General features: G+C 40.9%; 2 protein-coding genes across 7 annotated transcripts in view; both read left to right on the top strand.

Annotated features, from left to right (window-relative positions):
* Nucleotides 1-5,125, top strand: part of GSTCD (glutathione S-transferase C-terminal domain containing) — a 131,458-nt gene extending 126,333 nt beyond the window's left edge. For all 3 annotated transcript variants that reach the window (XM_034671421.1, XM_034671420.1, XM_002924291.4), the window contains exon 12: nucleotides 3,768-5,125. In XM_034671421.1, the coding sequence (XP_034527312.1) occupies nucleotides 3,768-3,904 (137 nt within the window). In that variant the 3' untranslated portion in view covers nucleotides 3,905-5,125. The remainder of the gene's footprint in view (nucleotides 1-3,767) is intronic.
* A 34,757-nt stretch (nucleotides 5,126-39,882) lies between these two features.
* NPNT (nephronectin) lies at nucleotides 39,883-119,654 on the top strand. Of its 4 annotated transcripts, XM_011231135.3 has the most exons (14): nucleotides 39,883-40,491; nucleotides 42,594-42,694; nucleotides 57,478-57,528; nucleotides 74,995-75,087; nucleotides 79,512-79,604; nucleotides 84,201-84,320; nucleotides 85,584-85,703; nucleotides 87,292-87,426; nucleotides 87,717-87,839; nucleotides 89,422-89,805; nucleotides 106,997-107,083; nucleotides 107,605-107,703; nucleotides 115,277-115,533; nucleotides 116,872-119,654. In XM_011231135.3, exons 1-14 carry the CDS (start codon nucleotides 40,421-40,423, stop codon nucleotides 116,980-116,982), a joined length of 1,845 nt encoding a protein of 614 aa, XP_011229437.1. In that variant the 5' UTR covers nucleotides 39,883-40,420; the 3' UTR covers nucleotides 116,983-119,654. The 4 variants fall into 4 exon arrangements, with proteins under 4 accessions (XP_011229437.1, XP_011229438.1, XP_002924342.1 ...); XM_011231136.3 differs by lacking the exon at nucleotides 57,478-57,528 and having other exon boundaries at nucleotides 39,886-40,491; XM_002924296.4 differs by lacking the exon at nucleotides 79,512-79,604 and having other exon boundaries at nucleotides 39,893-40,491.
* The last annotated feature ends 24,525 nt before the right edge of the window (nucleotides 119,655-144,179 follow it).

Raw genomic sequence — 144,179 nt, 5'->3', positions numbered from 1 at the left:
CATCTAAGTGCTGGGCTAAATGCCCTTACCCATCATCTTGGTAAATTCTAATGAAAATACTTGTGGGGTATATACTGTTATTTTAGTACTGGGACAAAAGCTCGTCCAGGATCCTTAACCTGGTAGATGATGGAGCCACGCTATGTTCATATTATTCCAGACATGAAGCTCTTAACCACTTTTGCAATGTCTCCCAGTGATGAGTCATATCCCTGGAAGACTAGGTTCCAAAATTAGGGCTTGAGAAGATTGAGTGGGTCAAAAATAATCTTAAAAATTATTTAGAAAAGCCCCACACTGGAGACCATCATAGTATATTGGAAAACAGATTCCCATTTCTTTGGCTGAGCACCAGATGGGATGCTTGCATCCAGTGACTGTGTTGGATGAGAAGCAGTTATCTTCAAACTCTAAAGTCAAAGTCAGGGTAACAAGATACAGAGAGGCATCTGAGGCCTCAGGCTAAAGGAAGAAGTGATTTCCTTCTCTTTCTCACACTCCGGAGCATAAACATATGGAAAAAGCTCTTCCTCTCTCCTGCCTGCAACCTCTTTCTCTTTCCCACTCTTTTTCTCTTCCTCCTGCCTTCCCCATTCCCAACACTCTGAGCTAGTTGAGCGTACATTTGAATGTTCAGGGAGTGCTAGATGGGAAGTTGCTGGAGTTGAAAAGGAGGAGGAGCCTTTGGCATGATCACTGGCATGAGAAGAGGGAAGGTCATGTTCCAAGTCATAGACTCCATCAGACGTCGACATCTGTACTTTGCATGGGTCATACTTTTGTTCTGTGAACATTTTAGGAAGCTTCAGAGGCCCCAAAAGGTAGACTACCAACAACTGAATTTCAGTTGTAAAGATACTTCTTCAACATGTGAAAACATGAAATTCTTTTACGTAATAGAAAAGGAAAACTTAACTGGACTGGGATCAAAGCCAAAGGTAGATAAGCTGCAGTGTAAATCCAGGGTGGGTACTGAAGGAATGCAGGGAGTCTATTCTGACGGAGAATGTTTCATTTTAAACTGAAGAGCAGATGATGGGCGGGGGCACTTTACAGATGTCTTAGAAGATGAACAGTATTTTAAGGGAAAAAAAGAATGCAGGCGCTCAACTGTTGATGAACAGGGAGGGCTGTGGGGGGACGATTTCGCCTAAATGGAATTCAAGACATCTCTTTTTATATCATTTCTAACACAGTTCCTCCTTTTTGGCATAGGGGCTTTTAAGGAAAAAGTACAAAATAAACATTTTAAATCTGAATGTCTCATTGCCAATTTTTACCGACTGATTTCACCTTCCACAGTTTTTCTGTGAGGGTTCTTCGGCTTTCCACAGAAGAACTTGTCCGTTTCAGTTATGTGCTTTCACTTCTACAGCTGTTCAATTTTAGCAGTTTCTGTGGACATTCAAGTAAATTATTGAAAAATACTGTTTAGTCATTATTATAATTAGGAGGGAAAATGGAATTAAGCTCTGCCTAGTCAGTAGCCTTTTGGAGGATGAAGTTTATATATTGAATTTAAAGAAATTGAAAATATAAAAGTGAATTACAGCTTTGAATATATTCAACCCCAAATCATTTTTATTTCCTAAGCTACCTTTAACATAGAAATTTGCATTTGCCAAAGGAACACAAATTAGCTGCTTTGCTTGCCAGTCAGGTTTTCTCTTTTGTTTTCCAAAGATTACAAAGAAAATTGAATACCACTCTTTTATAGGGGTGCAGGAGTTCTGGAAATTGATTATATTACACACAACATTACACATCCACCTGAAATAACCAAAGCGCAATTAAGAATTTTCTCAAATATTTTTCATTTCTCATTTTTCCTTGTCCTAAAAATTGCAGTTTCAAATGTAGCATGTCTTTCGGATGTCTCTTTATTAGCATGATACTTTAAATATTATTAAAGATAGATGTTATTTTTTTCACAATATTACAGGTAATATATTTCCATAGGGAATATAGACACAAGGTCTTTAAATGTATTTTTAACCGAAATAGGATCTGTAGTCTATATTTGAAATTTATTTGTAAGTACATTTTAAAAAGTTAACATTCTCAAAAAAAAAGCTTGAACAGGGGCACCTGGGTGGCTCAGTCAGTTAAATATCTGCCTTCCGTTCAGGTCATGATCTCGGGGTCCTGGGATTGAGCCCCACGTCGGGCTCTATGCTCAGCGGGAAGTCTTCTTCCTCTGCCCTTCCCCACCCCTCCCTCTCTCTCCCTCTGTCCCAAATAAGTAAATAAAATCTTTAAAAAATATTAAAATTAAAAAATTTTTGAAAAGTTAACATTCTCAAAGATAAACTCAAAATGGAGGAAAGACCTCAATGTGAGACAGGAATCCATCAAAATCCTAGAGGAGAACATAGGCTGCAACCTCTTTGACATCAGCCACAGTAACTTCTTTCAAGACACATCTCCAAAGGGCAAGTGAAACAAAAGGAAAAATGAACTTTTGGGACTTCATCAAGATAAAAAGCTTCTGCACAGCAAAGGAAACAGTCAACAAAACTAAGAGGCAGCCCATGGAATGGGAGAAGATATTTGCAAGACATTTGCAAATAACACTAGGGATAAAGGGCTGATATCCAAGATCTATAAAGAACTTCTCAAACTCAACACTCTAATAACCCAGTCAAAAAATGGAAAGAAGACATGAATGGACACTTCTCCATAAAAGGCATACAAATGGCTAGCAGACACACAAGAAAATGCTCAACATCACTAACCATCAGGGAAATACAAATCAAAACCACAATGAGATACCACCTTACACCAGTTAGAATGGCAAAAATTAAGATAGGAAACAATAAATGTTGGCAAGGATGTGGAGAAAGGGGAGCCCTCTTACACTGTTGGTGGGAATGCAAGCGGGTACAGCCACTCTGGAAAATAGTATGGAGGTTCCTCAAGATGTTAAGAATAGAACTACCCTATGACCCAGCAATTGCACTACTGGGTATTTACCCCAAAGATACAGATGTAGTGAAAAGAAGGGGAACATGCACCCCAATGTTCATAGCCCCAATGTCCACAATAGCCAAACTGTGGAAGGAGCTGAGATGTCCTTCAACAGACGAATGGATAAAGAAGATGTGGTCCATATATACAATGGAATATTACTCAGCCATCAGAAAGAATGATTACCCAGCATTTGCATCAGCATGGATGGAACTGGAGGGGATTACGCTAAGTGAAATAAGTCAAGCAGAGAAGACAATTATCATATGGTTTCACTTACATGTGGAACACAAGAAATAGCATGGAGGACATTAGGAGAAGGGAAGGAAAAATGAAGGGGGGTAATCAGAGGCAGAGACAAACCGTGAGAGACTATGGACTCCGGGAAACAAACTGAGGGTTTCAGAGGGGAGGGGGGGTGAGGGATGGGTTAGCCCAGTGACGGGTAGTAAGGAGGGCACGTATCGCATGGAGCACTGGGTGTTATGCGCAAACAGTGAATCAGGGAACACTACATCAACAACTAATGATGTACTGTGCAGTGACTAACATGTCATAATAAAAAAAAAAGTTAACATTCTCTAAGTTGTTAGCAGAAACAAATCTGTGAAATGTCATATGTGATTGTCTTTTGTCCATATTGATCAAGAATTAAGTTGACAGAGACTAAATAGGACTTGGGGGCAAATAGCATTCTCCATATGCTTGTACATTTTGTCACTGTGTAGAGTCCCTTAGACAAATTGAAATTGCACTGTTCCTTACTGGGTGTCTCATGATACCATTTTACTGTATTTCAGGAAAACAGTGCATGTGCCTAGTGGATCTGGATCGAGCAATAGCTGCAGAAGAACGTGGTTACTCTGTTCAAGTAATATCCATGGAGCCAGAAAGCTGCTCTCCCAAAAATAACATGATCGTGGGAGTCCCCATTTAGAGGGAGATATTCACATGATGTTTTGCCATCCGTCTTCATGATGAAAGCCCAGTGGCATTTAGGAGGTTCTTGGCATAACTAGAAAACAGCATTAGCCATCTTGAACTTATTGTGCTCAGGAAGTAAAGCAGCAGGAAAATAACGGAAGAAAAGCTGCCTGCAAAGCATCACAAATGCTCTTATAATGTATGATTAAAGGACCGCTGGTTTGCCTAGTGAGAATCCCCGGAAGTCTCAGCTGCCAACAGAATAGTACTCACCAGTGGAGGTTCCATCACTGGAATAACAATTTCCTTCTCAGTTCACAGCTTTCCGGGTCTTGTCAATTTGATGTTCAATTCAAAACAGCGAATTGAAGCCTTTGTAATCATTGCAGCCTTTATAATCATTTAGCTAATCAAATGGAGACCGAAACTAGATTCAGTGGGATGGGTTGGTTGGTTGTGTTTTTAATAATTGTACTTTTTCTATAATTTTTAAAAATATCTAGTCAGGCAACTACGGTGTGGTGAAATTTTTAAGCCAGGATGAGTTGGACTTGTATTTCATTTCATATACTTCTTTAAATATGTTTCCCATAAATTACCAAATAAGATCATCACTGGTTCAGACGTTTTATATGAATACATAAAGTAATTGCAGGAAATTTCCCATTATGGGAACATGAAATTTGAACATGAATTCTAACTAAACAGTAAATATATTGATTAATTAATTCCAGTTTATAAATAATTATTGAGGAGCCATTATTTTCAAGACCCTGGCCTAGATTCTTCTAAGGATACACAGAGTTGCAAGACACATGGTGCCTTGCCTATGGAATAAATCACGTAAAAGAAAAAATGAATTAGTTCTTTATGCCATAATATAATGTAAGGTCACAGGATTTGTTTTCCAGATATCAATCATATTTTTTTAGTTACATTACTTTGGTAAAATTTATTGAGTATAGATTGGAGGTAAGAGGAGTACAGAGCTTGGAAGCTTATTTTAATATTTCCCCTTCTCACACTTCTCCTCAGTCCACCAGCCAAACTTTTTAAAGACAGATAACATGTCCTTTCTCACATGCTGCTAATTATTTAACTTCTACATGTCCTAGGTTATTCCATTTGAGATGAGATTTGTTTCATTGATCTTGATGTTTCCAACCCCTGTATGACACATATCATGAGGAAAAAGGACTTTAATAAATAACTCTTCCATCATTGTGACTTAAAATTCAGGAATAATTTATTCAGGGGAGGGGGACTTGAATTCTTGTTTTCTGAGATAAAATTTAAGAAAAGAATTAACCATCAACCTTGAGTTTTTTAGTCATTTGTACCTATATATATATACCATGCTCTTTTATCCTGGGCTTTCTTTTTTAAATGGAGGTATAATTTACAGACAATAAAATAACAGATTTTAAGTGTTGAGTTTGAGAACTTTTGACAAATATACATTTGACAAATATATATATATATATATATATATATCCATGCAACTGCCACCGGAAATAAGATATAGAATATTTCCACCAGTGCAGAAGGTTCTCTTTCGTCTCTTTCTGTCCAACTTCACCTACCCCAAAGGTAGAAATCGCTCTGATTTCTGTCATCCTCCATTTTTTCTACCTATTTTTGTCCTTCATATACATGAAGCCATTTAGTATGTAGTCTTTTGTTTCTGTCTTCTTATGCCCAAGATAGTGTTTTTTGAGAAATAGCCACATTGTTATATGTATCAATAGTTTCTTCTTATTCTTAAGTAACATTCTATTATATAAATTTATCAAAATGTATTTATTCACTCTTCAATTGGTATTTATTTGGATTATTTCCACTTTGGGGATATTACAAATAAGCCTACAAGTATTCTTGTACAAGTCTTTTTGTGGGCATATGTTTTCAGTTCTCTTGGATAAATACCTAATAGAATTGCTAGGTCATTGAATAATGAATGTCGATTGCCAAACAATTTTTCCAAAGTGGTTGTACTATTTTCTATTCCCACCAGCAATGTATAAAAATTCTAGTTCTCCACAACACCCTCAGAACATTTGATATTGTCAATATATTTTTATTTTAACTATTCTGGTAGACAGGAAATGGTACCTCACTGGGATTTTAATTTTCATTTCTCAGGTGATGAGTGATATTAAACATCATTTGTAAATTGAATGTCCAAGTCTTTTACTCATTTTTAGAATTAGGTTGTTTGTGGTTTTTTATTGTTGGTTTATAAGAGTTCTTTATATATTCTGGTTAAGAGATCTTTGTCAGATATGTCTATTGAGAATATTTTTCCCAGTCTGTGGCTTACCTACTCATTTCATAATGAATGTTTTAATTTTCAGGAAGCCTAATTTATCTTTTTGCTGGTTAATGTTTTCTATGTCCTCTATAATAAATCTTTACTGAGGTTATGACACTGAGGTTATGAAGATTTTTCTTATGTTTTCCTATAGAAACTTCATGGTTTTAGCTTTTTACATTTTAGGTCTATGATCCATCTGAAATCGATATTCACATGGAGGTAGGTAGATTTTGAAAAATGTACATTTGTTTTGGCACCATTTATTTAAAAACCTTTTTTCCTCTCATTGAATTGACTTGGCACCTGAGTTGAAAATTCACTGATGTATGTGTACGAGTCTATGAGGTCTCTAGTCTGTTCCATTAATTGGTTTGGTTACTGTAACTTCATAGGTGATCTTCTAATTCTATTTCTCATTTTCCAGATTGTTTTAACTGTTCTAGATCCATTGTATTTCCATATAAATTTTTTAAATGGCTCATCGATTTCCTCAAAAAAAAAAAAAAAAGCCTGCTGGGATTTTTAGTATTGTCTGGAATCCTTGGATCAATTTAGGGAAAATTAAAGTATTAGCAATATTGAGTCTTATAATCCATAAACATTTATCTTTCCACATTTTTAGGTCTTCTTTAATCACTCTCAGTAATTTTTTCTAAATTTCAATATAGATGTTTTGTTTTATTATTATTTGATAGTTTTGATGCCGTTACGTTAAGTTTTTTACATGTTGTTCCCAGTACCCAGAATAGCCTCCTCTCACCCCTCCCATTAACTTAAGCTCATTCTTAAGGTCTTCTGCTCTTAGACCTGACCTGAGGAAAGCCTGTCCTAAGTTTCCTGGAGTTAGGTACCTGTTAGAGAATGTGCAGCACCCAGAGGAGTCTTTTCCATCCACCCCAGGTGATTCAAGGCACCCCACGAAGAAAGCCCCCTATGATAAGTATTGAGAATACAAAAGGAAGTGACTCCACTGTTTTCCCACCCTTGTTCTCAGGCATGGAATTCTCCAGCTTGTGACAGTTGTGGCTAGTCATAGATATGGGTGTTAATGTTTGCCCTCAGGACACGATTTCTCTGTCTAAATCCTTTCCAAGGCTCCTTCTCAGCCAGGACAAATAAAAGAGGTTGGATGCAGGCAGCAGGAAGGTGGTTGTAATGACAACAATCCCAGCAAGTGACCTGGTTTCACCCCTACACTTGTCTGTCAGAAGCAAAGTTGCTCCTCACGGGTCTCTGTCCCCCGCAGTTGTAAGATTAGAAGCCAAAGACCAGTTTTCATTAACTTTCAAGCCTGGCTCAGAGATAGAGAGGTATAATTATTAATGATTAAACAACTATATCTTTTTTTTTTTAAGATTTTTTATTTATTTGACAGAGATAGAGACAGCTAGCGAGAGAGGGAACACAAGCAGGGGGAGTGGGAGAGGAAGAAGCACTCATAGCAGAGGAGCCTGATGTGGGGCTCGAACCCACAACGCCGGGATCACGCCCTGAGCCGAAGGCAGAAGCTTAACCTCTGTGCCACCCAGGCGCCCCTAAACAACTATATCTTATGTAGGGAGTCATTTCAGTCATATTAGAAATCACAATATTCTCAGAGCACACATGTGAAATAGTATGTGAGTAACAATGATTAAACAATCTCATTCTCAAGATTCTGGCTTACAAGTGTTATCCACTCCACGGCTCAAGAAAATTGCCATTAGTAGCACTTCCACATATACCTGTTTTTCTATTGGCATTCATAATAAAATTAGAGATATGTTCCTGTGGAAGTGGTATAATTAAATCATTAAGAGGGAGCAATACCTTTTTTAAGCTACAATTTTTAAAAAACGATTCTCAATGCAAAGTAGTTAGGCATTTTCAATAGATATTTTTTATACGCCAGAAATACGTGTCTGTTGAAGAAAAACTAGAAGACGTGGCCAAATAAAAAGGAAAAAATTTTAAATCACTGTTAATACTTTGTTTTATATCTTCCTAGACTTTGTTCTATACACACAGAAGCACACAGTGAAAGATTTATTTAACAAACACTAATACAGTATTCAATATTTGCTAGGCACTCTTCTAAATCCTTTGTAAATAATAACTCATTTTCAATCCTCATAATGACCCTAAGAGCTAGATGCCATTAGTCATCTCATTTTATAGAAACTAAGGCCAATGTTTTGTAGTAAAGGCAGACCCAGATTTGAAGTCAGCTGGTAGTTGGCACAGCTTATGTTCTATTTCGGGCTCCTTAGCAATCCTATCGGGATTGGCTGAGATTTGCTACAGTAACAAAATCTCTCTGCCTTCTGAAGTTCTACACAAGAAAGTTGTATTTTTCACTCATATTACATACCCGTCCAAGTCAGCTATGACTCTATGCCACATTATCTTCACACCTGACCAAGAAGCTTCTGTTAGAAACATAGCTGGTCTCATGGAAAAGGAAATAGACATGGCAAACTATCAGCTAGCTACTAAAATTCTGCTGAGATGTGCTATACTTCACTTCCCTCATTTTGTTGACTTAAGCAAACTGCATAGCCCCTCCTGAGTTTAACAGAGTGGGGATGTACAGCCTTGGGGGAGGGAGGTTGCGTATAATTGCAGATAGCAAGGTCATGTACCACCAACAATGTGGTTGAAAGGGGAAGAGGAGAGGAGGAAGAGGAAAAGAAGGAAGAAAAGAACAGAAAGAAAAGGCCAGTGCATCTTCCAGTTTAGAAATGGAGATTCTGAATGCAATTGACTTGGAGTAGGGCATTTTATTCAATCCATCAAAGACGGAAGGCATGTGCCATAAGCGTTTCCTGTCATTGCTCTGTGGATATTTCACACTTCCTTTGGAAATGAATTTTCCAGAAAAACACTGAAAGAAGTTGTTTTCTATTATTATACAAGATTGGGGAAACTTCTATTAGGTGTAATTTCGGATTTGCAAATTTTGTCTCATATATTAAAGTGCTTGATCTGTAATGCCAAATATTCCTTTAGGAAGGTACGAGTTTTTACTCCTAGGAATGTATAATTATTCACAGTCCTATACCCTTAACCATCACAGGCATTATCAATTTTTTTTTTAATCTTGGCCAATTTGATGGGCAAAAGTGCTATTTTGTTTTGATATTTGTTTTGATATTCATTCTTGAAGTTATTCATGTGATTGCACACTTTTCACATGGTTATTGACCATTTATATTTTGTGAATTGCCTGTTCATCCATTTATTAACTTAATCGACACATCTATTGAGCTCTTGCTTTGAGGTCAAGTATTGTGTCCACATTTCTTATTCATTTTTTGTCTGGTACTTTCATCTTTCATAAAAAGATTAGTAAAGATTTATTGCATTACAATTTTTTAAGTTGGCTTTTATGGAGGAAGGTGTTTTTGTTTTCTATTATGAAGTTAAAAATACACATTTGGTCACATATGTCACTGTCTTCATTGTGATTTCTGCTTAGAAAGATTTTTCCCACCCAGCGATAAAAAAATATCCACCTGTATTTTTGGTATTCTACTTCTTTAATAGTTTTAGTTTTTATGCTTAAATCTGTAACCCAGCAAGAATTTCTTCTGGTGGGTCGTTTGAGGTAGAAATCTATTTATTTTCACATTAGTTACTTTCACATACCATTATACAAATTCATCTTTTCCATTGATTTGAGATGTCTTTAGTAAACTAAGTATACTTGAGACTTTCTTCACTTGTATTAGTTTCTATTGAATTCTAGTACCAACATCACACTCCCTAAATTATTACAGCTTTATAATACATTTTGACATGTAACAAGGTAAATTTTATTTTGGCTGGTCATGGGAAGGGTTTGTGACCTGAGACACGGAGAAGGTTATGAACTTCTCCTGAAATTATGCCCTGTAGTTCAAAACAAACAAGCATTTTCCTAAAGAGAGGGACCATAGTTTCAATTAGATTCTCAAAAGGGTCCATAACTACAAATAACATTAGGTATTACTGATGTAAAGAAAGTGAAATTGTAACAGAATTCAATGTTCTGCACTAAAGAATTAGCCAAACATTAGAATATTTTTTCAATATTTACAATAAAAGAATCACTATTTGCTTTTTCATAACTCTCTAAAGAAGCCAGGTTTTGTTCATTTGTGTTTGTTTGCTTTTAGGTCTAGTTTATGTGACCCAAGTAACAACAGTTTATAGTCAAGTAAGAAAATCCAAAATTAACAACAAACGGGAGAATATTTACCGGGTGGCTGATCCAAAGGGTCCTGAGAATTTATATAATGCGAGTCAGATACTGTGTCAGCTGGTGGCCCCTCCTAGAAGAAAGCTTTCTGCCCAACTAATCTAAATTGGCCTCTTCCAGTTCCTCTGTCTCCCTATGATACGTTTGTGTAAGTTTATTACGATTTCATCGGTAGAATCTAAATCCCAAGCAGTCTGTTTTATCCACCATTATCCTTCAGTACTTAATCCAGCGTCAGGCACGTAGTAAGAACTCATCAGTAAATATTTATAGAATGAATATTATATTTTAACACCTTCCACATGGGGTAAAAATACACATGAGGTTTCTCTTTGTGCTCTGCAGACACATATTCAGGCATCAGGCATGCGGGACTTTTGTTTCATTTTGGTTTGTATTGTCTTTGTTTTGTTTAATATTTTAAGATATGCTTGGCAAATCCAGTGCTAATGAAGACTGAGAAGTGACAGTTACTGCCTACGTCATCCGAATAGTTTTTATGAAGAAGATACTGGTAAGTTATTTCCCTGTCCATGGAGCAAAAGGCAAAAGGGAATGTGCTCAAGGCGATAAAGTGCTCCACAAATGTTAGCTTGGTATTTTCCATGATAAACCTGCCCCAGCACAGAGCGTGGCTCCGAGGAGGTGCTTAATACACATCTATCAGTGATACTGAACCATGAAGCGCTAAAACAGTGGAACGTACGGTCTACAGGGAGATGTCAGTTCTCTGTTACTACAGCTGTTTCAATGAGAAGAAGCTCGCTCTTCGCACATCTGACAACTGGGCTCGGTCACACATCATCTCTCACCATCTGCCTACATTTCAGTCCAAAGGGGAGCATATGCAACGCCTTGGAGTCCCACAGACTATTTCTCCTGTACAATGCTTACTCCTTTGTATAAAATAGCTCACTCAATTATCTGAGAATAATAGAAAACCCTGTATAATTTTGGAATGTGGCACATATTTTGTTGAGAACAACAACCATATCCCATTAGAAGTTCTCAGTAATTAGGAAAAGGAAGCTAGAACTTCTTGGATAGAAAAGGAAATCCAGCATATGGATAAAAATTTACCATAGATACTTAAAACTGTGGCTTATCTACTTAATCAACTAGGAGTTGAATATAATAGTAATAAAGGTGAATTTTATACATAATCAAATTTATTTCGCTGCAAGTTTTAAAGTCATCTTGTTTATTTCTTTGATTTAATCCTGTCTGTTATTCATATTCAGTCCTTCATAAATCATCTACAGTTTACTTTGAATTTAATGAGACTAAAAATACATAGTACATTCCTGGCTAAAATGGCAACTGTTCTTCCCTTATTATATTTTGAGTGTAGAACTCCCACAATGCGGAGTGGCAACAACGAGGCTCCGAGTAGACGTCTCACTGACTACTTGAAGGCATGTTTGTGCTATCAAGAGCAGTTACTTTGGGAAAGCATCTGTGTGTGTATTTGGAGAAGTGAAAGGAAGTCGTGGGGAGAGAGGAAACAATGCGTGTAAATTAAGATAGCTCGATTTCCCCTCAGTCTCACCCTAAGAGCATCTGCACCCCATTTAAAGACATTCAGAGAAAGAGATCTTAGTTTCTCTCTCAGTAAATCTTTATTGTATTTTCCCTATCTCACCTCAAGAAAATTCCATTTTAGCCAAATTCTTCAGGCTACATTTAAAATGCATCTCAGTTGCTTATGTCAGTAGAAAAGAATAACAGCTTTGAACTAACTTTGCTTGTTTTAAATTGGAATATCCTTCAAAAGTATGACTTCTACGTTTTCTTTATTATTGTTTATGTAGCATTGTCAGAATTAGCATCAGACCGAACAGTCCTCATTTTAACTTTTGAGTCTTATTTCCTAAGTCTTTCAATATTTCTAAGGCTCCCTTCCAAACCTCGCCCAATTTCCACCTCCTCTTTTGCTGTAAATCTTGGATGCATTACAGAAAGAAGTAGGTGATCTGAACAGAATAACGAATGCCAATTAGTCCTTTAATTATCTAGAACTTTCTAAATCTTGATGTCTGGTCCTGCTTTGCTCTTCTTCCTTAAAATAGTCTTGGCTATTCCTGCCCTTTTGCTCTTTCATCTAAAATTTAAGACCTGCTTGTCATGGTCCATGAAAAAGCCTTATTGGAACTGCATTGAATTTAGAGATTGCTTAAGGAAGGATTAACATCTTAACATCTAGTTTCTTATTCCTGAACATAGTGCTGTATATGAACAAGGTAATTACCTTCAATTCATATACAGCTTTATCATATATAGATTGTTGATTTTAGCAAATGCTTTTTCTATGTCTACTGAGGTGACCATCTGATTTTTCTCCTCATATGTTAATGAGGCTAATTCCGTTCATATATTTTCTAATGTTATAGGGGAAAACTTAAATTGCTCAAGATAAATATTTTTCTAGTTACTCATGTTTTATTTTTAATTTTATCATCTTTGTTCATAAGTGCAATTGTCACTCTCTGATGTTATCCTGATCTGGTTTGGGTAGGAAGATCAAGACTCCTCTACCACCATTGACTGATTATGAAAAATATTTGTTATGTTCTCTTGAACTGTTTTTATAAAATTGGGATTGTCTTTCTTGAATGCTTGGCTCATTGGGTTATAAAACCATATAGTATATTTGGGGACAGACCGAAGGGAGGAGATGTTCATTACATTTCTTTAATGATTATTGGTATGTTCATATTTTACATTTCTTCTTGACTTGCTTTTCCAAGGTGTATTTTTTGAAGACAATGTCTGGGGTGGCTCCTTTATTTCTTTAGCTAGGCTGGTGATGAAAACTTTAAAAAAAAAATCTAGGCTCCTAAATGACTTTGAAAAGCACCTTGTATTATTTTTTGACCCTCTAGCAATTTGTATTCTCAGCTAACAGTTATGCTGTCTGGACCATGTTTTCTAAATTTATTGCCTCATGTGAGTGAATCACCTAACCTTCCTAGAGCCAAGATAAATTAGAACTATCTCTTTTTCTTGATCTACCTGGGGCTTTGATCCTAATAGATCAGGTTAGTCTGACAGTATTTATTCTTCATGGAGGCTTGCTGGCAGCTGTCAGCAAGGTGCTTGCAAGTTTTTTCTTTCAGTGATTTTTAAATGTGTGTTTACAGTATAGAATTTGTACTCACATTGCTATAGTTTGGGGAGGTCTTTACTGTGAATATCATCAAGTGTGCTTTCCGAGGAAAATTTTAGAAACACAGTAATAAAAAATAGACCATAGGATGGAATCCTGCACAGGTGCCTTAAAGAGGCCTGCTGTCCTTAAGAAGACACATGGAATGTGGGTAGAGAGAAATGCGGACAAAATCCCGAGTGTGTTCCTATCTCCCCAGTCATAAGTTAAAATATACTATAAATTTATGTCACTGGTAAGAAGCACTAATGGATGGCTCTGATGATGTTCCAAAACAACTGAAAGAAGACACCAGTTGCCATCAGAAGCAAATTAAAAGATTATTATCAAATACGATGGGAGGGGAGGATTGTCTCAGCGGTGTCTTATCCCATCCTAGGCATTCCAGAGGAAAGGAGGTACACCAGCTGCTGCTCTTTTACAGTGGATTTGTATGGCTTTCAGTGTGTGTGTGTGTGTGTGTGTGTGTGTGTGTGTGTGTTCAAAATTTCCCAGTTCATAACTACTGTAATCCACCCAGTTTTTTTTTTGAAAGAATTAATTCATGCATTGCCATTCATGGCCCTACATCCACGGGCCAAAACCAGCCCTTTGCCTGTTATTATGAATAAAATTTTATTGGAACACATATTCACTTGTTTACATATTAAAGATTTTATTTATGTATGTATTTATTTATGAGAGAGAGAGAGAGAGAATCTCAAGAAGACTCCCTGCTAAGTGTGGAGCCTGACAGGGAGCTTGATTTCACGACCCTGAGATCATGACCTTAGCTGAAACCAAGAGTCTGACCCTTAACCGGCTGAGCCACCCAGGCGCCCCATTTATGTATTTTCTATAGCTGTTTTTGCACTACAAATGCAGAGTTGAGTGGTTTCAGATGAGACTGGCCCCCAAAGTAAAAAATATGTACTCTCTTGCTCTTTAGAGGAAAAACTTGCCAATCACTGAATTAAATCTTTAGATGTCGAGAAAGCCAGAGAATAGCTTAATCTAGGGCAAGTAATCTTAAATGGGGGTTTATAAATAGGTATCAGGGTCCATCATCCCAAGAAACAATTTGTGTTATTTATTGTATATGTGCATTTTGCTGGCTAGAAGTTCCCAAGTCTTTCATCAGATTCTGCAAGGGGTCTTGTGACCCAAAATGTGTAAAGGACTAATGTTTTAGGTGAATATTGCTTATTTGTTCTTTAGAAGGCTTGTAGAATGGACTAGAAGAGAAAGCTGTTCATAAAATTGGCCCAACACAAGGAGATGCCACTTTGCACCTGTTAGAATGGCTATCATCAAAAAGATAAAAGAGAAGCGGGTGGTGAGGATGTGGAGAAATTGGAACACCTGTACGCTATTGGTGGGAACGTGAAAGGATTCAACCCCTATGGAAAACAGTATGGAGGTTCCTCAAAAAATTAACATAGAGCTACCTACCATATGATCCAGCAATACCACTTCTGGGTATATACCCAAAGGAAACTAAATCAGTATCTAAGAGAGATGTGTGCACACCCACGTTCACTGTAGCATTATTCACAGCAGCTGACATGTGTAAACAACCTGGATGTCCATCAGTGGGTGAATGGATGGAGAACATGTGGTGTATATGTGTAGAGTGGAGTATTATTTCCCCTTTAAAATTAAGGAAAACATGACAACACGAGGAACCTGAGCATGTTGTGCTAAGTGGAAATAAGCTGGTCACGGAAGGGCAAATACTAGAGGACCCCGCATATATGGCTATCTAAAGTAGCCCGAATGGTGGTGGTGAGGGGCTAGGGAGCCAGAGGGAGATTCGGAGTTACTATTCAACAGGTGCAGAGTTCAGTTATGCAAGGAATTGAATGGGCTTTCCTACTGCCCATCGCCTGCCTTACACCTTTGGTGACTTTTGCACATGAGAAAAATAAATGAAAAACTGGAAAATGTAACTTTTCCACTATAAAATCACTACTGTATTAAGTCACCCTTTGAAAACTAGTAAACCAGTATATTTCTTTGTGATACTAGTGCTCCAATGCTACCTTTTTCAAGTGATTTCCTGGGAAAAACATTCTGCTTCCTGGATGTATAAATCATTTATATGATATTCAATCTATCATTCTGGATTAAATTGCCTTTGGTCTTTTTATATCACTGTGCTCGAAGAACGTAAGGTCCTGGCGACGACATTTGTGCTTCCTGGAGTGGGTAACATCCCTTCTGGGTAACCTTTTGTGAAATAACGTGAACAGCAGCTAGCCTAACACTGGTGGTCCTCCTTTAGGCGATGACATTTGAGCTGCTGCTGTTTCATTGCGCAATCTCAAAGCCAATTACTCATCCAGGTTTTCAGCAGCATTAACTATGATGACTCTTTTCTTGCTGAGTTTATAAAATGTGTCTTGGCATTTTCAATTACCCAAGTATTCAAGAAGACAAGCTTTTGTGTGAGTGTTGACTCAGGCCCACACCCACGCTGACGATAGAGGTCCTGTAACGATACAGCCAACTCCCCATAGTAAGGGAATGTTCAGCTCATAAGCTGAATCAGTTTTTAATCCTATTATTTTAATCACCAAAGTAAAATTCTGGATTATTCTTACTAAATTAGGGGAGCAATTTACAGCTAATCCAAAATATCTGGGGTATTTTTTTTTTGTATTCGATTTGGCTCCTTGCTTACAACTTACTATTAATAATATAACTGATCAGAGGAGGCAACATAAGAGCATGTTAATTCTTGCAGCTAGAACTTAGTTAAAACACGGAAAATAAAAACTCGTTTGCAACCCCAAACAGGTTTTAGATTTGAAAAAGTCATGGATCCACAAAGTAAATAGTTTATGTATAAAGAATAGGGGTGCCTGGGTGGCTCAGTTGGTGAAGCATCTATGTCTTGATCTCAGCTCGGGTGTTGATCTCAGCGTTGTGAGTTGAAGCCCTGTGTTAGGCTCCATGCTGGGGTGGGGCCTACAAAAAAAAAAAAGAAAGAAAGAAAGAAAGAAAGAAAGAAAGAAAGAAAGAAAGAAAGAAAGAAAGAAAGAAAGAAAGAAAAAAATGGAGCAGAGTTTTAAATGCCTACAATAAATAGTCTTTTGAGAGAGTTTGCCAGTTTAGAGAGTCTGGGGGTTTTCCTTAAATTGTCTACACATCCCCTATCCACCCTCCGCCCTGCCTGTGCCCACAGGAAACTGACATTGGGGAAGCATGCGCAGAGAAGCGGAAGGTAGACGGTAGCAGTATTACTCTGCCCTCCGCTTCAGGGAAGGGGTCTCTGGTACTCCGTGTGCCTTAACTACAGCTTTGTCTGAGGGGCTTTGCTCTTCCTCATGGTTTCAGTCTGGGCTTTGGTTTCCTCCTCTTGTCCCTTTACACTCTTGTCCACTGGCTTCCCACTTTCCGTTCTCTTAGAATCTCGCATTCCTTCTTTATTCCCGTCACCCAGCCTACACCTGCTGTCCTTCCTGTCGCCAAGTCTCTTCCTTTGAATGACCTGCGGGAACCCTCAGTGATACAGAGACTAGAAATGAATAGAGACAGACAGCTTTGAATGGTATCTTTTTATTTTTCATTGACTATATTGGAATGTTGGTGTTGACAGAGGGAAAACTTGTGATAAAGGGTCTGATTTACAAATTTTAACAATTAAGGGTTAGCTATTTATAGCCCTTTTGTTAACATTTATCTTCCTGTTCTCCTAGAGTTACACTGCCCAGACATAGATCAAATGGTCTGTATTTATAATTTGATGGCATGGAAGCAGGGATTCTTTCATTTATTTCATTTTGGTAAATTCTCAGTCTGGTATTATTGAAGGGAAAATGGAGTTGTATACCCTAGCAGGCATAGGATGTCTGTCTATAAGTCTCAGCATTCATAGGTCTTAAAGTCAAACACTTCAGGTTTCAAGCTGTCATACACTAAAGTAGGTGAGGTTTAAAAGTTCCCCAAAGAGCAAATCAAAGTAAATAAAAGAATTCAAAATAAATAACTCACATATTTGCATGAGCAATCTGAACTTGAACTCTCAACTTTTCAACTCAAATATTCTTTTTACTTGTGTGGATGTCTATAGTTAATGTATCAAGCATCAGTGTTAATTTGTTATATCCTCACCCAATATCAACATACTTGTAACTACATCTGTTAAGTGTGTGTTTTCTTCTTGTTAACATTTACGTTTCAATGTGTTCATATATATATGATATATATATATAACACGTGTTTTAGAGAAGCTATTTAAATTTTTTTTCAGTGAAAAATGGAAATATTTCTCAGAGTATAAAGTTGAGTCCATCCCAAATAAGATAAAATGGTCCCTCAGAAATGTCTCTTCTTTGCATTTGGTCTCAAACATTGCTTCTCTAAACAGTCCAGTTATCAGAATTGCCTGGAGAGCATTTTTTTTAAAGATTTTATTTATTTGTCAGAGAGAGAGCACAAGCAGGGGGGAACAGCAGGCAGAGGGAGAAGCAGACTCCCCACTGAGCAAGGAGCCCAATGCGTGGCTCCATCCCAGCCGGGGACCCCAGGACCACGACCGGAGCCAAGCGCAGATGCTTAACCAACTGAGCCACCCAGGCTGGAGAGCATTTTTAAAACACAGATTAGTGGGTTGAATCTCAGTTTCTGTACCGACTGGGACACAACGATGGTAATATGTCTGCTGCATTTGTCATTGTGTATCCTAGAATGTAACACAAGGCCCTCAATAATCATTTGTGGAATAAATGAATCAGAATGTCAGGGTCCAGGAATCTGTATTTTTAGAACTGCCCCCAGGTGATTCTGATGACCAATCCCTTCCAGAAACACTGATTTTTAACTTAGAATTCCAGACCTGAAGGAGGTCTTAGTCATCCTCTAATTTAAATCACTTGTTTTGGAAATGGAAGAAGATGTATAATCATAATATTTTCGTACTTAGCCGCACATTTTAGGGAAAATGATGAGACAAGAGGAAACGGGACTTAACGATAGTTTTTACCTTAAAGTCAAGCTATTTTGGGAGTTTTTCCCTTAAAGCCAAGCTATTTTGGAACTTGTCCTTAAGGACTATAAGAGGTCAGCTTCTATGGGCTGAAGCCAGACTTACTGTGGTGCAAGCCTACCTTCGATCCTGGGTCAGGATGCTATGTCAGGCGTAACTCCGAGAGACTTCCCTGCTGTACTCCCTTTCTCTCCACAAGCTTTCAACCAGTTATGTCAGATACTTGCAGTATCTAAATTGGCCTTCTCCTCCATAAGAATTTCTCAGATAACTCTCATCTTCTCCATGCATCATGAATTAGGCAAATAATAGTGAAGTCATTCTTTCTTCCAAAAAATCTGTCAATAATGTAAAATTCACTTGCTAACATGATATTTTGTGCAAATACACAAAAAATGTTTAATACCCAACCTTCCTACTTCTGCCTGCATATTAACGTGATTAGAAAATAGCCGTGGCTAGATACTCATCAGAAAGTCAATATTTAGTCACCCAGCTGTTACTCATAAAATGATTTCACTATGCTTAAATGGTATTCACTGCTAACCACAGTAACTCTGATCTCTCCTTAAAGGAGCTATGCCGCTAATATCTTTAGGACTATTCAATAGCCCAAAATAAAAGTGCTGGCATAATTTTTTTAAATACTATAAAAGTAAAATTTAGTATCTGCTAGGAAATGATCCTCATTCTTTTTTAAAAGTGTATATATTGTCTCAAAGACTATAAGTAATAATGATAAAGTAACAATAGTAATCAGCATTGATAAAGGCACTATGTACTAGTTATGTGTTAAGCACCATGCAGAGAGTACTTCATTCATCTATATATATATATATATATATATATATATGATACTTAGGGAAGCTTAATGTGTGAATATTTGTGTATATATGCATATATAGATATATATGAACATATATATGGCATATCTACTTTAAAAAAATATTTAAACTTATATAGAAAATTTCTGGGCAGATTTTAAGACACAGTTAACCATTTGCATTTTGGTGATCACTAGAGGTAGCCCACCCAGTATCCATTCCCCAATCCCCTCCTTTCTTGCCAACAGAAAGCTAGGTTTGCTCAAGAAGCCTTGTGCCTGGCCCCAGGGGGTGAGTCCTGATTGACCTGAGTCAGCCACAGCAATCTCATTTTCTTTTGTGTCTGGTGGTCTAGGAATAGGCGAATGACTCAGTTTTTGCCTGAGAAATGAGAGATAATTGCAAGTCTACTTAGGACTTCTGGAAGAATTTTCCTCCTCAGAAAGCAAGGATGTGCATGAGGAGAAAGCTCTTTCTGCTTCTAGCCCTTTCCGTCCTGCTTAGGAACCTTTCTTTTGGAAAGGTACTCCCTGGAGCTGTGTTAGCCGCCTTGTGACAATGAAGTAAGATACTGTGAATGAAGGCTAGCTCTTTGATTGTGTCACGAATTACAGAGCCAACGCTGAGATGCCCACGTCTGGACTACATGTAACTTAGCCAGGATTAGTGGGGGTTTTTGTGACTTGCGGCCAAAGTGTCGTGATGTATTTCCTGATAGAGCTACCTCAGGGGAGTGGGGCTGAAGGAACAGGAAGGGAAAACAGAGGCTTACTGTTAATTGCATATCTTGTGCTGTTTTAATTTGTTTTACCATGCGTGGGCAATACATTTTATTTTATTTTATTTTCTGTAGTGATTTGTTTATTTATTTGAGAGAGAGAGAAAGAGCGAGAGCAAGGGGAGGAACAGAAGGAGAGCCAGAATCCCAGACAGACTCCCTGCTGAGCATTAACCCCCCCCCCCCAACGTGGGTCTTGATCCCAGGACACCTGGATCATGACCTGAGCTGAAATCAAGAGTTGGCTGCTTAACTGACTGAGCCACCCAGGCAATACTTTTAAAACTATCAAGCAACTAAGTAACTTTTTTTCATTTGCATTTCTGAACAACTGGCACATTAATCTAGGGAAAACTGCATGTCATGATGTTCCAAATAGCACCTTTACTCCTCAGCCCACAATTTATACTCAGGCACTGTCTGCACCAATATTATGCCTATATATCCTCACTTGGAGTGTTTGAGCTAATCTGAATTTTAACATCAAATTTTCCTTCTTTCCAAACTATTTGTAAGCAGCTGTCTCCCAAACGATGCAGTGCAAGAGGAATCTCACTAGCGTAAGTGTGTAAGGGCGATGTTTAGGGTGCCTAATGTGATTTACCTCGGGCCCCATGGTGTCTTTCTGAAGTACGAGTGCGAATAAAGAGTTGCATCCACTAGCTGGGGGGCCAATACGATCCAGTAGATATTTATACCAGGTAGGTAGATATGTTGACCTGGATGAGGAGGAAGGGCTGAAGCATCAGGGAATGTCAGCTAACATGCTCACCAGAGTTTCTCCAAGAAAGGACCTTTGTCTTTGTACAATCTAATTGATGTTCACATTGATTTAACAACCATTGGTCTATGGGAGAAAGGTTATAATCCCCATTTGGAATGTGCTCATGCAGGATTTCTGGGGACTGGATTTTCCAGTGAATCCATTAATTCCTTCCCATTTCTCCTCAAGGCTCTCCCATCTCTGGCTTCTCGTGTTGCCGAAGTGAGCTTACAGCAATTGGACAGAAGTTGGTACGCAAACACTGCTGCATGGAGAAATGACAAACTACTGTATCACAAAAATCTGACGTCTCTGACCTCATCCACAATATTTACGTTAGGTGGATACAAGGTGAAGAATCAGGATCAAGAGAAGCGGAGCCCAGCCTTAATACTGCTGCTGCTGTGAACCTTCCCACATCACAGTCCTTCAATTCAGATCGCATTTACCTCATGTATTTATAACGCCAAGATCTGTTGAATTTTTCTTAAAGTTCTTGAAAATCTCACTTCTTTGTCGGTTCCTTGTACTCTCATAACTACAATATCCTCCTTTCCAGATCTTTCCTTCTCCAGGGCATGTATATGGAGCTGTTACATTAATCTTTCCTGAAGACCTCTGTCAGCATATTACCCTATTTAAGATTGACTGAGAAATAGAAACAAACATTTGAACAAATGGAGAGATCCAAAAATCCATCCTTTAGTGACAAAGGATGGGATCTCCATTTTTTCTACGAGATACTCCTTCTCTTCCCCTTTTTTCTCCCACTTGTACAAATCGACTTCTGGGATATAGACAAAATAACCATGAATCCATTTAGAACATTTGCTGTATTAATTCATTTAGGTACCCTCATGACTTAAAATCACAAATATAAAATTATAGATGAACTTAAAATATTTTTTCAACATTGAAGGCAAAAAACTATTCGAACTCCACACAGCTTCTGTATAGGGTCTGTGTCATCTCTACTTTTTGTCATCTGACGAAAGCAGACATGCACATGCGCTCCCTCTGGGGGATTCACTTAGGAGGAGGAGAGAACCAAGGATCTTAGAGCCGGGCTCTGACAGGCGATCGGGAAGAACCCAAGTCCCTAGTGTGAGAGCCTCGGCAGGCAGAGCCTTGAGCGAAGTATCTCCTGGCACCGGCCCCGGGGTCTAATACACTATTTCAGTTGTCACGTCTGTTTCATTTTGGCTGAGAGGGCATAACCATGTCCTCATTCTAACTAGTTCCGTCCCTGACTCCTTAACTTCTAGAAGATGCTGTGACATATCTCTTTCTCTTAGCCTTCAGTCTTAACCCACTAGGCTAAGGGTAAATGACTATGAGATCTTTTCCTAGTAAGAACATCTCCAGAATCCCAAAATATAAAACAATGTTCCTTTAACCGTCACTTTAACGCCATCAACCTCAGAACACTCAGAAGTCGAGTAGCTTTCATGTCGCTGTTTCCATGCAATCACACTACAATGTCTGCGGTGTGCTGTAGCCGTAAGTGAAACCTGATGAGAGTTTCCTGCACTAGCCTCTAGAGCCAATATATTACCTACTTTCTTCTCTTTTATGGGGGAAAGTAGGGTTGTCATAAGGTCACAGAGTGTAATTTTGTAGTGATGAGGTGAGATAATCACTTTCCTACCACCCCAGCATGCCACTACATCCACAAACTCTCAAAATGGAATTTTTAAACCGAATTGCACTATAACTAATTCAAACATACATTTCTTCTGCCCTAACAGTACGTGCTGTGAATCCATAGTCTGTGAAACCATCAAGTCCGGGAATGAAGCAGGCAGAACACGGTTTTGGAATCAGACATCCCTGAATTAGAAACCAGACTCTGCCACTTACTAGCTGTGTGACCTTCGGTGAGGTACTTAACCTCTCTAGATCTCAGGTTCCTTATCTGAAAACGAGGAATAATACTGACCTACCAGAGCTGTTGTTTTTCCTGGAAAAGCAACTGAAAAATTCTGCTTAGTTGTCCATCTTCCTTTACCTCTTTGCAAATAAAGGGCAAGGATTAAGTGTCTGCCAAGTGTTAATGTCCAATCAATTACAGATGCATTTTCTTTCCCTTCTGGGAAAATATTGAAAACTATACTTGGATTTAAAATAAGAGTTCTTAAAGTGTTAGAACCATAGAAAAGATCGAACTTTTTTTTTTTTTTTAGCTTCAGGCTGAAAAGGATAACCATCAGTTATACACAAAAGTTTAATAGTAAAAGATTCAAACTTAAAACAATGCAGTGACCTAGTAACACAGAAACTGGATTTCAAAAGAAAAGTAATCAATAACGCATGCTTCAAACAATACAAAATCAAAATGATAGACAAAAATTAACTTGTCATTTTTAATTATATCTGAAAAATTGAAAAAAAACCCAAATTTCGAAACACCCCAAAATTGTTTGCAACTAGAGGGTCGAACAAATGATTATTTTGCTTGAATAAAATAAACAATCATTAATGTTAAGAACTGAGGTAAACATTTTAATATTTAAAAGGTTGCATATCTTACATTTTCACTGAAAAATTGTTAAGAATAATTCAGTATTTTATAAAAATGAGAATATTGTGCAATTGAACTATTCCACTGCCAGAAATAAATTCTCATCCTGAAAAGATGGCCTTGCAAAGTTGAAAGTTAAACCAGTTGATTACCTCCCTTGAGGTTCCTGATGTCTGTCCCCTAAGTCTGGGTGGGGCTAGGCTCTGACTCTGAGCTTTGATCCTGTTTGCGGAGATAGTGGCAAAAGAAGCCCTCTCTCTAGGAACGTCTTGATCTGGGCTCTGCTCTGATTTAGAAGCTAACTACAGCCTGGTTAGGCGAAGGTGTCGGAAGACAACTGAGAATGGTACTCTCTGCTGACTTACCCCAAATTTTTCCCACTGTCTCAGTCAAGCTACAGCACAATAAAGAGGAAGTTTGCTTCCAAATTGTATATTGATAATTATTTATTGTCTGCACCTCAACTGAATATCTCGAGCTGATGTATCACATGTTGATCTTAGAGACACAGCTTCTTCGGTGTCCGCCCTAAAAATTGGCTAATGTTCAAATATGTCACTAAATTTTTATTTCAATTTTAGAATTTCATTTCGTGGGTGGAAAGTGAACTTAAACCTCATTTAGTGGAATATAATTTACATATATATTAAATGTCCATTCTTCCCTTCTAATGGCTTTTTCCCAAAGCCTGTCCCAACATTTGAACTTCTTGGCGATTATTTCAGACACTGTGAAGATTCCAGGACACTGAAGCATGGGCTCTAGATCATAGAGATTAGAGGCAGCTTTTGAGATCTCTTAAGTCCAGTCTCTTCTTTAAGAAAAACTCTCTCCCTCGCCCAGCTGGAGCCCCAGTGTGAGCCTTTCTTCCCATGTGTATACCAAACAAACCCAACCCTCCCAGAAAAAAGGTGACGCCTAACTCATGAACCAGACCAGTTTGATGATTTTTCTCGTGACAATCTGAACTGAGACACAGGCTGAGAGTCAGGTGGGGGCAGTCCCCAGAGCTGCACAGTCCTGTCAAATGAGAGACCATGGCAGCGACAGAGGGCCAAGCCCTGCGGGTGAGGAGCTCGCTCAGAGCCAGTCTGCAGGGCGGGGCAGGACCAGCAGGGGAAACGGGAAGGTGTGGGCAAGAGAAGAAGAGCTGCCTGGCTCCTGAAGACTTTCCAGTGTCCAAGTCGAACTCCCCCTGGGGCTAGGCTGTCCTTCCTCCTTTGAATTCCAGGAGGAGCTGCTGTATAATAAAGCCCGTTTTCTTGAAGTGGCCAGAGCGGGTTTCTGTTCCCTGCAACCAAATGAGCCCTAAGGCAGAATGAGGAACTTCTTGTAGGAATTCTACGCGTCTCACTCCAGCACTTCACGTCAAGGTAGTGTTTGGTAATGACAGCTTCTCTGAAACACTCGCTCCCAAGATTCCTGGATTCATTCTTCGGAGACTGCCGACTTTCAAAGTTGATGTTAATTACGCTACCGGATCCGATATACACAGCCTTCAAGCAAGTCATACGTCGTCCTTCAATTCCTTTATGGAGGTGAGTTGTAAGACGTGACTCACTTTGCTTTTGTCCTATTCTTTTCAGCGTGGGGGTGCTTCATCTTCCTTGATAAAAACAAGAATGGTAGTAGGTGAACAGCTTTGCCTTCTTCCTGACGTCTATTAACATTTACTATCTTTCCCAAGCAGTAGGTCTGCTCTTTCCTCTGTGATTCTCTCCTTTTCCACATTTGCTAAAAACCAGCTCGGGGTGGCTTTAGCATCTGTGTCAAGCTTCAACCTATTCGGGACCCAGCCAAAAAAAATTCTGATATGAAGTCAGCGTGTTTACTCTTTAACCTAAGGGATAAGGTAAAAGTAAAATGAAGTTGGAAGATACAAAAAATAGGAGAATAAAAAAATATGTAATAAAAATAATTGTGGTAAATAGATGAGTTAAGAGTTCACTCCATGAGGGCACCAGGGTGGCTCAGATAGGCATCTGACTCTTGATTTTGGCTCACGTCATGATCTCCGGGTCCTAAAATCTGGCCCCACCTTGGGCTCCGGGCTCAGTGTGGAATCTGCTCGAGATTCTCTCTCCCTCTCCTTCTCCCCTCCCCCCGTTCAAGTGCTCTCTCTCAAATAAATAAATAAAATCTTAAAAGAAAAAAAAAGAATTCACTCTGTGGGGAAAATACACATGACTGCATAGGTTCTAAAGAATGTCCTTTAGCCAAGTGGATAGCTTGAAATTTCCTATGGGATCATTTGCCTTTTCTTGGCATCTTTTACAAATATGGTCTTTCAAGAACAAAGTGTGTGCTGCTTTGATGGTCATAATTAGGATGCTTCCAGTCTTGTCCTGGTGGACACAGATCACTCTCTCTCCCTCTGCTGCTCTTGTAAATGAACAGTGGTATAGCAACAATAAGCGTGATGATTACGAGCAGGCTCTGAAGCCAGACAGTCTAGTTTGAGAGTCCAGCTCGGCTACTTAGTAGCTGTGTAACCTTGCAAGGTACTTAACCTCTTTGTGCCTCAGTGGTTTAATATGTAAAATGGGATCATACGAGGACCTACTTAGCAGGAGGTAGAAGGATGTGAGAAGTAAATGCGACCTGGTATAACGCACCTCCTCAGCAAAGGCTGGTATTGCTAGGTTTGTTGTTACTAGTGTTATTTGAGCAAGTCACGGGCTCTAAGGCATTTAAAGCTAGGCAATGGGAGGGATAACAGAAAGTTGAGCCATGATCCGCCCATGGGGGAGTTTACTATTTCCACTGGGTGACATAAGCCAGGGGTTAGGAGGAAGGACCATGAAGTCAGGCTTTATGTCTTATTAGCTTCATGACCGTAGCAAAATTATTTATCTTCTCCAAGCCTTGGTTTGCTCATCTAAAACTGGGTCCAGTAATAGGGCTTACCACATCATAAGTGCTCAAAGTTTCTTACATATATAATGCACGGCAGGCTTTAAGTACCAAATGACTATGTACTGTCATCAAATAAATGCTGTAGAATTTTGAAAATGATGAATGCTGCCTCCATTTCCCCAAAGTAACTAACAATAGACAGAAACACAGAGTAAAGCAAACCCAAGTGCACTTGCCTGTGTTCCACGCAAGCTCTCACACATAGCTATTTTCTGAATGCCCACCTAGGAAAGGAAAGAGCCAATAAATTCTTATGTCTTTTTTTTTTTTCTTTTGCCTGCTTTAAGACTTTTGTCTTTGGTTTGTCCAGTATTGTCTGGATATGGTTTTCTTTATATACACCCTGCTTGTGGTTCATGATGCTTTTTAAATCTGTGACTCGATACTTTTCAACAATTTTGGAAAATTCTCAGCCATTATCTGTTCATATGTTTATTCTGTCCCATTCTCTCTATCCCGATCTCTCTCTTCTTCTGGGATTACAATTAAATGTATATCTGATGTTTTCACCTATCTCATACATATCTTACTCTTTTGTGTGTTTTTCATCCTTTTGCTGATCTGTGATTCAATCTAAATATTTTCTTCTGACTTATCTGATTCTTTTTCAGCTGTGCCAAATCTGTTATTAAACCCATTCATTCAATTCTTAACATCAGTTATTGTGTTTTCAGAATTCCAGAAATTCCTAGAATTTCTTGTTTTATTTTTATTTTTAAAATTTTTTTAAATTTATTTTTTTGAGAGAGAGAGCACTTGCACAGCCAGTGTGAGGGGCAAAGGGAGAGGGAGAAGCAGACTCCTTGCTGATGAAGGAGCCCGATGTGGGGCTCGATGCAGGCTCTATCCCAGGACCCGGGGATCATGACCTGAGCCGAAGGCAGACGCCTAACTGACTGAGCCACCCAGGTGCCCCTATTTTTTAAATTATATTTTAATTTCCTCTTCTCTACCAAAATTCTCAATCTCATTTTTAACTTCTTAAATGTATTCATCATAATTTTTAAAAATTCTACCGAATAACTCCAATAGCTCTATATTCCCTATGTGTCTGTTTCTATTGCCCTCTGTTTTTCTTTCTGTCTCATCTTATGTGCTTGATACTTTTTAATTGATTGCCGGACTTTGATATAAAACATTCAGGGATGCTTTGTGGCCATGGGTGATGTTATCTTCCTCCAGAGAGGGTTGGTTTTGCCTCTGGCAAGCTGCTGGGCTGCAACGGTAGCGGACTTAGGTCTTCCCATCAGTCTGACTCTGCCTTTTGAGAGGGCTAGTCTGTATCCACTGACTCACCCTCCTGGGTATACCCCTTCAGGATTCCAGCTCAACACCCAGGCAGTTTAGCAGGTCCCATCCCTCCTGGCGAGCTCTGAACTCTAATTTTTCTTCCCCACCGACCATGTATCCATTGAAAGTCTGATCAGTGTCCCACCTTCAGCTCCCACTTTTAGAATTGGTAGTCACCTGAAGAATAAGAGTGGTGTAAGTTGAGGCTCATTTCTTTGGGCTTCCCTGTGTTCCCGTATCCAGACCCCACGAACCCGGTTCCTAACCACCTCGATAGCTTTTCTAGTTCTCAAAGACAGGGTTGGTTCAAAACATCCTAGTCCACCATTGTTAGGAGCAGAACTCTTGCCTATGTTTTTGGTATATATCTGTTGACTTCACGCTTCAGATTTCAAACAGCAGGCAGATTTCTTAGAAAGTAAGAGCTAGAGTTCCGAACAGCTTGCCAAACAAACGTTGATGGAGAAAATGGGTTTTAGAGACATGAGCACGTCAATGGGAAAAATTGGAAACGTCCTTAAGGAGATCCAAATCTTTACCACAGATGGTAAATCCAATGATTATTATATATGTTGTTTTATGTTATAAATCACATCATCAATACCTTGAGGAATCTTCTATGGGATCCCCTTCAGTTTCCAGAATGTTACTCAAGTCTTCAAGAGCCATTATTTCTGACCTAGGTTTTAATGTCCTTTCTTCTATTCCAGGGTTACTTTGATGAGTAAAGAAAGATTGATTCACTATCATAAATATGGCAACTGCCTGGTGACAATAACCTGTCTTATGTGTTGCTGCTGTTGTTTTTAGGAAAACAAAACCAAACTGAAGGACTACAAGGGATGAAGCTGGCAAGGCTGGCTAGGACTTAGATGTAACACAGTGCGATACACATAAGAGTTGTGCAACAGATAACCTGTTAAATTATTTAGTGGACAAAATAAATCTCTCTTCTTGTCTATAAAGAAATCTGAGCTGATCGCACCCAGGGTTGACATGAGCTGAGAGGACATCTCCTGCCTGGCAGGGAGCCTTTGGCAGCACTCCTAGAAACCGAACCTGGATATCAAGTCCAGTCAGGGCTTTCTTTTCCTTCTTCTGAGTTGGTATGTATCACTTCCATCTTTATTCCATTAAAAATAACAAACTCTTTATGTCTCTAGTCCAGGTGAATCCCTCCCTCTCTGGAAGCTTAAATTGGCTATTCTGTTGGCAGAATTCAGACCTGTTGTTGAAAGACAAGAGCCTCTGCTACCAGCCTCTGTCACAGTGAGAGACAGGAAATCCCTGTGGCAAAAAAAAGAAAAAAGAAAAAAAAGAAAGAAAGAAAGAAAGAAAGAAAGAAAGAAAGAAAGAAAGAAAGAAAGAAGACGTGCTCAGAAGAATGCAGAAATTGTGTATCATTCCTTTCTACACAGATACTGTGGAAAGAGAGAGAGGTGCAGACACTCCATAGCTTTATATTCAGATACGCCAGAGCATGGAGTGCAATCCGGGGTTATGCATCCTACATTAGACTTGCTTTTCCTAACAACTACCATTACTCAAATGTTTTCTCTGGGCCAAGCACTGTAATGGTGGCATTATATTTCAGCTCATTATATTTTCACAGTAACTGCAAGACACATGTTGGTTCTTTTAAATTCTTTAGGAGGAAGTCAAGCATGGCTGCAAGAGGATACAGAAGAGAGGCTCAGGCAAAAACAAAAGTTTACTCGAGACACACACCTAGAGACTGGAGGATGCAATGTGGGGCCGCACGGAAAACCCCGGAGTGGTCAGGAGGCAGAAGACTGGAGTAGGAAGGAGCACGTAGGCCATGGCCTTTATTGGGCTTTCTGGGGGAAAGGCAAGGAAGGACAGGGTAATGAGCTTAGGATTAACTAGTCTGAATAATTTTGGTGGGTTTTGGTCCATAGGGCTGGTCCCTACTTGCCTGGCACCTGGTCCCGGGATAAAGCAGAGTAATATTCCTTCCGGGATGCACAGGCCAGATAGCAGAGGTGTGCTTCTGGATTGGTCAGTGGGCATATCAAAGTCAGGCTCCAGCCCGGGCCTTCAGCTATCTCTGAGAATTAGCCAGGAGAAGGGTAGTTTCTTTCCAGAAAGAATGGTTTCCCGTGATGTCAAAACAATATAATATACAGAAAATTATATATACACAATACATTAGTATTCCTGTATAATAAAAGGAAACTGAGGTTCAGGGCGTTTCGGTCAGAGCGGAATTAAATCTGTATTTGTCAGAGTGGAATTAAATCTGAAGTCTGACTCGCCCTAAGTGCTATCCTGCATTACTTTTTCCTTCATTAAAGTTTTTCCAAATCATCCTCTATTCCTAGACATGCATTTAGAAAAATGAGATAATACCTCTAAAATGTTTTGATTTCTTTGGTGGATGATTTTGCAGATTAATTGTAGTTAATGTGCACATTTACCAGAGCTGGAGACACTCTGTAATTAAAACATTCATCTACCAGTATCCTCCAACTATTTGATTTCAATGAATTTTACCTTTCAGGTTATTTGCACTGGGGAGTAAGGCCATGCTCATTCAATAAATCACAAAGCTTGAGATGTATATAGTACGATATTCCATTTTTTCCACCTGGAACGGAACAGTAAAAAAATTACACATAAGGAGCTTTCCAACAAAGAGTTGTGAAGTCTTGCAATTGCATTTTGCATCTCCATTTAGGAAAAAAAAAACTATTCTATGGAAGACAGACTTTATTATTTGAATGGAGGGGGCAAAAGTGAATATAAGGGCTTCAGAGGGGAGGGGGGTGGGGGGATGGGATAGACCGGTGATGGGTAGTAAGGAGGACACGTATTGCATGGTGCACTGGGTGTTATATGCAAGTATGAATCATGGAACTTTACATCAGAAACCAGGGATGTACTGTATGGTGACTAACATAATATATAAAAAAAAGTGAATATAAAGAACGTGAACTACCCATATATAGGGAAGATAGTGCAATTAGAAATTTAAAGATTTTCTGGAGAACAGAACTCAGTGTCAGAAGCACAAAAAAACCTTTTATGGGAAATACTAAAACAACAAACAAACAAAAAACTAAGCTCCAGCTTTTAGGTCAAACCTAAATGTAAATGGCTAGGAGACTATATTTTTATCTTTCTATCTATTAAATTTATTTTAGTCCTGCTTCTTTCCATTTTCTTTCCAAAATGGGCTCAGAGAAAAGCCTCAAGAAAGGGCAGTATAAAATAAGGGTAATGAAAGAAAACTCTGTTTTTTCGTACTTACAACACTTCTGATGCCAGATGTGTGGGTTTTCCATATTAAGTAATTCTCCAGTTCTCTGTAGACCTCAGCTGGGTATCCTACAATTTAATTCATGATGACAGCAACTGCCCAGAATTAGAGTAGACCGCACAGGTTAAGGGCTCAGTCCCAAGACTGCTCCCGCTCAGACGTCAGCCACAGGTCGCACGTTGTCGCCGGTACTTGGGACTGACCAGCCATAAACCAAGGGTTCCCATAACTCTCTCCTCGGGTTCAGTACTTTGCTAGAATGGCTCACAGAATGCAGGGAAACATTTTTATCAGTTTATTATGAGGGATACAGCTCGGGAAAGACCAGCTGGAAGCGATGCGAAGGGCAACATGTGGGAAGGGCACCCTCCCCAGGCCGCCACCCTCCTGGCATGTGGACGCGCTCATCAACCCAGAATCTCTCCAGCTCCAGTCCGTCAGGGTGTTTATGGAGGCTTCCTTACATGGACGTGATTAATCAAAGGATCGTCGGTGAACGAACTCAATCTCCTACCCTCGCCCCTTCCTCATGTGTCTAGGATTGGGGCTGAAAGTTTCTAGGGCGCAGCGAGAGTCAGCTCTTAACTATGGTCAAAAGGGGCTTATTATGAATAACGAAAGATGCTCTCTCAGCCTTGTCATTCGGGAAAGGGCAAGGGCTTTAGGAGCTCTGTGCCAGAAACCAGGGCGAAGGCCGAATATCTGTTTCTGACTCTATCATAATGTCTCAGATGATAAAACAGAAAGGGAAAATGAGGGCCAGTGAAAGCAGGAAAAGAGCATACGTGCTAACCTGTCCTGAGAGTTAAACTGACTCTTATGGCAGAATTTTAACTCTGGGCTTCCTGGGAAGCCTATATATATATATATATAGAGAGAGAGAGAGAGAGAGAGAGTTAGCTATTTTGTGTGTGTTCTTTCAAGTTTATGTGAGAATTTTAATTGTCGTCCACAATTTTAAGTAAACAACATTAAACACAGCTACCATACAAACTTTAAATTACTGGGGAAAATTCATGGAGAATATATATACTTTCTTCTTTAAAAAAATTAATAGACTTTATTTTTTAGAGTAGTTTTACGTTCACAGCAAAACTGGGTGGAAGTTACAAAGATTTCTACACATGCATAGGCTCTCCCACGACCAACGTCCCCCACCAGAGTGGTTCATTTGTTACAACTAATGCACATAGGCGCACCGTAATCACCCAAAAGCCATAGTTTAACACCAGGATTCACTCTGAGCATCGTATAGTCTATAGGTTTTGACAACATATAATGACATGTACCCACCATTATAGTATCCTACAGAACAGTTCCCCTGCCCTAAAAATCCTCTGTGTTCTGCCCATTCATCTGTTTCTTCTCATTAACCCTTGGCAGCCACTTATTTTTATTTTATTTTTTTACTGTCTCCCCAGTTTCCTGGCAGCCACTTTTAAAAGAGAATCTTGATACAGTAAGTTTTCATCAGAAAATGAAAGATGTAAAATTTTCTCAGAGGAGATAACATTTTTTTCTTGGCCCTAAATTCTGTAAGAAACTAGTTTCCTTATGGGATCAAGATAGATACATCAGATATCCACTACGGTCTTCCAGAAAGTATAGGTACAGATCTTATTAAACTATATTTTGAAATAAACTCATAAAAGCTGAAAGTACAACTCAGTAAGAGAAGAGTCTTCCAGGTTCTAAGTTAAGTTTCAAGAGACTAACTTGATCCAAGGTTACTATTTGGGAAATCCACACTTGTATATAGCACGTCCACTATCTAGAACGCCTCCCATAAATATCATTTATTTTAACAAGGACTTTTATAAGCACTAAAATTTGACCTAAAGAACTGGCCTCCTGTGTTGTTTGAGAATAAACAGATCCATGTTTAGAGACCAGAGGATTGATCATTTATTATGAAAGGTGAAAAACTTAACTAGTACTTCCCCCATGTGGCAGTGGGATGCAAGAGTATTTAGGCAAATTTGCTCAGATACTTTGATAAAAGCTCAGTTGAGATGAGATATTCACAATACAGCGTGTCAGAGTTGGTTTAGGCATGGAAAATGTTCATGCAAATGTTTCCAGTTGCCTGCCTTGGACATAGAAAAATCTTATAGCGAAGCATTTCATTCCCAGCAGTAAAGCCTTTCCTTGAGGCAATCAATACTTGTGAGTTTATGCTACACATACTATGTGCTGGACAAAGTACTTTATACAATTTACCTAATTTAATTGGGTGAATTATACATTCAGGATCCCAATATATTGACTTGCCATATGAAGAAAATCATTGATCAAATGAATTTTAGAGAATTCTTTTCAAAGACAATGATTTTTTTAGTACTGTAATAATTAGCTTTAAGCTTTCTTTCCGGCAGTAATTAAATACTAAGTTCACTAGCTTCTTGAGGCCAGGACAAAGGCAATGTTAGGTATTCAATTTAAAATTGTCATTTTCCTCCTCAGCACACTGGAAAAATATATTTTTCAATTTTTCTTGCAGCTATGTTGGAGCCATATGACGAAGCAGTGGCCAATGGAATGCTGCAAACCCCCAGGTATGCTTGCTCAAACTCTTTCCCCATTATCCATGTGGCTACATGAGGAGAACTCTAGGAAGAGAGAACCACAGGATGGAGGAGCCCTGATCCCTGAATAGCCACTTGTAAAAGTTCACTTAGGTTACTGTCCAACCTGCACTGATTTTGCACTAACGAAGGGAATAATGATTGTGTCAAGCCAAAGATATTGGAGCTGATGTGCTACAGAAGTTAGCTAGTGCTCCCATCCCTGATGTTCTGATCCTAAAAATTATTGTTAACATAAAAGAACTTTTCCATTTTTTAAAAAGATTTATTTATTTTAGAGAGAGAGAGAGTGGGGAGGGGCAGAGGGCAAGAGAATGTTAAGCAGACTCGGCACTGAGCGTGGAGCCCAACATGGGGCTCGATCTCACGATCCTGAGATCATGACCTCAGAAGAACCTAAGAGTTCGTTGCTTAACTGACGGGGCCACCCAGGTGCCCCAACCTTTCCATTTTTATACATAAAAACATGGATCCAAACTGCTTTAAAATTTGTATCAGATCACTAAGATATAATTTTAAAAGGGCTGAAAAGTAGAAGACTAAAATATGACTCCAGGGGCGCCTGGGTGGCACAGCGGCTAAGCGTCTGCCTTCGGCTCAGGGCGTGATCCCGGCGTTCTGGGATCGAGCCCCACATCAAGCTCCTCCGCTATGAGCCTGCTTCTTCCTCTCCCACTCCCCCTGCTTGTGTTCCCTCTCTCGCTGGCTGTCTCTATCTCTGTCGAATAAATAAAAAATTAAAAAAAATAAAAATAAAATAAAATAAAATATGACTCCATAACTATTGAAACTGCTTTCTGGTTTGGTCAGCCATTTGTGCCCATTTCAGTTCTTCCAGTGATGTTCAAATAGAATGAAAGGCCTATCAGATAAAGCCTTCCGTTGTCTTCGGCAGAATTATTTGAAGGTGGATGAGAAACATCAACCATAATCGTTGTGCCCAAAGCTTGTTGGCTTCTTCTGTGTTCTTTATTAGATGAAACACCAACACCTTCAGTTTGTAAAGAGAAGGCTGGCGTAAAATTTTGGAGTTCAATCTTTTAAGTTGATAATTTCTAAATTACATATTAACTTCTCACATATGTGTGTTTATACATTTAAATTACCATTTTTATAACTATCTTACCAGATTATTATTTTTTTCCAATAAAATTTTTAAATACTATTTGGCTATTCTAGTTACCTAATCATATCATTTTAATGAGAACTTTGCCTCTTATTTTCAATAAGATTTTGAAATTTTTTTCATTTTTCCTTGTCTGACTGCTTCAAATCCTATTTCTAGAATATTATGAAAGTAGTGATATAGGCATTCACATCTCATTCCCAACATTAATAAGAATTTTCCCAGTATTCACATTCTATGTTATTCTTTTAGTTATTATTTTTTTAATAGTTTATTGTTTGTTTGTTTTTAAATCAGGAATCAATAGCGCCGGCTGTGGAGTCTGCAGCAAACTCAGGTCTCCTTAGGTTTAAGTGAAGATTCAGAACAGTTAGGCTCACAAGACCGTAACTCACATTTGGCACTTGCATCCTCAGATCAAGGACAGGGACCACAGTTGGCCTGCACAGTGGCTTTAAGCGCTTGTCTTCAGTGGAACTCCTCACACAGCAGAACAGCCCAGGCGCCTGATGACAAACACTTTACACTCATGGGAACCTGCTGTGACTCAACGGCCCAGGCCCCTCTGGAGCCAGGATTTCACCGGCATAGTATCCAAGGGCCCTACAAGGGACACACGCACTTACAACAGTCCCTGAATCCAGGTTCGTCCATTGCTATGGTTTGCTATCAGGTACATTTTGTTCTCTCTGTCTAGATGCAGTTTATCAATCAGGGATCCATTTTTACCAGCAACATAGTTCACAAACCCCCTTATCAGGTTGCCAGGGGAACGGAGCTAGAAAGTTAACATAAGGTCAAATTCTCATGCAGAAGGGGAAAGGATTTTGTTAACCCTTTACCCACATAGATGTTTTCTGTCAACTTGATTATAATGGATTCTTTTATATGTTAATAGATTGTACTTCTAATCATTTATTTAGGGATTTTGCATTTATATTTGTATCAGAGATGAACTGTGTATGTGTGTGTGTTTGGGCACATGCAAGAAAGCTATTTTTTTTCCAGACTTAAATATCCATGACTTCTTAGGAATAATTATAAGGACTCCTCTTCAGATATTTAAGTGTTTAAGGAGTATTGGAATTATTTTTTTTCCAGACTTAAATATCCATGACTTCTTAGGAATAATTATAAGGACTCCTCTTCAGATATTTAAGTGTTTAAGGAGTATTGGAATTATTTTTTTTCCAGACTTAAATATCCATGACTTCTTAGGAATAATTATAAGGACTCCTCTTCAGATATTTAAGTGTTTAAGGAGTATTGGAATTATTTTTTTTCCAGACTTAAATATCCATGACTTCTTAGGAATAATTATAAGGACTCCTCTTCAGATATTTAAGTGTTTAAGGAGTATTGGAATTATTTTTTTTCCAGACTTAAATATCCATGACTTCTTAGGAATAATTATAAGGACTCCTCTTCAGATATTTAAGTGTTTAAGGAGTATTGGAATTATTTTTTTTCCAGACTTAAATATCCATGACTTCTTAGGAATAATTATAAGGACTCCTCTTCAGATATTTAAGTGTTTAAGGAGTATTGGAATTATTTTTTTTCCAGACTTAAATATCCATGACTTCTTAGGAATAATTATAAGGACTCCTCTTCAGATATTTAAGTGTTTAAGGAGTATTGGAATTATTTGCTCTTCTAAGGGATCCTGTGCTCTGTGTGTAGAACCACTGTGTGTAGGCTGGAAAGGCCCTAGACACGCTATTTCATAAAATCATTACCTATGATCACGTGAAGGACACAACACTAGGGACTATCGTTGTAAAAAATAAGACTGTTAGTGTATTTCACTGCTCCTTGTTGCTTTGACAAGGCACTTTAAGAAAGAGATGAGCTCAGCCAAAAACTGGCTGCTTTACAAGCAGGAATGGAAAAAAAAATGAGTATGTCCGGAAATTTGGGGCCTCGTAGGATTGAAAAAGACAACTGCTTTGATGCCCCAAACATTAATATCAATAAAGGGATCTAAGCCTCATGGCAAAGATCAGAGCAAGGCTGCTGCGCTTGCCAAGAAACCTGTTACAGCAGCTAGCTTCAAGGTGGTCTCCGTTAAGATGAAGAGTAAGGTGTGGACCCAAGGAAGCAAAGAAATAAAGCAGGCTTTAGAACTAGGAGTAGCGAAGATTTTGGTTATGGTTATTGTTACAAGGAACTGACTGGAAACAATTAGATCAGAAGCCTATTAGGGTTTTAAAGAAATCTGGTAGCCACAGAAACCATGAGTCTGGCCTGAAAATATCTGTCTCTGTTAGCCCCTTAAAGCAACACTCAGACCCTTACGTTTGTACCAGTAGAAAAAGAGCTGTAAATGATATACAGCCCCTTCTGCTGTGGCTGTGGAAGATGCATGGACAAGACTGGAGAAACACAGGTGACCCGACGTCTGACCAAGGCATTTCTTCCGCTGCAGAGCAGAGAATCTCCACAAGTCTTGCTCGGGTGGGGGTCAAAATTGCAGTGAACAAACAGCTGTGTGCTCCCCTTCGTCTCCCTTCTTACTAGGAGCTCTTCAAGCAGGTACCACTGTATGTGGGGTAGGGGGAGCAAGAGCGTGCGGACAGCCGCTATGAGGCCTTGATAGAGAACACACACTTTCTTTCGCCTCTGCCTGGACACCATCCCCATCAGGTCACACCCTCACCTTATTCAGTCTCTGTTTCAATGTCACCTCCCCAGAGGGAACCAAATCACTCTACCTAAAATCACACCCCATCTCTTATCACCTTATCCTTCCTTTACCCTCTCTTCATACATTCATCCTCTCTTCACAGCACTTACTCCCCAAAATACCCCTCCGCTCCCTTACTGCGGTATAAATGCTCTCAGGGCACAACCTTGTCTTTTTTCCAGCTGCAGTCCTAGTACCAAGAAATGGCCAATGCATTGTATGCTCTCAATAAATATTTGTGTTTTTTTCTTAAAAAGGTAAAAAAAAAAAAAGCAGCTTCTAATGTCCAAGTGTGTCATGTTGTGCTTGTGTGGTCCTATTTTGTTACTTATCTGTATCACATTGTGATGAGTGATAATTATTTGTGAGTGAGAACACTGCCATTACTACTTGCAAGGTGGCATTATCAGGTGGGGAACCTAAGCAAAAAGTTGTCCTATTGGAAAAGTACAGATATTGTGAAAAGCAAACTATTTTGATCTGATTGTTTGTTTTCAGGAGAGACAGTAAAATGTCACTCCCAGGGGAACTTCACCTTGTTTCTGGAATGGTGGTCATAACTGCAGCATACTAGCCAGTTAGACCTTGGAATTCCTTTCGAGTCTCCTCATTCCATGATTCCACAAAGACTGATATAATCAGCTACTGCTCACTCAGGGGAGAAGCTAAAGTTCACCAGGAAGAATTCAATTCAATCCAATCCAACATTTAATATTTACTGAATTTAAGCCTTGTGCCAGGACTTGGGTGCTTCTATTGGTCACTGTCTCATAGAACTCAGAGTGGTAGAGAAGCAATGCATCAAACACTGCATTAGAAGTTACAATATGGGATGCGTAGCGTTGTCATTATACCACAGGAGTCTCAGCCGAGCAAAAAATCAGAAAAGGCTTCCTGGGTAAATGTCAGCTAAACTTGGACCCAAAGGGCAAGTACAGAGTGTCCAAATGAAGAAAGAAGATGAATGGAGTGTTTTCTAAGCCAAAGAAAAAGATATGGGAAAAAAAAATGTTAGAAGGCCTGCCGATGGGGCATTACACTTTTGCTTCAGATATTGTATTTTCACCTATCCCCTGTCCTCCTTTCCTTCTCTCTCCAGGTTTAGCCTGTAGGTAGGTTAGCCCCTTCCTGATAATCATCTGTTGCTCTGGTGGGGCTCATTTGCAGATCCAATCCAGGAATCAATAAACAAAGAAAATGTCTAAGGGGTAGCCACTGGAGTCTGGAACCAAGCCTACATTACACTTACAAAAATTTGATTTTCTGCAGAAAAAATATTTTGACTCCTACATTTTTGGACTTCATTAGAAAGATCTGAAATAGATGACACCAAGCTGTTTGCCTAAAATAATGTCCCAAGCCTGAATTGGCATGGATATTTCCTGAGATTAAAATAGAAACTTGTTTTGCTAACAGAAAACAACTTGGAAATCAAAGAGTCGTTTAAGTTGAAACCATTATTTTTCCTTTTCTTGCATAAAATCCCTGCTTTTTATACACACTAAGAAATCAGGATAGTGAGATCACTCTGCCACAGAACTTTCCATTAAAAATTTGAAGTTGGAGAAACCGCAAAAAGAAAACAAAAATAGAAAAAAGTTTGTAATGTAATAAACTCATTCAACAAACCTTTATGAGCACCTACTACATGCCAGGCACTGTTCTAGGCACTAAAAAAGAAACTTCCCTTGAAGAGTTTGCATTCTAGCAGAAAGAAGACATACAAACAAGAAGTAAATTATATAGGACGCCAGAAGACAGGTAAGAAGAAAAAACAGAGTAGACCAAATCATGGGGCATCCTGAGGGGGCAGGTTTGCAACTTTAAATCTGGGCGGTCATGGCTGGATTTCTCAAAGAGGTGACATTTGAGCAAAGCCTGAAGGAAGTGAGAATGTGAACCACGCAGATATCTGGGTCCAGGCAGAAGTATCGGCCAGTCAATGGCGCAAAGGCCGGGGCATGCGTGCCTGGAGTGTGTGAGAAAGGCAAGGAGGTCACGGGCTGGAGGAAGAGAGAGAATAGGAGTTTAGGTCTGAGAGGTATGAGAGAGGGCACATCTCTGCACCCAACGTCATTGGGACAGGGTTTGAGAAGAGGAGTGACTCAATGGTTATATGTTTTAACGTGTATTTTAGGATGATCGTTGCACGTTTTCATTTGAACAGTCTTAGTCCAGTATTTTTTACTCTGCAACAACAGAACGACTGTTTAAAATGGTTTCTAAGTGATCTCCCCAAGATCAGACAGCACAGACTGCTAAGGAGTCCAGCCCGCCCTCTCCGGCCTGCACGCGCCCCGGGAGGGGCAGCCGTTGCTATCCTAAAGTGCTCGAAGTTGAGCTGGCAGAGATAGAAGCAGTCTGCACGTTTCTTCCACAAAACTCGGCTGCAGAGCCAAACATTTCTTTCGGTTGGTTACAAAATAAAAAATAAGTCTTTGCCAACTCTGCGGGAGAAGCAAACTCCCGGAGTTTGCCTTTGCTCATTTGTCCAAGTCGTGCAGCCGTGCTGTGGTTTCACTAAAGGCAGACACTGCTCAGCTCCAGCCCCAGAAACGTCTCCCGTCTCCCGTCTCCGGCTTCTCCGCCCTCCGCTGGAAGCTTTGGCTCGTCCCCGCGGTCACCACCTGCTCGGGCGGAACCCGCGGAGCGCGCACCTACGCCCCGGGTCCTTTCCTTCCCGGCTCACTCTTTCCTGCCGAGCGCCCTGCGTTCCCTCGCCCAGGCCGGGCTCGCAACCTCCCTCCCGGCCTGGCGCTCGCCCCGCTTGGCTGGCCCTCAAGAGACGCCGCTGCGCTCTGCGCTCCCGCTCCGGAGCTTTCCGCCGAGGGGCAAGCGCCCGCACCCCCGGCTCCGGGCTGGGAGGGCGGCAGTGCGGGCGCACGCGCCCCCCGCCCCTGCGCCCCTCCCCGCGGGCGGCGCAGCTCCCCCGGCAGCACCTCCCCTCGCGGGGAGGGAGCCAGAGGGGGCTCCCGGCGTCGCGCCGCAGACCTGCTCCGACAGCAGCTGCAGTGGCCGCGGCGCCCGCGCTCCTGCCGGGAGCCGAGGAGACGAGCGCGCCCAGCACCCCAGCCCGCGAGTCTCCGCGCGACATGGCTTTCCTCCTGGCGCTGGTGCTCGGCGCCTCGCTCTGCCTGCAGGCGGCCGCTGAGTTCGACGTGAGGTGGGTCGGGCCACGGGGCGCCCTCTCCTCTTTCTAGTGCGAATTTCGCCGTCGCAGCGCTGGGGTCCTCTCTCCCCGCCGGGTTGCGCGGCCGGGGAGGCGTCTCCCCGCCCAGAAGTTGGGCAGCGCACGGCGTCGGCGGGAGGAGAACCGTCGAGCCGCTCTCGCGAACCAGCGGCCGCCCGAGGCTGGGGAGGGCCCCCCGCGAGCGCCGGAGCCCAGCCGCCGGGAGCCGGGGCGGGGGAGGGGGAGAGGCTCCTGGGGCCCGGCTCCTCGGTGGGGAGGGCGCGGGCTAGCCTCCCGAGCCGAGGGGAGGCAGGAGGCTGTCGCGTGTGGTTTAGACGGCTCGTCGAGCGGGGCCCGTTCCCGCGGCCGGGCCAGATCCCGGCCGGAGCTGTCAGCGCCGCTCGCACAAAGGGTGGGGGCGGAGGAGCGCCTGGGCTTCCGGGGAGGACCTGTTTGCCTCCACGCTCGGCTTTCCTGAGGCAGGAGGACTCAGAATAGGGGCGGAGAGGGGGAGCGCTACGTGTGTTTGTGTTTGGGGACGCGCGCAGGGCTGCGGCGTGCTCCGACAGGTTCCGACAACCCGGGCTCCGTCGCCGCTGTCACTCAGCCGCTCCTCCGGCGGCTGCGCGCGGGATCCGCTCGGGCGAGTGTGTGTGTGTGTGTGTGTGTGTCTGTCGGTCCGTCCGGAGGGCGTGCTCCTTGCGCTTGCAGACCAGACCCGCCCCGGGCGCAGATCGCTGCTGCCGCGCAGGACCCAGGCTGGGGCAGCCGGAAGAGATTGTAACCCGGGTCACGCCGCCATCCCGTCGTCCTCTTTCGGAGACCCCCACCCCCGCCCTGACCCGCCAGGTATCCCTCTGCGCAGCCCTCAAGACAGCCGCACCTGTTTTACTTGTAATCTTGGAACGAATCAGTTCCACGATTGATTGGCTTTCTTGTACCTCGAGGGCAAGCAGTGGAGCGCTGAAGAAGAAAAGCGCGATCGCTTGTTTACCACCTGGTCGGAGGAAACACAGAGTTGGGGTTATTTTGTACTTTGGGCTTGGCGGCGTAAGGGGAGATAAAAGAAACGGGAATTGGAAAGATTAGGAGTGTTTTGAGAAAATGTGGGTAGCGGCCGGAGGCTATTTAATTTTATTAAAGCAATTCTTTGCTCACATTCGGGTATGTTGTGCTTTTCTGGCACACACATTTGCAATACGAAATACATCACATGATTATGCATAAGATTTTAAGGTAGCTTTAATTTTAAAGCAGCCAATTAAAATATTGATCCTGTGGGGCTAAAAAGTCGGGAATCTAAACAAAGAAACGATTTACCAAATAAGGTGTGAAAGTGGAGCCTGGTGGATAAATTGGTATATTGAAATTGGATACTTTTAGTCCTTATTTATACGAGTGAGGACGATAACATGAATTGTTGATGCAGAAAATTTTCAAACCACGAGGACACTTGAGAGGTTAGCTACACCTGAAACTCTTCTTGGTTTTATTTATTCTTGTTTTATTTTTTCTGGGAACATATTCTGCCAGAGTCATATCTTGGAAAGAGGTCTGTTTCATTTGATTTTGAGGAAGCTCCCATCTTTCTGCCCCTTTCCAGGGCAGAAATAAAAGGCAGAATTTTTTTCTTTCTGCTTTGACATGTCATATTATTTAATACTTTTGAGTTTATGATAAATCAGTCGAAACTGGTTTTCCCCCAAGTAACAGGTGTGGGTCTTTGAGGAATCTGTTTTATTTCAAGCTTCAGAAACCACCCTGTGGGTCTTAGCCTTGAGAATTTGTGGTTCTGGCTGATGCTATTTCCATTTAAGAAAGGATCTTCCCCTCCCTTTCCCCCTACTCCTGTGCGTAGAGTGTGTGTGTGTGTGTGTGTGTGTGTGTGTGTGTGTGTGTGTGTTTAACTCTCTGAAATCTGGAATTAGATCACAGCAGAACTATTTTCCAGAAGGTGTTTTATCCTTAAATTTCTGCAGGTATGAAAGTTCATCGAAAATTGTTAGGTGTGATTTAAATTTTTTAAAACAAGTAATAGGAAGATATTTTTGATCTCAGAAGTGTCTTTATTCATTTTGAATCTTTTTGTTTGGTAGGTGGCCCGGGCAAATAGTGTCATCAATTGGCCTGTGTCGTTATGGTGGGAGAATTGACTGCTGCTGGGGCTGGGCCCGCCGGTCCTGGGGACAGTGTCAGCGTGAGTATCATGGCCCAGGGACTTCAGCTCCCTGGGAGGTGCGGCTTTCCACAGTCACACGTGGCTTCACTCTACACATCGGTGGGCTCGTTACTGAGCAAGTCTTTTTGGTGTGGTTCTGACGGAATTTTCAGTTCCTGACTCCTTATCCTGCCCCTTTTTCACCTGAGCCAACAGTCTGTAAGGTGCCAGCTTGCTTATTCAGAGAGCCACCTACGAGGCTTACTGTAGCCATCTGTCCCCAGTATCTCCCGCCCCTGTTTTCTCATCGGGCTTTTTCTTTTCTGTGCTCCAGACTCTGAGATGGAGGTAAGATAATGAGTCTAGACTGTATTTACATTAAACAGACTCTGAACCTTCTAGCACTAATAAAATCCTCACCATACCTGTTGTGGAAAGTGGCCTATTTGTAAACTTCTTTTTTTGAAGTGAGATTGGATTGACCATGTTCTAAATGGACCACCCACCGTAATCAAATAACACCTCTGAAAAAACATTATTTTTAAGTCCTAGAAGTAGTCAACATCATGTAATAAGTACCAAATCAGAACACTGGTTTTTACCTCTTCCATGGACATTTTAATGGTAGAAATCAGAGCCACATCATGGAAGTTTGAGAAATAATGTTCCCCACAACTTTATCTGGATCTTAAAATTCTAGTCCAGTTCCCCTAGGAGAAAATCCGCAATGATTTTTGGGAATTTCTGGGGCATTGTGCTAGGTTGGGGTGCCTGGTGAGATGATGGGAATGAAGTTGGATCCCTTACATCCCAATGTTTTATTGCTTATGAGAGAGGGTCTCAGAGGAATAAAGAAGTGAAGAAAGCTGGAGCTGGACAGGGCAGAGCCTGCCTTAGAGGTGTGTTGACGGCGAGAGCAATTGGGTAGATTTAAGTTGGGGAAAGCTAGGAATTCCCACAGCTGTTTTTGTCTTTGAGAGTTGTGCATGATATCTGCCGTTAACTCTGAGGAAGAGGGAGAGTAATGGTCACGGGTTGACATCCCTGGTTGGTTATGGAAAAGGAAAGGGGATTAACATTTGTCTGTTACCTGTAAGCCGCCACCGGGCCAGACTTTTTGCATGGTGGGGCCATTATCTCTTTTTATAAGGGGAGATGATGGTAACTCAGTTTCCAGTAATCACAAGAACTAGGCAAAGCTGCTGTGCCCGACTGGTTAACTGTTTACGGGAAAATGGCCCAAAAGAAGAATGGTACCTGGTGGAGTTGTCTTCCGCCAGTTATCGCACCGCCTCAGAAGTATTTGCACAGCTGGAGGCCACAGGCGTGCAATTTGAAGAGCAGTCAGTCTTTGATAATCAAAGAGTGAAGAGAGGACCCTTCTCTTGGCCCAACACACACACTGTTCCCAAGTTTAAAAAAGTACTTTCTTTGCAGGAATGGAGATAACTTTCTCCTCTGCTGTTTTAATTGGCAGGACACTCCCCAAATGAAGATTGAAGTGGTTTGGGGTGTGCACAGCACCCCAGGCCTACCAGGACAAGGCCGTTCTGGCAGAAGGCCCCGAGCACAGGGGAGCACACCTTGTCTGGAGGCAGAGTGCCAGAGCAGCCGCAGAGGCCGGGGTGCAGGGGTGTGGGAGGACGTGCGCACTCTGCCAGATGCGCGAAAAGAATTCCAAGGATAAAATTCCTCTGTCTCTGAGAGGTTCATCAACTGTGGAATTCCCCAGAAAGAACCTCTCAGAGCTGTTCTTTTTACATGTAATTAAATTTTCTCTGGTATACACCAGCTGGGTGATTCTGAATTGGAATGATTGAAGGAGCGGAAAGACCTTTCAGAGTTACAGTGGCCTTACTGGATTTAAAGATCCAAGTTCCTAGCAGACTAGCTTTCCCAGCAGAGACGAGACACCATTTTATTATTTTCTATACCTTCATTTTGCTTCTAACAGAATCTAAAGTGGTGAAGTGCAGTATTTGATAGTATTTATCTCTTCTTTCTTTGTATTCCCTGAGAAGCTGCGGAAGCTGTAACAATGGCAAGTCAGTTATTGAAATGGTAACGTTATAAAGACGCGTGTAAGGTGACCCCGCACCAATCACGGTTTATCTCAGATTTGGTGAAAGTTTGAGATGCAACGTAATGGAGGGAGCACGGACTCGAGCTGCACTGCCTGGGTTTAAACTTCAGTTCCATCCCTTATTAGCTGTGTGACCGTGAGCAAGTCATTCAACTTCTCTGTGCTTTATTTTCCTCATCTCTGAAATGGATGTAAAATAGTATAATACCTCATAGGACCGTAAATGAGTTATTCGTAAAGCACTTAATGGAGTTCCTGCACAGAGTAGTGCTACATAGATGTTTGATGGAAGTAAAGAAATATAAACGAATACTGCTTTTGAAAGAGTGTTATGAGATGGGACATACACATGCTATCAGATTCTTTGTTTTCTAGGCATGATAAATGTATTTTTGCATTTTACTGCCAAAATAAAAACAATGATTCTAAGGTTCTCCTTGTTACAATAAAATAAAACACCTTTAAATTAAAAAGAGCCAGGTGGATCTTTAACATTAATATTGTAGATGGCAAAGTTGTAAAAACGAGTTCAAAGATGGATGTTTCCTTGTGTTTTGTACTTTCAGAATCTCAGATGGTCCAAATGTCTCTTGTCAGCTTAGAGCTCTTCGGTCTTTGTTTTGCTGTAAACAGGTAGAGGATTGTAGGGGTCAGAGGTCAGCTCAAAGTAGGAAGAAAAACACCAGAGAGAGGCTTGCTGGGGACAAACAAAAAGCTTCTGATTAGTTTTTAAAAGAAGCTTTTATGAAACTGAAACTTTTGTCACTACATTTATTCAAGGAAAAATGCCTTGCTGTTCATTAACTCTTGTACCTGCTAATGGACTACCTATAAAAATTCCAAAGAGCCTCCGGGAAATTTAATATGAAAATTGATTTTGTCTTTCTGACCCTTAGATCATTTCAGAGTTCTTACCGGTAAGGAGCATTCTCCTTTCCTTAGCAAAGGTCTGGTTCTTGTTTTCTGAATGATTCTCTTAGGAATTTTCCCTCAAATTAGCACAGCAAAGCAAAAGGAAGCTATTTCCACCTAGACACAGAACTTCCTGATTTATCCCTTAGAAGATGTGTTAGTGGGGGAGGCCATATCCTTATTATATATATATTTCTATCGTATCTCACGCCCTTGTGCAGTGGCCCTTTGGTGTTTAATCCATTTGGTTGAGCATATGCAAGACATTTTGACTCTATTCCTGTGAGTCAAAGAGATGCGCTGACCAAGAACGTGCTGCGTTTCACGTTCACTTGCTACTCCCCTTTCCGCGGCCTTGTTTGGAGAGGACAGGTAGCTGGCAGGGAGCTCCTGTTGCTCGGCCTGCACTGCTGCTCACAGTGGCTAGCCACAAAGCCGCATTCAGCCGGACTCCTCATCCTTCCCTCGGGGACTGAGGAAGGACGGATGCTACCCAGACAGGCGTAGGGGCTGTCTTGTGCTTCCTGCCCGTGCCACCTGACGTTCCATCCCAACATTCCTGCCCGGCTGCGGAAAGCAGGACCTAGGCCAGAAGCAGGCGGCTTGTGTTCTTTCAGAGGTCATACCCTTGCCTTCTTTCTGTCCATTGATTCTTTGTTTTATATTCTTTTTTTTTAAGTTTTTATTTAAATTCCAGTTAGTTAACATACAGTGTAATATTAGTTTCAGGTGCCCAATATAGTGATTCAGCACTTCCATCCACCACCCTGTGCTCATCACGAGTGTCCTCCTTAATCCTCATCACCTGTTTCACCCCCATTCTTGACCCAGAAACAGGTCTCTACATATTGAAAATTCAGAACTTGATTTTCTAATTGTCTTGGGCTTTATCTTTATCAACTATTGAGGTGGCTCTTAGTGGTAAAGTGATTTTCTTAATTACAAAACACTGATACTTACATGTTTACAGCACACGGCACCTTAATTACTCAGATTGTCACAAAATACTTGTTCCTCGTTCTGTAATTTATTCCTTCACTTTCCCATCATATTAATGGTCCACTTCATTTTAATGATTTTAGCAATTTCTCCTACCAAGTGGAGATCTCTGTAAAAAAGATCTCTCAGGTTTTGTGTACTTTATTAAAAAAAAACCAACCAACTGCGTATGCTGTGGAACCAACTCTTAACCAAAAGTGCTGTGTAGTTTGGGACATGTGAGCGTCACTAACTTTTATACCTGGTTAGCTATTTAAAGAGCTTCCTTAATGTAGAAAGAGTATAGAGGATCTGAATATTATATTTCTAAATGGTGGCTTTCTGGTTACTTACTGATTTGGCTATATATGTGGCTATGACAGTAGTGTCTCTGTTGAAAGCACTTTTTAGAGGTGTGAAGATTAAAATTCAAAATACAACAAGTTCCAGGTTTCAACAAAGCTATTTAGTTTCTGAGTTCTTTGGCTGTCGCTAAGCAGTTTGTGGTTTCTAAAGGAAATTATGTAAATTAGGGTGATTTTGTATCATTTTTCCTTAAAACCGGGCAAAATGCAGATGTTCTGATATATTTTTCTGAAACTTTTGGGAAGATGTAAAACCTATGCCTAGAGTTTGACTTTGCTCTATTGGTTCTAAAGCCCATTTCCTCCTGCCCCTCCAAAGGCTACAACTGTACGGTTGTCAGAGAAAGTGAAACGTCTGAATTCTTATCAATGTCATATAAATGTATAGGTTAGTGCAACAGCAGGACGGAGGAGCAGTAATTTATTCTGAAACTATTTTGGAGTTGTTAAATACTTTTGCTGGATAATACATATTACTGGCTCAGGATTGTGAGCCATTGAAAGAAGAGCAAATTGTTAAATTTCTGTATTTCAAATGAAAAGGTTATTAGTTTAAGCAGAGATTTTGATTTTGTAAATGAAACATTTAAATTTCATGTTTCATTCTTGTATTTGGGTTCAAAAACTTAATCGTGAAAATGGAATGCGATTGATTTTTACTCCCTATGCTGGTTACCTGTCCCTAGTGACAAAGTTCTATAAATTATACCTTTCTTTGATTATTTAGATTTTGAACACTTCTCTTTAAAATAATCAAGAGTAAATGAGAAATACTGGACTTGGTTTGAAGACCATACGTGGTGTTCCCCCACAGAGAGGTTATTCCTAGGAAATGCCTTTCCATTTTTAGTCAACAACTATGTGACCACCACTGAATGTGAATTAGCATGTTAGAGTTAACCTTCTTTATACCCATACACTCATACCTACTCCAGGAGTAACTGGGGGTCTCAAGTGGGAGATACTGGTCAGAGCCGTGTTTAGGGTGACCAGCAGGTCTTGGGGCAGCTTAATGGAGCTGAGCACACTTCACCATCTTAGCTTCCTTCTCTATTTTGGTGATGGTAATGCAGATTCTGGTTCTTTTTTTTTCCCCCCCTTCAGGTAGGAATAAAAGCAAGGCAGTGGACAATCTTATAACTACTTTTAGCACTAGACCTGCATCTCCAAATCCTCAGGAAGTGAAGTTTTTGATTAAGATTATTCAACTACCACTTTCCGTGAAAAGCTTATTTAAGAACAGCATGTACTTTCGGTAACTTCAAGTGGTCTTGGAATGCAGGTTCCAAACTAAAATCAATGTTGAAGAAGTTTGACCTTTTCAAACACGTAGTTTTTGAGTGTCTGTAGCCTTGAAAGTTGAGTTTCACAGATATTACTTTGTTCCTTCATCTTTTCTCCTGTTGGAACTGTTCTTTATCTAATACTTTTAAGATCTACTCATTTCCTAAAATCCCCTCATAAAGTTAATCTGGGAAGGTCTTAACCTCTGTGGATTAGAAATGTTAGTACTTCCTTAGCTGGGAGGTCAGGTCACAGAGGGGGAGACACCCCAGTCACTGCGAGGTCAGCTGCTAGATCCGCCTCCAAATACGGCCACAGAGATGTGCTGCTGCGGAAAGTACACGGACGCACCGTACTCCCTGCTACCAGTGAGCCACTTCTGGCCCAGAAGCAACACTGTATTTCTCCTTGAAAACTTTCGGATAAGCTTTGAAAAACATAGGTGTGGTTTTCCTCCCTTCGTCCCTCTTATAGCAAATGTAATAGATAGCATTTTTGAAGGGTACTTTTTATCTGTTGAATTCATGTTCTTTGCCTCTTGAGTCCATTGAACTAAACTGCATGCTTTTAGTTTTTTAATTTTTTAATAATAATTTTTTATTATGTTAGTCACCATACAGTACATCCCTAGTTTTCGATGTAAAGTTCCATGATTCATGACTTGCGTATAACACCCAGTGCACCATGCAATACGTGCCCTCCTTACTACCCATCACCAGTCTATCCCATTCCCCCACCCCCCTCCCCTCTGAAGCCCTCAGTTTGTTTCCCAGAGTCCATAGTCTCTTGTGCTTCATTCCCCCTTCTGTTTACCCCCCTTCATTCTTCCCTTCTTTCTCCTACTGATCTTCCTACTTCTTATGTTCCATAGATGAGAGAAACCATATGATAATTATCTTTCTCCGCTTATTTTGCTTAGCATATCTCCTCCAGTCCCGTCCATGCTGCAGCAAACGTTGAGAAATCGTTCTTTTTCAACTGCATGCTTTTAAAGCGATGGTCCGGCGGTGTCGAGTGACAGCATGCAGCCTCCCTCAATGAGTAATGGAAGATACTCATCATGGGGACTGGGCCTACATCATGCAGGAGATGAAAGGGAAGGAGAGGAGGGTTCTGATGGCCTAATCCTCACTACTCCCCCCTCCTTCCTCACCACCACACACAGATATTTTCACCCCTTTCCCACCAATTTGATGCAGGTTTAAAATTTTTTCCCATCAGTCTTTTAAAAATATTTACTTTGTAAGAGAAAATGCATTTATTTCTTCAGATATCCCTCCTCAGAGCAATGAATATTATCAGCTTTTTGTGTAACTTTCAGAAAGATTTTACAGACTTATGGGCAAATTTCTGTATCTTCTCTACCCTATCTCTTTTACACAAGTGGAAGGTATACTGTATACATTGTTTTGTACCTTCTTTTCCTTAACAATTGTCTTGGAAAGCTTTCTTTATCATCAGTACATGAAGACACGAAGAGCCTGCTCACATTTTTTGTTTTTTGTTTTTTTGTTAATGGATGTGTGTATTCCATTGCATGGCTCTACCATAATTTATTAATCCGTTTCTTATTGATGGGCATTTGTGTTGATTCTAATCTCTTACTAATACAGACAATTCTAAAATAAGTAACCTTGAAATATACAGTGAAGAAATATTGTTTTAGATGTGTTCTAGTATTTCTGCAAGATAACTTTTTATGTGTGAACAAATGGCGTATACATTTGTGGTTTTGACCAACTGGCCAGTGGTTACTTACTTGGTAGTAGATAGTAATGGAAAAAACTGGATTGGAGTGCTGACGTAAAGCCCTGGCAATTCCATATCCAGAGTGTGATGCTTGATTCTAGGATACTCTGATCCCTACTCTTTCCCCCAAAAGCCCCTCTGGTAGGTCAGTGAAGGACCTTTAACCCCCTTTACATCTATTTCCTCTTGGATCAGAGGCAACTAGCTGATATTGGGAATGTGGTTTGTCCATTTGCCAGGATTTCCACCTGGCATCCGGGCAATCTGTTGTGTAGTTTTTATGGATGTGAGGTCCTTTTTAGTTGTAAGAAAGATTTCCACATTCTTTTAGGAATTGCTTAATTCATTGACCTTTTATTTATAAGTCAGTCATAATTTTTATCACTTTGTATAGCGGATTTTCTTTTTTATTTTTAGGGAGGATTATGTAGAATTTTGATATCTGAATAAAGTTTTTTGGGAGACCTGTTATGATAAAAAGGTTTTCGGGAAATATTAAAATATTGTTGTGTCAAAATACTTAAATAAAGTGACTTTAAAACCGTAGGGGCATAACTTTTCCATTAGTAATTCTAATCTTTATCTTAATTATGTATTAAAATCATTTTATTTAACAAAATAATGCTTAAGGGAAAAATTAAAATACTTGAAAAGAGAGAGAAGGTAGTGAAGGTAAGTATTTCTGACTTCCCTGTTTTCCTGACACCTAGTTCCAACCCCCCAGGAACTGTTTCCTATTGATCTTTGCAGAGATTTATAAGCATTTGCAAAATTATCCTTGTTTATAAATTGATAGCATAAGGCAAGAACTATTCTGTATTCTTTTTTCATATATTACATTTTAGAGGCCAGTCCTTACCAGTTCATGTAAACTCGACTCATCCTTTTAAATGGCTGTATAGTATATCATTGTATGGATATACTTAATTAATGTAAAAATCCCTGTTTATGCATAGTTAGGTGATTTTCAATATTTTGGTTTTATGAAATGTGCTGCAGTCAATATCTTTCCATATTCATCATCACTGTTCTATACATTTAGATGTGGGAGAGTTATAGGGACATCCTATTTTTATGTAAGTACAGTAATTGAAGAATTCATTTTATTTTTATAAATCATCTTCTATAAACTATGTCAAAGATTAAATCATGGATAATATTACACAGTGGAAACCTTCTGTTCAGCTACTTTTTGTGATTCCTTGAGAGGATAGTTTAAAAGAGAAATAGAATTTGTTTCTTCATTTCTTTTTTTTTTTTTTTAAAGATTTTATTTATTTATTTGACATAGAGAGAGACAGCCAGCGAGAGAGGGAACACAGCAGGGGGAGTGGGAGAGGAATAAGCAGGCTCCCAGCGGAGGAGCCTGATGTGGGGCTCGATCCCAGAACGCCGGAATCGCACCCTGAGCCAAAGAGAGACGCTTAGCGACTGCACCACCCAGGCGCCCCCTGTGTCCTCATTTCTATTTGTTTATATTCTACTTTGTTTGGGGAAGGATATGAAGTGGCTTTCAGGAATGCATGCAACAAAGTAGCAGAATTAACAAGGGCTGGGGGAGGGTAAAAAGGATAGAATAAAAGGTAAGGTATCAGGAGGAGAGTTATTAACATGCAGATATGTCAGGCATAGGATCCTAAGTATGTCTTATAATTTGGCTGGCAGCTTCTGGTAGCCAGCAGAAAAAGAAAAATGTTGTTGCTCCTATAATTCATGATGTTTGTTGGGGGAAAATCAGACCAGTTATTTGGGGGAAATTATGGCTTTTCTCACCTGCAGTTCTGAAAGAAGACTTTCATGCGGTCCTTCACCGAGTAGGGGTGAATGGTGGAGTAGAAGGGGCCACGGCAACATTTCTGTAGTGAAGCTGGTGGTGGTTGTACGAAGCTATTTCGTAGGGATGCTCTGATCTACGAGGAGGCCCCTACTCTAAAAGCGCAGCTCATGGGACGCTGAGGAAGCATATCGACACACCTAGCTTTCTGATAGCTCAGCCCAGCCCAGCCCAGAACAGCTACGAGTTGGGAACTCTGCAGGGCTCTGTGGACAATTCCAGGTTAGAAAAGACAGTTTTAAATTAGGATCGCTAACAACGTCCTGAAGTTTGCTGTATAATTAAAGTCTACCCCATACCTTTCTCTCTCCCCCTCCCTCTCTCCCCCTTTATCTTTCTTTCCTTCCTTCCTATGTATTTTACACATCAGTCAACAGTTGGTGGAGTTGGTGTCCAGAGGCATTGTGAATGGAGTGTAGATAGATGTCTCCTGTGATCCAGCATAAGGGGGTTCTGCAAATAAATCAGTGGGGGAAATTTTTTATATCAACTTTATATTTTGAGTTACTTTTGTATTCATTGGATATCAGTATAAAGGCTCATCACCATTTTGCTCTGGTCTTATTCATCTCTAAGCAGATTACAGCTTGGGATAAGACATGAGGCACAAACATTGCTTCCAGGCATCGTTTATCCCACTTGAGTTGTTACATGAAATAGGGCCAGTGAACCCAGGAACAACAAACTCCTTGACCAGTGCTTATTTCCCCAAAGCTCTGGATTGTTACAGATATGCAGAGGGGCCCAAATGACCCTTAGTTGTTATCCCAGTTCTCCTGGATCTCATGAAGGGCTGCTGTAAAAAAGCCCCTTAGGCCTGAATAGACTCAAAGCAGAATCCGTGGTCAGTATCCTTCCTGTGCCTAACCAGACTCGGACTTAACTGCTTTTCACTGCGGTGTGAGGAAGCACTGATTCTCCTGCCATCATGAAGCCCCAGGGGCAATGGAACCTGAAACCCTGATACACACATGTCCTCAGAGAATCTCTCTCTCAAAGGAAGATAGCTCAGTGTGTGTCTTGAGAGGGCACCAATCCAGTAAGTACCCCATTTCCTTGAGAGAAGTGGAGAAAGGGGCTTCGAATGCCTTTCCTCAGACATCTGTACCAACCAGAACTCGAACCAGTCTGAGAATTGTTACGCTGTGTCAGGCAACCTAGAAGGGAGCTAAGGAGTTTACATTGCTAGAGCCAAGACCTGTTTTTTCATGGGGACAAATAAATGATCAGTTATCAAAGATAATAGAATGCAGCCGAAATAAGTTGGCTTGAAAAAATTTCAAAGTGGTATCAGTCACTACAACCATAGAAAAATACTAGTAGCATAGCCTAATGTGATTGACAGCGCATGCTTGGGAATCTCCCAGGGCAAATTAGTTGCAAAATGTACACCCAGTTACTAAAAATTGATTTGTTACAAAGTATAGAGTTCAGTTAAATAATATCGAATTAAATAAATTTTACACTTTAATGCTGTAAAGCTTTTCAGTTTTCTGATTTTACCACTTAATTAATAGTAGTGCATAATTAAAGAGGTAATTATGGTCATAATAGAATTTCTAATAAAGCATAAAGGAATACATTAAAGCCCAAATAGGGTAAAGTTTTATTATGTGTGGTAAAATTGTGCAGATATCTATGTGTTCATTCCATATTCTTTCACAGGTTCAACAATTTTAGTTCTAACTTAGTCTAATAAAATGTTAAGTGAACTTGTTATAGAAGGAAAAAGGTATGAATAGGCAAAACCAGTTTCTTAGCTTTAGAATATAGTAGTTGACTTTGGAGGAAAAAAAACTTTTTCTAGTTATATTTTATTAGAGACCCTCATTTTCTGCCATACACTAACTAAAGGTTGGAGAGACATCCTTGCTACGTACTAGATGTCAGGGGAGAGCCAGTTTGAGACTAAGGATTTGCCGTCAGTTATTTACATGTGGATAACCTAGAGTCAATTAAATTTTAAAACTGAATTCTTCATTTGGTCAGTATCTTTTTAACCATTCTGTAGATTAATGATATAAATTCTCCAGAACTGACACGTTTTCCTATTGTAACACCATCAGATCACAAGGTGAGGGTTGCCTTGTACAGATATTATCGATTTATGAGATTTTAGGAAATACATCATCATGGTTTAAATTTGTACTGATGTACACAAAAGAAGACGCAATTGCAAATTTCAAATTTCTGGGTTTATGCTTACTTTGCCAAAAATAGTGTTGTTTTTCAAAAATCTTTAGCCTTATTTTCATACGTTTGAGTTCTCGAACTCAGTTTCTAGCAGAGATCCCTAAATGGTCAAAGGTATGTGTTGCTACATTTACAGAAACTAATTCCGCAGATAGACTATCCAAATATAAGCTTCCTGCCACCCAAAATATTTTTCTAAAGCCTTTGGTACGCCTACTTTATTTCAGTGTTAAGATTTGTAGGTACTTAGTAATTACCTGCTAAATGTTTGCATACCAACAAATAGCAAATAAAAAAAAACACAAATTGCAGCTCACACTTAGCCGTACTTTTTTTTTTTTTTTAACATGCATGGGGATTTAGAGCTGATTTTATATAATATACACTTACTATGGTAATAGTTTCTACTGGATAAATTGCCCCCTGTTCACATGATTACATAAATATTTCATGGTGTTTCACATAGATAATGGTGGTTTCAAAGTCCTTCATCCCTGGGATTGAGTTTTATTTTTTTAAATTTATTTTTGGATTGAATTTTTAAATCGTCAATGAATTAAAAGATTCATCCTATCTTGGTATCTATGGCGAAGAATTAAGGCATTTCCATGTACAGTTTTTCCCAACTAAGGCAGAATTATTATTTCTTTTTGAAACTCTTTGGGGAATTGGAGGGAAACTATAAAGGAATGATTTATAGAGGTGTTAAATGTTCTGTTCTCTAATGTTCTGTTGGGTTCTGATGAATTCTGTGGCTCTAATACTTAAGAAGTAGTGGTCTGAAAGTTGGGATCATCCAAATTACTTAAAATACTATTCATGGGATCTGTTGTCTTGGATGTTGGTGTCTTAAATATCTGGCATTGGATAGTTGTCTATGAATAGTTTGCCAGGCTAGTAATAAACTTTTTTGACAATGAGAAATAGAGGGTGAAATTTCCGGTTGGGCTGGGGACAAATGTTTAGAGCTACTCCTGTTTCTAGCTGCACATTAGGGTTAAGAGGTAGAGGGACAGTGTCAGGCAGAGCCTTTCCCTTTCACGCATGTGCCTGGCGTTTGTCACCCGTGAAAATTTGCATGTGTCCTACTGTGCTCTTTGCTTAAGAGGCTTGTGTGACTCCTGTTTGGGTCATCTGGTAATTTTGCCTTCTTAGTCTGGGGCATTTCATTATTTCCTTCCAAAGGTTATGCTTGGCCTAACATTTGGGCATTTTATAATTAAATTTACAGTAAACTATATACTAGAAGATAGACATACCTTTGGATAACAGATGGGCCCCGTTCCTTAGGGCTTTCTATCCCTCATTTTTTTAAATGTCCAAAACCCAGGATTGATTTCAAATCGTAAACCTGTGTTTTGCAGGCTAGAAAAAACAATTTCATAAAATCATCAGAGTGCTTATTATTTTTAACCATGCCTGGTATCACTGAGAACCCTCCGCAAAGTGTGTAGTATCCGCATTCAGATGAACGGAAGCAGTGGTTCTGGGGCAAGTCACGGGAGAGGGTTCTAGACTCGTAAACCATAGTGGCTTTGCTGTCAACATGGCCTGTGTTTACTGCTGCGGCTCTTTCCAGCGTTTGTGAGAAACAGACTATCAGGGGAGGATGGGGCAGATGTTCCTATATTCTCTGCTGCTCATGAAGCCTGTTTTAGTGCTTCTCACCATAAAAACACATGTAGGGCATTTATTTGGGGCAGCTTTCACAAAAATTGTGGTGACCACTGCCTGTGAAAATTTCCTTATGCATCAATAGAGAATAGACCCCAGAAACTTCCTGGAAATAATCTGCTCTGGGTTTAACATTGCTTTGATTTAAAATGCAGTTTTGTATAGTTTTAAAATGCAAATTTAAAAATAGGAGACATGGGCTAAAATTTCATGCTAGAAATCTTATTTAATGGATATACATATTGACATCATAAAATTTACTAAATCTCTGTGTGTCAAGGCTGATTTATATGAAGTAGGAGAAATGTGACCTAACTTTAAGATATTATAAGACAAAAATAAACTATACAAAACTGTTTGGCTGCTTAGTACTAATATAACTAGTTAGGAAATAATGATGTTTGCTATTCTTTTTGTTTACCTTTATTTAAAATCATTTAATATATTTTTCTTGATAAATTAGATTACTCAAAATTGGCAACTAAAGAGTATTAAAGAAACGGTATCCTTTTATATTTTTCCCTTTTAATACATAACCATAACCATAAGCTGTTTTCCTTAATATGTGATCCAGAATGTAATTTGCAATTTATGCTTTGATTTATTTTCAGCTTTTTGCTAAGATTGTACCTGATATATTTCATTATTCTATTTTAAGAAATGTATCAACATCAAGATATGGTGAGTTCTTTAAAAGTTAACAATATCAACAATAATAGATACAAAACACTAATTTGTTATGAACCTAACCAACGTGGAAAAAACCCTCTAACAAGCAGATATATATATATATATATATATGTATGTATGTATGTATATATAACAATATGTGTGCCTTTAAAAATACAGAACAATCATTCTGGATCAATAGTTAAATTATTACTTTAATTGAATCAATTTGGTCTTGGAATATTTCTCTTCTGCTATTACCCCAAAGAAGGCTCCTAATTTTAATTTATGCAAGTAAATGCACAAATCAAAAGTAAAAGTGGATATTTTATGCTTTAATTCACAGAGAAGTAATAAATCATCTTTTCCCTTACCTCTAGGACCTCTAGGCTGGTCAAACCCTAACCATGATTAGTATTGTTTCAAGTTTCTTCCATTTACTCTTGTTAAACTGGGTTATGTATCTTCAAGTGAAATGGCTGAGCTTTCACCGTAATTCTTGTTGCTATTGACAACCAAAGCAGCCATGCAAGAAGAAAATCCTGTGGAAGGAAAGAAAAAACAAATCTTAACATTTTCTCCCCAAAGTTGGAGAGAAAAGAGAATACAAAGTATGTAAGAATCAGGTAAGTAAAGATCTGTCAATTAAAAAATTACCAGCCTTGGTTACTAATCGATCCAAAGTTTTAATTTTTTTCAGATATTTTGTCCAACACTCATTTAAATAAAAGGATACTGTCTCTTGGAACCAAAATTAATAATCTGAAAATGAAAAATTGGATTGGAAGCTACAGTGCCACAAGAGGTCTGAAATACTCTGATTTAGAATTTGGACTATGAAAGAATAGCACAACTTCAATTATTGGTTAATATTTTTGTTACAAAGTGGTTTTGAATGACAAAATGGTGACTAAAATATTACTATTTTAAACATGTCCTAGATTTTTTTTTGTTTCAGAAAAGCACTGAGCATTGAATATGTGTAAGTCTCCGGGAATGTAACAAGTTGCTAAATACCCAAGTCCAGCCTCCTTACAGAGAAAAGATCTGGAATTTCTTTTTTTGGACATTTGTTTTGCAGCTTTCTACGTCTTAAGGCAGAGAATAGCCAGGATAAGGTGCCAGCTCAAAGGTTAGATGAACATATTTCTTGAAATAATTTTGGCTAATCTATGTCTTGAAAGGCATAACCTCTAAATAATACCGTTACAGAGCTATCAATAGAACTTGACTTCAGTTGTGTTTTTGAGTTGCCTATTTTGGGAAAAACTATATTTTTTAGAGATGTGTTTATTCTGTTCATAATTATATAAGTTCATTTTATTTCAGTTATTACATTAAACTTTTCCCTTTCAGTTTATAATCCCTTTCTCCTGTCTTATGAATCTAATAAATTGACCTCCATTCTAACCTAAAGGACAGTTTGTATTTTTAATACTTAAAGAAGGAAATTAAAAAAAAAAAAAAGGTCCACCAAATGAAATTACTAACACCAGCCTATCATTAACCTGAAGGGATTGTATCTCATATTCATTAATTCTCCTTGGAAAAATTCAGGTAAGAAATATTTTTATTGTATAAAATATTGAAGGTGTTATAATAGGACCTATGCGTATTTATGCTATATTGTTTTGGTACATAAAAGGTTCCTTGTTTAAAATATTTTGGAAGTGAATAATGTCACTTAACGAATCACCCTCATGGCACTTTAGTGGAAAATTTTGGTGAAATTCTATTTAATGGAATTGGGGCCAAGAAGACAATGTACTTTAAACTGATAGGTGAAAGATACTATCACACGTCATAGAAAATGTTTTTAAGAGAGGATTTTAGTAAAAACATTGGGGAAAAAATTGGTAGTGCTAGAAATAAAAGTTAAGGAATTTCTTTGTTCAGGGAGACTTAAAGAAATCGCAGTGTGCATATCTTATAACTGATAAGAGTTATTGGATTAACCAGCAGAGCTATGGCTGAGTAAAAGGAGGCAATGCCAAAGAAAAGTACGAGTGACCCTTCAACAATAGAGGTTTGAACTGCATGAGTACTCTTACGCATGCATTTTTTTTTAATGATTTTTTTTTATTATGTTAGTCACCATACAGTACATCCCCGGATTCTGATGCAAAGTTCGATGCTTCATTAGTTGCGTATAACACCCAGTGCACCATGCAATACGTGCCCTCCTTACCACCTATCACCAGTCTATCCCATTCCCCCACCCCCCTCCCCTCTGAAGCCTTCAGTTTGTTTCTCATAGTCCATAGTCTCTCATGTTTCATTCCCCCTTCTGATTACCCCCCTTTTCTTTATCCCTTTCTTCCCCTACCGATCATCCTAGTTCTTATGTTCCATAGATGAGAGAAATCATATGATAATTGTCTTTCTCTGCTTGACTTATTTCACTTAGCATTATCTCCTCCAGTGCCGTCCATGTTGCAGCAAATGTTGAGAATTCGTTCTTTCTGATAGCTGAGTAATATTCCATTGTATATATGGACCACAGCTTCTTAATCCAGTCATCTGTTGAAGGGCATCTCGGCTCCTTCCATGATTTGGCTATTGTGGACAATGCAGCTATGAACATTGGGGTGCATATGGCCCTTCTCTTTACTACGTCTGTATCTTTGGGGTAAACACCCAGTAGTGCAATGGCTGGGTCATAGGGTAGTTCAATTTTTAACTTTTTAAGGGACCTCCACACTGTTTTCCAGAGTGGCTGTACCAACTTGCATTCCCACCAACAATGTAGGAGGGATCCCCTTTCTCCACATCCTCTCCAACAATTGTTGTTTCTTGCCTTGTCTATCTTTGCCATTCTAACTGGCGTAAGGTGGTATCTCAGTGTGGTTTTGATTTGAATTTCCCTGATGGCTAATGATTTTGAACATTTTTTCATGTGTCTGTTAGCCATTTGTATGTCTTCATTGGAAAAGTGTCTGTTCATATCTTCTGCCCATTTTATGATTTGTTTATTTGTTTCTCGTGTATTGAGTTTGAGAAGTTCTTTGTAGATCTTGGATACCAGTCCTTTATCTGTGGTGTCCTTTGCAAATATATTCTCCCATTCCGTGGGCTGTCTCTTAGTTTTTTTGACTGTTTCCTTGGCTGTGCAGAAGCTCTTTATCCTGATAAAGTCCCATAAGTTCATTTTATCTTTTATTTCTCTTGCCTTTGGAGATGTGTCGTGAAAAAGGTTGCTCTGGCCGATGTCATAGAAGTTGTTGCCTATGTTCTCCTCTAGAATTTTGATGGATTCCTGTCTCACATTGAGGTCTTTCATCCATTTGGAGTTTATTTTTGTGTATGGTGTGAGAGAGTGGTCAAGTTTCATTCTTTTGCATGTAGCTGTCCAATTTTCCCAGCACCATTTATTGAAGAGACTGTCTTTTTTCCACCGGATGTTTTTTCCTGCTTTATCAAAGATTAGTTGCCCAAAGAGCCGAGGGTCCATTTCTGGGTTCTCTATTCTGTTCCATTGGTCGATGTGTCTGTTTTTGTGCCAGTACCATGCTGTCTTTGTGATCACAGCTTTGTAGTACAGCTCGAAATCCGGCATTGTGATGCCCCCAGCTTTGTTTTTCCTTTTCAACAGTTCCTTGGAGATTCGGGGCCTTTTCTGGTTCCATACAAATTTAAGGACTATTTGTTCCAGTTCTTTGAAAAATGTCCTCGGTATTTTGATCGGGATAGCATTGAAAGTGTAGATTGCTCTGGGTAGTATGGACATTTTAACTATGTTAATTCTTCCAATCCATGAGCATGGAATATTTTTCCATCTTTTTATGTCTTCCTCAATATCTTTCAAAAGTGATCTATAGTTTCTAGCATATAGGTCCTTTACGTCTCTGGTTAAGTTAATTCCAAGGTAACGCATGGTTTTTGGTGTTATTGTAAATGGGATGGATTCCCTAATTTCTCTTTCTTCAGTCTCGTTATTCGTGTATAGAAATGCAACTGATTTCTGGGCATTGATTTTGTATCCTGCCACCTTACTGAATTGTTCTATAACTTCTAATAGTTTGGNAGAGGAGCCTGATGTGGGGCTTCGATCCCATAACGCTGGGATCACGCCCTGAGCCGAAGGCAGACGCTTAACCGCTGTGCCACCCAGGCGCCCCTACCTTACGATTTTCTTAATAACATTTTCTCTGGCTTGCTTTATGGTAAGAATACAGTATACAGTATATAATATATACTATATATATAATATGTATATAATATATAGTATATAATACATATAGCATAAAACATTTATGTTACTGGTAAGGCTTTCAACAATAGGCTGTAAGTAGTTAAGTTTTGGGGGAATTGGAACTTATACATAGATTTTTGACTGCGTGAGGGTTGGCACCCTAATCCCCATATTGTTCAGGGGTCAATTGTAGAATGTGGGCTTTGTCACCAACAGATCTAGGTTCAGGACCTATTCCTGTGACTTACCAGCTGGCCATGAATGCCTCATGCAGAACAGTTCTTGATAAATATTTGCTATTATTAGTGTGTGGTCAATATATAGAATATATAGAGAGAACAATATATAACAATATATAGAATATTTTGAACACCTTAGTGTTTGACTAGCGTCCATCCTAATCCTCATGGTATAGCACGTTTTTAAATACGTTTGTTTATATGCCCACCTTTAAAAAAAAAAGATTTATATATTTTAGAGAGAGAGAGTGTGGGGGTGGGGTGCAGAGGGAGAGGGAGAGAGAGAATCTCAAGCCGACTCTGTGCTGAGCATGGAGCCCAGCTCGGGGCTTGATCCCACGACCCTGAGATAATGATTTGAGCCGCAGTCAAGAGTTGGACCCCTACCTGACTGCACCACTCAGGTGTCCCCATATGCCCATGTTTTGAAAGTAATCAATTGGAAGTAGGAGATTTCTCACATTATTCATTTCAAAAATAAAACTTTCATTGAATAGCTGTCTGTGTTTCTGAACCATTCCTTTTCCACTTCTCTAATAATATCCACCCTACTCAGAGTAGAGTATGGTTTTGGTTAGCTAACCAAAGGAAAAGGAACCGGAAGGAACTAGAATATTTAGTTACTGTGATTTGACAAACATTTGAGAGCTTACTAGAAGCAAGGAGCTACGCTAGGTGCTGGGAGAGACACAATATTAGTAAAAATCTTGTTTGCGAGGTGCTACTTTGGTAAAATGATTGTCTCTTATTCCTTCCGGGATTCTAAAGTAGGAAAGAGTTAGGGACAATGAGTTGAGTTTGTTCCAAGGAAGAGACGCTTCTTGCTGGAGAGGATCAAAGAAGATTTTATGGACTTGGTGGTGTTCAGTTGAGTCATTCATTGAACAGTTATACATGTTGAGTGCTGTTACCTTCTTGATATCCCTGCACTCCAGATAACCACTTGCAGATATCAGCCCAATAAGATGAAGCTCTAGGCATCCATGTTGTTCCTGTCAGTGTGGAAGGCCCATATGTTAGCACAATACTGGGTGAGAGGTGTGTTTTGATCTAGGATACTGCACAAGCCTATCTCAGGGGGCAGGATCCCAGCCCAGGGTGGCCCAACTAAATCCTAAGGGATAAGTAAGTCCAGTGACGGCACCCTGGCCAGACAGAAAAATACACTGAAACTTTAGAAGCCAGAGTGAGGGGGCACATTCTAGGAAATGTGAGCGCCTTACTCTGGCATGGGGTATGTGTTTGAAGGGCATCAGATAAGAGAAGCAGTGGGAGAAGTAGCAATGGGCTGACTCATGGAAGGCCTTTGATGTCATCTTAAATAGATTAGCCTTTGTCCCAAAGTGGCAGAGGAACATTGTAATGATGTTAAGCAAGGAAATTACATAATCAAATTTATATTTCAGAGGTTGTAAGCTGTACTAATAGGTCAGATCTAGCGTACGGGTGCATTTAGTCTTGTTCACAGAGTATTTTACCATTTCTTGAAATAGTTGCCAGTATTTCACAGGAAACATGGATATCAGGCTTTGTTGAAAGATCAGTAGTCCTGCATTACTGCAAGGAGTGGGTGGGCCGGAGTTGCTTAGCTGTTGTCCCATTTGGAAAAAGCACATACTCCATTTTGCCATGGCGCTCACTCCTTCAGGGCAAATGCCTGGGACCTGTAGGCATTGGAGGTTGTGGGGCTAATTTCTGAGTGTTTTCCTGATTGGCAATTTAGAGAATAGCTTTTTGAGGCTCAGGACTCGAGGCTATTACAGTAAACCTGAGAAATCAGGCTTTAAGTAGTAAAGGTAAGAAAGGAGAAAAGGATAGAGATTGAAGATATTTTCAAAAAGGGAGGGAGGGAGAGGCACACAGCATCAGGTCAGTGGCAGGGCCCTCAGGCTTTGCAGACAGTCACCACTGGTGTGGCAGCTGCTGCCACTTGGAACTGTGTTTTTGAGAAACTTACTTTAGCTTTCTGAACAATAGCTTCTTTCTTGGGAAAATATAGGAAAAAGCCCTACCCCATAGGGTTTTTCTGAGCATCAAATGAGAAAATGCTTACAGCGCACTTGGCTCAGTAACTGGCTCGATGTTAACTCACGTTCAGTAAAATGGTGGCTGGTGGTGGTGATGATGGTTGTGGGGAATGAGGAAGATGGAATCAAGGATGAAGCCCAAGTTTCTGATGTGTTATTCAGTGACCTAGAGAACGTGGAAGAAAGTGCAGATGATGACTTCCACGTTGGATGTGGTATGTTCGGAGGGCTTGTGAGACTTTGCAGTGGAGGGTGTGGTATGTGGTTGGATTCCGGGCCTGGAGCTCGGGGGTGAGATCTGAGCAGGGCCGAGGCTGTGATTTGATGATCTCTCCACCACTGCCCTACACACAGCTCCCTCCCTTCAGTCAGCATTGATAACCATTGCTACTGTGTCCATACAGGATCAAGCTCAAACAGTATATGAACAGTGCGGGGGAGGCGAAATACCACGTCACATGTTGGCTGAAATGTCATCTACTCATTTTAAGTTGTTGAAAAAAAATCCTTTCCAGTTTACCATTTGGGCTGGGAGAAAATCACCCTGTACAAACCATATGCCCTGTTTTCCCCTTTTGGTTGGCTTTTTCTGTCTTACATCACTGTAACTCCTAATTCTAAGCAAATATTCAATTAAAAGTGAATCATTGCTAGGAATAAATGACCACGCTAATTTTGGAAGTTTGTATTCTTTCTTAACGGAATGCACTGACCACCAGCCCTACCTCAAGTCCTGGCTTAGACACCACCTTCTCTTCTCTGCCTTCCTTATTTAGCAGGGGGGCGTCTCCTTTCCTTGCTCTCCATTTCGTTTTAACATGTGCATGGAGCCTGTCACCCTGCCCTACACTGTGGCTATTTGTGGGTCTGTGTCTTTGGTTCTGCCAGACTTCAGTCCCATGAAGCTGGTGACTGTGTCGTATGCGTCTTCCTGCCCAGGGTAGAAGCTTTCACTGTGTCCTGTCTGGTTCAGCTCAGCTCAGCACACTTTGAAGGGTGTATGCACTTCTGCATACATGGGACGAAAAAGATAAACAGGATGGAATCTTAATAACCAGATTGTGGTTTTCAGGAAGATTAATTTACTGGGAAAATGAATAGATTTAATTTGCCTATCTTATGACCTATGTTACAGATCATAGATCTTAACTCTTGATTAAGGTTCTGAAAAGAAATCAGTTTACATGCTTGAAAAACACATAAACTATAATCTGTGGCATCTGCTGCTTACAGTCCATTGATCGTTCACCATGATGGATAGACTCCTGATTCTTTGAGGACAAGGCCCTCCAGGTGGACACCGCCTTCACTGTGAAGGACTATTTTCTGCTCTCCGAACCCTGTCACAGTGGACTGCCCTTATATTTCTAGACCCTCTGCTTCTTCATGTGTCTCTGGATTTGCCTGTGCGGCTGGTTCTTAAATGAAAGGCACTTCAGCCATCCACATGGTGAATTCCTCCTCATCGGTTAAGATTCAGTTCACATGTCCTCCTGTAAGCCCTTCCTGACATTTTTTCCTACCCTTACCTCTTTGCAGAAAAATTCCTTTTTCTATATTCTCTTAACACTTTGTATGCCTGTCATGTCTGTGTTTGCCAGGAGACTGTATGCTATTTCAGAGCAGGGACTGTGTATTTATTTATTTTTTTATTTTTATTTTATTTTTTAAAAAGATTTTATTTATTTATTTGACAGAGATAGAGACAGCCAGCGAGAGAGGGAACACAAGCAAGGGGAGTGGGAGAGGAAGAAGCAGGCTCATAGCGGAGAAGCCTGATATGGGGCTCGATCCCAGAACTCCGGGATCACGCCCTGAGCCGAAGGCAGACGCTTAATGACTGTGCTACCCAGGCGCCCAGTACTGTGTATTTAAAGAGCTCAAAGTTGGGGTGCTTGGATGGCACAGTCAGCTGAGCATCTGACTCTTGATTTCAGCTCAGGTCATGATCTGGGTGTCCTGAGATCGAGCCCTGCACTGGGCTCTGTGCTCAGTGGGGAACCTGCTTGAGATTCTCTCTCTCCCTCTGCTTCCCCCCCCCCAAAAATAAATAAATCCTAAAAAAGAAATAAAGAGCTTAAACTCTAATGGAACTAGATAAGGAAAATAACTATGTAATAGTGATCATATAGCATGATGTGTGTATATAAATGAATATAAACATATGTAAATGATGTATGATAGAGGTGTGCTTATGAAAGTACTGAGAGGCTCATGAAAGCCCTGAGAAGGACTCCAAACTCAGAATGAGGGTCTAAAGCAAATCTCGGAGATGGCAATGTTTAATCTGAGTAGCACTGAAGCCTGAGTGGGTATTAGTCCAGCGGACAGTGGAAAGAAGGGCATGCCATGGAAAAGCATCGAGGTATCAGAGTATGTTGTTTTCTGGGAACTGCAGTTAGTTGGTGTGTTTGTGGAGTGATTGCAAAGGAGGCTGGTGGGATAGGTAGGAGTCGAATCAGAACTGTGGTGTTGGCATTTGAGTTACGACAATGAGCTAAGTACACTTGCCGGGAAGTCAGTGACTGAGTGAGCGTAAGGGGGAGAATGGCTCGGTCAGTCATGGGTTAGTGAGGTCCCTCTAATCGCAGAGTACTGGAGGCAGGGAGGCCACGGTGCCAACACTTATTTAGCCAATCCTTTATTGATGGTCCTTTAGGTTGTTACTAAATTTCTGCTTAAGGTTCATCGTCAGATAAATTTAGAAAAATTAATGAATGTTTTTCTAAAAAAAAAAAAAAAAAAAGCAGGAGGCCAAACTGACAAATGCCTCACATCCTGTAAATCTATGCATAGTCACACAAGTGATTCCATTTCTTTTAGTAGTAAATATATGGCTCAACTCATTATATATCAGTGACTCTTTGTAACATAAGGGTTTTGATTGCTGAAAGAAGTGAGAATAGTTACATTAAATTTTGCTGGCCTTTTGTGATGATTGCTTAGTAAACCTCAAAATTACGGCACCATCTCCTCAGCTAAAACAAATAACAATAATTTTTAACAAAAACAAATACTTTAATGTGCGTCATTATATTCTAATGAATTCTTATCTTACAAAGTCAGATATCTCGTAGATTTCTTTTTGCTTCTTTCCGAAACCTTTTCTGACTCTCTTAAACTATGTAATTGATCATTTCCTCTTCTGTGTCCTTTACATGCATCTGTTACAAAGACATCTTTGCTTACTCCCGTCTCTCCTTACTAGACTTACCCTCTTGAGGATGAGGACTTGGCATCTCATTGATTTGTATTCCCTCAGTTCTTAAAACAGTGTCTAAGACACTAAGACACTGGCACTTTTCCTCTTTGCCGTCCTTATAATGCTCATTATAGCTAGCAGTTTATTGAGCTCTTACTATGAGATGGGTACTGTCCTAAGCACTTTATTTGGATTTTTCTCAGTTGACCTTCCCAACAACCCCCTGGATAAATTCTATGTGTACCCTGTAGGGTCACTATTTCTTTCGTTAAGAAAGTGGGAATTCTGGCTACTTTCTCTGGTTTCACTATGATATGCATTTTAGAGCAGAGAGAAGCTGGGAAATCTGCATAGGTCATCCGTTTCCAAAGCAGTAGGGGTAGGACCCCAGGGGTCTAACTCTAGCACCTGTACTCTGCAGCCCTGCTCAAGAGCGCATTGGTAAGTGAACAGTGGCTCACAAGTTCAGTAATAACATTTCTCAAGGTGTGCATATTATTCTACTGGTGCTTATAAACTTTTCCCATTTTTGTATTTGAAAAATTTCAAATCTACAGAAAAGTTGAAACTATAGGAACAATAAACACCCATATATTCTTCCTGTAAAACTGTTAACATATTGTATATTTTCTTTTCTAACTTAGAGACATAGTGGCACTTGATGTCTAAATATTTCAGCATGCATCTCGTGAGAGCAAGGACATTTACCTACAAACCACAATATAATTATCATACATAAGAAATTTAATGTAGATACAATAATCTCATGTAATAAACAGTCTATATTTAGATTTCCCCAATTATCCCAATAAGGATTTTTATGGATTTTTTTTCTTTTGTATCCAGTGCCAATCAAGGATCACTTAGTACATCTAGTTGGCATTCCTTCCTGTTCTCCCATGATTTGGAACAATTCTGCCACTTTCCTTTTCCTCCCTCCTTCTCTCTCTCTTTTTCTTTCTTTTCTCTTTTCTTTTCTTTCTTTTCTTTTCTTTTCTTTTCTTTTCTTTCTTTCCTTTCCTTTCCTTTCCTTTCCTTTCCTCTTTTCTTTTCTTTTTCCTTTCCTTTCCTTTCCTTTCCTTTCCTTTCCTTTCCTTTCCTTTCCTTTCCTTTCTTTCTTTCTTTTCTTTTCTTTCTTTCTTTCTTTCTTTCCTGACAATGACATTTTTAAAAGAGTCTACATCAATTGCTTGGTAGAATGTTCCGCAGTCAATTCAGGCTAAACCTTCTGCAAGAATATTACACAGGTGATCATATATTATGATACTCTGTTTGCACATGACAAGGTTCTGTTTTTGGTGATGCTAAATTTGATCACTTGATTAAGGGTCTGTCCATCAGATTGTTCCACTGAAAGTCACCTTCTTTTTATAATGAGTAAGCTGTCAGATGATACGTTGAAACTGTTCGAATATCCTTTTTCCCAACAAACTTTTTTTTTAATTTTTAAAAATTTATTATGTTAGTCACCATACAGTACATCGCTAGTTTTTGATGTAATGTTCCATGATTCATTGTTTGCATATAACACCCAGTGCACCATGCAGTATGTGCCCTCCTTACTACACATCACCAGCCTATCCCATTCTCCCACCCCCTCCCCTCTGAAACCCTCACCAACAAACTTCTAATCAGTGAAAGTTTTAACATCTGTGGATAATTTTTGCTCAAATTAATTATTTCAGTGGTGGTTGTAAAGTTGCCTTTTTCAAATTCTGTCATTACTTGTACATGTTACATGGCATTCTTCTGTAAAGAGCAACTCTGTCTTCCTTTTTTAGAGTCACTTTGGTCATATGGATTCTTTTGTTATTTAGTTGTTATCAATTACTGTCCTTATTTTTCTTGGTGCTCAAATTATCCCAAATTTGGCCAGTGAGAACATCTCCAAGCAAGCTCCTATGTCCTTTTCACATGTTCCATCATTCTTTGAATACATCCCTGCTTTTTGTCACAGCAAAAGAGTCCAGCCTCCCTGACTCAGCCCTGATTCCTTTTTTGTGGAATGGTATTTAGAAACAAAGATCTGGGGGCTAGGTATGTTTATTTTTGCTGTTAACCTACTTAAAAAAAACAAAACCAAACCTACTTCACACTTCCAAATAGTAACAATTTCTGTGTGTTCATAAAGTTTCATTTGGCATTAATCTAAATTCCACCCTTATATCACATTAGAAGCAGAAACACTAAAATTGCAAGTAAACTCAAAATGATAGCAAAATGATAGAAGAAGGTTTTCTAAGTGGAAAGGGATAGTGCTTAATTATGTTAAACAGAAGTTGGTTTGAGATACAAAGGTGCAGATGGAGGCACTCATTTTCATTGGTTGACTTCAGGCATTAAAAGTTAAATAGTAAGGGGCACCTGGGTGGCTCAGTTGGTTAAGCGTCTGCCTTCGACTGGGTCCTGGAATCAAGCCCCCCATCGCGGGCTCCCTGCTCTGTGGGGAGCCTGCTTTTCCCTCTCCCTCTGCTGCTGTTCTGCCTACTTGTGCTCTCTTTCTATCTCTCTGTCAAATAAATGAATAAAATCTTTTAAAAAAAAGTTAAATTGTGAGTGCTGAAATAAGTAATTGGTAAATGTCCCTGAATTAGATGTTCCCAAAGACAAAAATAAAGTTATTGTCAGACAACTCTTGGAAGATGACCTGATACAGACCAGAAACCCTTGGTTATTTTAACTTATTTTAACTTCATGCTCTCAATGATTAATTGATTGATTGGTTGAGTTAATATTTGACTATAGTTCATGATTACAGACTTAGTAAAAAATAATGTTGGACAAAATGCGAGGGCGAGAAACCTGAGAGCTGTAGCAGTTCTTCAGAGGAGATAGCAGTTACAGACTTCGGTGATTCCCTCTCTGGGATCTGTCACAGAACAAGCAGTCGGTTGGAGATTCCTTGATGTCCACGTATTCTGATAAATCTACCTTCATTTTCTCAAATTATCAGTTGTGTTCCCAACTGCAGCTTCCATTTCCTGAAAATGTAACTTAAATACCTTTATGCCTTTTATCACTTTGGCCTTCTCTCCCCACCTCATCCTTCCCTGCTTAGGGTTTTTCTTCTCCTGTCCCCTCCAAAGCCACTCAAAATGCTGGGCTTTCTGTCCTTGTTCCTAACTCAAGAAGAACTAGTGGATTGATCATGAAACAGGGATAAGAATTTTTTTCTGGGGGCGCCTGGGTGGCATAGCAGTTAAGCGTCTGCCTTCGGCTCAGGGCGTGATCCCGGCGTTATGGGATCGAGCCCCACATCAGGCTCCTCTGATATGAGCCTGCTTCTTCCTCTCCCACTCCTCCTGCTTGTGTTCCCTCTCTCGCTGGCTGTCTCTACCTCTGTCAAATAAATAAATAAAATCTTTAAAAAAAAAAAATTTTTTTTTCTGAAATTGAGCAAGTCACTTAACTCTCTGTGCTTTCACTTCTCTGCTGGGAAATGGAGTATAATGTCGGTCTCTTTCCTGCCTTTTATGGATATTGTGAGAATCAATGTAACCGGTCGTATAAAAGGAGTTCTTCATACATAGTATTTAATAGTGATAACAATCAGAGGCACTTTTATTTCCGCTTTTACTACAGCAGGAATTTAGATTTGAAAATAGGACCACGGACACCAGGATACAGAATGGTGGGAAGGCTGCGGAATTGTTTTCCTCTGCAAATCTTAAAACCTGTAGGGTTCTTTCCTCTGGCTTTGGTTGTCCCTCTGCCATGGGGTAGCTCAAGGCCCTCTCCAGTGAAGCCCCGTGAAATTCTGCGTCCCTTCCTTCAGGCCCCATGAGAACAGCGCTGGGCTCTTGCCCCCTTCTTTCAGGAATTGTGTCTTTTCCAAGGCCAGTTGCTCTGTGAAAAAGATATTCCTCATCATACGTTCCTATTCCCCTCACGATGGGTTCTTGCACAGCTGGGTTCTCCGAAACTCGTTAGATGTAATGACGGCGCTCTGAAATCTCCCAGTTTTGTATCTGTTCATTTTCCTGCCTACCCTTGCATACTTCTGTGTCACGTTTGTTTCTAAGTTACCCATCCTGGGGGCAAGGATCCTCGTTCTGCTTTTAATGGTGCCATATCTGACGAGCAACATGATGTAGGCGGCAAAAACTACAAATGATGCTTCGGACTCTAAAGGCACTCTTACTTACATTAGAAAAGCCTTCTGAAGTTACTAACAGCACCTGCGGTTGAGTTGGTTTTTCCCTTGTCGCTCTCCAGACCCACCTTCTGCTTGGGGATCTCAGCATGTCCTGATTTTTTCAAGTGTTGACACTTGACTCCCAGTGTGATTTGTTTACATAAGAAACATTATATAGAACTGATATGGGAGTTTAATTGTCCCCTAACTTATTTGAAAACTCATTACATGGCAGTGTCAGAAAGCCATTCAGCTCTCAGAACCCCAGTTATATCAGGATGAATTTCCAAGAGTAAATTGTAGGTTGCAATCCCACAGAAGAGATGCGGGCATGGAACATGAAAGAACTGTGTCTGCTTTGCCAGTTGAGACATGTTTCTTTTTCTAGTTCAGAAAATGACAGAGAGGTTATTTTAAGGGCACTTTGGAGATGACGTTGTAGGAGTGTTAGTAAATTCTGAGTGTGATTTGCCCATTTGGGCTTAATTCTGACATCCAGTTTTGGGGGAAAATCTATCACTCATTGGCTATCTGATCCTCACCTGACTTTTATTTACTGAGCCGCTAAACCATGTGTGATACAAGAGGAGAGTGGGCTACCACAGATGACCCAAAGTTCTTGTCTCTGATCCATGTGAAGGTCAGAGGAGCAACGCTGCTTTTTCTGATTAACCTTTAGCACCAAGAGATACGTGATTTCCTCCAAACAAGTGTACCATCTGTCTTTGATGTTTTTAGAAGACCACTCTAAAGTGGACCGCTAAAAGTACACACTCTTTTAATTGGATTTTTTATGCCCCTGACCTGTGAGCCACAGCAGGTTGGAAGGGTTGGTGTATGCTGGCTCCCGAAAGCTCATGTTACAATGGCGAGGGTGACCAAGAGGGGGACAGTTTAACAGAAGTTGGAATAGTGTTTCTCTCATCTCAAGATGAGTATGTATATTTTAATCTAATTCTTGAGATTTAGAAATGAAGTTCTTTAGCTACTTCTATGATTATATGTTATTACAGATAGAAAATAAATTTGACAAGTTGTATTTCTTTCCTAGGATCTACTCATAACATTTCTATCCTAAATGTGTACCAAAGAAAACATTTGCAGGTTTGATAATAAACACAGATGGGGTCAGATTCCACAACTTTGTGTTCAGGGATCATCCGTTAGGAATTGTATTTAGCTGCAGGTAACAGTGACACAAGGAACAGTCCCCTAGATTACTAGGATGGTAATTTAGGGTTAATATTATGCCTTCTGGCTCTGTACTCTTCTGCCTTCTCAGGATCGCCTCATGGTCATAAAGTGGTGACTGTAGTTCGGTGACTGGTCAGCCCCCTTTTAGAGGAGCATTCCAAAAGCCCCACCCTGTCCGTTTACCTACCATCAGCCATAGTTTAGTCCCTTGGCTACCCAGATCCACCAGGGAAGATAGGGAATGTAGTTTTCCATTGCTAAGTCTTTCCCCACTCCCAAAACGAGCAAACAGAAAAGCCATTCTAGTTTTAAAAAGAAGGGAAAAATAGGTACTGGTAAGCACTCAGTGATTTCTGCCACCAGTACCTTTTATGATCTGCCCTAACCTTTCTTTTGATCTCCTCGGCTGTCATAAGCTCTTTACAGTGTAGCTCCCCTACAACCCTTGGCACTCACTGAAACCCCTTCACTTCCCTTCCCCCACACCGTGTACATATTCTGAAAGGCTTTCATCTACCATCCCAACTGTCTCAGCCTCTTAACCTCTAGGGCTTTGCTCAGATCACAATTTTCTAGGGAGGCCTGTAGTCATCATTGTTATGACTATACTGTATTATGACTATCCTGCCCCTCCCCCCCATCTTCTTTCAGCTCATTTCTCTGAGTTCTTAGTAAGTTTGGGCCAGTATATTCTAGTTTCACAGCTAATTTTTCACATCCTCAGTGACTCTCATCCCTCCTCCCCTACACTCGCCTGGTATAATACATGTATAGAACAAACGTTCAACGCACGTCTGTTGAATTCCACCACAGGCCCAGCAAGGTAATAGGAGGAAGTTCTGTTCGACATTTTTCTTAGTGTTTTCTTTTTGTGAGAGGAAATAATTGGTAATATCAGCATTTTGAGGATCCTAGCCCATTAGTTGCTGTTGGCTAATATATAGGTCCTTGGTTACTTCAGTGAATAGTCTGTTGGGTAGAAGGGCAAATAGCAGTTTGTTTGAGAATTGCTGACACCCTAAACAGGTAAGAAACATTAACAGTCTTAGCCTCTTGGAATGTGTGCATTTGATGTGCCCAAGATTAGGGCACTGAAAACAAACAACAAGAAAGGGAGGGGACAATAAAAACTTTTGTTCCTCTCCAGCACCTGGTAAACGGATGGTCATCAAGCTGGTCAGGGGGTCAAAAGGTAAAACGGCTTAGTTGCCTGAGTTTGTCCTCTTCTAAATAAACTTTTTCATGATTTTAAGTGGTACTTCCTCAACTACTGTTTCATGTTTTCAGAGATATTTTCAAATTCCAGCTCTTTGGAGGGATTATTACCTCAACTCATACTTAATGATTTTGAGATTTTTTAAAAAAAAATTATGACACTCTAGGTGCCTCAGTGATAATTGATTCATTCAGGTAGTGTTCATATATAAACACTGAAATTTATGGCAAATCTTCTATTTAAGATTAAAAAAAATTTAACTTGCATTTCTTGGTTATGGGGACTAGAAATTACATAAAGACTGGTTTATTTCTGGGACTTATTTTAAAAACTGCATATAAACCATCTACTGGTATACAGTCGACTGAAGAATAATTTTGGAAGCCCTTCTGGATAGTTCACGTCTTCTCACAGATCTGAACAAAACTGCTTCCTTTTGAATTTCATGCCATGTCTAAAATCAGATTTTAAGGATTTTCCAAGTGCATTTCTCTTATCATTTACCCCTTCTGTGCTCATCCCTTCTTTCTGAAGCTTTTTAATACTTCCTGAGCAGATCATTTAAGGCTTAGTAGTCATCCAGGGTCCGGGTGGAGTGACAAACAAGTAGGAAAAGCTGGAAGTAAGGTTGGCAAATAAACTCCGTGGAGTTTCAAGTGAGGGAAAGGTCAGCGAGAGTTGAGTGAGGAAATATAGAAAACACCAGAAATAACTTGCACCTCGGTTTTACAGGAGTATTCAAGTTTTGAAGGAAACAAAGTTTGAGAATTGTGAGAGAGGAAACTAGGAGCATATCCCAGAATGAAAACAGCCTTGGCTGATATGGGATGTAACAGTGTCAGGGACTTTAGAGCTCAGGGTCATTGTCGACTCCGTTCCCTTTGGTCTTCAAGATGTGTCTGCTCTTCCCTCAGTGCTTACTGAAGCCCATCTTTTCCGGTCACAGACAGATCATGCCTTTCTCATGTCAACTAGACTTTTTCTAGTCCATCCCCCATAGCACCACCAGGTTAATATCCCCAGAATTTTTATTTTTATCAGGCCATTCTCCTGATGATGATGATAAACTTCCAGAAACTTCCCATTTCGTATAAAGTATGTATTCCTCAGTCTGGAATTTAGGGAGCTTCATCATTTGATACCACTCACCTGGGATTGTCTACCTCTCATTTCTCCACTGACATTAAGCTATCTCTCTAGCTTGATTCTGCCTCAGCCCCTGCCCGAAGAACCAACTCAAGTCTCTTCTGAGACTGTACAAATCTGTGAATGTGCTTGTGTGATGATTTCGTCACAGATTTTGTAGGTGCCACCCATTTTGCTCATAAACAAATGTGTTAAATGAAAACTGATTCTTTTGTCTCTTTTCTACATCGTAAGCTCTTTGAGACTAGTGACAATGCTATACAATGAATTTTCTTCTATTTTCACACCTGGCATAGCACCACTCACCTATGCAGGGTATAGCAAGGTTTCTCGGTCTGGCGCCATCACACTTTGGGCTGGATAATTTGTGCTGGAGGGGGCTGAGGATTATGGAATGTTTACAGCATCCCTGTATTACCTGCTAGATGCCAGTAGCACCCTCGCCCCAGTATGACAACCAAAAATGTCTCTATTTATATCAAATGATCCACAGGGGACAAAGATAGCCTCAGCTGAGAACCACTGGTATAGAGTAAACAGAATAAATTCTGACCAGTGTTTGGCAGGAATGAAAGACAAAAGCTTTGAGTGATGTTTTATAGTATTTTGGAATCCTGAGGAAAGAAGGCAATAAATGTAAAATAGAACTTCCTATTTGCTGTGATAGGTCATGGCAAGAGTTAAGGCAAGTGCACCACACTTAGGGTTAAAAAAGATCAGGATGACAGAAGTATTCTTAAGTGGAAGTTCCAAAAAATACGGAGTTTGGGGTTTTATTTCCTTTAAAACCATTTCATATTAGAAATAGCATTTCTAGTAAAATAAGTATTATTAGTGGGAAATTTATCTGGAGCTCATATATACCCATATCTTTGGACTGAGAACTACTTTTTGAAGCACATTTGGGGGAACGAGTTTGAAATTACAGCTACAGGTTATTGTAAAGTTGTAACTATTGACAGACGTTGTGGTTATTCAGTTTTACTTTTTTTTTTTTAATTTTTTTTACTATTTTAACATTGCACTTAGGTTTAGCCAATTTTCCAGACCCAAGTGATACACACACACGTATTTGAGAGTATTTGAACACTGCTTAGCCCTACAAGAGACACTGATTTTCGTATTTTGGCTACTCTGTTGTAAGGTCTTAGTTTTCTCTTTTATTATCAAACTACTACGTGGCATAGATGCTCTATGGTTGATGTTCTGCTGACCTAGAAATAATGCGTGATATCCTCTTTTCACAGCTGTATGCCAGCCGCAGTGCAAACACGGTGAATGTATTGGACCTGACAAGTGCAAATGTCATCCCGGATATGCTGGAAAGACCTGCAATCAAGGTAGGAAACCGTCTGACACAAATGAACAGTCAGAAACCCCCTCTGTTTCTGCCTCATGTAAACGTTTTAGGTTCTCAGGCCAAACCACTTTTCCATGGCTATTGTTTCTAAAATGCGTGAACTGCCATTTTCTCAAAGATAAAAATATAATGGTAAAACTTAAAATATATTTTATCAGAGGACAATTCAAAGGATTTCATCCTCTTATTCCTATTTACTGATACTAATTAAAATGTATTTTAAAGAAGAGACTCACAGCATCAGTCACGTAGAAGCCTTACATTCTGCTAGTCCTTGTTCTTCTGCGAGCTAGTTGGGAAGCCCTGGCAAATTGTGGGCCTCCTTGGACCCCAGGGAGATGCAACCCAGTACTCAAAGTCAGGTATGAAGTCTGACTCGAAATTTTCTGGTCCCTTTAAACTCTGAGCCCTTTGATTTTTGAGATTAAATCCCCTTCAACTGTTACCAGTTTGCAAAGTTCCTCTGAGAAATAAAGATTTTGACAAACTCATTTTTAAGTTGCTTGTAAAAGCAGACTTTTATTGAGCACAGTGCCCCAGGTATTTTCTGTGTATTATCTATTTTCATTATTATAATATCAGGAGGTAGAGTGTTATTCATGATAATTAAGTAATAAATAATAGCTTCCTGTTATTTTTCATTAAAAGAGGTATCAGGGATATTAAGGTCTGGTCGAAGTTCACAGAATTAGTTGGTAAAAGACCTAGTATATCAGCTTAGAACTATTGTCCATATAATTCATATTTTCTCTGTCAATTTAATTTTAGGTAAGAAAATATTATTGCAAATGTGATCTTCTGACTTGTGTTAACAAATCTGAGAAAGCTTGTCTTTTTAATTAATTTCAACCCCAAATGTTCTATTATTAGGAGTAAAAAAACCCAGAAATAAAAGCTGGGGTTAGATTTCACCAGAAAGATACAAGGATAAAAGAGTCCATTTTTCACTTACTTCTTAAATTGAAGCAATGCTTTCTACCCTTTTCAGTGTTGAATGGAACAGTTACATGGGGCCTGACTGTCCCATAGATACCTTACTTGACCTCATCAGATATGGAGGTGACACTGTTGAGACACCCCTATTCTTCAGCATCTGATACTCCTTGATATGTCTCCTGTAAACTTGTGACTCACAGGCATAATTTCCACAACAGTCCAGAATGCTGGTGTTTGAAAAAGTAAATTGTTCCTGAACTATCAGATGAGATCCATGCTAATGAAATGTGACCTGTCCAATAGTAGGAAAAACTCTCAAGCATGTTCTGTATTATCTGTTAATTTGATTAACTGATTTTTTCCAGTGCTGCTTTTATAATATCTTTTAACTTGGAAGTTACAAAACATACCCGGATAGTCTTTTTGAAGTGAGTGGAGTTTTTGTTATCTCAGTTTACTCTTTTAAAAATCCATTTGACTTTCCTTCCCCAGTCTAAGTTTACAGGTAGTGACATGTCCGGTTCTGATTATTGAGTTATCGGTGTGCATCTGAGACTTCCAGCATGCTTCCCTTTTTAAAGTGGAGAACATAAACCATCAGAGGTTTCATTAATATGTCAGTACCGTAAAACTTTGTTGTCCTGTTGCCAGGAATTTATACAAAGAAGGTTATTATAAGAAGCCGCTGTTGAGATTGCTGAGAAATCCATCTAAATTTATTTGCAGGAGGGACATCAACTTTAATATGCTTCAAAGACACTGAAACTATTATTGCAACAAGGATCTATCTCTGGGTTTCTCCTGTTTTCAGAAAACCAGTTTATCACGTACTTTTTACTGTAATACATACCTGTTTCTCTAAAGAAAAATTGAAATATACTGAGTTTAAATCTTGCCTCCTAAAACTATATTCCTTAGGGGAAAGAGGATTTCATTAATAGCAAAATGGGATTTTATACCTGCAAAAAATAGTGCTGACACTGAAAATGTAATTTCAAGCCCAATCTTGAATATAAAACTACAGCTTACAGTAAACCCATGTGTTTGGATCATCTCCTTCTTTGTCTTCCTTAACAAAAAAGCAAGTGTGGCAAGTTCCCAATGGCATGGCTTATGCTCCTTGAGAACTTTCATGGTGTCTGATTTCTGGGTTCCTGAAAACTATTATTAAAATGACTTGCACATGCTAAGTGCACATTAAATATTTGCTCAGTGAATGATAGTCTCGTGTGGCGGTTCTTGGTCCTGAACACCCTACTTGTAAGGGTTGCATGCAGTTGTCCGTTACAGCACTTTAGGCAGCCTCTGAGTCTGTGGACTGAAGGCCCTGGTGAGGGTGAGAGGCGGCTGTGAAGGACCTGGGTGAGTGGGACAACCGTCGAGAGACACCAGGAAACGAGAATAGAAGAAATTTTATCAGTTACACAAATCAATGTAGACTGTTTTTTATCTGGACCATACATCTTAAGAAACTGGCAAATATGCCTCAGAAATATGGGAATTCAAACAGGTTTCCTTTTTCTTGAGGAGAGAAATGTTAAGAAAAGGTATATTTGAAATGATTTCACAGAACTGAGAATTAGGTTCTGATTAAAAGTAGGTTTCTATATGCTGGCTAATTGAACATAATAATAAAAATAAATAAAAGAGCAAAAAAAAGTAGGTTTCTGTGTAGGCAAGGATTTGCTAAAAAAATTTGTTGCAAGTGGCGTACTGTAAGAAATAATCTGCTGGAAACTTGATTGGTAGCATGAACAGCTTGCGTTAAACCGTCAGCGTTTAACCAGTGTGATCAGAGCTGCCTGGGAGCAGCCGAAAGAGCAGGGTGAGCCCACGTGGGAACTGGCTTAATTTAACAGCCTTGTCACAAGATTTGTGTGAATCTGCTGCTGGTGGCTTGCTTTTCCCTCGGAGTCATTTCTGGATTTGCCGTAGCTCGATGACATGTAAAATCATAGGCTTGGACTGATCATTAGCAAACTCTATACAGCACATGGTGCCCTTCACAATAATGAAATTCTAACCTGTACTCTGGCAAGATTTGCTTTTTTTCCCCACCTGATTTCTCTGGGAATTTTATTCATGCATAGTCTCCCTTCTTTGGGTCTCTGTACCCATACAAATTTTCTTCCCCTTCAGCCAAAAAGGGATACTGTTATAGATAATAACCTTTTTATAACTTTCCCATTAGGGAATGATTTTTATTGTGTAATACGTCCTATCATTGCATATTTTCAGAAATGAAAGACAGGTTTTTGAATGCATGATGTGCTTTATAATGATTTCAGAAGAAACAATTTATAAATATTAATTCCTAATATTTTTTAAAAAGATTTTATTTATTTATTCGACAGAGATAGAGACAGCCAGCAAGAGAGGGAACACAAGCAGGGGGGAGTGGGAGAGGAAGAAGCAGGCTCCCAGCGGAGGAGCCTGATGTGGAGCTCGATCCCAGAAGCCAGGATCACGCCCTGAGCCGAAGGCAGATGCTTAACTGCTGTGCCACCCAGGCGCCCCTAATTCCTAATATTTTGACAAAGTTTATGTTTCATACATTGAATTCCTCACCCCAAGAAAAGTACTGGGATCTTGTAGCCCAGAACCATACAGTAAACTTTGGCGGCCTAGGAAAATCTGAAAGTTGATTGCCTTTCTTACCCCTAATATTAAGGTAATTTCTGACAGCCTTACTTTTTGAAAGATGGGTGATTTCAACCCAGAAACCAATGTTCGTTTCATTTGAAAGTTTAGCTGTTGGTACTACGAAAATCTTAAAACAGGGTGTGATTGCCTTTTTGACTCTACTTTTGAGTCTTACCTTCGTGTACTGTTTTGGTAAGTTAATAATGGCAATAGTTAACCTTCTTTGTAGGAAGCTTATTCTATATCCGTACTAAATGGGACCTAAATAAAAGTTCTTACATTTGAATGAAAACATTGATGAACTATCATGCTATTTTCTTAAATCAATTCTTTATGCAAATCATAACTTTGTGCATAATTTTGGAGTATTTTAAACTATTGGACAACATAATAATAGAGGAAAAAGTTTCAAGTTGGACATTTAAGACCTCAGTGTCACTAAACAGCAGTTGGTTGTAATCAATATTCGTATAATCTGCTGAGTTTTCCCTTTGTTGATACCTAACATAATGCTTTAAAAAATGACCATCTCTTCTTTGGTGGTTATTTGGTATGAAAATGATGTATGTGTGTGTGCATGTGTGTAAAATGTACATGTGTTTTTGGGAGGCAAGATGGCAGTGATAAATTTTAAGGAAAACAAATTCAGATTTTAAAAAGAGAAACTGGATGAACTAGAAACCCATTTTTCAAAAGCATGTAAAGCATTCTTTTTGCACTCCACCGACTTTATGTAATTGTTTAATATATACTTATAAAGATTTTTAGGGCTAAAAATGACATCAGTTCAAAGTTGACTCTTATTACCTTCTTCCTGGTGTGAAGATGAGCACTTCTACTCAACTCCTCTTGACCAAGGCAGTGAACAGCCTCTTTTCCAACCCCTGGATCATCAAGCCACAAGTTTACCTTCAAGGGGTGAGCGTGCATTATGTCAGGTGGGCTGCACCCCCACCTGCACGGCTTTCTGCAGTTTTGTCACTTCTTGCAAATGTTCTGAAGACCAGCCCCGGAGGACCCAACCTTCAGCATCCTGAGCATGTAAAGCAAGCTGCAGGAATACCTGCTGCTGATTCTCTGTGCTCTGAAAAGCCTGGAGCCTCCGCTGTCCTTTCACTGCATCAAATATTGCTTCTCTTTTCCTTTCCTGGGTTCCAGAATGTTTCCTAAAAATCAGATGGCAAAGTCACTTTTATTTTCATAGGTGAAGTCAGGAATTCCAAAGCACGGAGATTGGGGTTTTGATGGCTCTTGCTAAGTCGATTTCAGAAGTGGGGAAGTCCTCTTCCGTGCCACCATATCTGGAGCATAGAGTGTTAGGTCACCCTGGAAATCAAACTGCACGTGAGCTTCCTTCTTTTGGTGTACATTTTGTAACATTAGAAAGCCAAAGTTCTGGCTCCGTGTAGCCTTTAAGGGGCTGTGTGATGATGGGAAAGTCATTTAATGTGTCTGAGTCCCAGCAGACCAAATAGGACCAGGGGGAGAGTAATTCCTGCCCTTAGTCAGCTTCAGGGCTGGTGTGGGAACAGGAGCACCAAAACTACCCTTGTTTTCATTGTGGTGGAGAGTTTTGTACAGAAGTTAGGTGGCAGCATGATTTTACAGTTTTTGTTCTAAAAAGACTGTGCCCTTCATCCGCTGATAGATTTAGGAGCTTCGAATGGCTGAATTAAGGTAGTTAAAGTTATTAATTACTGTCTCGCTGATCGGGAGCTTAATGCACTCGCTTATCGTCTGCATCAAGAAGTAGGGCAATAGGATTAATTTCAACAGTGATGATTTAAAGAATAAAAATTACAGCAGTTGACACACTGATGTCTGTTTGCCTGTGACCTCCACTTTAGTCATATGAAATGAAAAAGGTTAAATTTCTGGGAAATGCCCAGTTTGAGGGTCAAAGAAAAAAAAAAAGCCCAAATGCATTACCTGAATGAAAGATTATTTTCCTTAAAAATCCATTGGGTTATCTTATTCAGTGCGTCTATTCTAGATTTTTCAAGCTACTTTTCAGTGTCCGCATGCTAATAAAATTTCTGATTCTTTTTTTTTTCCTAAAATGTAATTATAATGCTGTGCAGCTTGCATTTTTGTTCTGGACTAGCTCTCTTCTTACCCCCCCACATCCCACCTCCCCAAGCTCCTGAATCCATCAGCCTGCTTAAATATACTCCTCACTGTAATAGATGTTCTTTAAGAATGTATACTCGGTGATTAAAGCATTTGAAATGTAAGCAGTTTAATTACAAAGTGATATCTTTTGATAAGATTGGTCCATGACTGAATTCATTATTTTTTATTATAGATTTTCTTTATAATTTATGTCGTAAACTTCTAGAGAAAGAGCAAGATTAGAGTGAATTTAAGTAAATACGCTAAAGTTTTCTTTCCTAGGTTCTTTTTAATCAGCTTTTAAGATTGAGAAAGTGTGATCCAGAGTTTGTTCTTTATATCGTTCTGTTTATTATTATAGGAGAGTTTACTATAAATTGGAAGTGTTTTTGAATTTCTGACTTGATAGTAACACAAGCATTACTAGGTCAGTGGTCTACGAGATTTTGGAAGCAGTACGTATTAGCTCCATTTTATAAGGCATTGGGTCAATAAGAAAATAAAGTTATGATAATAATAGACTAGAAGCCCTGAAGAAAATTGAGAAAAAGAAGGTCATCACCAGGACACCAGATGCTTTTAATCTTTGGAAGCTCCCTGCTTTAGCAGAAGTCTGATATTTGGTAAATATTGATAACGTGGATTATTGTGGAATTCTATTTCATAATTTCTGCAGTGGTTTTTGGAAGGGTCAGTGTGAAGTTTTTAGGACACGCATGCCTGTAGCAGATGGGCAGTGATGGCAGTCGCTGGAGACCTCAGCGCCAGCCAGCTGCCCGGGAGTATCAGCCACCCCATCACCAGCTGTTCGAGTTCGGCTTTTCTCAAATGGCTTTCGGTGTATTTGGGTACTTATGTGTCAAATTAATAATAGTAAGACAGCCAACAAATGTCTCTACATTTACCCATTGAAGGCTGTGTGTGTATTTCCTCTACCGTATTATTTTAAAGAGCGATTTCCAGGTGAGGGGTTATTTTTGTTTGTTTTTGAATTACGACATTGTTTTTCACTTCCTTTCAGTTTCATGATTCTTTTAACCTCAAAGTGCTTTTTCTCATGGAAAGGGAAGGATAAATCTGGACTGAAGACCACCAGTAGCCCCAGTCTGGATCATGAAAACGCTTCTCCTAGCAATCTTGAGGGGTTCTTCATTAGTCCAGACTAGAGCTGCCTCAGCTTGGCCTCAGCTTTAGTTCATGAACAGGGTGAATAAAGACATTTTCATCAGCATAAGTTTTCCTTATATATGAGCTGCTTAGATCTACAAACCTCTGACCAGTTCCTGTCAGGAACCCACAACGTTTCCGTGGCTCTTTAAAAATAAGCCTAAGTGTTCTTCATTGACACAGTTTCTATCCATCAGTATCCTTCCCTTGAGATACAGGATTCAGTCGTACTCTCTGGCTTTGTTGTACTGTTCTGTTTTATATTTGCTTAGTGCAAAAAATATTTAAAACAAAGCCTTTCTCTAATAATGTGCTCCGATTTAAATACCATTTAATATCAATCAGGGACTTACCAAAGCCAGGTGTGTATCCGCGGGGATGTATGGATGTATTAGGAATGATAATTAACTTCTCTCAGAACGTGAGAAAAGATTCTCTGACTCTAATTTTTAGTAAATATTGAAATTCAAGGTAGAAGAATATGAGAGGTAGAGTTTCTCTTTCTTCCTTGATTTAAAATTTTTCCTTCATTTAACAGAAGGAGAAGTAATTTTGTGTTGATACTGTAGTCTGCAAAGCACTTTCTTTGAGAAAATTTTAAAACAATATATTTTAAAATGTGATTCTGTTTTGAATGCCCTTGACTGGGCACAAGACAATAAAGTAGAGAATTGAAGAAAGCAAAGGAGATGATGAAGGTATTTGGTTTACGTAGTTAATCTTCCTAGGGTTCGCCCAGCTGGGGACCTGCTCACTGTTGTGTTAAGGTTAGAAAACGACCAAGTTGGAAAGTCAATAAAATATGAAAACATTGAAAACATTTATAAACGTAATAATTATTAGGTGGTCTTAAAACAGTGTAATTTGGTGGTTTAATTAAGTGAAATGTATAGATTTGCAATAAATGAGCAGGTCAAATTTAAATTTCATTAGATTAAAACACCTTTGCCACCTGATAGATCTATAAATCTGATTTGGTGACACGGATTAATGGATAGTTTATCTAATCAGGTGCTTACGCTGGCAGTTCCAGACAAAATAAACATGTCATATTTCTGTTTAATGAAGCCTATATTTTGGGCATTACCATTTTAGTGTTTGTCACTATGAGTTTTATGTTCATCTGAAGCAGTATTCAACTTGGGCTAGAAAATTCTTATGTTGACTTTATTAATTTATGTTGAGATTTAAACCAACAAACCAAAAATCCATAGTAATAGTCCATTATGTATCATCCCTTTGTATTTCCATATGCCTTTAACTGCCAAACGAATGAAAATATGTTGGAGGGTAGGTTTTTGGGTGGTTTGTTTATTTTGTGACCTGAATACATCAGTAAAGCAGGAAACTGAAATTTCTTCTTTAATCTGAGATCAGTATAGAACCTGTAAGATTGAACAAGAGAAACCACAATAGTGATCCCTCTGATTCATGCAGCTCTTACCCTCTGAAAATAGAGCTCTCCTTAGGAAAGGTCAAAGCAGTCGAGTGTTTTAAAATACTTCCTGTAGGGGGCGCCTGGGTGGCGGAGCGGTTACGCGTCTGCCTTCAGCTCAGGGCTTGATCCCGGCGTTGTGGGATCGAGCCCCACATCAGGCTCCTCTGCTATGAGCCTGCTTCTTCCTCTCCCACTCCCCCTGCTTGTGTTCCCTCTCTCGCTGGCTGTCTCTATCTCTGTCGAATAAATAAATAAAATCTTTAAAAAAATAAATAAATACTTCCTGTAAACTCAGCCTCACAGAGTTTTTTTTTTTTTTTAAACAGAGACAGAAGGAAATCGAAAGAGGAAGATCCCATAGTCAGGAGTGAGGCTAATAGTAACCTCAGGTATTTGGATAGTGGAGTCAGGTAGGTAGGTAGCAGGGCGCCTCCACCCATGAGGAGGATGGTGGGGGGGGATCAGGTAGGCATGTGTCTGTGAGGAGAATTTTTCCAACTGTCCTTCGTGGACAGACACCACAGGTACTACGTAATCTAAGCTCCAGAAAGTCACACAGCCCTCTCGTTGTTAGAGGCATTTGGTCCTTCCTGACAGGAAGGCTCTTGCTCACCCCTAGTGTAACCAGCATGGAAATGAAGACGGTAGAAACGGGCTCTATCTCTTACATTAACGCCTGGTTGCTGCAGCTTGTCCGACTTTTCTTGTTCATTCTTCAATATAGAGAGGTATTTTAAATGGCTTTACATTAGTGTTGAGGTTTTCTCATTTTGCTGCATCAACCCCGTCCTTTCCAGATCTAAATGAGTGTGGCCTGAAGCCGCGGCCCTGCAAGCACAGATGCATGAATACTTACGGCAGCTACAAGTGCTACTGTCTCAGCGGATTTATGCTCATGCCAGATGGGTCCTGCTCAAGTATGTCAAGAATCTTAACTGTTTCATAAGTGCTCTGGCTTGATCTCACGTTGCGCTCTGATAGGGTGTGTGAAAATAGCCTCCCAGGCCCCCTAACCAGGATGTGAGCATGTATTTATGTGTGTGCCTCAGGAATGGAAAGTCAACATGAAAGTTGCCCATTTGACATGTCTAGCATTATTTTGCCACGGGTGTGGGTATTAATTTGATTTGGAAGTGGTATTTAAGAATCGTAAAACTAAGCATATTTTCTAGTGTTTTTCCCAACACATTTTTGCCTGTCTTCTATCTGGGCAAAGAACTGTTCCAGCTAGAAAAAGAGCCTTAGTGCCTATGTGAGGACTGTGTTGCTGTTCACAAGCATGGACGCTAAACCATTAGCCGGTAGAGAAGCCATCGAGTCTGTTGACTGAGCGTGAACCATTCATAAGTACCTTCTCACTTCACTTTTACAGTTCTAACTTTCTAATAGTCTAAAGACTAAGATAGCACTTTTCTTAAAAACAAAATCTACATCAAATGAAAAAATGAAGGATTCCAGTAACATTAGAGTTCATGTGTCTTTGTGAGAAGTAAATGTGTCATGTTGTCCTACTATCATTTGGATGTGTTTATAAGATGGACAATGCCCTGAAATTTTCTGTAGGCTGAACGTTGGATTGAGTTTGTGTTTCCATGATCTCTGACAATGGAGAACTTGCTTGTTATTTTTACTGACTTATCTGTTAAGGTAGTTATCAATTAGTTAATTATCAGTTATCTCTAACTGGGTTGTATTTTATTAAAAAGTTCAGTTAATCAGTATTGCAAATTTAACATGGAACCTTTAGAAGTAGGTGAATTCATGTTTAAAACCATGTGGCAGTGATGTTAGAATTCTCTAACGTTGTATGACCCAGTAAGAAGTCTCCTACTGTCCCTAGAAAAATTTAGTGGGAGATTGGGAAAGTTAATTGGATGTTTTAGTGAAGACCGGCATTTAGCTTGAATAATCCAGAAAATAACCTCAATCCTCCACTTTCCTTGGCCACTGGGAAAATTTCCAGATAATCTATGTGAGATTAAGTTTTATATTTGTCTTTTCATTTTTCAAATGCATTAAAGATCTTCCTCCGATGAGGAATAATGACTGTTGGATAATTGAGGCATTTTTGTCTTCATTGTTGATTTAGTGTCAAGTAAAAAAAATAATAAAAGACCAGTTATTTCAGTTACAGAATTTGCCCTTTGCCTCTCTGAGTGAGCCACTCACACTCTTTCCAGGTGCCCTGACGTGCTCCATGGCAAACTGTCAGTATGGCTGTGATGTTGTCAAAGGACAGATACGGTGCCAGTGCCCCTCTCCCGGCCTACAGCTGGCGCCTGATGGGAGGACCTGTGTGGGTGAGTTGTAAAATCAAGCATCTCTGTCGGCAGCCCCTGCAGGATAAAAGGAGAACGTGAAAGGTGATGGGTATAAGGAAAAGAGGCAGTTACCTACATCAGGCAGTGCTGTCCTTAGAAGACAGTACATGTCTCTGGAGAGGACCTGTCTCTGTGAATGGATAATGGAAACCTTGTTTCCCTAAACATGAGGGACAGGAGGAAGCTTCAGGCAGAGGAAACCAGATGTGCAAAGGCTCTGAAGTTTAAAAGAGCACCGTATTCAGGGAATGCAGAAGAGCGCAGTAGTTCTAGAATGTTAAGAAGCAGTGAGGGGTGAAGCTGAGTAGGGAGGCAGGGCTAGACTGTACATTCTGCACTAAAGAGCTGGATTTTTTCCCTGTAAATTAGACCGCCCAGGATTGTGGTTACCAGTCTGGGCTTTGATTTCAAAGCTAGTGCTGCCGTGTGCTTGATATGTAACCTTGGGCAAGAGACTTCCTTCCTTTGAGCTTGAGTCTCGTCATCTTTGAAATGGGAGCAGCGCCGCATAGAGCCACTGTAAGGACTGAATGGAATTGTGTGTGCAAGAGCTGAGCAGGGTGCCTAGCGTGGAGCGTGTCCTCCACAAACAGAGGTAATAGTGGTTCGAGAGATGTATTTAGCGCTTCCTGTATTTCAGGGGCGGTGCCGAATGCTAGGATGTATAGTAGTGGACAGCAGACAAGATTTTGATCCCCACAAAGCTGACTGTCTAATAGGGGGCACAGAAAAGAAACAAATACCGAATAAAATTACAAACAATATTAAATGTCAATATGAGGTACGAAGAGGAAAACACAAAGGGTCTATTTTAGAAAGTAATGGTCAAGGAAAGCCCTTCAGTAAGACCTGGCCCACTGGCCGTGTGAAGAGTCACCAAGCAGGTGGACACAGCGCAGGGCACTGCCGTGAGAGAGAGCAGGGGCCGGCCTGCGTGAGGCTTAGAAAGAAAGCAGGCTGTGTGGCTTCCATGCGGAGTGAGTACGAGGGGCGGCGGCTTGACACACGACCAGGGGGGTACGTAAGGACTACATAGTTAGTGCGGGGCGCTCACGGACAGCATGACGAATGAGGATTTAATTTAAAAAGCAAGTAGAACAGTTGAGTTTTAATATTCCAATCTTAGGTTTCAATAAAACATTTGGACAGTTGAGTGGGAATGCTCTGGAGGGAGTAAGATGAGCGGGGAAAAGACCAGTTCGGAGGCTCCGGTCACAGTCTAACCTGGAAGGTGGTGAAGGGCAGGCTGGGCCTGGTTCACTGGGCCTGATGGTTTTGGGTTATGGGAAATAGGGTAGTTAACGATGCCTCATGTTTCCGGTCGGGGCAGCTAGTGGATACGGGCGCCGTCTGCGCAGACAGATGGAGCAGGAACAGGGCAGCTCTGCTGGGGAGGGAGGTTGAAATTTGGAGATGTGGAATTTATGTTGCCTGTCAGGACAACCAGCTGGATACCATTTGTGATGAGCCTGCCGTGCCAGGCAGCCGTTTGCCGACGTTTATTTTAAAATCCATTCCATCTGAACGTGCTGCGGCTCCTTCTAAGACACAGCTGATTTGTTTCTAGATGTGGATGAATGTGCTACTGGGAGAGTCTCCTGCCCTCGATTTCGGCAGTGTGTCAACACTTTTGGGAGTTACATCTGCAAGTGTCGTAAAGGCTTTGACCTCATGTACATCGCGGGCAGATACCAGTGTCACGGTAACGGACCTCAGGCGTCACTTTGTTTTGTTTCTTCCTGGGACGTGGAAGCTCTCTTCCCTGCGGTGGTGACGGGAAGTCAGAGGCAGGGGAGGGTGCCGGCATTACGTTAAACAGAAGCCCGTGCAACCATTTGGTGGTTCTGGATGCACGAGTACTTTGTCTCTTCCGTTTATCTGCTGGTTTTATGTGGACCTTACAAAAAAAATTTTTTTTTGAAACTGTATATTTTTGATGCCATCATACTTCTCTCCCGAATAAACTTCTTCTTTTCCCACTTCCTGGTGCAGATATAGATGAATGCGCCCTCGGTCAGTATCAGTGCAGCCGCTTTGCTCGATGTTACAACGTACACGGGTCCTACAAGTGTAAATGTAAAGAAGGATACGAGGGTGACGGACTGAATTGTGTGTGTGAGTAATGGTCGTCCCCCAGCTTTGAATTCTAGCAGGAAGTACGGGATTCCATGAAGCCCAGTACTGGGGAGATGAAGAACAGGGTTAATTATCCAAAAAGTATACTTTTTGTAGCTAATAATGTTAGTCTGTATTTTCTGAAGTCAAGTCACTTGCTCAGTATTTTTAAAAAATTAAAGACTCAGTAATACATTCTAATCTTAAATGCATCAATTCCTTTGCTAAAATCTCTCAATAGCTTCCCTTTGGCTGGCAAGAAATGATGGAGCTCTTCCTGAGAATTTGATTTTGTTACAATCAGAAATGAATGTTTGTCATTAACATTACATTATGACAGAGGGGAAATCTGAATATATACTACTTTTTTTGTTCCTCTGTTTTATATCTCCTAATTCTACTATTAAAAAAATCATTCCAATATTTATTTCCTCTAAATTTAGGGCAGTTTTGCTTTTTAAATCCTTAAAAGCTCTGTTTGGAGTATGGCTGTGTTAGTAGATAAACATGAAAAAAATAACCTCCAAGATGAAAGTTTTACAAATTAAAGACCATAATTTAGCATACATTTCATATGACGATAGATAATTTTTAAAGTTTTGGAGTAAAATATTTACTGAAAATCGTGAGACTTAAAATCATGGGAATTAAAGGATTTTTGAAGGGTCATGTAGTCATACTCCAAGCCTGGAGTATATCATTCCAGGAAGATTAAATATTAATTCCTTTTGGTGAAGATAATCACAGAAAAAGAGTCCACAGATCATCACGGTGACCTCTGAAGTTTGTTTTTTTTTTTAAGCAGTTGAATAAATTAGTTAAGGGGGAATGCAAACTAACTTAAAAAATATACAGAACATTTAGGGGCGCCTGGGTGGCACAGTTGATTAAGTGTCCAGTTCTTGGTTTCTGCTCAGGTCATGATCTTGAGGTCGTGAGATCGAGCCCCGTTTCTGGCTCCATGCTCAGCATGGAGTTTGCTTGAGATTCTCTCTCCCTCTCTCTTTGCTCCCCCTGCTCATGCTCTCTTACTCTCTCTCAAATAAATAAATAAGATCTTTAAAAAACATATATGGAACATTGAATGAACATATTTTGCATGAGTTGAATTTATATAGAATATGGAAGAGAAAAGTATTGGTCTTTAGATTATTCAAAACATGATTGTATAGTATATGTGTGCCCTACATAGTTTCTTAACAAACATTTCTCATATTTTAAAAACCTTAGAATGTTTTTGCATTTTAAACATCTCAAGGATTGTTGTCTATTTCCATTTTACAAATACTTGAAATTCTTTGTGTTGTAAATAATACATATCCATTACAGGAATGCCAGTATAATTTTTGCATATATCCACAGGGTGGATATGTGTGTATGAATATATATCTACAATCATATAACTACACACGCATAGTTGTTATTTGGAAAACAGCATGACACAGCAGGGGAATATTCTAAATGTGAAAAGTCAGCCTAGTTGGCATGAGATATTCTAATGTTTTTCACAATTTGATTCCACAACCAAACTTTCAGAGAGAGAGAGGGTTACACACTAATTTAAATCTTTTGACTCTTTCAGATATTCCAAAAGTCATGATTGAACCTTCAGGTCCAATTCACATACCAAAGGGAAATGGTACCATTTCAAAGGGTGATGGAGGACACAGTAACTGGATTCCTGATGTTGGAAGTACTAGGTGGCCTCTGAAGACACCATATATTCCTCCTATTATTACCAGCAGGCCCACTTCGAAGCCAACAATAAGACCTGCACCAAGGCCAACACCAGAGCCGACCCCACCCCCATTCACAGACCTTGGAACATCTCCACCAGCAACAAGCCCAGAAAGCCCAAGCACCAGCCTAACCCCTGTAACACCTGTCGCCACTACCTCTCCAAGATGGATTACTGTTGACAACAGGATACAGACAGATCCTCAGAAACCCAGAGGGGACGTGTTCAGTAAGTCTTAGAAATGTTAGCACATGTTTTGGAGTGGTTTCTCTTCCAGTTGTGTTGAGATATAATTGGCGTACAGCACCATATAGGTTTAAGCATAGTGTATATAGTATAGCACAGTGATCTGACCTACATAGATCGGGAAATACTGACCACAGTAAGTTAACATCCATCATCTCATATACGTACAAAAGAAACAAGAACAGAATTTTTCTGTGATAAGAAGTCTTTGGATTTACTCTCATGATAACTTTCATAGAAGTCCTACAGTAGTGTCAACTGTGGTCATAACATTGTACGTTATATCCCTAGTACTTATGGAGCTGATAAGTGGAGTTTTGTGCCTTTTGACTACTTTTCTCTAGTTCTCCCTCCCCCACACAACACCCTTGGTAATCACAAATCGGACCATTTTCTGTAAGTTTTTTTTTTATTTAGATTTTACATATAGTATGTGAGATCATATGGTATTTGTCTTTCTTTATCTGACCTACTTCCCTTAGCATAATGCCTCAGGTGTATCCACACTGTCTCAGATGGCAGGATTTTCTCATTTTTTTTAAAGGCTGAATTGTGTATCTATCCCATTGTGTATTGATATCACACCTCCTTTATCCACTCACCCATTGATGGAGACTTAGGTTGTTTCCATGTTGTGGCTATTGTGAATAATGCTGCAGGGACCGCAGGAGTGGAGATACCTCTTTGACATATTTTCATTTTCTTTGGAGAAATACCCAGAAGTGGAATTGCTGGATCACGTGGCAGTTCTAGTTTTAATTTTAGGGGGAACCTCCATACTGTTTTCCATGGTGGCTGCACTAATTCACGTTCCCCCCAACAGTGCACTAGGGTTCTCTTTTCACCTCTTGTCTCTTTGATAATGGCCATTCTAACAGGCACAAAGTGGTATCTCGCTGTGGCTTTATTTCCCTAATAATTAGTGATGTTGAGCCTCTTTTCATGTGTCTGTTGCCCATCTGTGTGTCCACTTTAGAAAGATGTCTATTCAGGTCCTCTGCCCATTTTTAATCAGATTAGTTGGGGTTTTTTGCTATTGAGTCGTAGGAGTTCCCTGTGTATTTTAGATATTAGCCCCATATCAGATATATTGTTTTCAAATATTTTTCTCCGTTCCATAGGTTGTCTTTTCATTTGGTTGATGGTTTCTCTGCCATGCAGGAGATTTTTCGTGTGCTGCAGTCCCACCTGGTTTTTTATTTTATTGCCTGTGCTTTAGGTGTATCATCCAAAAATTCATTGCCAAGTCCCACGTCAAGGAGTTTTTCCCTATATTTTCTTCTAGGAGTTTCATGGTTTCAGGTCCTGTGGTCAAGTCTTTAATCAATTTTGAGTTAATATGTTTATGTTATATGAGATAAGGGTCTACTTTCATTCTTTTGCATGTGAATATCCAGTTATTCCAGAACCATTTGTTGAAAAGACTGTCTTTTCTCCATTGAGTATTCTTGGCTGCCAGGTCAAATATCAGTTGATCACTGATTAGTTGACCATTGCACTATTGATTTTGTTGCATTGGTCTGTGAATCTGTTTTTATGCCGATACCATACTGTCTTGATGACTATAGCTTTACAGTATAGCTTGACATCGGGAAGCATGATGCTTCTTGCTTTGCTCTTTCTCAGGATTATTTTGGCTACTCAGGGTCTTTTGCATTAGCACGTTTTTAATAAGCTCTTTACGAAGACATTGCGATCATAGGTCACGCCTTGAACATGAATGTGACATAAAAACAATTAGCTGTACAAAGTATAAGTCAGATGTCTTTATTGTTAAATATCATAAAAGGCAGTCAACTGGACAAATTACAATGTATGTAGAAATGGAAGGAATATCACAAAGTCATATGGTAGATCTCATTTCCTGGCCAGTGTGAAAATTCTCCTAACATATTTAGATTTATTCAAAAACTCTCAGAGATGGGGAACCTAACTATATCACATCCCATATAACTTTTAATCTAATTGTTCATTTAATCAGGAAACATTTTTGAGTATGTTTTAGAATTTCAGGCCCTGTATTAGGCATTGGATTTACAAAGATAGAGCAGATGAGGTGTAATCTGGTGGGTACGATGGTGCCCAGAAGATAACTGGGGTACCGTGTTAACGAGGGAGATTAGAGATCTAATCAGCCTCTGGGCAGGAAGTATCGTGTGGGCGGGGCACAGAGCATGAGGAAAGGCAGGTACTGTAGTTCAGGGACAGCACACCAAAGGCACAGAGGTAGGAAGCAGGTTCGCATATGCAGTAACCTGCCCGTAAACCGGAGGGTTGAGGAGAAGACCAGACAGCTGTCCCTTGAGCTTGCTGTGCCCTGGTGGTTGGCTGTAGAGGACTGGAGCTAGATCAGATCAGACACTCCCAGGTTTTCAGTGGGTGAGTGGTAAAGGATGGTATCACCCATAGAGATAGAGGTTAGAGGTAAAGCAGCAAGTTTTGAAGGAGGAAGAGGTTGTTCCTCTTCCAAAATGTATAATTTTACAACTTGCAAACACTCCCTGTATTTATCTGTCACGTGTCACCGTGCTTATTGCTAGCCACCTTTTGCATTCCCTCCTCCTGTCCCCACTTCCCCTTTTCCCACTCCTCCCTGACAGAAACAGATTTTGCCCCCTTAGATAGAACACTTGAGCAAATTTTTTTTTTTTAACCACGAGAAAAGAACACCGACATTTGTGATTTTTTTAAAAGAGAAAATGCTTCTTTCTGCTTATATGTAACTCTCAAATTTCTCTTCTAGGTCCTTGTCCATTTAGAGAGAGATTGAAATTCTCTAATTCTGATATAGTTGTAATTGTGTATGTTCTAGGCAATAAATGTAATTTTTAGAGGAATCGTATGGTAGATCCAGTAATGTGTTTTATATGCACATGTTTTATTTGAAAATGATATTTTTGTAAGCTTTCTTCTCTTTGCCTTTCTTCTGCCCTCCCTTCCTTTCCTTTGTTCTCTGTCTCTGCGGTGTCTTTCTTACTCCTCTGCTTTGTTTTGTTCTCATCTCTTTGTCATCATACAGTACGATGTTTATTCATGGTGCTGAAGTAAGGATAGTGCTTATATTTTTCTGTTGCCTTAAGATAGGATCATAAAAACTTGGCAATTTAATATAAAAACATAGATATCAACATCTTTCTGAGTCTTTTAATATTTTCTCTTTTTAAAAAGTGTATCTTTCTTGGGGTGTCTGGGTGGCTCAGTTGGTTAAGCGTCCAGTTCTGGATTTTGGCTCAGATCATGATCTCAGGGTCGTGAGATGGAGCCCCGGGCCAGGCTCCATGCTGGGTGTGGAGTCTGCTTGGGATTCTCTCTCCCTCTCCCTCTGCCACTCCCCACTCGCTGGCATTCAGTCTCTTTAAAAAAAAAAAAAAGTATGTCTTTCTCTCCATTATTCCTCTCTACATCAACTCTATCAACACGCATATGAATTAAAAGTAACATGAAAGTTCACCAGGAGAATTTAGCAGGATAAGATTGGGGAAACGTGGAGTTTTGACGATGTTTGAGAGCGCTCGTTCTAAGACAGTGTGATCTTAAAGACGTGCCCTGGGAAGAATTCCCTTGATCGGATGCCAAGGTGGCCTCACGCCACAGATAGCAGTCCTGACTCTGGACTCTGCTCCCCCAAATCCGATTCCACTCCTGGTCATCTTCAGCTGTAGCGCTGCTGAACATTAGTGTGGACGAGGGCATTTTGGACACTTCTTAATTTACTGTCTTGTGATTATAGCATGTTTTCTGAATAAGGGGAGGGTTCTAAGTTTTTAATTCAGGACAATCACCTAGTGTTTATTCACTGTGAAAGCAGAAAGGAAACTTAGCACGAATTTATTTCAACACTATTTTCATCGCTTCTGGCAAAATAATTTCTTAAGCCATCCTTATTCTCCACGGGTCTGAGACTAGAATTTGGCTCTCCTCATTTCATGAATGTTCAGGTGATGTTAGTGACAGCCACTGCTGGGAAGTGTCCAAACAGCCCTATACTTCAGTTGGATTTTTCTTTACATTGAAAAATACATGTTTGTGTAATGGAAGAGGTTGTGAAACAGAGCTTTTCTTTATAATGTGTGTGTACGTGTGTAGTTATGTATTGTCCCCCCGAGGAGGACTAAAGATATTTTAGGAAATCAAGGAAAGCAAATCAAGGAAATCAAGGAAAAGGACATCAAGGGAGAAAACGATAACACAAATACATCTCTAACCCAGACTTCTCCCCAAATACCAGACTTGGATATCCACCTGCCTGTTTAACCTTTCCAGTTAGATGGAAATATGTGTGTCAGACTCCGCAAGTCTAATTGTTTCTGATTGTCGGCCCAAACACATTCTGCCCACAGCCTTTCCCACCCCAGGAGACGACACCTCTGTCCTACCAGTTGCTAAGGCCAAAGAACTCCGAGTCCTTGTAAATTATTCTTTTTATACCCACATTCAATCTGTATGGAAATGCTGTTAGCCTTACCTTCCAATTCTGTTTCAAGCGGGAGTGCCTCTCGCCATCTCCCATGCAGCCTCCCCGACCCAAGCCCTGCTTCCCGGGGAGCGCAGGTCCAGATTCCTTTATCCAGATGAGCTGTGGAATACAGAATTTTTCAGAGTTTAGAAAAGCAATAAGATACATATGTATACGGAAACAGATTCATGTTTCTACAGTGAAAGATAGGAGTATTTATGCTAATTTGGCTGAGTGACAGAAATAGCTTTCAGATTCCAGCATTCTGAGTGCGGAACCCTGGACCTGCACCACAGGAGCCCTTGGCAAGTCTCCCTGCCTCCACGCTGGCCCTTCCACCGTCCCCTCTCACCCCAGGGACTAGAGGGGTCTTTGAGAATAGAAAGGAGACATCAGTGTGGAAAGCTGTGCGTCAGCAGGCGCTTGGCTCCAGGGGAAGGTAACCCCTCCCGGTGTCTCACGGAGTCCTACGGGATCTCATCTCCTTACACTCTGCCCTCATTGACTCCACTCCAGCCTCCTCACTGATCCTCAGACTGCTCCTGGATTAGGACTTCTGCTCCAACCGTTCCCTCTCCCTGGGACACCCTTCCCCCAGCTCTCAGCTTGGCTCACTCTCTCACTTCTTTGCACAAATGTCAGCTCACCAGGGAGACTGCCCTGACACCCGTGTGCAACACCGTGACCCCTGCCAACCAGCACCAGCACACCTTGCTACTGCTTTTCTCTTTTCAATACCATTTATCACCTTCTAATGTGCTGTCTTATTTACTTACTTACTGTGTCTATTGCTGGATCTCCCTACTGGAATACAAATTTTTTGAGGACAGGGATCTTTGTTTTGTTCATTGGTGTGTCCCAAGAACCTAGAATAATGCCTGGCATGCCGTAATTGGCCTTTGGACATTATTTGTGGAACAAAGGAATGAATAGATCACTCATAGCATTTTAAAATAAATTATCAGCATGTAATCGAATTTTCCATACAAAAGCTAGTTTGATATAATGACACATTTAATCTATATTTAAGAATTAAAAACTATTCTTTTCTAATTGTTCCTTATTTTTTTACTGTGGTGCTTCCACCATTTTCGCCTCTTTCTTACACCCCTCCTCCTTTCTTTTTAGAGATTGGCGTTCTACTCAGTGGATTATTAAATCTGAAAATGTGATGATAATAAGAAGGCAAATGATGTCAGTGTAGATATAATGTCTCAAAATATGTATTTCCTAGCTTCTGAGACTAGCCCAAATATTTTTTCCTTTATACTTTTATTATTTGAAAGTTTGCCTATATGAAGGTATGCACGTTTTTTAATATGAAAAGGATTTAAGAAACAGCCCCTTAAAACATTTCTCGTAGGTGTAAACAAAATATCGTTGAAGCTGGAATTTTCGTCCTTTTACTGCTACAAATGAAAGGGGCTCAAAACAAAAAATTAAACTTCAAATAAGTGATCCAGATGGAATGATAATGCAGCCTTTTCACATTTTAATTTGGGGCCTAAAAATTTTTATTTAAACCAACATCAATTAATTACCCAAGTGTGATGTCCTTACAGGGTTTTAAAGAAATCATCCCAGCTATATCCCAAATCTCTATGGGTGACTAAAGCCCTTTACAATAACCCATATTACTGTAGGGATAGTCTTTCTCATATTTGATCTAAGTTCTTGAAATTACAGTTTCACCAGTGCAGCATTGTCAGGTGATTGTGGCTGATGGACACAACTGGTCAGTGTCTCCAGACCCTATACTCCATGTAGTCAAAGGACTCTCTGGAAATTACTCAACTGTCTCTTGTTTGGGCTCAGTAATTTGTTTCATAAACCTTTTCTTAGAAAGACTGTTTTTCAAAGAAAGAAAGAAATACTGTTTTTCAACCCACTTAGGAATCTTTTTGGGTTGCCCTTTGAACATCGTTCATTTTTCAAATCTGTCTCAAATGATGGGGTCCAAAGATATGTAACAGTCACATCTGACCCAATATTGACTATAAGCGGAATTTCTTTAAACATGTTTTTCTAATCTATGTCATTTCCCTCTGTTGCCAAGTATATTATATTGTGGGCAGCCATTAATTTCCCAGATGTTTTTCCCTGAAACAGTCACACAATGGCTGGTACATAGTAGGCATTCAAAAATATTTATTGAATAGAATGAAATAAGATGTTAGGATCAACTTTTTCTCAATCTAAGTTATTCTTCAAATACTTGAACTAGCCAAATTTAACATGTTGATTCTAATAGTTTGTCCCCTAATGACGAAAGTTATTTCAGATTATGGTCTTTCTCTTATCCCGATACAGTTTAGCAGTCATTGAAAACAAACATTCTCTAGAAAACTCTAATATATCTCTAAATTTTGAGCATGATGTAGGGAAATAGTGAAAAGGCATCACAAGGAAATATGAAAACAAGGTTGAGGCATGTGAAACTGAGGCGTTTTTAACTCTGCTGAGGAGAGAAAACATCGAACCAGAAGATCCAGTTTGGATCCTCACCTCTGTGAGTTACGTGACTTTGGACAAATTACTGCGCGTCAGCTCTCATCATGGTTTCTGAGACCAGTGGGTTGATCTTGGACTCTGGACGAGTCTGGTGGAGGGGAGTGGTCAGGGAAAGCAGAAAGACTTGGAGCAAGAAAAGCCGATTGAATTGGTGGGACGCCTGTTTGGACACCAGAGATAGGCTGCAGGGAATTGCTAACAAGTTGGAGACCGAGCACCAAAGACAAAAATCTGGCAGCAGAGCTGGTAGGAGCTATCCCAAAGCAGAGAAAATAAGAAGCACTTTATGTAGAAGCCGAAGTAAAGGAACTTAGGGGGGTTGCATTTCTAGTCTAGCAATACAATGAAATACTATGCAGCGGGGTTTTTTGAAAAATATTTAATGCCTTGGGAAAATACTGATGTTATAAAAAAGGGTAAGTGAAAAGAAGATACAGAACTGTATGTATCATTTGACCCCAACTATGTACAAAATACATGTCTACATATGTCTGGATGAATATAAGAGTTTGGAAGGAAAAAGAGCAGATTAATAATTGTGAATCTATCAGTTTGTGATATTTGGGGTGATTTTCCTTGTCCTTTTATTGTCCTCACTCAGTGATATTTACTCTTCCCATTCCCACTGCTGTTGGTCACTGTAGTTTATTCTAGGAGCGATTCCTTAGGGGAGGCGTCAGTGGTCATAGAATCCCACTTTCCCAGGAAAAGAGTGAGCTGTGTGATTTGAAAAAGTACCCCACAGAATTCTGATTCTCAATCGTATTTATTTTATTTAGAATATGCTGGCTTTTAAAAATGCATTAAAGATTTTATTAACTTCTAACTTTTCGAAATTGTCTTTACAATTGAGTGTGTCGGACATGTCCAGTTTTCGCTAGGAGGCTCAGATTACTGCAAGGAGTAGAATACCACTTGGACTAGGAAGCAGATTTTTTTCAAACTGTTGTCAGAAGCTCGTTTGAACCAGAGTAACCCAGGATGCTTATTTGGGATGTAGATTCCTAATCCCTACCACACATTTCCTAAGTCAGACCTTCTAAGGAAGTACTTCCCTGTCTTCCGTGTGTATACCACTCACACGGAACTTCGTTAAAGTGAAAATTCTGATTTGGTGGGTCTAGGATAGGACCTGAGATTCTGCATTTCTAACAAGCGCACAGGTAATGCCGTTGACCTGCTGACCGCACTGAACAGCGGGGCTCGCGAGGCCGCAACGGCAGCTCCGGCCAGCAGCGCAGCGTCTTGACTGCAGACAGAACCAGCCAGACGTGGAACGTTTCAGATGTAGCAGTTGTGCCTAAAATGTGCCATGGAGCATCTGGGTCACTTAAGGAAGAAAAGTGTTGCGGAATAAAGATTAGAGAATACGATGTAACGTGTATCCGGTGCTCTTAGGAGCGGCCTTGTCAGAGAACAGGCTCCCGGATCGCTTTGTTATTCTAGATCCTGAGAATGTGCTGAAATTCCAGGTATCAGGCAGTAAAAAGAAAAGTCTCCGTTTTAATGACTGCTGGTCTGCTTGTGCTGGGTACGGTTTCCTTCTCTCGTCTTCCTTCTGTGGATCTTACAGTCTCTGGCTGCTGTGATCACATCGTTTGTCATAAAAACAGGATCTCTCTTCTGATGCTGTGTGGGAATGAGTAAAAAGGTTGTTTCTGCTGAGGGGTGAAAAGGTCTTCAAACTAGTTTGCTTTCTGGTCAACCGCAAGGCCTACAGGGACCCTGAGAAGATGCCTGGCATCTCCTTGGAGACTCCATTTCTGCTAGTGTTTTGAATGAGGGAGTCGTCACTGCTTACAGGTCAGGATCTGGTGCTATGAATTCTGAAAGTTTTCAAGATTTTTGATTTATATTTAATTTGATTTGATGGTAGCTGGTAAGGAAAAAAAATAGTTCTCTCTGGAAGGCACAAATTGAATTCTTGGTGAATGTGACCAAAGTCAGAAATCAAAAATGCTTTAAGTTGTATGCACATTTGCCTGTAGTGTCGTAAGGAAAAGTATTGTGCCCGTAGCCACTCTGTGATTTGGGGCCTGTTACAGAATCTTCCTATGCCTTCGTTTCCTCGTCTGTAAGTGCAGTTAATGATAGTATCTACCTCACTGAGTTGTTGTGGGCGCACATAAGACTTTTACAATAAGAACTTACTACACGGTAGCCATTACTGCTTCCGTTGCTGTTGTTGAATTCACTTATATAGTAATGATACCATTTCCTACTTAACTCATAAAAATACAGCCCCATTTTGTGTTCAGTTCCGAGTCTATATTTTTATGATGCTTTTTATTATGGTTCATTGTATTTTAATATTTTCAGCTAACCAGATCCTTTTGAACCAAATCGATTTGCTAGTGTGAGCTATTGGGTGAGCAGAGAAAATACAATGGAGCACTAGCTACTTAACATGTCCTTTACTCTTTGCCAAATAACTGGAATGCCCTGTTTCATTTAGGTGTTCATAGTAACTTGGTGAACAGTTGTGATGTTAAAAGAGATACAGGATCCCCTCAACTTCTTTGCTGTGCAAATGGTGACAACAGCCTTTTGAGAGATGAGTCTATCTAGGTGGGAAACATGTTACAGGATGTGGCTGATAAGTACCCCAAATAAAAGCTGTTTTTCCTTCAAAGTGATTTCTTTGGCCTGAGGGCGTTGACACGTGTCCCGCACAGCAGGTGCGCAGCCCCCGCCCTTGTCCATACTGGCTCAGTCCAGCAGCAGCTGAGATCAGGAGCGCAGGTCCTCTGCTCGCCCCCTGCTCTGGCGTGCTCCTGACAGGGATACCCTTCATGGTTTCCTCTCGCTTTAGAAGAGGGAAAAGGAACAGAACCTGTCAGGTGTTCTTTTGCTCTGGAAAAGTTGTATTCTCACCCTTATGGTCATACTTAAAAAAAGAACCATCTTTTAGACTTTCTGTTCTCCTGGGATTGGTCCAGGCAGTGCTTTGAGCTGTTCTGAAACTGTATTAAAGGAGAAGTGGGTGAGCCATGTAATTGGGCTCCGTATTGAGTACTGGAGGGATGTCTATGCTCCACCTTTCACCAGAGATTTAATTTTCTCCAGCTCTGCTCTCTACTCTCAGCCCAAAGCGCTGTTGTTTGAGCATTTTAGATTCTTCCTGTGGGATGAAAGCTTTGGCAGACTAGGGCTTATTTCTGTGGAGCCCAGAAACCCTTTTCTCTTTGCTAGTAATCAGTATATGGCTAAGAATTTTCTCTAATGTGGTTAAGGAAATTTCAGAAACTCCTTCCCAAGCCTTTTATTTGCTTCTCTCTGGTCATTTAAAGCTATAATGCGTATGCTGTTCATCTGGAGATGGAAAGAGAGGGCCGGGGGTGGGGAGAGAGGGGCAGGAGACCGCCTCATAGAACCCGTCATTCATCCCCACTCTGTAGTCTCTCAGAATCCCCTAGGTTTTGTTTCCAGAAAGACCCTTCAGAATATTAGGAGAGTTACATATGCACCATTCTCTTCCACTGAACCAAGCCCTAACCACAGAAACATTTTAAGACAGTGTTACCTTTAATCTTTTAGTCTCACAACAAATGCCAGAACTGGCCTAGGTAACTCATGGTAGCCACCCTCGAACAGAAACGGAATTTGCGAAGCTCCCTTGAGTAAAGAGTGCTTCCATTTTGCTACAGTTAACTTCTTAGGAAGAAGTCTGGCAGCGGGAGGCGTGTAAGATAATATTTATGTTTACTTCCCTGTGCTTACTCCTAATGCTTTTTGGGTAAGAGTATAGTTGACTATTTGGGAAACCGCATTTATGAACACAAGCTGTATATTATGTTCCTGGGGAAAATGTATTTAATAGAAAATGCTGGGCCAAAGTATCTTTTTAAAGAGATTTCCTGCTTATTCATGTGGCCGATTCTTCTCATGGGCTCCAGGGCCCTCCAGCCACCAGGAAAGAGTACCAGGTCCCTAAGCACAGTCCAAGCCCGTTTTTATCCAGCTGTCTGCACCTTCCCTTTGTTTAGTTCATGCGTAGGCCGTAAGCAGCATGGGGCAAGTGATATGTTTTGGTGGGTAAAACATTGGCCAATGGAAGGAAGAAAATTTAGGAAATGAATCTTTTAAAGAAAACATATGAACAGTCTTTAGTTTGTTAATTTTGATCATAATCGCTCTCTGACGTCAACTCCCCCCCCCCGCCCCATTCTCCACACTACAGCCAGAACGTTGCACCTGACATGAAATCTTGCAAAGGCTTCCAGCTTCTACCAGAATAAAACCCCAAATCTCTACAGGGCTTTAATCTGCCCGCATCTGTCCCTAGCTTCATTTGGTGCCCTTCCTCCTGCACCCTGTCTCTCCACCTGACCTCTAGAGCTAGAAGTTCCACAGCCTTCCATTCCCTAGGGCACTCGCTCACAGTAATGAGCACTGGCTGCAGCTGGGTGTGAGCATCACCTCTCAGAGATCCCGCCTCTGCCCTCCCCCCTAGCTTAGCCAGCCCCCAGGCCCCACCCCCACGCTCACACAGCCTCCTTGTCTTTAAAGCATTCATTACCTGGGGAAGTTGTTAGAGATCTGTCTTCACTTCTAGAAATTAGACCTCCTGAAGGCAAGAGTATGCACATTGCTTCACAAGTTTTTAGCCCAGTGCCTTGTACCCTGTGGATTCTGTTTGTTGACTGACTGCATTAAAAAGTGGGTAGAATAGAGGCAGGATGGATGGACAGAGAGTAGAGGAATTGTATTGTTAGCATTTCTCCTATCCTGGTTTTAATCTCTAAAATTATACCATTCTAAGAATTAGTGGTCCAGTTACTACACAGTATCAGATATGTGTTTTTATAAAATAGGTATATTGCATATTTAAAGTGACTGTTCGCTAAAATACAAAGCAGGGAAAATAATTAGAAAAATCATGTACAAGTGTTTATCCTGGTTATGCTTCTATTTTTAGGCAAGACTAGTCATTTATTTTATTTATTATTTATAAAAGATTTTGTTTGTCAGAGAGAGAGCACAAGCAGGGGGAGCAGCAGGCAGAGGGAGAAGCAGGGTCCCCATGGAGCAAGGAGCCTGATGGTGGGACTCGATCCCAGGACCCTGGGATCATGACCTGAGCCAAAGGCAGACACTTAACTGACTGAGCCACCCAGGTGTCCCTACTAGCCATTTATTTTAATTAACATTTTCTACATTGATTAAAATAGTTCCCTGGAATCAAAGATTATGTTCAAATTCACTAATATATTTCAATTTCATAGCCTCACATTTAATAACAGGTACGAAGACTCTAATCAAAGTTCTCTTTGAGGGGCCTGAGTGGCTCAGTCGGTTGTGATATAGTATTACGAAAGACAAAGCAAACCAAACAAATGGGAAAACATCACTTTCACTTCCAATACTCAGACAGCCCTCAGTAGCAATATTGGTGTATTTCTTTTTTTTAACTGAGGTGTAATTGACCTACTGCTACTTTATATTAGTTTCAGGTATACACACCATGATTTAATATTTGTATGCATGTTGAAATAATAACCACAATAACTCCAGTTAACACCCATCATACTTTGTTACAAAATCTTTTCTTGTGATGAGAAATTTTAAAGATTTATCCTTTTAGCAACTTTATGCAATGCAGCATTACTAGTAATAGTCACCATGCTGTACATTGTATCCCTATAACTTATTTATAACTGGAAGTTTGTAACTTTTGAGCCCCATTTGCCCACCCTTCACCCCCTGCCTCTGGCAACCACCAGCCTGTTCTCTGCATCTACCAACTTGTTTCTGTTTTGAGGATTCCGCATGTGAGCCAGACCTTGTGGTGTTTTACTCTGACTCGTTTCACTTGCCGTGCCTTCAGGGTCCTTCCGTGTGGTCACAAGCGGCGAGATTGCCTTCCTTTTTATAGCTGAATAATACTCCTTTATGCATATACATACCACCTCTTCTTTATCCATTTGTCTGTGGACACTTCGGTTGTTTCCAGATCTTGGCTGTTGGGAATAATGCTGCAATGAAGACGAGGGTGCTTATATCTTTCTGAATTAGTCTTTTTTATTTTCTTCAGATAAATACCCAGAAATGGAATTGCTGGATCATGTGGTGATTCTAGTTTTAATTTTTTCAAGGAACCTCCATACTGTTTTCCAGAGTGGCTGCACCAGTCTGCATTCCCATTAACAGTGCACCAGGGCTCCCTTTTCTCCACATCCTTGCCAACACTTGTTGTCTTTTTGATTGCAGGCGTCCTCACAGGTGTGGGATGATACCTTATCAGGGTTTTGATTTCCATTTCCCTGATGACTGGTGATACGGGGCACCTTTTCATGTACCTATTGGCCTCTGTATGTCTTCTTTGGAAAAATGTTCTGCTCATTTTTTAATTGGATTTTTTTGCTGTTGAATTGTAGGAGTTCTTTATATATTTTGGGTAATAACCTCTTATCAGACATGATGGCAGATATTTTCTATTTAGTGGCTGGCCTTTTCATTTTGGTTATGGTTTTTAGTTTGATATTGTCCTACTTGTTTATTTTTGCTGTTGTTGACTTTGCTTTTGGAATCAGATCCAAAAAAATCACTGTCAAGACCAATGTGAAGGAGCTTATTACTGACTATATTTTCTTCTAGGTGTTTTATGGTTTCAGATTTTACATTCAAGTCTTTAATCCTTTTTGAGCTCATTTTTGTGTATTGTCTGAGATAGCAGCCCAATTTTCCCAACAGCATTTCTTGAAGAGACTATCCCTTCCCCATCGCATGCTCTTGGCTTCTTTGTGGTAAGTTAATTGACTGTGTATGCGTGGGAGGGGGTGTTGTTTTTGTCACTCTTGTTTCTAGTCTGTTCTTTTTTTTTGCTTGTTTTTCTTGTACATGGCTGAGATTATACTGCTTGAATGACTTTTTCCCACTACTTATTTCACTTAGTATTTTCACATAAACTGTAAAATATGCCAGGGAGCGGGGTGGTGAACCTTCTCTTGACACTTAGTGGAACCCTCTTAGCAATCCATAGCAGTACGTGTGAGAAAGAGATGGCTGAGCAATTTGGCAGAGTTTCAGAGTAGAGTACACAGAATTGTAAGAACTAAGCGCTTCTGAGCACGTCAGGTCTCTAAATTCCTTGGAATGTTTCCCAATGAACTGTAGTGAAGGTGTGCTTGATCAACTGTTGCTGAAGCTAGTATTTTAGGCACTTGGTTTCCAAGAACTATTAAGGAAACATCTGGCACTTTGCAAATTGTTAGATGACTACTTCTTTGAGTTGCTGTTTTCCAAGTTTGTGATCTCCTCCCTTCCTTTCTCTTCAACCTCATCCCACATCACTTTCCCCATTTCTCAGCATCCTTCCTGCAGGCACCATGAATGCCTTTCGCTAAATATTCCAAGCACCTTCTTTGTAATTGCTGTCTGAAGCACTCCGTCTTCCCCCCCCCAACACTTTGCTTTTTGCTGGAAGTTTCCACATTCTTTCCTTCTTGGTCTAAATGGTGCTTCCTTAGAGCGGTTCCCCCTTGATCTCCCTTAATGACCAGTATATTGTTGTGAGCAGAAGACACCCTCATTATATAATGCATGCAATGAATAGTTTAAGAACACTTCTAATAGGATGTTTCTAAGAAGGAAATTTGCAAGCTGTGTTCACACTGTGTTATATCAGTGATGGAAGTGATACCCACTAAATAAGCAGGAAGTGTTTAAGTACATTTGTAGCACAGGGGTTTCTAAGAACACATCTTGCAAGCACCATAGGGAACAGTGTTATGTAGGTGGAAACTGCACTGAATGCAGGTGACATCCATTCTAGAAAGAATGAAGTGATGAGTTCACTTATAACATGAGTGTTTCTAAGACAGCTACTTGCAAGCTTCCTATGACAAGTGTTATATCAGTGACTGGAAGTTATCCCCGTGTTGTAATATGTGTATTACAGTGGTAAGATCACCTGTGATAAGGATGCTTCTAAGAACAGCAACAACAAACAGGCCCATGGTGCCAGAAAACCTTTGTACAATCCTCCCCCTGTACACCAAGACTCTATTTACCATTTAACAGTCCTTCAGCTCGAAAAAAGGGGGCTGACAAACTGACATAATGTAGCACCATCACATGGGCATAGAAGATTTGAGCTGTTCCAGAGATAATTTGTATAAGTTCAACAGAACAAAAAATGATTGTTCTATAGAATTTTTTTTAAAGATTTTATTTATTTATTTGATAGAGAGACAGCCAGCGAGAGAGGGAACACAAGCAGGGGGAGTGGGAGAGGAAGAAAGGCTCCCAGCAGAGGAAGCCTGATGTGGGGCTCGATCCCATAACACCGGGATCACGCCCTGAGCCGAAGGCAGACGCTTAACGACTGAGCCACCAGGGGCCCCAAGTTCTATAGAATTTTTTTAACTTTCTCTATATCACAAGAAATGAAGCATGTTTACCTACAACTTTATAATATTTCTAGTAAATAAGAGGCAGTCTCCCTCTTAGAGTCCTAAAGGAAAGCTGTAAATGGACGTCATTGCCATGAGTCATTTGGGTGTACAAGAAGGTAGCCAGTTCCCTCACCCCAGGGCACCTGTTATGACGGTGTGTCCCTAGAGCTTGTCTGTTGACCAGCTTCTCTTCTCCCATCCCTTTCAGGCTGGGTATACGTGAGTGTATGTGCGGGGAAGGATGAGTCTCTTCACTGTTTGTGGACTTTTGAAACAAAAAGGGAAAAACTATAAAAGCAGTAAGCTAAAAAAAAAAAAAATCAGTGCAAATATTATGAGATTGTTACTTAATTTAAAAAAAAATCTTGTTAAAAATAACAGGAATAGTGTTGAAAAAGAACCCTCTGACTGATATCTGTTCTTTGGCATTTGACATCTTTTACTCCCTGCCTTATAAAAATATAGTTAATGAAGTTCTGGCAAAGAAAAGGGAGTAGCCCTGGTCTTTGGCCAGGAATTCCCGTTCACTGACATTCCCACATACTCCCCGCCCTCCAACCCAGTTAGCCTTCAGGACATCCTCTGGGTGCTTCCTTCGCAGCCCTCATCAACACTTAGAATTGTAGTGTGGTTTCATGTTTAGTGCGGCTTAACGTTTGCCTCTCTAGGCAAGCTCCCGGAGGGTCAGGTCCCTGTGGGTCTTGTTCACCCTTTGAGCTGTCTCCTTGGCCCACCATGGTGCTTGACATTGGGGGCAAATATACATTGAATAACTAAAGCTTTAAATGACTCCATTTTTTAAAAAATGGATTCTTAAGCTCTGTCCCAGTTGGTTCATTTGAGGAAAAGGGTTGACGAAATATGAGTTTCTGGTAAGATATTCACATTCATGCAGTAAACACTTATTGAGAGCCTGTCACCAGGTCGAGCCCGGGAAATGCCACATGAATAAGGCATGGTTGCCGCCCTCCAGGACCCTCAGAAACTAGCAGAGAGACCCACACATGTATGTGAATAGTAACTGCACTTCGCTATGGAAGGGTGTACTAGGGAGGTGTTCACGTGAGCCTTTGGAGAATACAAGGGGGAAGGATTTAATTCAGCTGGGGCGTGAAAGTTTTCAGCCAGGCATGACAGTCACATTGGGTCTTGGATGAGAGGGGAAGTTTGGCAAGTTAATTAGCAGGAATTAGAGGATCCCAAGCTGGGGATGGGAGCAGAGATATGAAAATGAATAGCATAGTTTGGACAGTATTTGTGTGTTTGGGGGCTGGGTTGTGAATGCTGCAGCAGGGAGCCTGGATTTGGGATTGAAGGAGCCAGGGAAGCTGGTTGTAGTAGGAACTGTAGGTGCATGCTGCAGTGGGCGGCCCTCACTGGGGGGGAGTTGATGCTGTGGTTAGAAAGTCAGACCATTCACGGCACGTGCAGACATTTTCTGTTAAAACTGCCTTCATTTAGAGATCATAATGTATCTTTCATAGAAATAAATTCTAGAATTTGAAGGGTGAATATTTTGCTAGAAATTGGTAGCTCTTTTTAAAATGTTATTTTCCAGGCAAAGACTTTTTAGTGTCTTTTTATGTTGAATTTTAGAAAGTTTTGGAAAACATTTTTAAAAATTGTCCTCAGATAAATATTATAAGTCCCTATAGAACAAACGTCATGAATCTACATTGACGTGTAACAAAATATTTTGGATTCTTCCAGATGAGTGAAATGCCTAGGTCTTCTCCCACTATGCCCTGGTTAAGGCATGCGTCTTTATCAATCTCTCACCAAAACCAAATCAAACCTCTCTCTCCTGTAGTTCCACGGCAGCCTTCAAACGACTTGTTTGAGATATTTGAAATTGAAAGGGGAGTCAGTGCAGAAGATGAAGCAAAGGATGATCCAGGTAAACACTTACATTTTTGGTATGTGATAGTGACATTTTAGTGTTGCCTTCCGTTTCCTGAAAACGACTTTTAAATTGTAGATTGTTTAGTTACATCTGGGAAAAGTGTTTTGTTTTTGTTTTGGGTTTTTGTTTTGTTTTGTTTGTTTTACACAACTTGGTTTCCTCGGTAGTTATACAGGTGTTGAGTGAAAATAATTATATATCATCATTTTCTTTTTTAAAAAAATATTAAAAGGGCACTAAAATTGTGAAGAGGAAATGCTGTTTTCTAAGTGGTGATGTAACAAGGTCATAATTTGGCAACATTCTTGTGTTCCATTTTTACAGCTGAACACACACGCATGATTGTTCAATGAAAGGATTCATGTGATCCTCCTTTGATCTCACGGAGAGAAGTTCTGGTCGGATAGTGAAGTGTGGCTAGAAGGGCACACTTGGCAGATCGAGAACCCTGGCTCACAAATTTGTTTTTTCAGACTGTGCTAGTGTGGTCTACTTATCCTGTCGTTTTCTTGCAGGTGTTCTGATACACAGTTGTAATTTTGACCACGGGCTTTGTGGATGGATCAGGGAAAAAGACAGTGACTTGCACTGGGAACCAGTGAGAGATCCAACAGGTAAAACCAGTTAATCTCTATGAGTTTGATCTTATCTGGGGACCCTAGTTCTATCACTCAAGAATACTGTAACATATCTCTGTTTACCGTCTTTATTCAGTAAAGGAAGATCTCGTCCAACATTTCATATTTCATTTCTTTAAGTGGACTAGTCAGCAAACTAGAATTATATTATGGGAAGACAAGTAGCTCATTAAAAGGCCAGCTAGTTTCTATCAAAGAGCTTGGTAAGTAAAACCTTTAGACTCATTCTAACATATAATTTTCAAGTTATTTGTAGTGCCCCATACCCGAGCATGAAAGAAATAATATAATGGTACAGCAGCCCTGTTGATCATCCCCAGTTGTTTTCTCAATTATGTCCTTTTTTTTTTTTTTAAAGATGTGACACATAGTAGAAACAGACACTGGAAGTTTCTGTGAAGTTGTGAATATTTCTCTGAAAAAATTTCAATCTAATTTAGATGCTAGAGAAATTAGTTATAAATTACCACCATTTATTTCACAAGAGAATGTTATTTAGAGGTAGATTTAGACATAGTTCCTTGGAAAATTAACAGACTTTTAAATTGCGTGCTTCCTATTGATATAAAGTTTCAGTGCTTACAAGATGTTTTGTCATCTTGTTTCAGGAAGCAAAGTTACTTACATATTGTTGGGTTTTTTCCTCCCCTCAGTAATTAAATCTTTCATGCGTGGGGCCAACTTAATAGGAGGGTGAGGAGTTAAATTTCTTTTCTTCCCTTTATACTCCTGGTTCTAGACTTAAGAAGGAAAGTTTTTGTTTTAAAAGTCTAGCTCTTGAATAGCATCTCAGGTATATAGATAGAGCACAAAGCACATAAAAGCTAATTTGAGAGAAGATATGTTCCGTTAAACCAGTTCTTAAACTTCAGCGTGCATACAGATCAGCTAGGGGCCTTGTTAAAATGTAGATTTTGTTGTATTTCTAACATGCTCCTTGGAGATACCTATGGTATTAATCCTCCTTGCACACTGTGGGTACAAAGTTATTTTTAAAAATTAGCCCAAAAATATATTCATCAGATCCCCCTAAGGCGGAAATAGAAGAAATTTTTAAAAATGAAAATTTGAGGGCACCTGGGTGGCTCAGTCAAGTGTCTGACTGGATTTTGGCTCATTTATGGTCTCAGGGTCCTGGGATTGAGCCCCACTCAGAGGGGAGTCTGCTTGTCTCCCTCCCCTTCTGCCCCTTTCCCCATTCACACACACACACACACACACTCACACATGCACGCTCTCTTTCTCTGAAATAAATCTTTAAAAAAAATGAAAATTTGAGGTAAGCTTTTAAAAATATGAATATTCAAAAAATTCAAATGGGTTTTTAGATTTCCCTTAGCTATTAAATATATTTTAGTGGGACCCCCATACACACAGTGAGGTTCCTTTCATTTAAGGTTAACTCTGAGCAGGACATGATTATTAATGTCACAGATATGTGTGGATAAGAGAGAAACCATTTCTTTAATATCTGCAGTAGTCCTGACTCATTCGTCATCCCATGGGTTCAGTTTGATCCTCTCACCTACCCTGTGACTCAGGCAATCGCGCTTCGATTTCAGAAGGAAATACTGTGGCCCAGAGGTCGTATGCACTTCCCGGGCCACAAAGCTGAAGCGTGAACTTCCTATCTAGGCCTCCCTGTACTCAGTGCACACTCCCTGCCATAGGGGGAGACCATACAATCTGCTTAGCAGATCTCAGGCCTGTAGATTTGACTGCCGCTGACCTGAAGTCGTTTGCTACAGAATGGAGCATCTCTGACAGTCACAGAGGATAGAATGGTGAGCGTCGTTCATGGTCCTGATGAATAACTCTTTCAAGTAAGGTACGCTAGTGAGAGTTATTCATGCTAAACTCAGAGGAATTCATTATACTTCCATAGAGGCATCCGATGTAGAAAATCCATGTAAAAATCTTGATTTTTACAATTTACATACTCTATTTTAGAACCAGTTTTGTATTTAACGCTTTTAATTATTCATTACATATGTAAATGTTTAAATTTGTGGTGGCTCAAATTCCACTTGCCCTCTGCTAGAATGAGGGTTGGAAAGTAGAACGGTACACAAAAGTTGAAGCAGTCATGCGGCGATGATAGCGTGGAGTAAATTGCAGCGGCAGCTGTTGGTGTGACTGGGTGGTTCTTGAGGACTGTCTCTGGCCCCTGGAGGGGACCGTTCTTTCTCTGCTTTTGTCCCTTCCCCTCTTTCCTTCTGCTGATAGCTAGGATGCAAGGGGAAGTTACTTCAGTAAGAGGGGTGGAAGACTTTTGTGTGTTAGTGAGTAATTATTAAATCAGTATGAGTGAAACCTGTGTCATTACTGCCAAAAAGTTGGGTCATTTCCACAGAAATAGGATATTTTTTTTTCTAGAATGGCAAATCCACTTCGGTGGGTTCTTTCTAGTCTGAGAAGAATACGGATAATTGTAGGTCACTTCTAAGAACACGGCCTAGATGGAAAGGTATCTCAAAGCCTGTGGAAAAACAAGTGTTCAGCTTGGAGAAGAAATAATGGAGCAAGACTGCTTTTCAAATTTGAAAAAAAATCAGTTATTCTGGAACCACAAGGGGATGAGAAGTCAGATCAGTATGTAAAAGCTGCAGGGATATCAATTTTGGTTCACTCTCAGAACTTGCCAACCGTCAGAGCTATCTAAAAAGAGAACAGGGACAATGGGGAGCTCTCCATTGGTGGAGGTATTTGGGTGAAATGTAGCAAGATGTTGTTTTGAGCACTGGATAAGTGTAGGATTAGAAAATCTGCTCCACACCCCCTGAGAGCCTCTGACTCAGAATGGAATGCCCCAGGTCTTCCCAAAGAGATTGCTGAGCGGCTGGGCTCTAGCTTGGGAACCAGATGGGAGGACCAAAGGATGGCAGAGGGGAAAACGGGGTAGGAGGGCATGGCATACATCAGGCCGGAAATACAGAGGAGCTTTATAGAATATGTTGGGGAATTCTAACCAGATGCTGATGGAAAAATACTAATAAGGCTTATTATGAAAAAAATGCCTGTTCTTCTAGGAAGTTCAGGGATGTGAGTGTGTGTATATGACGTGCTAAGACCAGAGAAGAATATGACCAATTTAATAAATTATTTCTGTGTATTATCTAATTACCAAGCTGACTTTTTTTCTATCTAGACTATACCATTTGTAAAGGGACATATGTTGGATTTCCACAATTATGACTGATTTTTAATGTGCATATCTTATGCAACATCCAGATTTGCGGATATTCTCATGCTAGTATCTCTAAGAAAACCCTCAAATTTACAACTTTGAGAACAGCTGCCCAGTACAGTCATTTGCTAGCTGCTCTTCCGCGTGCTCATTAGGTTTTATCCCGTTGTTGAACTTAATTGTGAGAGTGAAATTAATCCGTGCCTCTAAGGGATAGAAGATCGTGCTGCTGACAGATGTGGTGACGCCCTGAAAACACACCCTTCTGTAAATGTCAGGGCTGGACCCCTGGGGCCCTTTTCCTGAAACCCTGATCTCTTGGGGATCAGGGTTAAAGGAAATGGACTCAGTGCTGTCTGCTACTGATAGCTACAAGGTATTCACTTGAAAATATATAGCAAGCCAGCCAGCTTGTCCATGCAGGTATGTCTAGTGCGGCAGTAAACAGTATTTTGAAATGCACATCAATGTTAAAATAAACCAACAGTGAGAATAAAAGCTTCTGCCCCCAGCCCTGGCTCCCAGTCACCCTCCCCAGGTGCAACCCGTTTCTTGGTTATCTTTCCAGAGATGTATTTTTCTACACAACGGTCCCTGCTCTCTACCTTGCTTTTGTCACTTAAAGATTGTATCTCATAAGAGTTCACGCACACGTGGACTTTGAAGCCAGAAGTCTCAGGCTGAAACCTAGTGCCACCATGCACTAGCTTTGACCTTGAGCAGGTTACCGAAATGGAGGTAATAGTGTCTATTAAACGTACGTAAAGCGTTTTAAGTAGTGCCGGGCCCACAGTTACCGTTAACATCGTGTTAGTCCTTGTTGTTGGGTATTGCCCTGTCTCGGTCCCTCCAGAACACCCTTCTTCTTCAGGGCTCTTAGTCCTCCTCAGACGCACCGCCCTGTACTGAAGCAGCCAGACACTGAGGCACGTGTTAGCAGCACACGGCGACAGTGGGCAGCCATGCACATGTACCGTGTCACACACACTGGGACGGATCTCTAGGATAGACTCCTAGATGTGGAATTGCTCGGTCAAGGGGGGGTTTGCATTTTGAAGTTTGCTAGTTTTCTCAGTTGCCCTTCATAAAAGCTGCAGCAACTTATGCTCCCACCAGTAATATTGAAGAACCACCCCCTATAGGTCTTATTAAACTATTTTTTTTTTATTCTTGACAATCTTATAGGTGAAAAGGCATCTCCTTTTAATTTGGTTTTTCTCTTGCTGTGAAAAGTTGACCATCTTTTCATAATCTTTTTCTATGATGCCCTTTGTGTTTTATTATTGATTTGTAAAGTTTTTTATATAAAAAGGGAACTTAATCCTTTTCATGTTTTGCAACTTTTTTTTTTTTGCTTGTCTTACTGTTTTATGGTACTTTTGTCTTAAAGTGGAAATTTGGAGGGCACTTGTGATGAGCACTGGGTGTTATATGTGAGTGATGAATCACTAAACTCTACTCTTGAAACCAATACTACGCTATGTGCTAACTTGAATTTAAACAAAAACTTGAAATTACAAAAGAAAAATAAAATTAAAAAGTAAACATTTGGAAACTTCAATAAGAAATTGGCTAAATTATTAATGGTATACTTGGAACTATGAAAAATGTATTTGTTGACATAGGAAAATGGCTGATATAGTTAATGACAAAAGCAAGTTATTATTGAAGCAAGTTCATATTCATGTGCCTTAGTGTTCATGTATTTACATTGGAGAAGTTCAGAAGTTAAAATGTTAGTAATTATCTCTGGCTTTTGGGATGATGGCATATTTAAATTTTCTTTATGCTTTTCTATTTATCTCTTCTTTCCTGCAGTGGGCATTACTGTTTTACTTCTCTTTTAAAAAACAAAAAAATTAAGCTCTTTGCATTTGAGAGGGATATACCAGCAAACCATAATGATCTTAGTTCTACCTGGGCTAGTTCTCAGCTAGGCCAAAAATATAAGAAAAAAATCACTGCATTTCCCCCCCTCATTTTTATAACCACACAGTTCACAGGTAAAGTAATGGACATTATGTTGTTCTCTTTGTAAGTTGAAATTGTAAAGGCACAAACTGGGACAGAGTTAAAATAAGTACATTTAAATTTTATCACCAAACTCTCTGGCCAGTTTTCGGGTTTGTTTTTTTTTTTTTTTGGTAAATAATAAAAGCTACAAAAACAAAACAAAAACAAACTTTAGATATTTGTGACGCTTTAAACAGAAACCATGAAAATATCTAATAATTTTATATTTAAACCAGTATTTTGGAATCAGAAGCTAAAATTTTTACTTAGTAGGTAACTTGTTTGGGATGCTAGATCAGTTTTTCCCTTAGCTACTATTCCACCCTTGTCACATTCCTTTTATTAAAAAGGGAAAGAATTCTTTATGGTAAAACAGAAACCTGGTGCCTACAGAGCGGCTCCACAGGGAAAGAGCAGTTATGGCCTCATTTATCACGTTTACAGTTTAGTTTTAAATACCTGTACAAAGGACGATTTGGCTCTTATTAGGATGTCTTGGTTTGTTAGTTGTTTGCAGGCCGTGTCTGGAATAGTGATATTAGTGTAAATTCCACAGGGTCTTAAGGTAATCCTTGTTTTCTTCAAACTTTCAGGTTAACTGTAATAACCTTGTATCTTAGTCTTAACCCAAATACCTGTGATGATTCAAGGCTGACTTACGGGGAGACATTTAAGCCCCATCTAAATGTTTTGGCCCAAAATATTGTTTGGATTAATTCGACGGGGCCCAGGGTGGGGAGGAGGATACAAAATTATGTGTTTTCGGTGAGTCGAGTACATGCCTCAAAGACCTATTGCCCTGCAGGGTTTTTTTTGCTATGTTCGTAGAACGTCATTTATTCAGCAAATGACACCAAAGCCCTACATATGCTAGGATATAAAGTGGGGTGGTTTGGAGGAAAGGTTGGTTCTGACATCACCGAGTTCACGGTCTCCTGGGGGACAGAAACCCATAAACCAGTGATTCCAGTCTGGGGGCAGCCAGGGCTGCACAGCGGGTCAGGCAGGTCCGAGCTCAAACCATTACCTTGGGCCTCACTGGCAGGGTGACACCTTGGGTGCCTTCACCTCTCCAGGGTTTAGCTCCTGCAGCTGCAAAACAAGCCAAACTCATGTTCCCGTCAAAGACTCGTTAGCAGGGCTAACGGTGCCCCCGGTAGAGAGGCTCAAGAGCCCGGCACCGTGAAGTATGCGCAAATCCCCTCCTCGGTCCTTTGAATGCTCCGAGGGGGTTCCGTAGAGAAGTCACTTGAGGAGTAGGACAGCCCCCAGATTATCGTGTCTTAAACAGAGTAAGCAGAAGAAAGAAAGGATGGTGTATCTTTTAACTGGGAAATAAGTAGTATTTCTACCAAAACAGGTACAGCTGTTTAACACTCCAACCACATACTTCTTAGGGATAATTCAGTGCTGAAACACAGTGTGGTTTTTCAGTGGCTGTAATAAAACAGCTGGGGGAATGTCATTTGCACGTGGACTGAGTTTCAAAATACTCCTTGCAACTTTCCCTCTCTAGAGAAGCGGTATCCCCCACGTCACTGCCTTAAACTACCCCCCAGCCCCACACCGCCGTGGTGGTGACTCTAACAATAGCGGGAAGCAAACTCTGCAGCCCTAGGGCTCAGAGGACATCATCAAAGTGACCTGTCCAAAGTGAAAGTTTTTAATATTGCGTACGTGTATATGTAATAAAAATTTATATGTATTATAGATTTGTTTTGATGTAAAAGTGTCTTAAACAACTTACCTACAAATAAAATTGGCGCTCCAGAAGGATGTGGACGTTTCCAGAACACCCCGGCGTCTTCTTGGGGTTAGGGTACTCTAGTGAGAAGCATAGCAAACTGACCCTTTCAAAGGGCCCTTCTTGCTTTAGAGATTGTTTTTAAAAAAAGCAGAAGGAAGAGCAAACGTATCTAGTGTCCCTTTAGATCGCCGTCTGCTCTGCTGCCTGGAGGTTAATTATCCACGTCGAAAATTCTCCCTGACAGCTTGGAGTCAACCAGCCTGACGACACAGTCATACTTTGGTGAGGGTCAGGAGATGGTGAGCTTGTGTCTGCGTGTGGATGTCTGATCATATTCAACAGGAAATATTCACAGTGTCAGGGTTACTCATTACTGTGTCCTGGGCATAATTCGCGCTCTCCATGAGCCCAGTGTTTTCTGTAAACACAAGGCACGGAATTTAAGGGAGGCATAGAAATAGGTCCTCATTTTTCTCCCCAAATCTGGAATTCTGTACAAGTGACTATCCCAGTTTGCAGTTCAAAGTGCACCTGCCACCCATGCTGTCGGTGCTAGAAAGGGACGTCGGCACGGACACACAGCCCTGCTTTTCCCATTCCAGGTGGACAGTATCTCACAGTGTCCGGAGCCAAAGGCCCAGGGGGAAGGGCCGCTCGCTTGGTGCTACCTCTCGGCCGCCTCCTGCACTCAGGGGACCTGTGCCTGTCGTTCAGGCACAAGGTGACGGGGCTGCACTCCGGCGCGCTCCAGGTGTTTGTGAGAAAACACGGTGCCCACGGAGCAGCCCTGTGGGGAAGAAACGGTGGCCGTGGCTGGAGGCACACACAGATCACCTTGCGAGGGGCTGACGTCAAGAGCGTAAGTAGAACTGCCAAGAGGCAGAGCCCGGGCAGTTTCCTTTCATAGGAGAACTTAGGACCTGAATCCGGGGCAGCTTTGTCCTCTTCATTCACTCAGGCACAAAGGTTTGTGTTTCTCTGGCTGTGAGAACTCCATTCTTTGCCTCTCCCTATGATCCCGTTCTGCTGCTGCTTACCTTCTTCACTGCAACCCGTGACCACCACCACTGTCCCCCTGCCCTGGTGAAAAGCCCCATTTTTAATGAAAAAAGTTCAGGAGTTAAAAAAGTTAACAACTTGAAAGGGCAGAGGTGTGAGCTTAACCGAACCTGCTTCTCCTTTTTCTGCAACGCCTTTACTTTTCAGAGTTACCTTAAAGGGTTTTTGGGTGTTTTGTTTTGTTTTGTTTTTTTGAAATATTTCTTTAAAGTCTAATTTTGCCTCAGAGATCATAGTTAAGCAGCCTTGGGTGGAAATCGAGAACAATATGCTTGGGAAGTCCTATTCTATTCAGGACGGGATGTGGGAAAAGCTTTGATCGAACATATAAATTTTATCTTAAGTGATCAAATCACAGGTAGCAATGAAACAATCCCTAGCAAACCACCGAAACAGTGGAAAAGCGTCTCCAGGCTCATATTCAAACTTGCCATTAGGGGACTCCACATCTATGACTATGGGTGTGGTTTCTAGAAACGACATTAGAAGGGATAGACTCCACTAATACAGCTTTTATCAGTCTTGGATTTGATTTACTCTTCGAAAAAAATGTTGTTTGGAAAAATAAAGTCATTTCAAGTCACAGCATGGGAAGGTTTGTTTTTAAAAAAGCAGGGATGCCCTACAGATGTTTATAAAGGACGAGAAAGCCTCACTTAAGTGAAACGGCACTGAGTCCGTTGGGGTGCTCGGTTCGAATCCATTTTCGGCAACAAAGCCGGCTTAATGCAAGGGGGAAAGAGCACCCGTCTAGGACAGGCTGCGTGATTGTGATCTGCCAGATCTCGGGCTCTCATTCCTACACCTTAATATTCCATCTCATCGTTTAACTTGTAACCGGGGGAGTCTTTGGCAAAGTGTCCCCTCACCAGCGTTCCTAAATAGAAGTAGGCTGTCGTTCAGAATGGCTTTTTTTTTTTTAAAGAGCAACTGCTTCTCAGTGATGTGGTCTGACGAACAGATTACTGATGATTCGAGTTTCTGCCAAAAGGCCAGCCTCAGGCGGCACTGATTATGTTCTAGGCTTTCCTTCTGCCAAGGTCACTATTTGGTTTGGGGGAAAGTTTGCCTTTATTTTGCGAGTGGGCGCTGGGAAGGGACAGAGGAGGCTTGACTGGTGTGTGCGTTCTCTCCCCAGGTCATCTTCAGAGGTGAAAAAAGGCGTGGCCACACGGGGGAGATTGGATTGGATGATGTGAGCCTGAGAAAAGGCCACTGCTCTGAAGAACGGGAGCAACTCCCCAACTAGCAATAAACCCCTGTTGCTCTTTTCTTTTTCCAATCTTCACCTCCTGTCCTCTCCTCCCTCTTATCAGGCCTAGGAGAAGAATGGGTCAGTGGGTCAGGAGAAAGTCTGGCGGGTGACCCACACCTCGTGGCCTGCTTTTGTGCAATTCCAATGAACGGTGACACCCTCCTTGAAACACAAGGGGTGCCTGCAGACGCAGCCCAGCCAATTCTGGGCGTTACCTTCCAGCCTACGGCTCTCAGGAAGGCCTTCGGCAGGTGTGCCAACCTTCATCCTGGTCACGAGGTGTTCCTAGTAGCAGATTACAGGAGAAGTTTTCAAAAGAAATCTGTGCAAATAGCCATTCTGTTATCTGTTCAGTGTTGTACCACGAGTAGTATTGACTCCCCCTAAGATATGTTGTACAATGTGCTTATGAAACTGGTCTCTCCCCTTCCCTTGTTAGCTCTGGCCTGACCTGAACTCTGACTTTGACTGCCATTCACTTTATAAAACAAGGGTGTGTAACATACCAAGATGCATTTATTCTCGTTATCTGTATTTTTCTTTTAAAGACAATTACGTAGAGTGGGCATGTAATCCCTCATTAGTAGTATTGTGTTTTGTGTAAATGTGCTATAAAGACTAAGTAGTTACGTGTTCCTAATATTTACAGACTCTAGTTGCAAAGGAAAAGGCAGCTTGTGATCTCTTGAATTAAAAACTACCCGGTGAAATGTCATCCAGTTCCATGACCTTATTTTGGCAGCAAGAGAAAATCAGAAGAGATGTCAGGTGTGGTAGCAGAGGGACGAAGTTTTCCGTGGCCTTGAGTCTGATCACTGTAAAGGGTAGTGAACCAGTCAGGTAGGCAGGAACCTGCAGTTACCATATAAAACCCTCACTGTTTCAGGCTATACTCTAAAACGAACAGTTTTTATAATCACATGGCTCTCTCTGGTAATCTGTAAAAAGCTTTGTAAAAGTTCGGGTTGTTTCAGAGAAGAGATTCTGTTTCTGGAAGGGCGAGGGGAAACATGGGGGAAGCTCTGTCGGAACAGATTTTCATACTAATTTTTAAGTCCACATACAGTGAGGCAGGTCTAGCTCCTAACTTCCGTGCGATCTTGTCAGAACCGGATTGGAAGTGAGTCCTACGCTTGAGGGCATTTTGTTGGATTCACACGCAACATCAGAGCAGGAGGACAAGATTGGAATTCTAGGATCTAGGAGCCCCCCAACTACATTCCCTCCCTGGCTATTTTACCTTCATATTAGAACACAGACAACTTTTATGAGGCAACTTACTCCTGAGGCTTTTCTTCATTTCTGATTAAGTAATCAAAATATTTTCTGCTGTTTTTGCCAGGAATCACAAAGATGATTAAAGGGTTGAAAAAAAAGATCTATGATGAAAAATTAAAGGAACTGGGATTATCCAGCGTGGAGAAGAGAAGACTGAGGGGCAAACCATTGCTGGTTTTCCAGTGTATGAATGGTTGGTTCAGAGAGGATGGTGACCAGCTATTCGCCATATGTGCTAAGAATAGAACAAGAGGAAACAGGCCTAGACTGGAGTGCGAGGGGGCATTTCCTGGCAGGGACAATTGTTAAATTAGAATCCTTTGTTTAAGAAAAAAAAAAAATCTCTCTCTCTCCCTTTCTCTTTTCTCTTTTTCTTTTTGAGGCTTTTAAACAATTAGATAAAAATCTATTTAAAATGGTTAAAGATGTTCTTATGTCAAGGTGGAGTAACAGATTACAGAATCTTCCGAAAGATGTTTTGATCCTATTGCTATGTAATGAAAATCTTCAGAACTGAGTCATTTGGACAAGGCCAGGGTCTAATTTAGGCATTTATCTCTTGGCCCCTAATGGAAGAGAATCAAAAGGGGAAAGCCCACCAAATGCAGAGCTCACTAAAAGATCTCTCTATGGCAAACTTAGCAGGATTAAAACAGAAAAAAAAAAAACCCAAAACCTCGTATTCTTAAAAGAGTATGATGGACTTGTATTTTAGTATCTTGATATCCCAATGTGGTAGGGTTCATTTTTTTTTTTTCCTTCCTTGGTAAAGGTATAACCCTTTCACTTACTCAGTGGATGATATTTCAGGTTTTCAGAGACCGTAGTAAGGAACAGAGGTTAGAGAGGTTTTTTATCTGCTGTGTTCTCTCTGCAATGTGTGTGACAGCTTAACTTGGCCCCTGGTACAGACTGCCCTGCTCAGCCCTGCTCAGGATCCTTGCCTCACCGGACCACTGCAGTTCACTTTCTTTTGTCAATTGGAATCTCCCAGGTTCCACAAAATGTTTTTGTTGTTGTTGTTGTTTTTGAAAAATAGTTACAGCAGAAGACCTTTTGTCATCTGACTTGGTGGAGGCAGGACCAGGGCAGGAAGTAAATCAGTGAGCCTCCGAGTAGGGGCCAGGCGGTAGGGCTTTAGACCCACTTTTAATGATTCATTTCCTTTGTGGTCCTATAACTGCACAACTGAAGAGGAAAGGGGGAAATCATTGAAAATGTCACTTTTAGGTGCCAATACTACATTGCACTAAGCTGACAGAAGTTATCCAAAGTACTGTATAACATCTTGTTTATTATTTAATGTTTTTCTAAAGTGAAAATGTTAGTGGTTTTCCAAACAGCTGAATAAAGATAATTCTTTGTAAATAAAAGCACTGTTAATGATACCTGTTGTCTGTTACTGTTTTGAGTTCTGTTTGTTTTGTTGATTGGGAGAATATTGGAGTAGTTTGAAGTTTCACGAAAGTCATCTCTTGTAGAACCCCTTTACTTCTTGGAAGACTGGGAACGAAACTGTTGCCCACATCAGGATGCTTTCTAGGCTATGAAACGGGGGAGACCCTTTTATCAGCCGCCCAGGGAGAGCTCAGACGATCACTACAGCAATGGGCTGTGCCTGGGCAGCTCGCTGTAGCTGTTCTCTCATATCTCAGTTGTAAACATTAGCCTCAAGTCCTAAGAAAGCAGGATAAGCTAGAATATATAAATATATATGACTTCTAAGTGAAGTCTTTTACTAGTGTTGGTTTTGTTAACTTACAATAGTTTACTCCTATTCCAATAACCTTTCCTGATGGAGAAAAGAGCTATAAGGAAGCGAACCTAATGAAATCATGCAGGATTAAAAGTTAGTCCTCCTGACAAGGTAGTAAAAAGAACCCCCCACTCTGGCACCGCGAACTGCAGTGGGGAGGGATAGTACTGGGGACCTTGAACAAATTTTCCTGCCCCAGGGCATAGGAGAAACACTGCAGTTTTAAAAGAGCAACTAGTATACAAAAGGTCCAGCCCTAGCCAAGGACGCAGAGAAGGGGGAGCCTCTTCCACTGTCGGTGGGAATGCAAACTGGTGCAGCCGCCCTGGAGAACAGTATGGAGGGTCCTCAAAAAGTTAAAAATAGGACTATCCTACCATCTGGCAATTGCACCGCTAGGTATTTACCCAAAGAATACAAAAATACTAATTCAAAAGGATACATGCACCCTGGTGTTTACAGCAGCATTATCTACAATAGCCAAATTATGGAAAGAGCCCAATGTCCATGGACTGATGAAGAAGTGGTGTGTATACACGTACACAAATGGACTATTAGCCATCAAAAGGAATGAAATTTTGCCAGTTGACAACATAGATGGAGTTAAAGAGTATTAAGCTAAGTAAAATAAGTCAGAGAAAGACAAATACCATATGATTTCACTCATGTGGAATTTAAGAAACAATCAGGAGGGGGAAGAAAGAGTAAAACTAAAGAACAGACCCTTAACTATAGAGAACAAGTCGATGGTTAGCAGAGGGGAGATGGGTGGAAGGACGGGTGAGATAGGTGATGGGGACTAAGGGGTGCACTTGTGCTGAGCACCAGGTGCTGTAGATAAGTAAGTGCTGAATCACTGAATTTTACACTTGGAACTAATATTACACTGTACGTTAGCTGGAACTTAAGTCAAAACAAAACAAAAGATCCAGGCTTAAAGTGCTGCCAGATGATAGGAAAGCTGCTGGAACTTTCTGCTGGTCAGAGGGGCTGGGGAGTGCCATGGCTTACATTCCCCATCCACCTTGATAGCATGGATGAAAGCAGTCCAGGTGCCCAAGCCAGCGTCCCATGTCAGGAGCCCCAGGCCCCTGGCCTACACCGGCCCTAGCAGCTCCACAGCGAGGCAGCCCCAGCACAGCAGAGAACAGCACACAATGGGACATCTCTGGTCAGCATTCACTACAGCTCCAGCTGTGTCACCAAAGTAACAGGCAAAATGCACCCCAGAACACTCCAGGCCTATACCACTCAGCCCCAGACAACTTGCTAGGGTGCCCAGGACCCCATGGCCCACACTGCATCTCAGCTCCAGCTGCCCTGCCAGGGAGCTCTCTCAGCAGAAAGCCTCAGGACACACTGGCTTGCACCCACTTCAGCTTCCGCTGTCCTGCCAGCATGCCCACTGCGTAGAGAGCCCTGCAACCTCCCCCAGGCCATGCTCACTTCAGCTCTGGCCATCCCACCAGGGCAGCTCCAGCACAGAGTGCCCTGGGACCTCCCAGCCATGCCAGCCACAGTTCCAGTCAGCCAAACCTACCAAGCACACAGAGTCTGCACCGGGGCTGACCATACACAAACCAATCCTTCAAGTCTCGAGGTAGCTGTTCTGCCTAATTTATAGAAACAAACACAGAAAGTCAAGCAAAATGTGGAGAAAGGGGAATACGGTCCAAATGAAAAAACAAGACAACCCCCCCATCCCCACCCCCCGCAAAAGTAAATGAAATGGAGATAAGCCATATGCCAGATAAAGAGTTTACAGTAATGATCATAAAGATGCTCACTGGACTGGAGAGAAGAGTGGAAGACCTCACTGAGGATTTCAACGAAGAGATACAAAATGTAGAAAAGAACTAATCAGAGTTGAAGAATACAATAATTGAATGAAAAACACACTAGAGGGAATCAACAGTGGATTAGCAGATGCAGAACAGTGTTCTAGAAGATGGGGTAATGGAAAGTACTCCAGCTGAACAACAAAAAGAAAAAGAATTTTAAAAATAAGGATAGATTAAGGGGTCTCCTGGACAACATCAAGCAAACAAATATTTGCCTTAGCGGGGTCCCAGAAGAAGAGAAGAGAAGGACCAGAAAACTTGTTTGAAGAAATAACAGCTGAAAACTTGCCTAACTCAGGGAATGAAACAGACATCCAAGTTCAGGAAGCACAGAGTTCCAATCAAGATGAACCTAAGGAGGACCACACTGCAATTCATAATTATTAAAATATCCAAGATAATAGAAAGAGTTTTAAAAGTAGCAAAAGAGGTGAAAACTTACATATAAGGGAAACCCCATAAGGCTATCAGCTGATTTTTCCACAGAAACTTTGCAGGCAAAAGGCAGTGGCATGACATATTCAAGCACTGAGAGGAAAAAAACCTATAACCCAGAATACTCTACCCAGCAAGGTTATCATTCAGAATTGAAGGAGAGAGAAAGAGTTTCCCAGAAAGATAAAAGTTAAAGGAGTTCATCACCACTAAGCTGACCTTACAAGAAATAAAGAGACATCTTTAAGTGGAAAAGGCCATAATTAGCTGTAAGAAAAGTATGAATAAAAAGATATAAAATATGACAACACATATATAAAACATGGAGGAGGGATTAGAAAGAATTTTTTTTAAATGTGTTTGGATTTAAGTGACCATCAACTTAATATAGACTGCAGTATACTTAGGATGCTATATATGAACTTCATGGTAACCACAAATCCAACACCTATAATAGATACACAGAAGTAGGGAAAAAAGCCAAGCATAACACTACAGAAACTCAATCATGGGAAGAGAACAAAAAAATGAGAAAGGAACAGGGGAGAACTATAAAAACAACTAGAAAACAATTAACAACATGGCAATAATAGCTATAAATAATTACTTTAAATGTAAATGGTATAAATGTGCCAATAAAAAGACATGTGGTGGCAGATAAGTGCACCCTTATGTTTATTGCAGCATTATTTATAATAGCCAAGATATGCAAGCAACCCAAGTGTCCATGGATTGATGAATGGAGAAAGATGAATTGTGTGTGTACACATACATAGAATGGAATATTACTGAGCCATAATGAGATCTTGCTATTTAAAACAACATGAATGAACCTAGAGGGTATTATGCTAAGTGAAATAAGAGATGGACAAATATAATGATTTCACTTATATCTGAACTCTAAAAAACAAATGAATAAACAAAAAGCAGAATCAGACCCACAAATACAGAGAGTGATGGTTTCCAGAGGAAAGGCAAGGATGGGCAAAGTGGGTGAAGGGGAGTGGGAGACACAGACTTCCAGTTAGGGAATGAATAAATCGTGAGGGTAAAATGTATAGCATAGGGAATATAGCCAATGGTATTGTAATAATGTTGTATGATGACAGATGGTAGGTCCACTTGTGAGGAGCATAGCGTAACATACAGAATTGTCAAAATCACTTGTACACCTGAAACTAATAACACATGGCGTTTCAACTATACTAATATAAAAAAAAATTTTTTTTAAAAGTTCATTCTCCTGCAGAATTTTAAAAATATGCTCAATGGCTTCTTTCTTTCTAACAGGGAACACTTATCAGCTGGGAAACTCAAATTTTGGATAAATACATACTTTAAGCAAAAGGTAAAGAAAAACTAGTTTCCTTTTCTCAGAGATGTTTCCTTATTTCAGAGATGTTTCCTAATGATCCCTAGGAGATCCAAGAAAACCCAGGTTTTCTGAGTATGTTAACTAAGAAGATAAACCTCTTCTGAAACCTATTTGAGGTTGGGGGTTGGAGGAAGCAGATAAGTATGAGATTCCAGGGTCCAGTTCACTAATTTACTTGGCAGATTTTGCAGCACTTACTATGTGCATGACTCTGGTGTACAACAGTAAGCCAACTTCCCCTTGTGGGGTTGCAATCTAGAGAGGAAGTTGGACATTTATCAAGTAATATAAAATAAATGCAAAATTACCATTCTGAAAGATAGTATGTGGTACCTTGAAGGCTCTGAAAGCATGGTGGGTTCCAGGACTTTGGGCCCACCACTTTCCAAACTCTGATGTGCATGGGAATCACTTAAAGGTCTTATTAAAATTCAGCCTCTGATTCAGCGTATCTAGAGCGCGGCATGAATTGGGTTTTTCTAACCAGCTCCTAGGTGATGCCCACCAAGTTCTGGGGCCTACTTTGAGTAACAAGGGCTTAATGCTAATACACAGAGGAGCACACTGCCTCTCTCTCTGTCAACATTCACTGTTAGAAGGACTGAAGTTCTATGCCTGTAAGATCTACATTCACAAAAATTTACCAAATTCCAATGCATTTTTTTCTTTCAAAAAATGTTTGGGTCTCAACAGAGAATATCAATAAATAGACAAATATTTTAAAAGAACAGAAATTCGGAATATAATAAATACTATTACTAAAATGCAAAGTTCACTAAGGTATTCAACAGCAGATCTGAACTGGCAGGAGAAAGAACCAGTCAACTTGAAAAGGGGTCAGTTGATATCATTCAGTCTGAGGAACATAAGGATAAAGCTTCAATAAGGATAAAACAACTAGACTAAAGATCAACAAGGAACTAGAAGACTTGAAAAATTCTATAAACCAACCAGACCTAACACGCATCCATAGAACACTGCCCAATAACACAAGAATATACATTTTTCTCAAGTGCACAGAGATGTTGGCAGACCGTAAGTTAGACCATACAACAATATCAATAAATGTAAAAATATTGAAATTATACAAAATATGTTATTCAACCACAATGGAATGAAATCAGTAACAGAGGGAAATATGGGAAATTTACAAATATATGGAAATTAAACAACATGCTCATAATCAATGGCTGAAAGAAGAAACCATGGAAAAATTAGTATTTTGAGATTGATAAAAATGAAAACACAACATGCCCAATGTATGGGATACAGCTAAAACACTGCGTATAGGGACATTTCTATTTGCAAATGCCTACATTAAAAAAGAAGAAAGATGTCAAATTAATAATGTAAACTTCAACCTTACAAAATTAGAAAAAGAAGAGCAAATTAAATCACAATAAGCAGAAGAAGGGAAATAAAGATTTGAGAACAGAAATGAAGAGGAAAACAATATAAAAAAAATCAATGAAAGTAAAAGTTGGCTCTTTGATAAGATGAACGAAATTTATGAACATTTAGCTAGACTAAGCGAGAAAAAAAGAAAAGGCTTAAGTTGATAAAATCAAAATGAAAGAGGGAACATACCACCGACCTTACAGAAATATAAAGGATTAGAAGAGACTACTCTGAACTATTTTATACCAACAAATAAGATAACCTAGATCATATGGACAGAGTCTTAGACACAAACTACTGAAACTGAATCAAAAAGAAATACAAAACCTGAATATACCACTTGCAAGTAAATAGATTGAACGAATAATCAAGAATTTTCCACAACAGAAAGACAATACCCAAATTAGTTTCAGTGATGAAGGCTACCAAATGTTTAAGAATCAACACCAAGTCTTTATAAATTCTTAAAGAACTGGAAAAGGAAACGCTCCTCAACTCATTCTATAAGACCAGTGAATAGAATAGTTTGGAGATTATTGCCATCTTAACGACATTAAGTGTTCCCTTTCATGAACATGGGACACAGCAAAGGCCGTGCTCAGAGGGACTTATAGCAGTAAACACCAGTAAATACTGAAAGAGAAGAATCAATTTAGATGAAGAAACTAAATTTACCTGAAGAAACTAGAAAAACAAGTGCAAATTAAACCCAAAGCTAACATAAGGAAAATAAAGATTCAAGCAAAATTAAATGTAATACAAAATAAAAACAACACACAGAACCAACAAAATAAAAAAACTTTTCTTGAAAAAAAATCAACAAAATTTAAGAACGGTTAGCTAGTATAACAAAGAAAAAAAGGAGAAAAGACACAAATAATTAAAATCAGGAATGAAAGTGGGACATTATACCAACCTTACGGAAATAAAGAGGATGATAAGAGAATACTATAAACAATTGTATGCCAACAAATTAGATAACCTAGATGAAATGGACCCATTCCTACAAACAAACAAATTACCAAAAAGAACTCAAAAAACGAAACTCTCAACACACGTATGGAAAGTAAAGAGACTAAGTAGTAATCAAACCCTGCCAGCAAAGAAAAGTGCAGCATCAAGTGTCTTCACTGGTGAGTTCTACCCAAATGTAAAGAATTAGCATGAAATCTTCTCAAACTCTTCCAAGAAGGGAACACTTCCTGACTCATTCTGTGAGGCCAATAGTGTTCTGATACCAAAACTAGATAAAGAGATCACAAGAAAATACAAACCAATATTCCTTATAAATATAGGTACAAATATCCTCAACAAAATACTAGTAAATCATGTCCAAGAGCACATTAAAAAGATTATACAATTACACCTCATGATGGATTTGTGCCAGGAATGCAAAGGTGGTTTAAATTAAGAAAATCAATCATGCAACACTTCACTGGATATCCTAGCTAAAGCAATTAGACAAGAAATAAAAAGCATTGAAAAGGATGAGGTAAAACTATTTGTATTTGCAGCAGACATGATCCTCTGTATAGAAAACCCCATGAATCCACAGAAAAGCTACTAAAGGTGGTAAACAAATCAGCCAAGTTGCAGGCCACAAGATTAACACTGAAAACTCAGTTGATTTTTTTATGCATCAGTAATGAACAATATGAAAAGAAAATTTAAAAAACCAATTTCTTTGCGTATAACACCCAGCGCACTGCAATACGTGCCCTCCTTACTACCCATCACCAGCCTATCGATGAAATGAATCATCGAACCTTACATCAAAAACCAGGGATGTACTGTATGGTGACTAACATAATAAAAAAATATTATAATAAAAAAAATTTCATTTACAACAGCATCCAAAAGAATAAAATAAGAATACATTTAACCAAGGAGGTAAAAGACTTGTATACTGGTAAGTACCAAACATTGCTGAAAGAACATAAGACCTAAATAAATAGAAAGACATCCTATGTTCATGAATTAAAAGGTGTAATATTTTTAAGACGGCCGTACTACCAAAAGTGATCTGTATATACCGTACAGTCCCCATCACAATTCCAATGACTTTTTTTGGGAGAAATTGGAACACCAATGCTCAAACTGATATAAAATTTAAAGGAACCCTGAATAGGCAAAATGATCCTGAATATGAAAACAAAGTTGAAGATTCACACTTCCCATTTTCAAAACTTACTACAAAGCTACAGTAATCAAAACAGTGTGGTACTGGCATAAGGACAGACATATGGATTGATGGAACAAAACAGAGTCCAGAAGTAAATCCATAGCTATGATCAACTGCTTTTTGGCCAGGAATCTAAGACTGTTCAATGGTGAAAGAATAGTCTTTTCAACAAATAGTGCTAGGACAACTGGATATCCAAATGCAAAAGAATGGATTCATACCTCACACCATTACAAAAATTAACTAAAAAATGATCAATGACCTAAATGTGAGAACTAAAACCATAAAACTCAGAGACAAAAATATACAGGTAAATTTTCATGATCTTCATATGTGGCAATATTTAGCTATGACACCAAAAGCATGAGGAATAAAAGAAAAAATAGATTAAATGGACTTCATGAATATTAAAACATTTTGTACATTATATGACATAAGAGTGAAAAGACAACCCATAGAATGGAGAAAACATTTGCTAATTGTCTTATAAGGTTCTAGTTTCCAGGATATGTAAAGAACTTTTAAAACTCACCAAGACAAATAACCTAATTAAAAAATGGGTAATGGATTTGAATAGACATTAAAAAAAAAGATCCATATGAATATCAATAAGCACATGAAAGAGTGCTCAGCATAATTAGTCTTTGGGTCTTCTGAGCCAATTTCCAATGTGTGTGTGGGGGAGGGGAGGTGTTCCCCACACCAACAAACAATTCTAGGATACCAGCAGGGTGTCCAAGAATTCTACTTAATTCTGACACTATGCAGAGAAAACATCAGATTCCATGGGTTAAGTGTTCAGTCTTACAAGACTGCCCTCCCAACCTCACTTCAGACACAAGTTGCAAACCCAGGCTGTTATCTGTGCTTCTGACCAACTGGCTATCAATCAGAGCTTCTCACAATCCCCTCCTGGGGTTTGATTAATTTGCTAGAGCAGCTCACAGAACTCAGAAAAAACCTTTTGCTTACTAGTTCACCAGTTCATTATAAAAGGATATAACTCAAAAACAACTAGATGGAAGAAATGCATGGGGAGGGTGTGGGGAAAGGAAATGGAGCTACTTTGCCCTCCCTCTGCAGGCTTTCCACCCTCCCGACACCTCCATATGGTCACCAACCTGGAAGCTCTCCAAATTCAATCTTTTTGGGTTTTTAAGAAGGCTTCGTTCCATGGGCTGCTTGATTTAATCATTGGCCTCCAGACCCTCTCCCCTCCATGGGGAGATCAGGGGGATGAGACCTAATGAACATTCCAACCCTCTAATTACACTGTTGGTTCTCCTGGCAACCAGGCCCTATTCTCAGATGTGATCCAAAAGCCACATCATTAACATAACAAAAGACACCTTTATCGCTCTCATTACTTAAGGATTTTCAAGTGTTTTAGGAGCTCTGTGCCAGAAACAGACTGAAGATCAAATATATATTTATTATAAATCACAGTATCCCAATCAGTCATTCGGAAAATGTGCATTAAAACCAAAATGTGATAGCACTTCACACCCACTAAATAGGTGATAATCAAGAAGATGGAAAGTTATGTGTTGGTGAAGATAGAAATTGGATGTTGCTGGTGAGAATGTAAATGGTACAACCACTGTAGAAAACAGTTCGGCAATCTCTCAAAAAGTTAAAGACAGAATCCCTCTATGACCCAGAAAATCCACTTCTGCATATAAACCCAAAGTATTGAAAACAGGTATTTAAACAAATACTTGTACACGAATTTTCATAGCAGCACTATTCACTAATAGGCAAAAGGTAGAAATAGCCACAGTGTTCACTAACGAATAGAGAGGCAAAGAAAGGTGCCTCCATACACAGAATATTATCCGTTCATTAAATGGAACGCTGCAATGTTGCTGAATGTCAAAAACATTACGTGAAGTGAAAGGAGTCAGGCACAAAGGGTCACATTCTGTTATGCCACTTCCATGAACTGCCCAGAATAGGTAAGTCAATGGAAACAAAGGAAATTGGAGGTCGACCGAAGGGAAATGGAGACCAACTTAACGGGTAAAGGATTTGTTTGGGGTGATTGAAAGATTTTGGAGGTACACGGAGGCACTGGCTGCACAACACTGAGTGCGGTAACTGCAACCGAACTGCTCACTTCAAAATGGGTAATTTTATACCAGGTGCGTGTCATCTTAATCAAAAATTTTTTAATTTTCAAATAGTGTAGCAGCAAAAAGGAGAAAGAACAGAGGAGACAAATAGAGAACAAAGTGCAAGTTGGTAAATTTAAACCAACCTCTAACAATAATCTTATATATAAGTGGTCTAAACACCCCAATTAAAAGAGATTGTCAGATTGTATTAAAAAAAAAAAAGCAAGAGTAATCATATGTTGCCCGTAAGACACAAATAAGAAACAAAAGTAAACAACATTTCTGGGCATGGAATATTTAATTTGCTAACCTGGTACAGAACATTATTCTGTCCAACAAATGAGGGCCTTCAGAATAAGGAAGTCATAACTGAGGGCACGTAAAGCGGCGGCAGGGAGCCAGGAAGCCTGTATTTTAGAAGGCAAGGCCACATCCATGAATTGGGGATAATTTACTAGATATGATTTTCAGGGCTTCAGGATGCAGAAACCTGAACACAGCTCGGAATTACAGTGGAGGTTAGTTCCAAGTTGATTTTCTGGGGTTAATTCCCTAAAAGCTAATAACTGAGCCCTCACTCATAATCTGGAATTTAATTTCAAAGAGCACAGACGGCTACACCGTAAGGCTCTGTTCTACTGTTTCATGGGTATCTTTATTTTCCAGACCAAACCCCCTCAGATATTCTGGATTTACCAGCAGACAGTGTTTTTCAGGTGCACTGAATTATCTAAAGCACTGGTTCCCAGCTGGGGGCAATGGTGACCGTTGGGGGATATTTTGATCGTGCCCGGAAACCTGTTCAGTTTTCACAAGTTGGGGGTGCTACTTGCATGTAGTGGGTAGAGGCCACATATGTTCTTAAATATCCTTTAAAGCATAGGACAGCTCCACACAGCAAAGAATTACCTGGCCTAAAACGTCAACTGTGCAAGGTTGAAAAACCTGACCCGAATCAATCATTCTAAGTCGCTGATGTCCAAACAGCGATCCCCGCGGACCTAGCAGCATCAGCACTGGGAATGTGCGAGAATCGCAGATCCTCAGGCGTATCTGAACCACAGAATTGAGAGCTCTGGAGCTGGAGTCCAGTGATCTGTATTAGAACACCATCTCCAGGCAATTCCTGCGGCGGCTGGAGATTAAACTTCCCCACTCCTTCCATTTCCCGCTCTCCAGAAAGAGTGCCTTACAGGAGACCAACCCTGCTTTGCCTTGCTACCACTACCATCTCACGCCCTAACTCTGACCTTGAACTCACTGTTGTATAAAAACTGTTTTTTCAGAGGCCGCTCATCATGGCGTATATCCCGCCATTCAGTCCACGCGTGTCAGTGCACCAGAAAGCACTTGGCAACGGTTACGCTGCACCCACTTCCTTGAAATCGTCTCCCTTGGCTTCCATGAGCCACACTCCCATATTTGAACCTATTACTGGAAAAATCCAAGGGGCCCCAAATTTACCAAGTCCAACTGTATTAATTATAGTTCATGATTTATCCTCCCCAAGCCTCCCCATTGCTAATCACCTTCTCCAAATGAAAGCAGTATCTTATCAAGGCCGTGAATCCTTGAAATCTGCCACATTTTTTAAAACTTACTTTTATGTATCTATTGACACATTTTAATAGTTCTACCTCTGAAATAGATCTCCTGCCTCGGTCCCTCATCAATCCAAAATGCAAAATGTGGGGGGCCGCGCCCATGGCGGATGGTGCAGCCTCCCAAAGGCCCGCCAGGAGTAGGCGAGCGTGAGCATGACCGGCTCTGAGGAGTGCAGCGGGGCCGAGGAACAGCCCGATGTGAGACCATGTCCTACTTCACACGGTCCGAGGGCCCTGGAAGGACGAGCTAGTGCCCGGACGGCGTGCGGCCTGAACCAGCTGTGCAAGAGGGGCTGAAGCAGGTTAGTGAAGGATGTGTGTTCATTTACTGCCCAGTAGGAGAAAAAACTTATTGCAAAGACCCAAAGAAGGACTTCAGAAAAAGCTTGAAAGTCACTGTATTGCCTACACTACTTAACTATGGAACAGCTCAAACACTGGTAGAATCAGAGGGTCTTCAGACCAGCCTCCTGGAGATGTTGTTCTCTGAAGATGAAGACTTGGGGTGGCAGCTGTGTCTTCAGTCCTGATCGGCTGCATTATAAAAGCAACCGCATACTTGCTTTGAATTCATGTTAGCAGTCAACCAATCATCAGTTAAACATGGCATATGCCTAAATAGAAAGTGCTATTAAAATGTTCGTGAACTCCCCAAAAATGCAAAATTTGAGGGATGGTCTTTTTTTATGTGAAGTTAAAAGAGTGATGATTCAATTCGCTGGGCGTTTTAAATGCTGGGTCAGTAGTACTCCTCCCACGAAGGCATTTTGTCTCTTGGGTCAAGAGCCACGCACGCAGAGCAGAAACTTTTCACCTATCTTTTTGCATCGTATGTACTTTTGTAAACCCATTTAAATCTATTATCAAGTCATATAATTAAAACAAAACAACCAAACATACCTTGGTTCCTGCAGGGCTGAGCTCACCGTCCAAGTAAGAAGAGGCTCTTCAGAGCCGCTGGCCGAGAGCAGGAAGCTTGGGATATTTAGGAATAAATAGGGAACAGCCTTTCTTGTTCTTTTTTAGAGGAAATCAAATGCAGAGCCATGAGCTGTGCTTTCCAGCCTTGTTACTCAAAGGGTCGTCAGCAGACCCGCTGCAAAAGCTTCACCTGTGTGCTTTCAGACACAGAATCACGAGCCCGCCCCCAACCTAATGAAGCAAAATCCACGTCTAACAAGAGTCGCTGAGTGGTTTGTACGTACATGAAGTGTTTTAAAGCACGACTCGAGAGAATAAAGCTTTTATTTTTATAGAGCTAGCTTTCCCCCACAAGCAAACCCCTGGAAACCTATCTGCCCCACTTTGCCACGCTTCAGAGCCGGGGGTTCTTGAGGTGTGGTCCGGGAGCCGGCAGCTTCGGGGCCACCCGGGGACTTGTTAGAAAGGCAGATTCCCAGGCCCGCTCCGGATCTGAGACTCAAGCGCTAGAGGCGGGGCCCCGCAGTCTGGGTTTTGACGGCCCCCCAGCGATTCGGATGCCGACTCCTGTGTGAGCACCACCGCTTTAGGGATGGTTCTGGACGAGGGCAATGCCCAGAGGTCCCCTGCCTTCTCTAGTGGTTTACTGAGCACGTGCAGACACCAGCTCTGCCGCGGACACCGTCAATCCCGGAAAAGGTTCAACGTGGCTTTAGGGCTAATTCCTAATTAGGAGAACCTGAGTTGGTGCTACTCCGTTGGGTGCTGTGACTAATAATATTTGGGATCACATAGAAAATGGACAATTTATAAAGCATTTTCCATGGTGTTTAACCTAATGCTCGCTGCGACCCAAGGAGATAGATTAATTACCTCCTGCAACAGATGAGGAAACCGAGTTTGACGAAGATGAAGTGACTTGTTTAGGGTGTATTAAGGGGCAGGGTCAGTCTTTGAAAAGCACCATGGTAAACAGATCTTCCACCAGCTGTTCGAAATGTTGAATAGAGAAGTTTCAAATGCTGCTGAAAGCTCCACAATGTTTTCTACCTTTTGGGGAACGAATTTTAGGTGAATGTAGGGGGACTCGTAAAAAATAAGATTCACAACTTCCTCTCTAACGGTTCAGCCACAGCAAATATACGAATACATGGAGTGAGAAAGCAAATGAGGCCAAATGTTAACATTTGGTGCATCTAGGTGAAGGATTTAGGAGTTTTTATTGCACAATTTCTGCAATTTTTCTTTAAAAAGTAAAATCCTCAGGGCTGCCAGCATTTATCTGTGTGGTCAAGTAGGTGGACACTGTACTTCTTATCCTTGCACATATTTTCAGGACTTCTGTCAATAGTTTCTAAGTACAAAAGAACTTACCTCTGCATCGGGAGAGAGCGTAGAATGGACATACGAAGAACAAGCAAGATGCATTTACTTTTTTTCCGTTTTGCAGGGAAGCTTATTCATTTATGCTAATATTCTTTACTGGGGTCAATAATTCACTGTCAAAGGGCAATTGTGTGTTGCAATCTTTATTAATATGGTTGTGTCCTGTCTAACCCCAGGCAGAAGACCAGTTTCACACAGGGACGTCCTGGGGATTTTCAGAGAATCCGGCCTTCAATGTGCTGCTCGGCCCCCCGCCCGGTGCTGTAATTCTCACGCCCTGTAGCCAGGCTACATTTGGCTCCATGTCAGTTCAGAGACGTTCTTCTTCTGTAACACTTCACTCGTGGTTCACAGCTAGTGTTTCTGAAAGCCTTTTTGATTAAACAGTGGATTAGGAAAAAGATAACTATAAAGATATCGTTGCAACAACGGGGAGAATTTATTTAATTTTTAAGATTTTTATCTATTTATTTGAGAGAGCGAGAGAGCACAGGAGCTGGGGCAGGAGCAGAGGGGGAAGGAGAGGGGTAAGCAGACTCCCCAGTGAGCACCGAGCCCACGCGGGGTTCAATCCCACTACCCGAGATCACGACCTGAGCCAAAACCAAGAGTCTGAGGCTCAACCGACTGAGCCACTTGGGTGCCCCAGAATTCATGTAGATAATAGCATTTCTGTCAAAAACGAATGGCACGCCTCCACACGCCCTGAACCCACGCACAAGGAGCCACCTGCCGCGGGGCTTGGGTCCTCCTGACTCCTGTTCCTGTGTCGACAGCGAGGAGATGAGGGTAAGAGCTCACAACTGCGGACTGTTTCGTGTGGCCACGTACGTCGGCGTTTGCTGTCTCACTGCCTCATAATAGATGATCCCTCAGCTGACCGCGGCACCTGAGCAAGGTGGTACCTTATAAGCAGGGAATCGGAGGGTCACTGAGTGACCGAATTTCCGAAAGTCACTTGGATAATAGGCACCCGCGCCATCACTCGACCCCAGGGCTGATCTTTAAAATTCTCTTCTCTACTGCAGAGCCCGAGCAGCACGTCACAGCTACAGAGACCTTGCAGCCCACCGTCCCAGCCTGGGAGCAGGAAGAGACTTCAAGGTCTGAACACCCACTCGGCTGCACCCAGAGAACTCATCGCACATTTCTGAGGATGCCAAATATCGTAAGGGCTGATTGTGGAATACTGAGAAAATTCCAGATGAGGGGGAAAAGGAAGGAAGGAGGAAGGGAGGGACAGAAGAAAGGCAGACTCCTATCTCAACCTGGGAATAGCCTGTTACTACTTTGGTGTGCATCCTGGCGGACTTTTCGTTTCATTTGCACCTTTGCTATCCAAACCGACCGGTAAAGGCTTATAATTAACAGCGCTTAATGAATAGCTTTCCCTGAAGTTGAACACGCTCCAGCTACCTTCTTCACAATATTCTGTTGAAGGGGTAAACCGGAAACAGGGGGCTGTTTCTTCAGGACTTTGGAGCTGCCTCTGTAGACGGGCCCTCTAGGGATTCCAGAAACCTCATTATGCTGCAGGAAATGATTCACGATCGGTTTGTAATTGCTGGCCTCTTTCCTTTCTTTCCCTTGCTCCACTGAGCCATGGAAACATTCCCTGGAGGCCTGCGGTGTAATAATGCACGAGGTGGGGTTCTCAGAAAAGCCAGACCTGAGTAGTTGGTAGTCCTTCAGAAATACACAGAGGAAAGCACAGGCCAATAGGAATCTTTCTTTTTAGATCCCAAACCACTTCATTTAAAAAACAACATAAGAAAAAGGGCAACAAAGTTTGCTGCTCCCTCCCAGTTGTTCGGGGGCCACCTGAAGGGGAATTAGCTGCGGGCACTAACGGAAGTCAGATTCATTTCAGTGGGTTATTCTCCTAAATTTTAGGTAAAGTATTAGATACCATTGTGGGTAACTCAGCTTTACTCTGGAAGCTTACCACAGAAGGCAAAATGCCTAGAGCCATATAGGAGGTGGAAAATCAGGTAAATTTGTGGCTAGACCAATGTCGATGTTGGAAAAGAACTTGCGATTGCATCTCTAAATGACTGTGTACCGCCCTCCTGATACACGAGTACGGTATATTATTTTCTGCTTTGGGTTTGCTTTAAAATGGCATTTTATTCCAACTGCTCCTTAAAGCTGTTAAACGTTAGTAAAAATTATGTCGCTTAGAATTGTATGCTGAGAGAATTCTTCATAAAATACCAAAAATGTCCGCGGACTTCTGGGTAATCTGTGAAAATAAAACAAGCAAAACAAACACAAAAACACCCTGCCTTCCTCTGCTTGGAAAGCTGTCACTTTTTAGCCTGCATGGTGTTCATTGAATACAAGTGAGTTTTTCAACAGAGGTTAAGATCATTTGGAAGGGGGCACCTGGGTGGCTCAGTCATTAAGCGTCTGCCTTCGGCTCAGGGAGTGATCCCGGCGTTATGGGATCGAGCCCCATGTCAGGCTCCTCCGCTGGGAGCCTGCTTCTTCCTCTCCCACTCCCCCTGCTTGTGTTCTCTCTCTCACTGGCTGTCTCTCTCTCCCTGTCAAATAAATAAATAAAGTCTTAAAAAACCAAAATCATTTGGAAGGCGGTTTGGTGACTTCCTGAAGGGCTACTTGAGGGAGCAGCCCTCGTGTGTCCTCGGACACATGGCATAGCTCCGCACCCCTGGCTCGCTGGGCCCTTGGCTTCCAAGCATAGGGTCCCCCCCAACCCCCACCCCCAAATCACTCTTCCCTCCCAGTGGATTCTTCCTTAGCTGATTCCACTTCAAGCTCCTTCTCTATTTCCCACTCAGGCCACCCTTCCCAGTCAGTTCGAGCTAACATGAAACACGGAGACCTGCGAGCCCTTCTAGAGCGAGAGATTGTACTTTGGTTTCCAAACAAGGCTCAAAACGGTTACGCTCCTCTTCCAAAGAGCTAGCAGTGCTCGTCCCAACCTTTAGGCTGCTTCTGATCAGGGTGATGGGGTCAGTTCCCTCGACTCTCCCTCCCATTACATCCGGCCTGATCTCCAAGCGGAGTAGTTGCCTCCTTACAAATCAGGGGTCCCAGTTTTCATTTGGAAGTTGAAAGCCATCAAACTTTGTAACACATCTTCCCTCAGGTCAGGAGAGAAGCCTGGCTCTCTGTTGTCCTGCGGGGCGGGGGGGAAGTGAGATGAGGGGCTCTCTGCGCCTCCGCCCTCTCCCTCCCTGTCACAGGAGGCTGTTGAGGGCCCCTTCCGCTGGACTGGGTTGCTCCAAAGGACCCCTTGTTCTGGCGGCACCATGAACCTGGAGAAGTCATGCTCCAGAGGCAGAAAACAAAATAGGGTGAAGAAAAGTCCTTTAAGTAATTTTCTCTTCTCTGTTAAGTGTCATTTCCCCACATCATGTTATGCTGCCAACAAAGAAGAGAAATAATGACCTTTGAACTTCTGTTTTTCCAGTCTGTCCTTCCTTGCAAGGAATGAGAAAGATGTACCAACTCTCTCTACATTTGCATTATGGTTAATTTTTAAAGGTATCTTTTTGGTCTAATAAGAACTATGTGGAAAATGGACTTCTTCCAACGGCCTCTCGAAGCGTGCTGAGAACACGTCAGAGAGTATTGTCTGGTCTCTCAGGGCATGAAGAGCTCTGTAGCTCCTCGGCGGGCCCTGCCACGAGTGTGAAGACCTTCCAGTGTCTCTCCTTCCACCGTCCCTGCCGTGAGTAGGTCCAGCTTGGAGTTAGACCCTGGGTCTGTGACTTGAGGTATACGTGCTACGGTCTGCTCGTGTGACTTTTCATGGACTTCCTCTGACACCCACGACTGACCGTTCTTCCACCGTAAGAAATAGATTATATTGGTTTTTTGCTGCCATCTAACAACATTTCCACAAACTTGGCAGCCCGAAAGAGCGCCCGTGCGTTGTCTCCCGGTTTCTGTGAGTCGGGGTACAGGCGCGGTGCGCTGGCTTCTCCACTTCACGGTCCTACAAGGTGGCAAACGGGGTGTCAGCCAGAGTCGTGTTCTCTCCCAAGACTCACCTGAGGCAGGACCTACTTCCAGTCTCATGTAGTTGTTGGCAGAATTCAGTTCCTTGAATCCGCCTCATTTTCTAGCTGGCTGGATGCAGCCCTCAACTCTTGGAGGCCTCCCACAGTTCCTCGATGCGGGGGGCTCCCCTGGCCGCCCCATGACTGCTGGCTTCCTCGAAGTCAGCAAAGGGCAGAGAGAGCCCAGCAAGCTGAGCACTGAAATCGTTCGCAGTGTGACCCTGGACGTGTAATCATCCAGGGGTCCGTCTGAGCACGTCCACTTTGTAACGCACGCGGAGTCTCCGGAGCGCCGCCCTTTCAGTATGCTTCAATGTGCTTTGTGTCTGACGTTCCCCAGTGCGGATCAAAACCTGAATGGTTCCTCTGTTTCCTCTGAGATTATAAGAAAGTCCCTCTGCATATGACACATTTTCAAAGTGCTGTGCTAATTCTGGGAGGAAAACTTTGCAAAGTGTTTCCGCTTTGATGTGCTAGCTTCTACTCTATATTCAAAAACAAATGTCTCCCTATTCATATTTTTATGAGATCACTGCGGAACTGAGCTGCCATAAATTTCTCCTTTAATGGATCACACTTGTATGCAAAGAATACCAAGATATTTTTATAAAAATGTTAAGTCTCTAGGTATTTTTAAAAATAGTATTCATGGGCAATTCTGCGTCAAGTGTGCACTGCTATTCTTACCAAGTCTCTATCTTCTCAAGTTGGTTCCAACCTGATTAATCCATGAAGATTAGCCAGCTGCCCTAAACAAGTTCTTTTTAGCTCCAGAGTTTGTGTGGCCTTATTAGAACAGCTCCAGGGAAGCCTGCAAGCACACACTGTTGAAGACTGGCTCGATTCCCACTCTCCTGTTCTCCTACTATACAAAATCTGTGATTTCCTTGGGCATGAAGGAAATCCTCTCGTTGGTGGGAGTGGTTGGCAGCTCCTGATATGAGATCACTGGCTATTTTGTCCAAGGTGTAAGATTTCCCTTTGACCTGACAATGCCACTTCAAACTCCCAGCGTTTTCAGAGGAAATTGAGAGTGCCATATGGCAAAAAAATGGTGAATCTGGTTATTTTAGCAATTTTAAAATCCTAAGCTACTTGAATAATGAAAATACGATCTAAGTTTACATTCCACGAGGCTCTTAACTGCTGTCATAAAAAGCATCGGTCATTAAAAAAATATTCCAGCCTCAGCGAAATTCATGAAAGGTGTAGTTCTGAGAATAGAGTTTGATTCTTGAGCGTGTCAACCATTGTTCCCCTTGCCTCCTTAATCTGTAACCGTAGTGTGTTTAGGTCACGGTGCATACTGTTCAGGAATTTAAAAACTGTCCACAAGATAGCAGACATTTGGATCTTTGAATTGTTTCCCAGGATGTTTCGTATTTCTAATATTTCCTTCTGTTCTTACACTTCCTTTTCACTGCTTCTCCATACAAGTCTTGGACGTGTGGAGGGACGTAAGGATTGCTGGTGATTGCTGTTCCCTTCCCTGGGTTCCCCCCCTGCCCACCAATTTAGGAACTTCTGCATTCTCCCACATAGAAAGGAAATCACTGCATTCTCTCTTCTTTCTTCTCCCTTCCCTTTGCCCCCAGAGCAGTGACTGCTGTCAGGCCAGATGCCTGGTTCATGATTGCCTGTTGGAAGAAGTTCAAGGGCCTCCCTGCTGTCCCTCTTTTTGCCTCCCTCATGTCCTTTTCCACCGTGTAAGCCCCTTGAGGAAGACCCTGCCCCTGGGAGCGGGAGGGGCACGCAGCCCTGGAATCGTCCAGCTGCTCTGGTCAAGAACATCTCTTAGATAAATGAGAAGTCATGTGGGCTGGCTGCCCAAGCTGGGTTCTCAGTGCTGCCTTTAGCAGTGATACAAATAGCGTTTTGGTCTCTATCTGACGACTGAGTCTTTTAGTCTCTTCCTCATGAAGAGGAGAGAGGGATTCTATGAATTAATATCCTCAACTGCCAGTAAAGTGCTATAAACCTGTCTCTGCCCTCTCCTTTAGCTCCCAGCGAGAGAGACTGGAGGGAAGGGAATGGGAGTTTTTTGGGCAGTAGAGCTCATGAGCAACTTCATGGGGCCTGGTCAGGAAGGCAGACAAAAAGCCGGATGTCCTGTAAAATGAGGGCACTTGGGATGTGGGCCACCATGCCAGGTTTAGTTCTTCCTGACTCCAGCCAAATCACAGGAGGTAAGCCAAAGTTTCAGGGGTGACTCTGGGCAGGAAGCGAGGCTTGAAAAACCTGCTAAAAACATGCCTGGCAAGTGCCCAGGGCAGAGCTCAAGAGACCCAAAAGATGGACATCCTCCCTGAGTCATGCTGACAGAAAAGGATGGCCGGCCGTGGCCCCTGAGGGGAGCAGTGCTGACTCAGTGTCTGTACAGTGATTTCCTGCTTATTTGAGGCCAGAGGAACAATGTCCCCCGATTGCTATCCTCAAATGAAGAATCATGACTTTGACTAACTCAGACTTCAGTAAGGTGACCATATTTCTATATGGGACCTCACAGGTTCCATGAAGAAGAAGGTGGACACTGTAGACCAGGAAAGCGGTATGGTCAATGGCGGGATGTAGAGAACTGACAATCCACGCAGATTCTGAAATGTCCTGCTATTCAGAAAGTGTGCATCAACCAGAACCGCCCCCCCCCCACCTCCTGTTGTCCCTGGCTGTGGTGTTGGCTTAGCAAAGCTTAGTTTCTGGGACAGGTAGAGAAAGAGAAGGCATTTTTGTTAGTCCCTCTTTGGTGATGGAACAAGTTTATTGAATGAGATGCCTCAGGCCAAAGGAAACGAAGTATTTGCCCCTGAGTGCTTTCATGAGACCTCGATCAGCTCCCGGAGCAATGGTGGAGTCTCTGGGTCCAGTCACAGGACAACGTGGCCATGCGCAGTAGCCACTCGTACACAAAACCTACATTTTCGACTCTCTCTCTCTCTGCAGCCTTGTCCTTTCTTCTGTGGGTGTGCACTTGTTTCCCAGAGTGGAGGGTGGATGGAGTCAGGAAGAAGTGGCTATAGGGGCGGCTGTCCCCACTGGCACTAACTGTGTGCTCATTCACCTCTACCTGATGGTGCCTCATCCTCATTCTGCCACCCAGGTCCTCCTTGCTCAAGGGCCCAGGTGGCTTTCATTATCGTCATTGTCACAGCCCTTTTTCACAACCCAGCAATGCCCATGTCTGCCTATTACCAGCTATGTGACCTTGGGCAAATTAGTCAGCCTCCCTGATCCTTAGTTTCCTTATCTTAAAATAAGAGATCCAGTACTTCCTTCAGGATTTATCTGCAGATTAATTTGAATAGTATAATATTTATATAGCACTTAACATGGCATCTGGCCATAAGACACATTCAATAAATAGGAGCTATTATTACTATTATTATCAGTGTTATCATTGGCACTATTTTTGTTATTATTACAGGTGGCTTATGTAGATAGCCTAATGCTAATATTTTTGTTATACACACACACACACAAAGTTTCTGATTCCAAACACATATCCTTGATGTCTACCACTTACTTTATGAGGCATATCAAATGTATTTTAAATATAAAACATGTATGTTATTTTGAGGGCATCAGGACCAACATGCAATGAAATTTTATTCTGATAGCTAATTTGGGGATAAAAGAGAAATATTTGCACTTCAATTCCTCATTTTCATTATACAATTGGCTTGGAGAGAAATTGGGACTGCCATTGTCTTAGTCTGATCGGGCTCTTCTAACAAAATACCATAGACTAAGTAACTTAAACAATAGGAATTTACTTCTCACAGTTCTGGAGACTGGGAAGTCCAAGACCAAGGTGCCAGCCAGCTGGGTTCCCTGATGAGGGCCCACTTCCTGGCTGGTAGATGGCTACCTTCTCACTGTGTCCTCACATGGAGAAGCTCTCTAGTGTCTCTTCATAGAAGGGCACAAATCCCGTCATGAGGGCCCCATCCTCATGACCTCCTCTAAACCTAATTACCTCTAAATACCATCACACTGGAGGGTTAGGGCTTCCTAACCATATGCTTTGGGGGGGACACAGTTCAGTGGCAGACATGTTCAGCTATCTCTAACCGAGGTATAGATCAGCCCAGCAAAGGATTTGGGATCCTTCAAGATGGACAAAGTAACGTAAGTAAAAACAGCGCTGTGACGCATTCTGTTCAGGAAACAGATCTAGGGCAAAGAAACTCACTAACTGGTAGTTATGAGACAGTGACTATTTACCTTGGAATACTCCGTCATCTTAAAATACCCATGAGTCAAAAGGCATGGGGAATTCAAACCCCATCTGGGACGACAGGCTCAGATTCCTGAAGAGTATAAACCTTTGGCATCCAAACTAACTAAAATCATTAATTAACCAATAGGACAAGACACCATGTTAGAAATGAGTCACACATTCTTCATGTTGTATGAATCTAGAAGAGGTAACGTAGGGACAAAGTGAACGCAGCTAACACTAGCAAAGAGCAAGAGAAAAATGAGGGAGCCACCGGAACACAAAACAGAAAAATAACTGATGACTGGGTCTCACTATGGCCCAAACTGCTGAGACACATGGTTTTATTTACACTTCACAACAATCTTTAAAGAAATACTGTTATTCTGATTCTTTAGATGAAAAAACTGAGGCCCAGAGAATTTACACAACTGGTCCAGAGTTGCACTGATTAGTAAGTGGCACTGGGGCTCTGAAGTTTGTTTTTTTTTAATAAATCACATGCTGCTTTGCTATTTGTTTCATCAGAGCCACGACTGTTCTAGTCACTTGTACAGATGAAGCCACTTTAAAGCTCAGTCATCGAGGGGATGTTGAATGGGAGTGGGGGGAGGCCCGTGGACAGGGCATTCAAATGACTCCTTGGGATTCTCGGCTGTTAGAAAGCCTGGGATGGGTCCCTTGAACCCTGTTTTCGTTAGTATGTGTTTCAAAATCATACCTGGGCTTTTTGACAAGTTGACACCTTTAAAGCAACAGCAGCACTTAATAGTTCTCAGTTAAATTTCTTATTTAAAAGATGGTACAATTTTCAGAGCCCAATTCCAAAAGACAGATTCTAGATAGAATCCCCATTTAAAGACCTCACCTCTCAGAGCTTCTGCAAATCCAGCCCCGCCCCCGGACCCTGTGCACCAGGAAGGGAGTGAAGAACTTTCCAAGGAGCTGATCCCCGCAGACACACTGCCAGGGACTGCTGCCCACACTCTCTTCAACAAACTGACGCTCGGAGAGTTTCAATAACTTGTTCAAAGTCACAGGGAGAGGGGACCTGAAATCACACCCAAACTGTGGCTTCTCCAGGGCAGGCCACACGCTGGACTTGGCTCCCCCTGCAGGGACGCTCCTCCGTGGGGCAAGAACTTCCTGCAGGGGAAATACTCAGAACCTGGGAGCATTTTTACTGCTAATCATTTGAAAAATTTCCTGAGAGAAGTTTTCACTCCACACAGAAGCTGATGCATCGGACTTTCAAACTCTTACAGCAGAAACCGTGGCCAGTGGTGGAGCACGAGACCTTCCAGTAAGAGTAAGGAGATCCCGTTGGTTTACCCTGCCAGCCCGGCTCCCATGCGGTCAGCGCACAGACCTCCACCACAGCCTGGCCTGTCTTGTCCTCCCAGGACCAGCGGAGCAGCCTGGTCCCCTGCACGGGGGACACAGAGGCTGGGGTTTGCCTCCACGTCTCCCCCACTGTGTGAGCTTCAATTACCCACATGCACCGCCCCAGGGGGTTGCCATTCCACAGACAGAACACCACCTCTCTTCTATCCGCCCAGCAATTCATCACTGCCGTCGAAAACGTGCGTTCATCTGTCTACATGGGAGCAAGCTAAGATGCAGCAAGATTCCACACCAACAATAAGGATTATTATTCCTTTTGTACAGAGGAGGAAAACTGGGGATAAGGGAAGTTAAGTAACTGGCCTGAGGTTCAACAGTTCAGGGCTGCGAAGCCACGGACTCCAGAGCCCACATGTTGATATTGCCCCAAATGAATTAGTGGCATAAGCCGGACTAGAAGCCAAGCTTCTCGGCTTCCATTTCAACGCTCTCCCCAGTTTTTATACTGCTTTCCTCCTGCAGATGAGCTGAACATGATGTCACCTTTTCCTAATACACCTCAGTGCCCACGCTATGAGTGTGTTACTAATGTGTACCGAAGAAGGAGCTGCCAGGGTCGGTGCTGTGGGACAGAACGATTGGATTCTGGCCCTGGGAGCAGCCCCCAAATCCGACTGTCCCCCATCGGCCTCGACTCCGGCCTGCTTTGTAGCTGCTAGCCTCCACCACTCGGTGAGCGCTGACACGGCTGTTAGGGCACAACTGCCGTCCTGCGACATGAGCCCCCCGCCCCCCATCCAAGCGGAGGCAGCCTGCCCCTGTGGATCTGCGAATGGCCTCACCGACGTTCCTGCGGGCCCGCTGGGAGCTCGCGCAAGGCAGTAACGGCGTCTGTGGTGCCTCAGATGCTCCTGGTCGGGGGCAGCTTTGTGACCTCACCTTGGCTTACCCTTGGGCTTGCAGTGGGCAGGGCGGGGGCGCGGCATTTGTTGGCTGCTTCCCTACTTCCCGCATCTGGACCACAGAAGCCTGTTGCTAATAGGTGAAAATGCTCTTTCCCCTTTCGGGACAAGTTCCTTGGGTGGAGTTGATCCCCCCCAGCTCCAGGCTAGATCCTGCTGCCTCAAGCTGATCAGTGAGTGAGTCGTGGTTCAGACCCAGACCTGTTCCCGCAGAGCCAGGCCGCGCAGGGTGTTCGCCTTGCTCCAGCGATGGCGTCGGATGCGGGCCCTCCACCCAAAGCCCGTCAAACCATGTGGAGCTCCCAGGTATTGCCAAGAAAGACTTGCCTTCCCGGCGTGGGACAGTGTGAG

Source organism: Ailuropoda melanoleuca, chromosome 11, assembly GCF_002007445.2.
Source record: "Ailuropoda melanoleuca isolate Jingjing chromosome 11, ASM200744v2, whole genome shotgun sequence".
NCBI lineage: Eukaryota > Metazoa > Chordata > Mammalia > Carnivora > Ursidae > Ailuropoda > Ailuropoda melanoleuca.
This window is presented reverse-complemented; position numbering and strand designations above follow the sequence as displayed.

Bases quoted from the DNA above. Each gene is read 5' to 3' on its own strand.
- NPNT (XM_011231135.3), top strand. From the start codon at position 40,421: ATGGCTTTCCTCCTGGCGCTGGTGCTCGGCGCCTCGCTCTGCCTGCAG. The intron at 84,321-85,583 runs GTATGTCAAGAA...CACTCTTTCCAG, and splicing joins GCCAGATGGGTCCTGCTCAA to GTGCCCTGACGTGCTCCATG. The intron at 85,704-87,291 runs GTGAGTTGTAAA...ATTTGTTTCTAG, and splicing joins TGATGGGAGGACCTGTGTGG to ATGTGGATGAATGTGCTACT.